This window comes from Adiantum capillus-veneris, chromosome 2 (assembly GCF_014529385.1).
Source record: "Adiantum capillus-veneris isolate H3 chromosome 2, ASM1452938v2, whole genome shotgun sequence".
In the NCBI taxonomy this organism is placed as follows: Eukaryota; Viridiplantae; Streptophyta; class Polypodiopsida; order Polypodiales; family Pteridaceae; genus Adiantum; species Adiantum capillus-veneris.
This window is the reverse complement of record NC_140932.1, coordinates 8,270,212-8,414,390: the sequence shown is the minus strand read 5'-3', so window position 1 is coordinate 8,414,390 and position 144,179 is coordinate 8,270,212. Positions and strand designations below refer to the sequence as shown.

General features: G+C 41.8%; 1 protein-coding gene and 1 pseudogene across 3 annotated transcripts; one reads left to right on the top strand and one right to left on the bottom strand.

Annotated features, from left to right (window-relative positions):
* Window positions 1-63,836: 63,836 nt before the first annotated feature.
* LOC147462345 (calmodulin-binding protein 60 B-like) lies at window positions 63,837-104,078 on the top strand. 3 transcript variants are annotated; one of them, XM_086483614.1, is made up of 10 exons: window positions 63,837-63,998; window positions 64,177-64,258; window positions 78,924-79,085; window positions 79,179-79,254; window positions 79,605-79,666; window positions 79,757-80,250; window positions 80,710-80,870; window positions 80,973-81,176; window positions 86,112-86,214; window positions 102,886-104,078. In XM_086483614.1, the coding sequence occupies exons 3-10, from the start codon at window positions 79,003-79,005 to the stop codon at window positions 103,488-103,490; spliced, it is 1,788 nt and encodes a 595-aa protein (XP_086339740.1). In that variant the 5' UTR covers window positions 63,837-63,998; window positions 64,177-64,258; window positions 78,924-79,002; the 3' UTR covers window positions 103,491-104,078. The 3 variants fall into 3 exon arrangements, with proteins under 3 accessions (XP_086339740.1, XP_086339735.1, XP_086339742.1); XM_086483609.1 differs by lacking the exon at window positions 64,177-64,258; XM_086483616.1 differs by lacking the exons at window positions 63,837-63,998; window positions 64,177-64,258 and having other exon boundaries at window positions 79,048-79,085; window positions 79,166-79,254.
* A 21,079-nt stretch (window positions 104,079-125,157) lies between these two features.
* On the bottom strand, window positions 125,158-126,352 carry LOC147462344 (putative protein S-acyltransferase 7 pseudogene; annotated as a pseudogene).
* Between the last annotated feature and the right edge of the window lie 17,827 nt (window positions 126,353-144,179).

Genomic DNA, 144,179 nt, shown 5'->3' with positions numbered 1-144,179 from the left:
TCATCAGCCAACCCTCTCACCAATGGACATCGCTTTTATTCTTGGACAACCAAGGATGATTTCTCCCTCCATTTAATTACAACTGGTTTGGTATGCTTCTTTCACTCAACTAGAATATTGATCTATGATATGAAAGTGTTTTTCTGTATTTATTTTGGTTTATTATATTTGTGATTATTTATCTTGAAAAAACATTGTTTATGCAGCAAAGGATTTCAAATTTCAAGCAAAAGATATGAAGCATCTTGCAAGCTATTTGGGAGCAAATTACTTGCCTTTTAGAGTGACCATTACATTTATGGCGACTATCCTTTTTTGTACTCTAATTTTGATCTTATCCTGTGGTAGTTTTGTGAATGTACTTACATCCTCAAACTTATGTTGTGTCAAAAAGCAATTGCTTGGGAAAAATAGGATTGTCTCTATCTGGCATTATTTTTGACTTCATCACATTTATATATGCTGTGGATTATATTTAACTCTGAAATAATTAGTGTTGTCTCTATTCTGCATGATTTTTTACTTTATCGCATGTTTATATGTTGTGGATTATTTGACTCTGATCACATGCGTTGCGAGCATATTTGACTCTAATGGCATGAGTTGTGAAGTGGTGATTTTATTTGTTTACATTTTTTCCGTCGTTATGCCCTCTCTCTCTCTCTCTCTCTCTCTCTCTCTCTCTCTCTCTCTCTCTCTCTCTCTCTCTCTCTCTCTCTCTCTCTCTCTCTCTCTGTCTCTGTGCGTAGTGATATACAACTCTATGATTTTACTTTCTCTCTCTAGAAGAGAATTCTCTCTCTCTCTCTCTCTCTCTCTCTCTCTCTCTCTCTCTCTCAAGGATTTATGATCTCTTCTTCCAATGGTAACTCGCATAAATACTATCTCTCTAGAATTTATACTTTCTCTCTCCGTCAACCACACATATATGGAGTCTTATGACGATTGAAAATTACATTAAATAGATACTTTATGCTATGACACATATTTGGTTTAAAAAGCTCTAAAGATTGCTAAAATTGTCAAAAAAACTTGAAATGAAAAACTCGCAAATGTTAAATCCCCGTTGTGAGTGAGGTTGCTTTAAGCATTTTTTCTCTTCAAATTTCTTTGTATCAATTGAATACTGATACATCATCCGTTTTTTATCCTGTTTGTTTTGTTTGATTCATTTTCTTATGTTCTTTCATTTCTGTACTTAGGAGTAGGATAAGTAAATCAGATTTGGGGTAAAAGTTAGAGTCGAGAAACCAGAAAACCATATCTTTGGCAAAAAGGCCATATGACTCTGAAATTTTGAAAATTTTACCAAACAGAGTTGAAATTGATTCAAATCACAAAATGGTAGCACCAAACACTGGGAAACACTTGTCAGAGGGAGCAAACAAAATTTCATCAGATTTGGCCCAGGTACTACGATCGTGATCGGTGTACCTCAGTGTCAGAATTGTATAAGATTTGACATGTGCCTTCCTGATAAGATTCTAAACAAGTTTGTCTAAAGCAACCACACCCAGAAACATCAAAAAACAAGAAAATCAGGCCACTTGGACAAAACCAGCTTGACAGACCCAGAAAGTGCAAAATCTTGGCTTTAGTGATCCAAATGCAAAGTGACTTGGGGAATAGCCTTAGAACACCTGTGTCTACAAGCACACCAAAATTAGTCTGATTTGGTCTCTGTACTACGATCGCGATCGGTGTACCTCAGTGTCAGAATTGTATAAGATTTGACATGTGCCTTCATGATAAGATTCTAAACAAGTTTGTCTAAAGCAACCACACCCAAAAACATCAAAAATCAAGGAAATCGGGCCACTTGGTTAAAACTAGCCTGACAGACCCAGAAACTGCAAAATCTTGACTTTTGGTGATCCAAATGCAAAAATACTTGGGGGATAGCCTTAAAACATCAGTGTCTACAAGCATGCCAAAATTTGGTCTAATTTGAGCTTCAAACTACGATCGCGATCGGTGTACCTAAGTGCCAGATTTTGACCAGATTTCATCTGTGGGATCCTCAGGTGTATACAAACATAAAAGTCTAAAGGACCTAGGGTCAAAAACCACAAAAAACAGGTCAAAACCACTGAATACATATCCAAGTCAAAAACTGCTAAACTGGCATAGACATTGACTTTCAGTAGACCAAAACACATCAAAACTGGGAAGAAATCATGCAGAGGGATAGCCTGTGCATAGGACAAACCTAGGTATCTCTCAAATCCCCAAATCAAACATCAAAATCAATCAAACTTGATAAAATTGAAAAATCAGGCACTTCACACCAAGAAATTGTAAATTCTTGACTTTTTTGAGTCCAAATTCAAAAGTGTCTGGCAGGTAGTCTTACAATAGCATAGTGAACAAGCTGGTGAAGTTTCATCCAATTTGGGCTCCAAACTACGATCGCGATCGGTGTACCTCAGTGCCAGATTTTGACCAGACTTTACCCACACAAACACCTAGGTTATATAAGATACCAGGAGTTTTCAAAATTCAAAAAAATCACCAAAATAGCCAAAAACAACAGACAGTCAGAAAACCACTCCAACAGACCAAGATCTGGTAAAAAATTGACTTTTTCTTGTCCAAATTCAAAAAGATTTGGGGAGTAGGCTGTACACATCATTGTCTACCATATCCACGAGTTTCATCCAATTTGGGCTCCAAAGTACGATCGCGATCGGTGTACCTCACTGACATTTTGGATTGAAAATTTATGAGTAGATAGCTGGCATCTAGTGCAACATATTTTCCAAAAGGAGCAAGGTCAAAAAAGCAAAAGAAAGTGGTCAAAAGTCCAAGTTACACAATCAGGCCAATAACTGCAAAACCACTTGGGATTTGGGTTTTCATTGGTCAAAACATCTCCAAATTCAAAAATACAAAGACACTTGGTATCAAGACATCAAGGGCTAGCTACTGTGCAAAAATCTTCCAAATATGTGACAGGGGGTCAACGATCGCGATCGGTGTACCTCTACATAGTGGGGGTATCTGACTTCATAAGTTTTTAGATCTACTTGAGTACATCCCAAATCTCAAGTTTGAGTGAAAAATACCCTCTGGAAGCCAAGATACAAGCCAAAGTTCCTATGTTCTGGTCCTGAGACTGTTTTGACTGATGTTTCAAGTGCAGTTCACTAAAAGTGCTCTAACTTTTGATAGACAACTCCAAATTGAGTCAGGTATAGCTATGAAGAAATCTTGCGGGCAATAGCACACACCTAGACCTAGTTTTGGTTTTAGAGTTGAATTTTTCTAGGTTTCCTAAATCCAAACTTTTAGGGTACCCCAAGACCAATTTCCAGAGACCAAAAAAGTCACAAATTCCTAAATTTTTAGAGACTTGACCAGGGGCAAAAAGGGATTGTGTGCACTAAGCCAAGGTGTTCTTATTAAGGACCATCTTGAGAGTATTGAGTGAGGCTTAAACATGACAACTCATCCATCATTAGGGTTTCCCACTCAACTCAGAGCTATGACACCTACACAAACAGCCAAAAATACTGCAACACCTATAACAAGAGGGTTGAGACAAGACCATGAGGCTTATCAATCATATCAAGCATGGATATTTGTCAAGTGATCATGTAGCTCACTGGAAGCCAAACCAATCAACTAAAATGCGGGAGTTTGGAAGAGCAAAAGTGGAAATTGTTGGAGACCTAGAGGAGAAGCATCCTCTAATCAACAAACCCAACGTGAGGTTCATCCAAACCAATGAAGCCACGAGAGTTCGAACGGATTACACTTATGATGGACTTTATAGGTTACCTATTGGGGATCAAAACAACTTCTATAGATGTTTAAATTCCATCATTGAAGAGTTGACAAACTACAAGAACCTCTATGCCTTCACATACACAGATGACCAGGGAGTGCAAGTTCTAATGGTAGATAAGTATGGACGAGAGTACAAACTTATTAGCCCAAGTGAGCTAGAAAGATATACATACATGGGTCCTCCAATCTCTGCTTACTACTTTCAACCGAGTGTAAGCGTACCAGGGTTTTTTGAGACTGATTTGCAAGAAGATAACATTGAAACTATGGAATCAAATGGACCTCAAACATCCAAAATAGCTATTCACGGGAGTGTAGCTCCTACCTCATTGAGTGGAACCGAGAGACCACCAATTAGACTTGCAAATCCATCAACATTTCCAAAACATGTCTCAAAGGGGATCCCACCAGGATTTGCTCCAAGACAAGAAGAAGGAACCAGGGATGTCTTTGTGAGAGACCCCAACACGCTAAGATACATGGTTGAACCAGAACCAATGAGACCATAACAATTGGCCAAATGTGTCAAGAAGAAGTATGATGGATTAAGTTATCCATACGTACATGCATCCTTGTTCAAACAAGTGTTAAGAGCCGAACAAGTATTTTATTTTCATACACAATATGAAGCATTTGGCTTAACCTTGGAAGGGATAGCATTGAATTGGTTCCAACCGTTGGACAAAAATGCCTTCTTAAACGTTGAACAACTGTTGCAAGAATTTGTTGTGGAGTTCTCTAAAAGGGGAATCAAGCATAACACAGTGTCCCAAATCTATGCATTCAAGCAAAAAGAAGATGAGAGAGTGAAGGAAGCATCACTACGCTTCAAACAATATATAGAGAGATGTTCGGAACGCGAGTTACCACAGGATGAAAGATTATCAATTCTCTTCATAGAGGGTTTGAAAAATGAAACTCTCAAGAAAGATTTGCACTTAAAAGGATGTACTTCCTTTGAACAAGTCACAAGAGAAGCGTTATACCTAGTTGAAAATTGTAAAGCCTATGGCGAGGAAATTGGTGATACAAAGATCACTATGGATAATGCTCCTTTGGCATCTAGTGAAACCAACACAAGGCAAGTGGTTATGTCTCAATTAATGACCAACCTAGATGAGCTAGCAGCGCAAGTAGCACAACGAATAAAATGGTGTGCCATTGAGCAAAAATGGACCAATCATGAGATGAGTGAGTGCTACTATAATCAAACCTACACGAGGGGGACACTATTTGGACATCAAATAGAAAAACAAATACCATTGCCAAATCATCCATTATTTCAAAATAGGGTTGTATCAAGGGATTCACAAAGAGCTGAGGTATCACAACCTAGGCTAGGGCAAGAACCTATGAGAAAACTCTATTCATTGAATGAGGACACTCTGATGTTCATAGCCAATCAAGAGCGTAGACCAGAGACCATTCTGGCTAAGCAAGAACAACCATCAATTGTGCCACCAGTGACTCAACAAGATGGACCATGCTACAAGTGTGGAGGTAATCATTGGGCCAAGAATTGTTCTCGTGTAGAGATAATTGGATATTGTTTGGAGTGTGCCATTACACACGTTGTTCCAAATTGCCCAAAACACCCAAACAAACAGGGGAAAACAACAATGAATGTTGTGGGAGTGTTACCTTCTCCAAGTGGATCAGAGGCAGAACACAAAATTCCTGTGAAAGTAGTGACTAGATCCCAAGCAAAAGAAAATGTTGAGGACCAACCTAATGAGGAGAAAGATCAACAACCCAAACAAGGGGAAACAACTAGTGTGTCAGTGAGGACTGGGAGAAAATCTTGGAAAGCCAAAAGAGACAGAATTAAAGCAAAAACAATTACAAATCAAACTGCACTACAAACAGAATTACAAGAGACAAAGGAGCAGTTAAAACAAGAACGGGAAAGCAAAACGGTGGTAAACGATAAAAAACCAAGGAAGGCATCTTTTGAAGGATCTGTGTTGGTAGACAAAGTCCTAGAGCCTTTAGATGCTACACTGGAAGCATATGAGGCTAGATTGAAACCCAACCAAACCCTAGAGCAATGAGGAATGAAATATCCTCATGCTGAGGTAGAGACTGAGAGGTTGAAAATGTGTAAGGAATTGGTAAAAACTACACAGGCAATGATGGAGCCTGAAGCACCAATTCCACCTCCAGAAACAAAACCAAAAAGTGTTGGATTTGAAATGCCTAAGGCAAAGGGTGTTGAAACATTAACCCAAAGAAACATTGAGCTAGAATCACAAAAGGATGTGCAAGCAAAGACTGCAACACAAACCAACAACCTAAAAATTCAACTAGATGATCAAGTAGTGGCCAACACCACTAATGATGCAAGGTCAAGATCACAATTTATGACACCTATCCCAGAGATAGATGAACCATGGCCAAATGAATTGTGGAAAGCAATTAGAAGTGCAAAAGATGGAAGTGCGACTTTCCAATCTGCACCCATAATCGAGGTCAATATAGGGCATGAAGTCTATCAGGGAGACATTCAATCTCTAAATGGAGATGCAGGGACGGAAATTTCAATTGAAAGCAAACCAGAGTCCTTGAAGACCGTACCCTCATACATAGGAGAACATGAGGCAGACTCAGAGACAAGAGTGGTGCCATCTCAGAGGAAAGCCATATCCAAGATGATGGATACAAAGAGTATGCAAGAGTTGATGTCAGCTCCAATACAGTGCTCCATTACTCTATATGAACTGCTTAAGATTAGACCACATGTATGGGATGAAGTAGGCAACAATTTGGGAAAGATGGGATCAAAGATACCTCTTCAAGATCTACCCTCAAATGAACAATCAAACAAAACTCAACAAGAAAGTGCAAACGCTAAACCTATGCCAATAAACAAGGTGGGGAATATTGCGAAGGAGAAGAAGGAAACACCACCTTACCTGTGGAATACAAAGGAGTTAAAACATTGGCTATAATTGATAGTGGGGCTGGAGTAGCCATAGCCACAAAAGACATTTGGAAAAAATGGGATAGACCAGCGCTTAGGAAAACTAGAATGAAGTTGCAACTTGCAGATGGATACACGGAAAAAACTCTGGGTATCTTAGAGCAAATTATTGTGACTTCTTGTGGAATTGAATATGAACATACATTTGCAATAGTAGATTTTGGAAAAGGGAACAATTTTGATATCATTTTAGGAAGACCTTTCATGCGTCAACTTAAGATGGTTCAAGATTGGGGCTATGACTATATCTACTTGAGACATAAAAAGATCACCACAAAAATAAGCATAAAAGACCATAGCTATAGAGATGTGAATAGAACTCCGTTAGAAGAAATTGACTCTTCTATAGTCAATGGGAAAGAGATACCTGCGTGGCTACAAACCAAACAAGAACTTTGGATGTGTGGTGCTTCGAAGTGTGGAAGCTCAGTGAAGGAGGATTGCATCCTAGAAAGATCAATGGACGATGAAGCTTACATACCGGAACCCTTTCCAAAGCAATTATTTGAGCCATTTGGATGGACTCAAATATTGGAAACCTTGGATGTGTGTGTAAATGAGGTGACCCCGACTAAATTTTGTGATGAAGAAGGCTACGACCTAGTTTCATGTTTTATGTTGAAAGTGTTGAAGGAAGCTAATGAAGTTTGTGAGTGTGAAAGTAGAAAAAGTGAGACAGATAGCTACATCCTGGATCATGAGGCAAAATTGAAAACAAAGGAAGCAGAGTAACCACAAGAATATGTCATTATTGACATACCTGAAGAAACAACAAAATCTGTTTCAAAGAAGCCGACTCCAGAAAAAGTGCAAGTGAAAGTAGATGAAGGAGAAAAGCTTCCAAGTTCAACGGCAAATCTTCAACAAACGCAAGATCAAAGAAGAACAGAGACAAGGAAGAAGATGGACTATCTCCTACGATGATCAAATTCAATTTATGCGGACAAACGGGGCTCAAGGTTACATGTTCAGCCGCAATAGATCCAGAAGCAACAAAGAATCTAATGACTTATGGAACGTGGATCATGATGGGAAAAGCTCCAATCGATGAGCTAGAAGAAACAGTTTACATAAGTTCAAAAATGCCGATTCCTAGCTTTGGAGTGGCAAAAGCTGTAAATTGAGTACCGGGGAGTATAAAGATACTTTCCACATAATCAACTCCCATCATATCAAAGAGAGTCTGGTCCTGACAGAAAGTTGGAGGAACATTTTCTTTCGACAACAATCAAAAGCTTCAACTCAACAACGGTAAGACTCCATGAAGCTTCTCAAATCCATGCAGAGAAGAAATCGCCAACCATCATGGAAAAAGGTAAAGAAAAGGTAAACATTGAAGTATATCAACCTTGACAGACGACTTTACCTTCAACGAGATTCCATCAAATTTCCCACGAAGCCTCTACATCAAGAGCCACACCATCAACAATGCAATGGAAACCAAAGCAAAAAGTCTATCAACCAAAGTTTCCATCACAAAAAAGCATCCAGAAGAAGCCGAAGAATGTCAACCAAGTGTTGGTATCCAAAGAGCACATCCAAGTCAAAGGCCCAGTTTGGATACATGAAACACGGGTTCAACCACAACAACAAAAGGTGACAGGGTGGATAGCATCAAATGAGTCAATCACTGCTCAAGGCTACTTCCAAGGAAACATTAATGTTTGGGCCAAAAAGCCTAAAGTAACAGCCTGGATGTACTCACCTCAAGAAAGAAGTTCTACAATGAGCAAACCAAGCTATCAATGGAATAAAAACAACTCAAGCAGGAGAAAGAACAACAAAAAAGGACAGAAGAAAAAACCTTCCAAGAAAGCTACACAACAAGTATGGGTACCAAAGTCAAACTTCAACGAAGCTACCCCGCAAACAGATGCAGCAGCGGATGGTTTTCCATCAAGCTACTTGAAGCACAAGGATTCTATGAAGGTAACACCCAAATATGGTTACCCAAAGTAGTTGCTCAACCTAGAGACACTAAGACCAACCAAGTAGCAAAGGACCCCACACAAAGACAATCAACAACAACAAAGAGCCAATGGAAACTAAGCACAACCAAGGGAGAAACAACCTCAAAATGGATCCCTCGTCTTCTACTACAAAAGCAAGGCTTTTACAATGGTAATAGCCAAGTATGGATACAAAAGCCTAGTGTCCATCAAGTCAAGGGAGCAACTCATGAAGCAAGAACAAAGTGGGTCCCAAAACCACTTTTGAAAACTCAGGCTCCTCACAAAGAAGAAAAAGTAAAGGTACAACAATGCGGCCTCCTTACGGAACATCCCATGCAACAAAAGAAGCTAGAGGAGTCAAAGTATGCCAGCTTACTTGAAAAGATGGTTGCATCCAAAGACCAAAGCAATGATAGAGGCCTTTAACTCAAGAACTTATGGCATTGGGTTTCAGGCCATGAACAGGTAAGTCCAAGTCACCATTAAAAATACATGGCATAAAAGTCAAGAGTCGGGCAGCTGAGCCACTAAATGAGCAAGGCATTAGTCCCAAAGCTTCAAGTAATATTCTCTGTGGTCTAAGAGTCTTAGCTATTCTAAGTACTACTCAAGGTGAAGGATTTGAGCATACTTATGTTGTGTCGTTCATGCTGGTATAGATGAGTAGAAGAGTCCAAGTCTATGTATTTTAAGTTTGGTAAAGTGAAGAAGAGAGTCCAAAAGACACTCACGCACTATGCATAGTGAGTAATGAGTGGAGAAGCTTCAACATCAAAAACCCTTCTTGGAAATGTGGAAGCTATTGAGATGTCCTTGGATATCACATGTGCTACATTTGTTCCTTGAAGCACCCAACAACTCATTTTTCACACCGCATGATTTTCTTGAAAGAACTCTTGTGTGCATATAGAGTGTCCCATAATTGGCACTTGCATTACGCACTCTTACTTTATTTCACCCAAGCACTCACCTTGCATGAACAGGTACTCAACTTCCAAGTGTTCAACCCCAATAAGAGCGTATACCAAAGGCATCTTTTCCCTCTGGGTTTTTCCCTTTGGTCATTCAGGTTCTAGACCCTAATTTAGAAACACCCATCACTATTCTATTGTATATATTCCTTCCATCAAATGAAACCAATAAAGAATTTGTTACTATTAGGAAATAAGACGTAGCTAAATAGATAATTGAGTAGATTACTTAATGGAGAGAGACATATTTATATACACGAGATTATAGAGTAGAGAGAGAGAGAGAGTACACACGATATACGTGGTTCACCCAATGTGGGCTACGTCCACGGGAAAGCAGCCACTCAATGGCTTTAGTACTTCAAAACAAGAAGTAGTTTACAAAGGGATTATACCCTTAATGGAGCTCCCGCCTTTCTTCACTCTCACCACCTCACACTCACCTTGTTGCATCAACTTCACACTATGAAATGTGTGTAGAAATGGCCTCCTTTTATAGGCCAAAAGGGCTGCCCTCTCTTATGAGAGACAGCCATGTGTAGCCGCCCTTGTGCGAATAAGTCCAAATCGGACCCTCCAATCCGCCCATGTGTGGCCGCCCTTGAGAAGACAAGTCCGCTTTTGAATTCGGCCACCGGCCATCGGCCATTGACTACCGGCCACCGGCCAACCGACCGGTTGTTTTTCGACCACTTTTCGGCGGCGTCCGGCCATAATATTTCGGCGAAAATGAATATTCCGGCGGAAAAAAAGTCTCGGGGGCAGAGGCCCCCGAGGCCTTTAAAGTTGCCCCTGATTCTTGTCCGTGAAAATTTTGGTTTTCGGTGAGTGATTTTTTTTCACGCACGATGGCTTCTCCTCATAATGGGGGCCTTACAAATGTGCGCTTTTACCACAGAAAATTACAAGGGTAAATCAGGCTCCATACTTAACAATCTCCCACTTGGAGACTGATCTCCAAACCAAACCTGTGACTGCTTTCCATTCTGGCTTCTTATCCTTGAATGCCGATTGAAGATGAGCAAAAGCTCAACTTCTCCTTGTTGACCACCTTTGTAAACATGTCTGCAGGATTTTCACTTGTATGCACCTTTCCTAGCTTTAGTTGTCCCTCTTCCAAAAGAGTGCGTATGAAGTGATATCTCACCTCAATGTGCTTTGTCCTTGAATAAAAGGCTGAGTTCTTCGCAAGATGGATAGCGCTTTGGCTATCACTGTCCAAGACACAATTGTCTTGTTTGAATCCAAGCTCTTCTAAGAATCTGTGAAGCCACAGAATTTCTTTGCTTGCCTCCGTCATTGCTACATACTCTGCTTCCGTGGTAGAAAGTGAAACCACTTTTTGCAGCTTTGAAGCCCAGCTTACTGCTGTGCCTCCAACCGTGAACACATAGCCAGTAGTGCTCCTTCGAGTATCTTTGTCACCTGCCATATCTGCATCAGCATACCCTTCTAGAAAAATATCAGTTCCTCCAAAATACAAAGCATTTGTTGTTGTCCCTTTTAGATACCTAAGTATCCACTTCACAGCTTGCCAATGCTCTTTACCTGGGTTGTCCATGAACCTACTCACAACTCCCACTGCATGTGCAATGTCTGGCCTTGTCCAGACCATAGCATACATTAGAGAACCTACCACTGCAGCATATGGAACTTTAGACATATAGGCTATCTCCTCTTGTGTCTTTGGACACATATCCTTCGTTAGTTTAAAATGACCAGCCAAAGGTGTAGAAACTGGTTTTGCATTTTGCATTGCAAACCTTTCTAGTACCTTCTTGATGTAATCTTCTTGAGATAGCTTTATTGTCTTCTTCGTCCTGTCCCTTGATATTTTCATACCAAGTATCCTCTTTGCAGCACCTAAATCTTTCATTGAAAAAGATTTGGACAGCTCCTCTTTTAGGTCTTTGATGTCCTTCATGTTAGCACTTGCAATCAACATGTCATCAACATACAACATTAGGATGATGAATTTCCCATCTCCCAAATTCTCCGTGTAGACGCAGTGATCCGAGTTGCATCTTGTGAATCCATGATCCAACATCCATCGATCAAACTTCAAGTACCATTGTCTTGATGCTTGCTTTAAACCATACAAGCTCTTCTTTAATCTGCAAACCATTTTCTCCTTACCTTTTACTTCATACCCCTTTGGTTGAAGCATGTAGATTTCCTCCTCTAAGTCACCGTGAGGGAATGCCGTATTTACATCCATTTGCTCGAGATTTAGATCATGAGCATCCACAAGGCTTAAGACAAGCCTAATTGAGTTCATTTTTACAACAGGAGAAAATATTTCATTGAAGTCAATACCTTTCTTTTGAGAAAAACCTTTTACCACAAGCTTAGACTTGTACCTTTTCTTCCCACCTTCTTCTTCCTTTAGCTTGTACACCCATTTGTTTTGAAGTGCCCGCTTACCTTTAGGCAACTCAACCAACTCCCATGTTTGGTTGCGATGTAGTGAGTCCATCTCCACTTGCATGCTCTTCGTCCATTCTTCTTTGGATTCATGTTGCATAGCTTCTTCATATGATTCCGGCTCTCCAGAATCTGAGATCAAGAGATGGTTGAAGGAAGGAACAAACCTTTCTGGAGGTCTACTTGCTCTTGTAGATCTTCGGGGAATAGGTTGAGGCTCCCCATTTGGTTGATGTTGTTGCACATTGTCACTGTTTGCAATCCTTGAGTCTTCACCGTCCTCAAGCTCCATGTACTCATCACCTGTTTCTTTTGTTTGTTTTCTTTCCAAGTAATCTTTGTACATATTTTGTTCGTTAAAAATTACATCCCTACTCCTTAATATTTTACCATCTTCAGGATTCCATAGGCGATACCCAAAGTCTCCTTCTCCATAGCCAATGAAGAAACACTTTTTGGACTTTGCATCTAACTTTGATCTTAGGCTTCTATCTATGTGCATGAAAGCCTCACACCCAAACACTTTGAGAAATGAATAATTCACCGGTTTACCTGCCCATGCCTCTTCTGGAACTCCCCCATCCAATGCCGTTGAGGGTGACCGATTGATTAAGTACACAGACGTACTTACAGCTTCCGCCCAAAGCTCAAGCGGTAGGCCTGCATGTAGCCGCATGCTTCGTGCTCGTTCCATGATTGTCCTGTTCATCCTTTCCGAAATCCCATTTTGTTGAGGTGTCCTTGGGGTTGTCCTTTGCCTCCGAATTCCATTGCTAGCACAAAAGCTTTCAAAAGCTTGGCTGCAATATTCGCCTCCATTGTCTTATCTGAGGCATTTAACCTTGGTACCTGTTTCATTCTCCACAAAGGCTTTCCACCTTTGAAATATGGAAAATACATCGGATTTATTCTTCATGAAATAAACCCATGTTTTTCTAGTCGCATCGTCTATGAATGTTACATAGTACAATGAGCCACCAAGTGATGGTGTACTTGCAGGACCCCAAACATCAGAATGAACCAACTCAAGTTTTTTATTTTTTCTTTCATTTCCTGATTTTTGAAATTTTACCCTCTTTTGTTTACCATAAACACAATCTTCACAGAACTCTAAGTCCACTTCTTTCAAACCTGGTAGAAGCTTCTTTGTTTGAAGGATTTGCATTCCTTTGGCACTCATATGCCCAAGTCGGTAGTGCCACACCGCACTGTCAACTTCTGTAGTTGCTGCACAAGCTGAAGGTTGCGTGTTAACAGTACACAAGAAAAGTGTACCGACTTTTTCACCCTTGGCAATCACCAAAGATCCCTTTGAGATCTTCCACCGTTTGTTTCCGAATGCAATGTTGTGACCTTCATCGTCCAATTGTCCTGTAGAGATCAAATTTTTGCGAAGAGAAGGAACATGTCTAACATCTTTAAGCTTCCATTCATTTCCGTTAGCAGTTTTGACAAAAACTGTACCTTTGCCGACAATCTCACAAGCTTCATCATCTCCCAAGTATACATACCCAACATTACCTTTGGTGTAGTCTTGAAAATGTTGCTTGTGTGGTGTCGCATGGAATGAAGCCCCGGAATCTACTATCCAGGAATTAGACACATTGTCTAATGAGAGAATTAGAGCATCTTGCTCTACTTTACTTGCCACATTGGCCTCCGATGTTGGCTTGTTGTCTTGAGACTCTGTCTCCTTCTTCTTCTTGGACCAGCAATCCTTCTTGACGTGGCCCTTCTTGCCGCAATTCCAACATTCAAGAACTGACTTTGTGCGTGACTTGCTCCGCCTTGAGCGATCACGACCCTTTTGGTTTTTGAACCTCTCCTTAAGCCTTCCTCTTGTTTCCACTGATAGTGCAGCACTTGATGATTCTCCTGTGCTTCTCCTTCGCATTTCCTCGCTTAGGAGAACACCCACAACATCATCAAACTTAAGAGTATTTGTGCCAGAGATAGAATTACTTACAGCCATCACAAGGCTGTCCCAACTATCCGGTAGAGATGATAGTATAAGGAGAGCTCGCACTTTGTCATCGAAATTGATTTTCACTGATCAAAGTTGACTTATGTTTGTGTTAAAGTCATTTAGGTGTTCTGCAACTGAACCATTCTCTGCCATCTTTAGATTGAACAAGCGCTTCATAAGAAATACCTTATTGGATGCCGATGGTTTCTCGTAGAAGTCGTCAAGTGACTTCATCAAGTCCTCCGTGGTCTTCATCTCCGAAACATTGAAGGCCACCGTTGACGCCAAGCTTAACCGGATTGTTCCTAGTGCCTTTTGATCAAGGACAATCCATGCTTCATCTGCCATTGTTGCGGGCTTCTTCGCAAGACCGCCTAGTGGCAAATAGAGGTCCTTTTGGTAGAGATAATCTTCAATCTGCATCTTCCAATGTTGGTAGTTTTTGCCGTTGAACTTCTCAATCTTGAGCTTCCCTTCCTCCGCCATAACTCCCACTCAATTCAAGGAATCCTTTCCTTGAGATAATTTAGCTACGAGCAAACCTTGCTCTGATACCAGTTGTTAGGAAATAAGACGTAGCTAAATAGATAATTGAGTAGATTACTTAATGGAGAGAGACAGATTTATATACACGAGATTATAGAGTAGAGAGAGAGAGAGAGAGTACACACGATATACGTGGTTCACCCAATGTGGGCTACGTCCACGGAAAAGCAGCCACTCAATGGCTTTAGTACTTCAAAACAAGAAGTAGTTTACAAAGGGATTATACCCTTAATGGAGCTCCCGCCTTTCTTCACTCTCACCACCTCACACTCACCTTGTTGCATCAACTTCACACTATGAAATGTGTGTAGAAATGGCCTCCTTTTATAGGCCAAAAGGGCTGCCCTCTCTTATGAGAGACAGCCATGTGTAGCCGCCCTTGTGCGAATAAGTCCAAATCGGACCCTCCAATCCGCCCATGTGTGGCCGCCCTTGAGAAGACAAGTCCGCTTTTGAATTCGGCCACCGGCCATTGACTTCCGACCACCAGCCACTGGCCATTGACTTCCGACCACCGGCCAACCGACCGGTTGTTTTCCGACCACTTTCCGGCGTCGTCCGGCCATAATATTCCGGCGGAAATGAATATTCCGGCGGAAAAAAAGTCTCGGGGGCAGAGGCCCCCGAGGCCTTTAAAGTTGCCCCTGATTCTTGTCCGTGAAAATTTTGGTTTTCGATGAGTGATTTTCCTTCACGCACGATGGCTTCTCCTCATAATGGGGGCCTTACAAATGTGCGCTTTTACCACAGAAAATTACAAGGGTAAATCAGGCTCCATACTTAACAATCTCCCACTTGGAGACTGATCTCCAAACCAAACCTGTGACTGCTTTCCATTCTGGCTTCTTATCCTTGAATGCCGATTGAAGATGAGCAAAAGCTCAACTTCTCCTTGTTGACCACCTTTGTAAACATGTCTGCAGGATTTTCACTTGTATGCACCTTTCCTAGCTTTAGTTGTCCCTCTTCCAAAAGAGTGCGTATGAAGTGATATCTCACCTCAATGTGCTTTGTCCTTGAATGAAAGGCTGAGTTCTTCGCAAGATGGATAGCGCTGTGGCTATCACTGTACAAGACACAATTGTGTTGTTTGAATCCAAGCTCTTCTAACAATCTGTGAAGCCACAGAATTTCTTTGCTTGCCTCCGTCATTGCTACATACTCTGCTTCCATGGTAGAAAGTGAAAATTACAAGGGTAAATCAGGCTCCATACTTAACAATCTCCCACTTGGAGAATGATCTCCAAACCAAACCTGTGACTGCTTTCCATTCTGGCTTCTTATCCTTGAATGCCGATTGAAGATGAGCAAAAGCTCAACTTCTCCTTGTTGACCATCTTTGTAAACATGTCTGCAGGATTTTCACTTGTATGCACCTTTCCTAGCTTTAGTTGTCCCTCTTCCAAAAGAGTGCGTATGAAGTGATATCTCACCTCAATGTGCTTTGTCCTTGAATGAAAGGCTGAGTTCTTCGCAAGATGGATAGCGCTTTGGCTATCACTGTACAAGACACAATTGTCTTGTTTGAATCCAAGCTCTTCTAAGAATCTGTGAAGCCACAGAATTTCTTTGCTTGCCTCCGTCATTGCTACATACTCTGCTTCCTTTAAAGTTGCCCCCGATTCTTGTTCGTGAAAATTTTGGTTTCCGGTGAGTAATTTTCCTTCACGCACAATGGCTTCTCCTCATAATGGGGGCCTTACAAATGTGCGCTTTTACCACAGAAAATTACAAGGGTAAATCAGGCTCCATACTTAACAGTTACACGATCTTCAAAGAGATCAAGTAGGGCCACATTGTTCTCAACTACGCTTCCACAAGAGCAGCTCTTATCTTCAAAGATACCAACAAAGCTCTATTGACAAAGTAGCAAAGAAAATCAAATTCGAGATGCCAGTGCACACATGTCAAAGTCTCAAACATTTTGAGGTACGAGCTCCAATCAAAAGTCAATTGCACCAAGAAGCGAAGTATCCAAAGAAGCAGGTATCATCGACCAACTGCACAGAGGGAAAGGTATAGCAGGATGTGCAACAACATGCACAAATGCCTCGTCCACAACATCCAAATCACGAAGAACACATGTTCATCTATCAAAGGCAAATGGACACCCCATTTGAACAAGAAAAACGTGCCAGATATAACTCAATCAAGGAAGGGGGGAGTATCATCAACAAGAAGACCAGACTACAAATGGTTGTGTCAAGGGACGACACGAGCTAGGAAGGGGGGAGTGTTTGGAGGTGATAACAACATACAAGTGCCCACCTAGCCAAGATGCCCGTTGGGTCATCCAGCCAAAGTTTTGATGTGGTCACATTATTTTTCCGATGTTTAATACATCAAACCCTGTAAAAGCCTAATGAAAATCGTCTATGTCAAGTCTCAGTCAAAGATGTAATTTTTCCAATGATGTATGTAAAAGTCCATGAGAAGTTGGCCGTCGGCCACTTTAGAAAGCCCTAGGTATATAATACACTAAGGTTAGTGGGAAAAGGAGATTATTTTTGGAAGATAAGGGACTATTGCATTACTCACAGAGAGCTACCTGTTTGCTCAAACTTGTAATCATCGCTTCTGTGGCTATGGTAATCCAAATTCAGTTTTGTTTCTTGCATTGTGTTCCTCTTACTCTACTCTTTCATTCAAGTGTAAGCATTCAAGATTCGGTGAAGGTTTCAAACGCATCCGTTTAGGCCTCAAATCGCTGTTTTGAGTATTTATATGCATATTTTATGTTGTTGACCCTAGGAGAGGCTTTAGGGACCCAAAAACGACCCTTTAGGATCATCCGTTTATTGTTTTTGCGTACTGTGGGACGAACGATTGCGATCTTTGTACCTCTCCAGAATGCTGTGACAGTGATAGGATATGTTCTTGATAGTCCCCTGTAGCTTCCCTTCAAGTTTTGTGCGATTTCGATATGATTTGCATGGTGAACGGGCGTGATGACTGTAGAGTTGTGTAGAAGGACATAGGCAGATTACTTGGCTTTAGTGCGATTGATTTGCTTGTAGAGTTATTAGTTGCATCTCTTCGAGTTCACTTCATTAGCATTGACACCCTAGTGAGTTTCCATGCCTCATTCGAGTCGCTTCCCCTTTATCGATAATTTTATGTTGATGCTTGAGAGCTATGCTATGGACGTCTGTTGCGACGACCCGCAAACAACACCCCTAGCACCTCAAGCCTAGATGGAGCGTTCCTAAATGATAACTGGGAGTACGAACTACAAGCAGAAACTCTATCCGACGTATACACAAGTCACACCTATCACGTGGGTTGGTTAGATGTCCTACAATCCACAACGGGTGCTACTAGCGTGGACGATCAACAACAAAAGAGTTTGTGAGGTCATCCATAGGGTTATTGAGCTAGAGAGACAATACAAGGGGATCCATATGCCTTCAACGGGTCTCATGAGATTCATTGATACAGGGAAGTCTAAACAACCAACCTTATCGCAAATGGAGACTCCCTCGGTAATTCCGATGGATCCTCCATATGTTGTTTCGCCAGGGATCTCATTGCAATGTGAGCCCACAAGTGATAGCTTTACTTTTCCAAGTCTAGCTCATCTTTCCCTTGATGACACCACGGCTACCATGCCTATCCCAATGATGGGCATGCCAAGAAACATGCCATGGACCTCGTTTGTTAGTAAAGCACCGCTACATGGTAGCTCAGTACCTGCAATAGTACTCACAAGTGTGTACCAATTGTATACACCCATGGGTCCTTGTACTCATGTAGTTTCTACCCCTCCCATTGTTTCAACAACCTATGCTCCATAACCAAAACACCCAATCTCTTATTTACATGGGACTATACTGGCTAGCATTAGCATGTCTCTACTATGCCTAGGGCCACACATATGAACTTTGGGCCGCCATATGGCACAACACCATACCAAACGTGGAACCCAAGGGCTTCCTCGGAGCCAAGCCCAATGCCAATACCTACTCCACATGTAGTCTCTGGAGCGCCTTCACCCACGGTGCCTTCTCACTTAGGTGACTTGGCAACATTTGCTCAAGCTATCGGTCGATCTATTGCTGAGAATATGTGTAACACACCTGATAGAGAACCTACAAGTAAAGCAGTACAAATAGCCAAGCTCACACAAAAATTTAGTGGAGATGGGGATGTGAGAAAGCATATCGAAGTGTTTGAACAAATATGCAATTCTTTAGGAGAACACAATGACCTGCATAAGAGTAATGCTTTAAGCCTAACCTTAAGTGGGAAGGCTGGGGATTGGTATAGAACCCTAAGGGTGGAAGAAAAAACGATTTACCCTACTCTTAGGAGACTGTCCTTAAAAGAATACATACGAGAGGGAGTGCTTTGGGGTGTAGCCTCTCAACTCCAAAAAGCCCAACGAGAGGAAGGAGAGTTGGTGAGAGACTTTATTAGTCGTTTGAAGCATTTGAATTCTCGTTGTAATCCAAATGAGCGCTTCAATAATAATCGATTGCTTGATAGATTCATTAGGGGATTAAAACATGAAGATATCTACAATGGCCTAGTCATTAGAGGTATCACCACTTGGGAAGAAGTCACCACCAATGCGATCCAATTGGAGGATAATTTAATGATTCAAGGAGAAAGAGTGTCTGTTGAGCCTAAATCTATTAGCTCGCAAGCATCGGGGCATCAGCCGATGACCCTAAAGCCTATTGCTAAGGAGCCAAAGATATCTGAGATGACTTTAGCAAATCTCACCAAGGCCATTCAAGAGAGTCTTAGAGACAATCGTGCTCCACAAAACAATCATATGTATCCAAGAAGGGAGCAACAATGGTGCTCAATATGCTATGAACCGCATAGTACCAGTGAATGCCCTACTTTTAAAGTAAAATTCAAAGGAAATTGCAATGCTTGTGGGAGGTAAGGTCATCAAGCTAATGATTTCATAGTATTTAAGCGCGCAATGGTGAATAGACCAACCTTAGCATGGACAGACACACCTCGAGTGCCTGCATTGATGTCGGCCCCACCTCTCGTACAAACGTCACAACACATGGTCCCTAGGGCCCAAAATGTTGTTCAAAAAACACCCTTACCACCTCTTGTGCTAGGACCGCAACCACCACATCCGAGAATCACTTATGTGAATCAAGTGGGTTGCGAGTCATCTATTGCTTGTTTGGAAGGATGTGAGGAAGATATAGACCCTAATATTGCCTATGGGATTGATGTGCTTGAAGAAAGTCCACAATACTACATGGAGGACTATTGGGGACCAGTCAAACATGTCTATCAAGTAGCTGCTCTTGCTGCAAGAGGCCAAATAATCAATTACACTGCCAAGAGACCACCTCTTCAATGCTATGAGTGTGGAGGTCCACATCGTGTGGACGAGTGTCCTATTAGGCTACAAAAGAACACCATGTTAATGCAAACCAATCAAGCGAGCACGTCTACAATGCCGATACTCATGTGATATCGATGTGGCATAGATCATTTGATTGCCCAATGTCCAAATAATCCAAATGCACTGAATATCAAGCCATTAAACTTGATTGAGGTTACCGAGGAGCCATCACAAAGTACACCTGTAATACCTGTAAACGTACTCACACGATCGATGCTCCAAAAACAAAATTATATTCTTAAGGAAAGAGACACGAATGAATTGCCCAATCTCAACAAAAGAAGAAAACACGAAGGAAGAGATCGCAATAAGCAGCAAAGTCAAACCCCAGTTCAAAGACCAACATAGGGACTGGTGACGACCCCATATATATGAACGACACTGAAGAGGATTTTGATTCAGGAGAAACCATGGAGACCAAAACGACCACTAAGATAGACACCAACAAGGAAGATCTTCATGAGCCACAATGGCAAGGATCCAAGAAGAAGATATGAACTTATCCAAACCCTATAGAGGAGATCGAGCGAGTCAAGCAATTAAAGAGTTTGGTATAAGATACCCAAAGGGATCTAGAACCAGCACCTAGGCAGATCCAGATTACAGACATAGTGTTCCCTACGCAACAACAACCTCACCAAGTCCATAGACCCTTAGCCATACCTAGTGTCATCCAAGAAGAAAGTGACTTAAAGTCATGGGAAAGTGGGCATACTCACTTCTTGATGGAAAGAATGTTTACAGAGGGACTACATGATCCTATCAAAGAAATGGACATCCCATCTTCCCCATGTTAAGGGATTGAAGACCAAAAGGTGCCGTTAAACATTGCCAAATTGATGGATTTCATGTCTTTAGAAGTTAGAACCACCATCATGTCTAAAATTTATAAAGACCCTTGAGCTAGTCTCAGCTCTTCGAGCCTTCCTCAATGGAGAACTGAATTTTGGGCTACCACAATTTGCACAAACGAATGGAGCTGGGGAGATGCCAATAGAGGAGGAACACTTAGATCCACAACCCAACCTAGATGAGAACCTTGTGGTAGAAATACCTGTTAACAAGTTGGGACAATACTTTGAGGGTGATGACTCCAATGCGACCATGCCAATCACTACTAAGAGATTAATTGTGAAGGGAATCCTTGATGGTGGCGCTGGGGTTAGCATTGTGACTAAAAATTGATGGGAAACTATGGGAAGACCTCACCTTGCGACCACAACCATAGTAGTGAAGATGGCCAATGGGTCTATTGTTAAACCTATTGGGATGCTAGAAGATCTCAAGATCAAGGTCTTTGGACATAAAATAAGAATTACCTTCATTGTTATGGATTTATCCAAGCACACTATGGAATCTGAGATGATCTTAGGACGTCCTTCCATGAGGGAAGCAAAAATGGTGCATGACTGGTCTAAAAACCATGTCTACTTGCCGTTCCAAGATTCTGTCATTTGAGTGGATCTTGTAACTGGTCAAGCACATCCTCTAGGAAACAAGTTTATATTTGATCATAGATTTGACACAACAGTTCACTCGTCCCCGTTGCAATATTGTTACATGTGTAAAGCGGACACTGATGTTGGGGAAGATTCTCCTCATATGGATGTACTACTTGGGATGACTGAGTCGGACAATGTGGATTGGGTCCACCTAGCATCAACCATAGACACTTGGGGAAATAGGGGGACGACCTGGGTAACACCTGAGGGGGATGAAATGCCACCACTCGTACCCTTAAATATGCTAGAAGCAATGCATATAGCTTCTGACAAGACTCATCCTAATATAACGAAGAAAACATACAAGTGGGTCCCTAAAGCTTCTTTAGCAACCATAGCTAGTGCTAAAAAACATAAACCTTGTAAGAAACGTCCCACTCGCTCCAAGAAATGTAAGGAAACGTGGTGGTGGATTCCTAAACGACTATTGGAAGCCCAAGGCTACTATCAAGGAAATGATCAAATCTGGGTGCCAAAATGTACCTTGTGTTCTTACCTGTCACCTGACCCATGTGAGCCCAATCTTGTAGCTCCAAAACGAATTGACGATCGTGGAAAGGAAAAAATCACAAAATGCTACACACCCGCTCCAGAGCTAGTTTGGGTACCGAAGAAAGAACGATTTGTTCCACCTAGCTCAGGAAGGGGGGAGTCCCATGAAGCTTCTAGCTCCTCATGTAATGCATCCATAGAGGTAAAAGCTTCTCCACATCCTCCACCTACAATAGTGGACCTCCATGAAGCTACAAAGAAATCCACACCTCCAAGTGTTCAAAAATCTTCTGATGAACCACTTCAAATTCGATCCTGGGAGAGTACCTTACCACCCTTGCAACTCGACGAGGCACCTAAAGTAATAGAAAACTACTGGCCAAAATCCTCACCTATTACCAACTGGACAATTGTTTTGAAAAGGGTGACAAGCACATTTTAAAGAGTATGACCTACCCAAGGAAGGGGGGAAGTCTTCATTCACATCAGCCTATTGAATTATTTTCCTCTCAACCTTTCTCCCTAACCTCTCAATCTCCCAGTCTTACGGAATGTATATATAAATCCTTATACTTATAGAAACAAGATAAAATGGTAAAGAGCAAGAGCAATTAGCAAACAACTATGCACAATAAAAGTCAAAACATTGACCCACACCTACACATTCACATCCGGTACACTAAAACAGAAACCTATGTCATCAAACACCTTTGATCCTCATCACTCGAGTGATGGAGGGTAGGTAGGATTAGTACGATAAGAGTGTTTTTGTTTTAGAGTTTAGTGATTAGCAAAGTTCTTTCTTCCCACTGATGTGCCTCCTAGAGGTATTCATTGTGTTTCCTAGTGTGTACAGGAACGTGTTGCTGTTGTTAGGATTTGGACCTTCATGGGATCTTTCTCTCGTTCACTCTTCAAATCAAGCGCGATCATCAACACAAACAGGTGTTTCTTGTCCATTAGCATTGCCCGTTATCTTTTTTGCATCCATGGTTTGTCTGCTTTAATTGTAATTGGTAGCATAATACTCAACGCATTTGCTTAGTATCAAACATTAAAGTCAATGTAATTTTTTGTCATAAGCACTTGTCTAGGTTTAAAAATCAAGCAGTCTGATTAATCTAGTTTGACCAAGTTAGGCATAAGAGATCTTCTCTTAATACCATGGGGAATGCCTTCCTAATAATCAATGGTTACTTAGGTTCTTAATCTGACTTAGGCAGCATTGTGTGAAATGTACTAGGGCTTTCTAGTGGGCTTTGTCCCTATCGACCTTTAGCTTAAGTATGATAAAGGGAGTTTACTAGTTTGATGAGACTAGGGAGGGTAACAATGTTATATGTCCCCCCAAAGTTACAAAATTAAAATACTGAAAACGAACTAACAAAAATCGAAGTGCCACAATGTAAAATCTTAAGCTCGAAGAGAAATCTCAGCTTGATCTGGTACTTCACTCACATGTATCGCCTGTGGTACTAGAGTCCTAGAGGTTCCTAGTGTGGGTGCTTTTCCTTGAAAAGGAAAAAACCCAAGGCATACAAAATAAGCACACACATCAAAATTGAATCATTGTGAAAAGACTTTGGGGGGTCAAAGAAAAGGAAATAAGTCAGGTAATGATTTCATGAGCAATTTCTTTTATCATAGCTTAACTACAAGGTCTTCTAGGTATAGCCTCTAGTCAGCCCTCGGACATAAAATATTTGGCTCTCGCGATTAAACAACTTAATTGACCAGAGAAAATTGAGAAGCTTGCCCATGGTATTAATAGTCGATCTTTAGTGCCTTTCGATCGTTAAATTAGCGACCCCATACTTGTTTTATTTTTTATCTTTACAACTATTTATGTGTTTGATTATATTGCAATTTAATGTTTATTGTTGACAAATGGTTTAAAATTCTGTTACCAATCAAATTGTCTGCCTACAACTGCATATGTTTTTTAATTGTATATAAGAATGCAATTATTGTGCCAATTTTGTTTGATTTTGCAGTGACTAAAGAAGGCTAAGGACACTCATCTCAAAGGCTCTTCCACCTTGACAAACGAGCTTCAACTCAATAGCTTCCGAGGACGGAATCTACATGAGGAAGGGGGGCATGTTAACCCTCACGCACATTCCTATCACCTACAATAGACACCGTATTATTATTTGGCAGAGTCAGGTACCGGGCTTGTCGGTTCAATAAGAATGGATAAGAGTGATTTCCGATGAGAGGTGCACTCTAAAACTGGAACCTATAATGTTTGGGTAAGATTGGCTAAGTGTGGGCACCCAAATGTGAATGGGCAAGCCCATATAAAAGTCAATCTAAACCTAAACTACCTCATTCTTTCATTTGTGGAATTGAAGAGTGCTCTTGCTCTATCTCCATCTTCTTCTTCTTCATCTCCTTGTGTGTGTGTGTGTGTGTGTGTATGCATGAGAGAGACATGCAAACTCCATCCTTGGGCAATTACCTTTACTTTGTGACTTTCATTGATGATTACTCCAAGCATGCATGGGTATTTCCACTTAAAGCAAAGTCCAAAGTATTTATGTGCTTCAAACAGTTTCCGGCTATGGCTGAAAATGTCTCGAAATGTACTATGGGCGCCCTCCATTCGGATCGAGGGGGGGAGTATATGTCTCATGAATTTAATGCATTTCTGGCTAGTCATGGGATAAAACACCAATGTACAGTGCGTTATACGCCTCAGCAAAATGGTGTTGCTAAGAGAAAAAACAGGTCACTTACGAAAATGGCAAGATGTATGGTCAAAAAGTCAAGCTTTGCTGCATTCTTTTTGGCTTGAGGTCATCATGTGTGCCACTTATGTACTAAACAGGTGTCCTACAAAAGCTTCAAAGTCTATTACTCAATATGAAGCATGACATGATAGAAAGATTTCTATTGAGCACATGTGTGTTTTTGGTTGTTTGGCATATGCTTTGGTGCCACAAACACAACACAAAAATTTGGATGATAAGGTTGTCAAATGTATTTTTGTTGGTTATAGTGCTAAAAGCAAAGGTTACAGGTTGTAGAATTTCCAAACAAAGCGTATCTTAGTCTCACGGGATGCTATGTTTATGGAAGATTCTATTCAGCCCTTGCTGTCATGTACTAGAGACAGTATTGTGAGCTCACAAGACATTTATGACACTTTGTTGCCTCTTTTCAGTGGTGGAAGTACGAATGTAAATTCCAATGAGGCAAATGTACAGCCTATGGGGGTTTCTGAAAATGTTACAAATCAACCTATTACTGATGCAGATGTACATGATGTACTTGATGAGGAAAGGGTTGAAAATGAGCAAGCTAGAGGTATGCCAAAATGGCTGGTGCACACTTTGCGTGATAGTAAATTGGATGCACCTTTGTCCAGTCATACTCATTCAGGTTCTCGCCATGCCTCTTATGCATCAAATTGTTATGCTTTGGCTATGTCTAGCTTACATGATGGTGAGGAACCTCTGACTTTTGATGAAGCATAAAATTCAAAAAATTACATGGCTACCATGCAATCAGAATATGATGCACTTATAGAAAATGACACATGGACTTTTTTTTATTTGCCTCCTGGCAATAAGGCCATTGGTACAAAGTGGGTTTACGAATTGAAATGCAAGCCGGATGGTGAGGCTGATCGCCATAAGGCTCAACTTGTTGTAAAAGGCTATGCGTAGCAAAAAGGCATAGATTATAAAGAAACTTTTTCTTCCACTTGTCGTATGACTACTATTCAATTTCTATGTGCATTAGCAACTCATTTTGATTGGGATGTACATCAATCAGACATTGTTACTACTTTCTTGAATGGTGACATATTTGAGGAAGTTTATGTAACGCAGCCTCGCGGTTTTTTCAAGAAATACCAAGAGGACAAAGTGTGTAGATGTAAGAAGGCTTTGTATGGGTTGAAGCAATCTCATTGTGCTTGGTATGAGAAGGTTGACACTCATTTGGTCAAACGAGGCTTTTGTAACAGTCCAACAGAAAGCACATTGTATGTCAAGTGTGAGGGCAATGTACTTCTCATTGTTGTTCTTTATGTGGATGATTTGTTGATCATTGGTCCCAATGAGGCACATATTGTTGAATTTAAGGGTGATTTGAATGCTACTTTCTAGATGAAAGATTTGGGGCTGTTGCATCATTACTTGGACATACAGTTTAAGCAGTGTGATGGTGGTATTGCCTTGTGTCAGAAAAGTTACATATAGAGACATTGCTTGTAAGTTTGGACTTGAGGATTGCAAACCTATTGCCACTCCCATGGAAACAGGTTTGAAGTAAAGTCTACATGATGCTAATGATCCTGCACATGTCACTCTTTACCAAACTGCTATTGGATGCCTCATTTGTGTATGCAATATGAGGCTGGATAATAAGTTTGCAGTCTCGCAAGTCAACAGATTTATGCATATCCCAGGTTCTAAGGATTGGTAGGCAGTCAAGAGGATTTTTCGCTACTTGAGTGGCACTTTACATCTTGGCTTGTTTTATCCCAAGGGGGGATCATTGCCACCATACTTACCTGCTTTTTCAGTATCAGATTGGAATGGTTGTTTTGACAGGCAATTGTCCACAAGTGGTTTTTGTTTCATGCTTGGCAGTTCATGTATATCATGGTTGAGCAAGAAGCAACCTATTGTAGCCACTTTGAGTTGTGAGGCTAAGTACAGGGTAGTCTTCACAAGTATGCTGAGTGTGTATGGCTCAGCCGTCTTATGGTTGATTTGGGTGTTGGACAGGACACTGCCAACACTATCTACACTAACAGTCAGAGCGCATTTACAGTTGCGAGGAACCCAGTTTTTCATGATCACACAAAGCACATTGAGGTGCATTACCACTAGATCAGAGAGAGTCTCTTAGCGGGAGAGATCAGCTTGGCTTATGTGCCAACAAAGGACAACCTTGAGATCTTTTCACAAAGGCATTGTCTCGTGAGAAGTTCAAATCTTTCCGCAAAGCTTTGGGCTTACTCCCCTTTGTGGACTAATCATGTCCTTAGGGCATGGCACTTCCCTTTACTCATGTGCCAACTCTCGTTCACTGTCTCACTCCAGGGGGGAGTTGTTAATATATACATGTGGTAGTGATGTACAATTAGGATCGCCAAGGCATTTTTACCCCTCTTTAGGAGGTTTTTCCCCTGTGCATTGTATATACACCCATTCATTATAGTCCTTGAGCTTCCGGGGAATCCCAAACTCCGAGCAAGTGTTTCCAAGCTAATACAAAATCGAGCGACATCTAGCAAAGCACCTTGAACATATCCATGTTCAAAAATTGATGCAACTCATGATCAAGCAAGAAAGCATATTCAAAAGTAAATTTTTACGATTTTCAACTTCACATATGCATCTTCTCCATCATCTATGTTTACGGCCTCCAAACGTCACTTGTGCTTTCAAAATGTCAATGGACACAAATATACATGGTCTCCCATAGGCTCAAAATTCTCTTTCAAAGAATAACCTTGATCTCAAACATTCTGCATTCTAACATCAACATAACCTCATGGATAGGAAGAGGAATAAAGATAGGGATATGGATATCCATGGAAATCTATTTTCTTTCAAAAGCTGGAGAGGGACTGAAGGTACTAGTGTCTATTATAGAGAAGCTAAGGAAGTAAGCTTGTGAGCACTTAAAGCGAAACTTTTGTAAAGAGAGTTAGATGACTCTCAAGGGGAAATTCCAAAGTCCATAGATGGAACATAGTGATGCATCATAGTGGGCGTCCTTCCATACCATCCATACAAAACTTGTGCACACAGCCTTCATTTTTCTTTGGGTTAATGAAAGTCCTTTTTGGCGGTGGTTGTTTAAGTGATGGTCAAGTGAGATGACCTAGTTATTCATAAATGATAACTATGGTGGTAATGCCTAGCATTAATTACAAAGGGAAGCAGTGCTCCATGTCGTGTTCAAGCATAATAACTAAAATCACATTTTCCTACATTGACCGCCACATGGAGGTCAACTATGTGCATAATATAGGTGATAGCATATGATTGCCACTACCTTCTCATCTTTGCTTGGTCCATATGTGCTAAAAGTTGCTTGCAACCATACTCATCAAAATAAGGAAGGGGTTAATAGTGTTAGTATGTTGATTTTGGCATGGTTCTTGAGGCCCCAAACTACTATGCTCGATCACAACTACAAAGCCCGTGAATCTCATTTGGATAGTTATTTGAAAAGTAATTGAAAAATATGCATCATGTGATCATGTTGTTATGGTAGTCTACTAATAGCATGCCCTCATGATCAAGAGGCATGCTGCAATTATTTCAAGGAGTAACTTTTGTTCCAAATTGAAGCTACTCTAAAGCTAGAGCTTAACACTAGAGGAAAAATCTAAAGACTAATAAAGGATTGATACAAGAGCTCACTACTAGACTAAAGGGGTGTGGGCTCCCTTTCACCACCTGAAAGGTTTGAACTCTAACATGTCCTCTCTCTCTCTCTCTCTCTCTCTCTCTCTCTCTCTCTCTCTCTCTCTCTCTCTCTCTCTCTCTCTCTCTCTCCCATAGTCAAAGACTCAAATGTCATTTTCATTGATGATAGACACATGCGAGTATGAATGTAGAATCCCTACAAAATCTCTCTCTCTCTCAAATTTGCAAATGAAGCGAGAAGCCTGACCTTGTCCGTCTTTTTGGTCTTTAGTGAACACTTCACGAGGGACTCCTGATAGTGTCGGTCTTCCAAGGTCTGTTGCTAGAGTTCTAATGAGGTACCATTCAGCCATGCCTCCTAGTAGGTTGTTTGAAGCTACAATAGTTATACCCTTTTCTAAAGAATCTCGTAGGGCTGATGATCACTTGCAGAGAGCTGGAAATGGCAAAACACCTTTGGTTACTAGGATTGAAAGCAAAACTTCTCTGGCTAGTGGTCGTGCAGGAAAAGGCTCCCTTACTAGTGCGTCCGTGGAGGACTTGAATGGTTTAGCCAACTCGTTTGCTCCAAATGCGAGCAACCATAGGATTATGGATAATCAGATTTGAAATTGTGCAATGATTATAATGCACTCTGATCTCGTGTTACTTCCTTTTTTTTCTATATTACTGTGTGTCCCAATGCTTAAAGTGAGGGTGATGGGAGCTCAAACTCAAGATCAGGTGCATGCATATTATAAGGCAAGAGAGTCCGAAAGAACATGGGCTCCATCACTTGCCAAGAGAGTCGGTAAACGGTAGAAAGAACATGCAGGGCAGCCTCCTATCTTGCTCAATAAATTAAACGCAGGCAAGGTTTCTATCCGCGCTACCTCTCCTCCTCGCGACACGCTACCTAGCTCCTCGTTGGCCACCGTCGTCACACTTCTAGATTGATTTTGGGAGCGAGGGGCCGAACGATGGGATTTGATCAGCATCAAGCGGGGACAGAGCTGTTGCAATGGAAGTGTGAAGATTTGCTGCAATGCCTCTGCTGCGAGCTCTTAGCTGCTCCTACTCCTTTTTCGGTGACATTCCTGGAATTTGAAGCCACGCCAATCTTGCACGACTAGCCAACTACGTGAAAATAATAGGCTCTGCAGTAATTATTAGGAAAGGCCGTTTTCGAACTCTACAGGCGGGCAAGGTAGGATCTCCTCTTGCGACCACTTCCATTACCATGGAGGGAAGCGACTTCACTCGTAGCCTTTCGTCCTTGCGTTGTAGCATGGGATTAGGCAAGAAACACTAACGTGAAACTACCTGTAGCCATCCACGCCGGCGTGGATGGCTACAGGTAGTTTCACGTTAGTGTTTCTTGCCTAATCCCATGCTACAACATTCAAAAAATGTCACATCACTGTTTCTTACCTATTCCCATGCTACAGCGCATGAAAAAATCTAATGCAAGAGTATATTGGTGGCTTCTCAAGTTTATTGGAGAGAATCTAGAAGATCCCTTTCGTAGCCAGTCGATATGAAGTAAAATCCTCACCAAAATCAACATACAATGTGGAGAATTCGAACCTAGGAGCTGGACGGTCTCAGAGAACATTTCGCCTAAGCCATGCGGCCGAGCATCAACGTTGTCAACGACCAAGCACCCAACCTTTAGAAAAAATGATGAAGGCCCCCCCTTTCTCTGTCGCGCGCTCGCTTCCCAGCCTGCTACTCATGCCACCCCCTCCTCCGGTGTTTACGATCGTTTGTGACTCCAGCTCAGCTTCTGTCAGCAAAACTGACCATGCACCATCGACTGCGCCAACCCTGCCCCATCTCTCCTCCTACCTCGCATGCCCGACTGTTCTTCTGGTATTCGACTTTGGTATCTCTGGTAGATACCCACTAATAAAACAATTTGTAAAATCATGACGACATACTACTACAGCAGTAAAAAAATTAACTCCCTATAGCCATCCACGTCGGCGTGGATGGCTATCGACATTTCATTTCTGGGAAAATTACCAAAATAACCCTCTAATTTGTGGAAATTCCCAAAATACCTTTCAAATTTAAAAATTTCAAAATATACTCCTCATATTTTGTCATAAATTAATTCCCAAAATGCCCTTTAAATTTTCCAAAATTCCCAAAATATCCCTAGTTGTGAGAGTAAATTTATCCAAAGATAAAATAATTTGTAGCTTTTCATAAGAAGATTGATTGTCTATCAATACAAGATACTTAAACTAGAATTTAAGCTAGTTATGTAGGCTTTGGAGATGAATTGCTTCATTATTTTTAGACATTATTGTCTTTTTATTGGGAGGTAATTTGTGACAAATTACATGCTAAGTACTAAAAATGGATCTCCATTGTCAAAAAAGAATAAAGCTTAGGAAATCGTGGACAATCCAACTAAAATAGATACAAGGGTACTTTGGGAATTTCAACAAATTAGACAGGTATTTTGGTAATTTTCCCTTCATTTTTTGAACAATCATGCCAATGTTTGTAGGAGTGACGGGTAAAGATTTCCATTCCACGCTGGTGCGGATGGCTATAGGAAATTCCATTATGCACCAAATAATTCCCTTGTTAGATGTGGCGCTCATACAAGGCAAATGGAGCACCCCTGCTAGCTACGTGTAGAAACTCTTAGGTAAAGATTTCCATTAGAAACTTGCATGTAGCCATTCGTGCTGGCAGAGATGGCTACAGACACTTCCATTATGTACCAAATAATTTTCTTGTCACATGTGGGTACTCTTACAAGGCAAGTTGAACACTCTTGCTAACACACATAGACAATGATCCGACGAAAATGAAGGTCTCATCTGACTATAAAGTGTTCATGATGCCTCCTCGTGATCTAAAGTTCAAGACATTTACGTTTCATTCTTGCCTCTAATAATAGGAATGTCTTTTTCTTCTCGAGGAGGTTTCCCTGAACAACAAACATCTCTTGCAATGTAGCTTCTTGCCACAAGTTGTGCACAAACGTAAAATTGGACATGTCCAAGGAGCAGACATATGTGACACGACCCAAAATTGGGCATGTCAACTCAAATCCAATATGGATTGATGCTAAAACAACATTGAAGCTTAAGCTCATGTATAAACCTCCATTGCAAGCCTTGGCCAAAAACATAATTTATAACTTGGATGCTAATAATAGGACTATTTCTTGGTGAACAATGACTACAAAAAGCTTCTCTAGTATTATGGATGAAAAAATTGGAGGGTGATTTCTACCATTATAATTGCAATTCTTTTACTTTGCAATCATGAACTTTTGAGTAGATATGTCACATTGAATTTTGATGGTTTTTTGAATAGAATATAGTGATCAGTAACTATAATTTATATTGATATTGATGCTCTAGGCTATAGCATAAGCACAGAGGCTCTCATTTTCATGCATGTTCAAGATGATCTTATATATTTCTTGCATATAAGTGTCACAAATTATGAAGATTATATGGGAATCCTATTTGACAAGGATCAAAAGCTGGTAGCAAGAGCGGGCAAGAAATATTGCTGAGGTAGAGAGTCTTGGTATCCACTTACTTATCCTTAAAAGTAGAAATTAAAAATCAAGTGGTATCCACTCATCCAACTAGACGCATCTCTCTCTCTCTCTCTCTCTCTCTCTCTCTCTCTCTCTCTCTCTCTCTCTCTCTCTCTCTCTCTCTCTCATTGCTCGCTCGATTTTCTTCTTGCTCGAAAATATTCGCTCGCCATACGGTAGGACTCGAGCTTCCTGCGTCTCCTCTAAGCTGTGTTTGTTTTCCTATAACCCTCATTCCAACAAGTTCTATTCCGAATAGCTTAAGGATGTTGTCTATTGAGTTTGGAGTCGTGTGGAGTTTATTTGATAGTGGATTTGCATGTGGATGTGTTAAGGGATTAGAGGGAAGATTCGGGTTTATAGTAGATAAAGCGTAGAGTGAACATCAAAGTGGAGTGTATTATGTTTAGACAAGAGATTGACAACCTCTTGGCATGTCTCCATGCCCTAGTCGAGTCACTTGCTTCCTAGGATTGACATTTTGATCTTGGTTCCGTCTCTTTTTGAGACGTGATAGGAGTTGACCATTGGGTCATGAGACATAGATAATTCTAACTCATCCTTATTTTCACTTCCTACCTTTTTAGGAACATGTGAATCCTCTTTAAACTCTCTGACAAAAACCATATGAAAAGAAAGAGAACTTTTTATTACTTTGTCAAAATCTTGAGCCTGTACAAGTGGTATAGTGCTACCCACGCTATTTATATCAAGTGAAACATCCTTGCCTCTATAGGAAAAGAAGACTTTTCTTTCAGGAAACTTCATAGTGGTATCCATGCAATCAAACCATGGTGCCCCTAGGATAACATCTTCATGTTCGAGTGGAGAGATAAAGAAATCTTCTTTATCTACATAGCTTTGAACATTGAGCCTTGGCTTCCCAATCAATAGAGTGACTACAGTCTCTTTCCCCTTAAAAGCTCCATCTGCTTTCACAAAATCTCCCATTTCAGAGTCATGGATTCCTAGCTTAGTAGCTAGCTTGATAGAGATAAAAGTGTGAGAGGAGCCACGATCAAAAAGTATGAAAGCAGCATGCTCTCTTACTTTTCCCCAAGCATAAGAAAGTGGTGATCCTTTGCACTGGCCTTCCTCTTTTGAAGCTTCCATCATGGTAGCTCTAGGAGGGTCATTATGTTCATTTTTCTTAGGATATACACGTGAAACATGTCCTTTATCTCCACACTTGAAGCACTTGTTATCTTTACAATGACACTCTACCTCTTCAAGTGAAAGTTTGTTTTTACCTTTGTAGCCTTTTTCCTTCACCTTTTCTTTGTTGTTGTTTTTATTAACCTTGGAAGAATTTATGTGTGTTGTTCTTTCCCTTTTGCTCAGTTTGTTCCTTAGCTTCCATAGTCTTGGGGCCCTTTTTATTCCCTTGCTGGAAGTGGATCCAGGTGACCATCGTGTGATATATGAGCACTGAGATAGTTTTGGGCCTTTGTGAGTTGACATACTCACTTATCTCCTCGAATAGGTGTGCACAAAGTTGTTTCTTTTGTTTTTAAAAGTCTATTTTCTTGTAGATAGCGGCTTTGATATGTAACTTCCAAAAACTTATCCACATACTTTTGAATAGACTTATAGGGTGCCATCTTCAAGCTTTGCCATTTTGTTAAGGCCTTTGTTTATGGTATTACTTGAAAGAAATTGCTTCATGATAGAAATCCTCAAGGTCTTCCATGCCTTTGGAGCTTCACCTTGGGCACAAAGACTTTCCCACCATTGACTGATTGATTTTTGGAATTGTATGGAGATGCTGCGTAGCTTTGAAAATTTTGAGAAATATTCATCTCCAAAAGCCACATCAAATTGTTGGATAAAAACCAACACTTTATCATTTGCTCCAAATATTCCATTGTAAGTAAGGAAAGTGATGTTATTTCCTCGTCTTTTAAACCTTTTAAGCTTGTGTGACCTCTTCCATATCATAGCTTGTTTTTTTACTTCTCCTCCTTGCTTTCTTGGGTGATGAGTCACTACTCTCCTCATAGGAAGATAGTGACAACAAAGAGGAAGAAGAAGGATGGTGACTTCTTTATCCGCTTCCTCCTTCTTGGATTTTTTTCTCCCTTCTTAGGATGAGCATGGGAGGAAATGCCTGATGATTTCCTCTTCTTGGGAGGTCTTGGTGACTGCTTTGTCCATTGCCTTCTTGGGGTCACATCACTTTCAGAGGTAATGGAATTTTCATTTTCATATCTCTCCCTAGAAATTTCTTGACGCATAGGATCTTCTTGGAAAAAATCACCATGGAGGTCCCCCCTACATCTCCTCTTCATTACCAAAAGCGGTTCCTCTTTTGGAGGTCTCACTAGGAGGCCTCATAGAAACTCTCTCTTCTCAGGCACATGAAGGAACGTGAAGAGCTTGGATTTGGCTTTGAACCTCCGCTTTCAAGGTAGGATTACCCATGGATTCTTGAAGCTTGCCAACAAGTTAGTTGACATTCTTTGACCATCATCAGTGGTTACATCATGTGCTAAATTCAAGCTATCAATATTAATCCTCTTCTCTTGGTTATGTTGTGCCATGATAGAGTTCCTTGTATATATATGCTAGCTCTTTTTTTGGCACTTTCAAAACCTTAGTTTTTTCTCCTCTTAACCCTTGAAAATAAGCATTCAAGTATCCACACACTTGATTCAGAATATTGTTAATTGCAAAGAGTAGTGAAGTGGACTTAACATTGCTAAGTTGATACCAATTCCTTTTGAGCTCGCTAATAGCTCAATAATAATTAAGACGTATGCAAGTTTAAAAAGAGTCCATTATTAAGACCTAACTTCTCGATAGTGTAATTCAAGGACCTCTCTTCTTAGGCAAGAAAAGAGAAACCTAAGCTCTAATACAATGTTAAAGTATTTATTATTTTCAATGCAATCACAACGGATTTATTTAGCAAAAAGATAGTTTTCCATTAAGAAAATACTTTAAAGGAGAGCCATAGGTAGTGTAGGCCTAATTTCATTGCATTATTTACACATTAAAACATCAAATCATGAAACATAACTTGAAGAGAAAAACACATTAAGATTGACAACTTGATGAGGATTGGATTTTTTTAAAAGCCGTGGTCCCCCCTCCAAAAGGACTTTGTATTATAATCCTCTCAATGAGAGCTTTGAAGACAATACAAGCTTGTGCTCTTTGTGGAGCTTTCTTGAACCTATGAAGATGGTGAACTTCATGATTCCATCAACCACACATGGAGTAACCCTCCTTCCCAAGCCCTAAACACCACAATAGGGAGAAAGAACTACGGGGATGGAGGTAGATGAAGGTGGAGAGAAGTATTATTTAAGCAAATAGATAATATTTTTTAGTATGCTTACTTTATGAGAAAGCTTACTATTATGCTTACTCTACTACAAGAGCTTTTAGCATAGCTAGAAGTATTCTTTAATCAAAGAGATGATATTTTCTAGTATGCTTGCTTTATGAAAAGCTTTGAACATAGCTATAATAATAGAGAAGAATAAGAAGAGCTTTCATGGATTTATTTGCTTGGATTTTCATCCATAGCCTAGTGCTTGAGTAAAGAGATCACCTCTTGGGCCATGAGAGAGAGAGAGAGAGAGAGAGAGAGAGAGAGAGAGAGAGAGAGTAAAGAGATCATCTCTTGGGCCCATGAGAGAGAGAGAGAGAGAGAACTTGCTTGGCCACCTTGGGCACATGAGAGCCAGAGAGAATGAGTGAGCATGTCCAAAAACCCCATGAGCCCCCTCTTTTTCCTTGGCCCCTACTTCAAAAAATCTACACAAGGAATGGTAGATACATGGACCAATCAAAAGTGAAGACAAAGAGAAACTAGATGCATGAGCTTAAATTTGTCCCCCCAACCCCCATCCCCTCCTCCTTGAATTTTCTTTGGCTAAAGTGCACATGCACACACTTGCCCCACTACCCATTAAGCATATGTGAGCTTCTTTGGACACGTTGTGACGTGTTTTGGCGAAATGGTGCGGACCACCTCAAAGTCTTTGAGATATGTTTTTTAATGCTTTTGAGGGCATTATATGTAAATAAATCATGCTTGTACAAAGTGTACAAAGGCGGTGTCTGCCAGCTGTCTCTACACATGCGGGCCAGTTGTGCGAGGTACATAGTTTTGCTGTTTTTGTACATAGAAGTGTCGAGACTTCAAAGTGTGAGTTAGTGCTTTAAAAATATGAATAAAAACTGAAATTTTATCAGCTTGTGGTCTTAAGTGAGGAGGGATATTTAGTTGTGAAGAAGAAACTATGTGTTGTTGCAGCCTGCGGTGAAGGGTGGGGGTTTTGGTGTAGAGGTGCCCCTCTTGCCTTGCGAGAGCCTGGCGTGGTGAGTTGAGAGTGTGTATCTCCTCAATGGGCTGATGAAAGTGGGTGCTTAGCTCTGCATATTGACCTCTCTTAATCTTGGTTTGAGGTATGGCAGCCATGTTGTTTGTGGTTCCCTTTGGTGCAGCTAGTCGAGGGTAGACTATGCGCTGCAATTCCTTGCTTGTACATACGCAAAAGGCCAAGGTTTTCCCCAAGTTTTCCATCACTTTTTTTGAGTTTTTTTTCTGAACTTTGTGGGCTTTCAAAGTGATCTTGATTTGGATGGGTTTTGGTATGGGTTTTGGTCAAGTTATGTGTATATATAAGAGCGCCTATAGAGTCTCTACTAGCACATGGAAGGGCGTTTGAAAAGAAGTGAAGCTCTCGGTTTTATGAGGAAAAGTGCAGAGATTTCCATTTTTTTTTCTTTACTTTTTTACTTTGGTTTTCTTGGTTCCCTTGCTTCCTTTGGTGCATTCAAGTATAGTGGGAGTTGTAGCGGTGTAGAGGGAAGCTAGTTGAAGCTAGTCGGGGCTAAGTGGGAGTTGTAGCGGTGTAGAGGGAAGCTAGTTGAAGCTAGTCGGGGCTAAGTGCGAGTGAGGCTATCAAAATTCATGAGAAAATATCAGCCCATATTATCTTGAGAGAGCTATGCTCTTCATCCTCTTTTCTTGGTGTTGGTTTGAGGTGTTGTAGAGGCCAGCCCCCCAATCCTTCACATAAACTGGTGCCCCCACGGAGGAGAAGAGAATCCTTCTGACAGGGTTTTGATCTACAGATTGGCATCCATTTGAAGATCAACTCAAGGCCTATGGCGGGAGATGGGTATCAAGTCTTCAAGGGTGAGAAAGGAGAAGATGTGGACAAGTTCATCCGAAGGATCGAATTGATTGCATTGAAGAGCAATAGGGACGATGGTGCATTCAAGGTACGTTTGGTGAGTTTGCTACTTGAAGGTGGAGCACATGAATGGTATGAAGATAGGCTTGAAGGTGATGTAAAGGGAGATTGGAATCTTCTCTCTCATGCCTTGAGAGAAGAGTTTGAGAAGGAGGATGATCCTGAGTATTTGTGGAGAGAGCTAAGCAAGCTGCAACAAGGAGAACATGAAGACATCAATGTGCACATAAACACGTTTGAAGCTTGTTGGAGAAAGATCATAAAGGGACTTGAAGAAAATCAAATGCCCCCTGATTTCTTGAAGAAAGATAGGTTTGTGTGTCTTACATCAAAGCATTAGAGACAAGGTGGAGCTCAAGGACCCAGGGACCTACAATGAGGCAGTGAAGGTTGCTAGAGAGCAATGGAGAAAGAAGGTGAGAAGGCATGAAATGGAAAATAGGGAAAGAGAAGCAAATGTACATCAAAGGGATGGTTATGTATCAACAAATAATGTGGTCGAGCCTTTGCCTTTGGATATGCATGTTGAAAGGGAAATCCATGTAGAAGCTCCAAGAGTGGACAATAGAGGACAGGAATCCTTTCACCAAGACATTCAAAGATTGACAGAGCAAATAGGAAACCTCAACCTTGCTATGCAAGCTATCCAAAAACAAGTAGGAAGACCTCAAGGAGAACGGCCTCAAAGGAATAGAGGTGATAATGTGATGTGTTACAATTGTGGGGAGAGAGGGCATATATCGCCCAATTGCAATCAGCCAAGGAGAGAGCCAGGAGGTATATATCCTATCATACAAAGACAAATAGGTAATGAAGGCAATGTAAATGGAAATGTGCAACCTCTCCAAGGTCAAGGACTTGCACAACAACAGGGACAAAATCAAGCTCAAGCACCTCCACAATTTAACATAGGAATTTTGGAGGCAGTTGAGGAGGGAGATGAAGATGATGAGGTTGATGTCTTTGCAAATAAGAGAACAAGGGCACAAAAATCAGGGAGTGAAGGCCTTTTCAAAGAGGAAAGAGCAAGGACAAAGCCAAGGAGAGATGTAGATAAAGGCAAGGCACCTATGGAAGAGGCTGAAAGTAGTAAGCAGGCAAAGGTAAGGGCAAGAAGAAGGAAGATAGGCATGGATGATTTTCAGCTTGGGAAGGGTCAATCAGCATACAATCTCTTAGAAGACTTTCAGAACAAGAGGGCCGACATATCATATGGGCAACTCTTGCATTTGAGCTCAAGTATGAGAAGGCACTGGCATAAACTAGCTAGTGTTAGAAGGGTGAAGGTAAAGACACGCGATGCACATGTAGTGCAACTTTATAAAGTTACTGATGTTTTGCCTGTGGTTGATGCTTGGATACATGGAAGGAGGGTGAATAAGGTGTACATGGATGGTGGAGCCCAAGTGTGCGTTATGACAAAGGAAACAATGCAGCAAATGGGATTGCAGCTCACAGGCAAATCCTTGTTCAGTGTGAAGATGGCAAATAGTAGTAGAGTGAAATTCTTGGGAGTTATTCATGACTTGGAGCTTAATGTTTTGGGTCAAAGGGCTGTCATGGACATTAATGTGATGCCTGCGAAGCTTGGGGCATATCCAGTTATATTGGGTAGACCTTGGTTGATTGTTATGAGGTCACGGCAGGACTGGTACAGGGGATGTATTGACCTCTTTGTGGACAGGCCTAAAGAGAAGAGGATTAGATATGATATGAAAAAATGTAAGGTGCTGGAAATTGATGATGAACCAGCTATGCATCAAGATTTATCGCCATCCACTTATGACATGTGTGACAGTTATTCTAGTGCATCCTCTACATGTACTGACGATGAGGTTTATGATCAAAGTCTTCTTGATCTTGATGTAGATCTTTGTGGGATACATGTATATGATGAAAATTGTGATAAAGGGGATGCTATGAGATCAGAAAATGACCACGGGGCTGATCATGAGCTGAATGTACCAAAAGCTGAATTAATGGATATGCTTGCAGGTGACCTGACTAGTCGAGAGAGAGAAGCATATGATGCATTGTTTGATAAGTATCCCAAGTTGTTTGCCAAATATTATGCTCAAATGAGGGGAACAAAGAGTGTGGTTCATGAAATAAATCTTAAAGAAGGCGCAAAGCCTATTGCTCAAAAGCTGAGGAGATTGGGCACCATTCAACGAAAGGTATTGGAGATAGAGGTGAGTAAGCTTTTGCAAGCTGGTTTTATCTACCTTGTGGATGATGCAAAATGGGTTTCCCCTGTGGTTATAGTTCCAAAAAATTGAAATAAATGGAGAATATGTGTGGACTATAAGCCATTGAACGCGACAACAAAGCGGCATCACTATCCCCTTCTCTTTTAGGATGAGATTTTGGACATTGTTGCAGGTCATGAGAGATTTTGGACACTGTTGGAGGTCATGAGAGATATTCGGTATGTGATGGGTTTAGTGGGTATTTTCAAATTGGGATTGCATATGAAGATCAAAAGAAGACCAGCTTTTTGAACCCATGGGGAGTGTTTTGCTATAGGGTGATGCCCTTTGGCTTGATGAATTCTTATGCGAGCTTCCAAAGTTGGATGGACAAAGTATTGGGGCCTTACCTTGGAAGCTTTGTAAAGGTTTTTATGGATGATTTTTGTGTTTACAGTGATAGAATGCTTCATGTGAAAAATCTTGATATGGTGTTTAAAAGGATTGATGATGATGAGGTTCAACTCAATCCTTTGAAATGTAAATTTGCAAGAGCTCGAGTGATACTTCTTGGCCATGAGGTAAGTGAGAATGGGATAGCTCCAGATCCTGCAAAAGTGGAATGTTTGCTTATGATGGAGAGTCCTAAAAGTACAAAGGAATTGATGTGTTTTGTACAAAAGCTAAGGTACTTGTCAAGGTCTTTTTGTATGCTTGCTGAATATGTACACCCTTTGCAAGAAGCAACACAAAAAGACCCTTTTCTTTGGACTGAGCATGAGCAAACAGCTTTTGAGGATGTCAAGGAAAAGCTATCTACATTACCTTTGATGATGCCTCCTTGTTGGGATGAAATGTTTTACTTGAGCTTGTGAGCATGCTATTGGTGCAGTATTGATGCAAAAAGGAAAAAAGCAATCTTATATGAGGCCGGTTTACTACATGAGCAAAGTGAAGAATGATGCACAAAAATCTTGGCATGAGATCGAGCAATTGGTTTGGGCATTGGTATATGCAACAAAAAGGCTGAAATCTTATCTTATTTGTAAGCCTTTTGTGGTGTTGACATCATGTAGTTTATTGCCTCATGCACTAAGGTATCCTGGGGATAGTCCTAAATTGCAAAAGTGGATACTTAGCTTGCAACAATTTGACATGAGCTTTACTAAGGAGGATAGTGTGAGAGCAAATATGGCGGATATGCTCACTTTTAAAGAGATTCATGCAAGGAGCGAGTTGAAGAAAGATTTGGAAAAGAAGATAGCACCAAGCCCAACTATGCATGCGGAGCTTCAGGATGTAGAGGGTACCTTATACTTTGACGGGGCTTTCAAGAGGAGCATTAATAAGGGCACTATTGGTTATGTATTTGTGGATAAAAATGGCATTGAGTGCTGGTTTGGAAGCCAAGAAGTAGATGTAAAGAGTAATAATGAGGCTGAGTATGCAAGCCTCTGTTTGGGCTTGATGGAATGTGTCAAAAGACATGTAAGGAGGCTTTTGATCAAAGGTGATTCTATGTTGATTGTGCGGCAAGTTCAAGGTACGTGGAAGGTAAATCAAGAAGGCATGAAGGGCTGGTTTTCAAAGTGAAGAATTTGTTAAAGTCTTTTACTTCCTTTCAAATATGGCATGTACCACGAAATATGAATGTAAGGGCTCATGAGTTGGCGGAACAGGTGTTTACAAAGGATGTGCATGCGGTGATAATTAGAGAGCCAAGGTATCTTGGAAGGGAATCCCTCCATGAGGAAGAACATGTGTTGCAAACGGGTTTTGCAAGAAAGGGATTGGCTTCTCAACAAAGGCATGCAATCACACGAAGAGCTATGAGGTATGTCTTGGTTGGAGAGAAAATGTATCACAAGGGGGCTGATGGTGTCGTGAGAAGAGTTCTCTACCATGATGAAATTTTTGATTGCTTAAAAGCATGTCATGAGGAAGGATGTGGAGGCCATTTTGGAGTGGAAATTACAAGAAGGAAAGTATTTAATGCTCAACTTATGTGGCCAAGTATGAATAGGGATGTTGTGCATTGGTGTAGAAGCTGTCACGAGTCCCAAATATATCAAAAGAGAAAGCTGATGCCCGAGCCTTTGAGACACATTGTAAGCTATGGACCTTTTCAGAAGTGGGGTGTGGATGTAATTGGTCCTCTTCCAAGCACTAGAAATGGGAAGCACTACATACTTAGTGTGTTGGATTGTATGACAAGATGGCCAGAAGCAAAGGCTAGTAGAGGGGCTACAAGCAAAGATGTATGCAGCTTTATCTTTGATTGCATATGTTGTAGATTTGGAGTGCCGTTGGAGCTTGTAAGTGATCAAGGGAAAGAGTTTAGGAATGATCTTATCACTGAATTGGTGGAGAAATTGGAGATCAAACATAGGTATGCTACTCCTTATCATCCACAATGCAATGGGTTGGTGGAGGCATTCAATGGAGTTTTACAGAAGATATTGTTCAAGCTTGTGGAAGAACATCCAAAATATTGGGATATGTATTTGGAGAGGGCATTGTGGGCATGTAGAGTGACTCAAAAATCATCCACGGGCTTCACTCCATTTCATTTGGTATATGGAGAAGAGTGTGTTATGCCGATTAATGTGACGCTTCCTTCATTGGAGTTAATTTTGAAGCATAGTTTGGTTGAGGAGGAGCATGTAAAAGAGAGACTGGCATCTATGCATAGCCTCTTGTTGGATAGAGAAAGTGCCATTAGATACTATGAAGACTTGGGAAGAAGAAGGGTTGATGTATTCAATGAAAAGATAAAGGCAAAAGGGCTATGTGAAGGCATGTTGGTTATGAGGTATAATAGTGCTTTGGACAATACCTTTCAAACAAAGTTCAAGGCAAAGTGGGAAGGTCCTTTTGTGGTGCATAAGGTGTATGATAATGGAAGCTATCAGCTCAAGGACTTGGATGGAAAGATGCATAAGGCAAGAGTCAATGGGATCCGAATCAGGCCTTATGTGACCAGAATCATGTGATGAAGCAAGAAATGCGTATGGAACACTTGAAAGTGTTCCATGCTTGTTGGGGGGACAATATGTGACGTGTTTTGGCGAAATGGTGCGGACCACCCCAAAGTCTTTGAGATATGTTTTTTAATGCTTTTGAGGGCCTTATATGTAAATAAAGCATGCTTGTACAAAGTGTACAAAGGCGGTGTGTGCCAGCAGACAACTGTCTCTACGCATGCGGGCCAGTTGTGCGGGGTACATAGTTTTGCTGTTTTGTACATAGAAGTGTCAAGACTTCAAAGTGTGAGTTAGTGCTTTAAAAATATGAATAAAAACTGAACTTTTATCAGCTTGGGGTCGTGAGTGAGGAGGGATATTCAGCTGTGAAGAAGAAACTATGTGTTGCTGCAGCCTCGGTGAAGGGTGGGGGTTTTGGTGTAGAGGTGCCCCTCTTGCCTTGCGAGAGCCTAGTGTGGTGAGTTGAGAGTGTGTCTCTCCTCAATGGGATGAAAGTGGGTGCTTAGCTCTGCATATTGACCTCTCTTCATCTTGGTTTGAGGTATGGCAGCCATGTTGTTTGTGGTTCCCTTTGGTGCAGCTAGTCGAGGGTAGACTATGCGCTGCAATTCCTTGCTTGTACATACGCAAAAGGGCAAGGTTTTCCCCAAGTTTTCCATCACTTTTTCTGATTTTTTTTGCTAAACTTTGTGGGCTTTCAAAGTGAGCTTGATTTGGATGGGTTTTGGTCAAGCTATGTGTATATATAAGAGCGCCTATGGAGTCTCTACTAGCACATGGAAGGGCGTTTGAAAAGAAGTGAAGCTCTCGGTTTTATGAGGAAAAGTGCAGAGATTTCCATTGTTTTTCTTTACTTTTTTACTTTGGTTTTCTTGGTTCCCTTGCTTCCTATAGATTCCTTGGATTAGGCCATCCTTTTATTACCTCTAACTTTGTTGGATCCATACGGGTGCCATCTTTAGAGATAATGTGACCTAAATATTGAATCTACAATAGGAAAATTTCACTTTTCTTTTGATTAATGAAAATCTTATTCTCTCTCACAACTTGAAAGATTACCTGGAGGTGTCGCTTGTACTCCTCAAGAGAATTTGAGTGGCCCGAAGAATTTTTTCCATCATGAGTTTGAATGCGGCTAGAGAATTTGTCAGGCCAAAACTTGTAACTTATCAAATAGATCTTCTACTTGCGGCACGAAAAATCTTTTTTCTTTTTTATATTATAATAGTGATCCTATTTAAAATGCTCTATAAACGGCACACATGTGATATGTGTCGTCTTTATTTTGCACTAAAAGTATTGGTGAACATAATGGAGAGGAGCTACGTCTCATCATCCCTTTTTCCACCAATTCATGCACTTGCCTCATGATCTCCTCTTGTTGAGCTTGTAAAACTCTATAAGGAAGTTTATTAGGTGGTGAGGTTCCTGGTAGAAGTTAATTTTTCATGAGTTCACCGCAAAGGATAGACAAGGTGTTGTACACTTGCATGGTGAGCCACACCAGCTATCTACTTAATTGGTCATAGAGAAGTGTTGCTTACTTGCCACAGGGATGACAACACCAACAACCAGTGGAGAAGACGTCAATGAAGGACATGGTTGTAGCGTATGAAAATCCGACCAGTAAGGAAATTTGGTTGCACGATTTTCAAGACTTGGAAGTGTGGGAATGTCTTTGATGGGTGTTGGAAGGAGTATGGTTAATGGCTAAGGTTTCCAGGGTGGCTCATGCGATGATTTCTATTGCAAAGTTAACTAGAGGTGTGAATTGGGTTGAGATTCTGATCAGGCAGTTGTTTGCAAAAGCTTGACACGTGGTTAGCACAATGGAAATGGATATGCAATGGACACCAAAATAGGGCAGGTTTTATGGTTGCTTTTCTTTGAATTGGGGTATGAAGACTCCACTTTCAGAACTTTTGTTCTTGCTATATCTTATGTGCCACTGCAAGTTGTTGATGTTCTGGTTACCTCTACGCTCCTCACATCTGGACAGGGGGAGTCTTGTCGTTTGATTACTGTAGGTTCTAGTGGTGCGCCTGGATCCACCTCTGTTGCACCCACCAGTATCCTTACTACGTTGAAAACAACTTCCCAATTGGAACTAACTTCTTGGTAAAATGATGCAATACAACAACCCCCTGCCAAAATATGGAAACGGAAAATGCAAGAGCAACGGTTGCAGGCATTGCCATAAAACTAGGTTATCAGAGTAGGGTAGAGTAGTGATGCGGGTCAAATGGCATCCGTACCGCCCTTTTCTATTGTGTCAACTTCTACAATAACAGTGCTTGTAACAACAAGTGTTGTCAAGACTAGAGGAGATGGAAAAGTGTCTGCATGGAGGTGAGTCTCACACTTTTTCTTTGGAGCAGCACGATGAGCACGCTCAATGAAAAATCTGTGAGGCTATACAAGTGGCCAATATAGTGGAGAAAGGCAAGTGGAGTCTGCCCATAGTGTTTTGGAGGAGTTGGCAAGGCATTGGGCGGACACTACTCCCTCAAAATAGCTTATTAGAATCCCAAATCCTACCTACTTCCCTTAACCAATGGCTATTTGCATGTAGTGGTGGCGTTGTTGAAGGAGGAAATCTAAGTGCATTCGGATGGGTAAATCAAGAAATGGCAATCTGCTATCAAGCCCCTCTCCAAAGTTCCAATGTTGTCCACACCGAAGGGTCAACCAGGTAGGTCATTTATCGCATGGGGGAAATGGGGTAAGCAAAAGGCTCACGATTATGACCAAAGTCCAAAGAGCACTATTTTTACAAACCCTGTATCTGATGCGGACAATACTAACCAATTGCATAAGGTGGAAATGGAACTTTGGACAATAAGGTGGAACTGGCAACTCCAAAAACCCAATTGAGGTTGAGCAAGGAGGAGGGAGGGGCATCCAGAAGAGTAGTGTGGTGAAGTATAAAGCTACTTTTCAATGTATTTCTTTCTGCCTTAACGAGTGTGCTAATTCTCTCAGTCTTTATAATCCTCCAGCTCCACCCTGGTGGAATGAAGCTTCTAACTTATTAAGATGACACTATTGCAATTATCAACCCTTTGCTACATTGCAGTGACATGTCAACCCCAACCCATCTCCCCCTTTCCCTCCGCATGCCGATTCTTCTGAAGGGGAGTAGAATCCTTGTATGTGGGATCATGTCCTCCGTGGGTGCCAAATGTTAGGTTGCTGGAACCTTAATCAATGTATGAATCAATGGGAACAATGATTAGAAATAGTGCGACCCTTTTGTACCATGTGGATCCATAAAGCTAGGTGCACTTTGTGTTCTGTTGAATTGTACCTAATGATGATGATATAATCCGATGAGAATGATACTAGTGCTATTTTGATTTTGTTTGGTCTCTTGTACCTTATCTATGTGTAATGGTGTTGTCTTAAATGTTGTGTATATTTGTCATTACACCCTGGGTAACACTATTCCAAAGTGAATTACCTCCCTCAAGAGGGGATGATGACCACAAGATTGAGCCAATGCCTATATAACCGCTCCTCTTAATAGACCTCCTCATTGTGTTTCTCACACACAACAAGAGGAGAGTTAATGAGCTCATAGAAAAGGAAATGATACATCCAAGTTTATCTCATTTTTGCTCACGTGTTTTTAGTGCAAAAAGAGGATATGTCTTACCATATGTATGTGGAATATTGTGCACTAACTACAAGCACAATAAAGAATTGATTTCTAGTTCCTTGCCTAGAGGACATATTTGATAAGCTATAAGGCTCTTCTTAATTTAGTAGAATTGGCCTTAAAAGTGGCTATCATCAAATAAGGATTGAGCCTAGTATTCTCTATGAGACCAAGTTTTGTATGCAACTTGGTTGTATGAACACTTAGTAATGCCTTTTGGCCTTACCAATGCTCCTGTAACCTTTAATAAGTTGATGGAAAGATGCTTTTAAAAGCATAAAGCATAAAATCCGAGTATTCTTTGACAATGCTTGTCATGGAAATTAATTTCTAACTTTTTAAATCTATTTTCCATCTTAAATTGGTCAGTTAAGTCTGGGGAAATAAAAGAGAACAAGTGAAATTGGTTAAAGTGCTTATAGACTTAGTTTGGTCAAAGGCTTGGGACCAAATGAAAGAAGACAATTAAAGATGATAATTGCTATTTAATTTATTCCAGTCAAAGGTGTAGGTCAAGAAAGTATAACTCAAGCAACCTTGATCAAAGGTAAACGACAAGGGGGGTTAATTAGAGCGATTGTATTGTGTGAATTGTAAGTAATCAAATTTACTCATTAGACTCTAACTATGAAATCTCGGAAGACTTAAGGTAAAATTAACTCTTATCAAAGTCAATCTAAATTTCGTAGGTTTTGGGACTAGATTTGTAGTATCTCCAAAGGAATCTGCCAAGGTTTTGCATAGGAGGTAAAGCTCCAAATCCCAAGGATAAGTTTAATCTTTACTAGAGTCCATCTTAATTTAGCACATGTTAAATTAGCAGGTAGACTTTAATTCGGATCTGCTTCATAGAGCCTCCCAAAGATAGTGCAAAGGTCTTACACATGAGCTAGTTAAAATGAAGGTAAATCTATGGTTTTAATTATTGAAAGAGAAAAGCAAAAGATTAATGTTAGATCAACCCTTCCCTTTTTAGCAAGTTGACTCTAGTCGTTGTCTTCCAAGTTTGGGTTGGCCACGTTGTGAAGGATTGGGTGGCTAGCCTCTACAACACCTCAAACCAACACCAAGAAAAAAGGATGAAGAGCATAGCTCTCTCAAGATAATATGGGCTGATCTTTTCTCATGAATTTTGATAGCCTCACTCGCACTCAGCCCCGACTAGCTTCAACTAGCTTCCCTCTACACCGCTACAACTCCCACTATACTTGAATGCACCAAAGGAGGGTACGAAGCTTTATAGGTTTGTGTGCATGCTATAGATGCTTCATAGAAAAATTCTCGCTAATAGCACGCCCATTACATGACTTAAGAAAAAGAACGTTAAGTATTCATGGACTACAAAAGTGCAAGAAGGTTTTGAGAAGCTTAATGAGAAGCTTATCTCTCAACTTGTGCTCACACTACTAAATCTCTCAAAGCCATTTGAGGTCCAATGTGATGCTTGTGGTGATTGTTTTGGAGCTATTTTGTTTCAAGAAGGGCATGCCATAGCATATGAGATTCAAAGACTCAACTCTGATAAGAGAGTATTGGGAAAATACAAAAAAGAGCTATTAGCTGTTCTATATGCCCTAGACACGTGGAAACACTATCTCTTGGGGACTCCATTTATCCTACAAATGGATCACAAAGCCTCAATAACTTCATGACGCAAACCAAGCTCTCCAACAAAAAAATGAGGTGGGAAAAATTTTCTTTCGCAATTTAAATTTCATATTGCTCACATTACTAACAAGCACAATCAAGTGGCCGATGCACTTTCACGATAGCCAAGGGTAAATATGGTGTCAATATCAACTCACAATGATCTATCTTTTATGATAGAAGAGTATGGTACTAACCAAGACTTTAAGTATGTAATTACAGTCTTTGCATTCGGGAAGAAAGAAGAACCATTCACTTTGGAGGATGGTTATCTTCTAAATCCATACAATAAGAAAATCATGTATGAATCCCATGCTTCTCCTTACGAGGGGCAAAGAGGGAATCCATAATCTAATCTTTGAGGAGTAAAAATTTATTTATGTTGGTCTACCATGAAAATTAAACATACAAGAGTATGTTTCAAAATGCGTGGTATGCCAAAAGTTGAAATTTGATCGAGGGAAGCAACTTGGATTGTTTCAATTGACATGCTTAGCAAGAAAAAAATGCTTGTCAAAAAGAATATTAAGGCACATCAAACGGCAACCCTCTTCAGATCTCAAATTTTCAAGTATCATGGCTTGCCAACATCCATAGTGTCAGACATAGATCCTAGAATAACCAGTAATTTCTGAAAGGGTCTCTTTGAGAATTTAGGAAGTAGATTAAATTTATCTTTCGGTCTATCATCCCCAAACGGATGACCAAAGTGAAATAACTAATCTAATGATTCTTGATCTACTAAAAGCCTATGTCATAGAAGTATATCAACGTTCTCAATAAAGAAGTACCTACCTCTTATAGAGTATGCGTACAATGACATTGTACATACTTCTATGGGGAAAGCACCTTTCAAGGTTAAAGAGGGAAGATCCAAAAGTCCCTTACTACTTAAAGTACATGGGAAGATCTTCGTTGTTGATGAATATAGCCGAGACTCACAAGAATCTTTTTCAAAGATCAAGGAGGTTATATCCATCTCACAACAAAGGCAAAAAGGGTTGTTGCTAATAAGCACAGAAGAGCCTTAGTCTTTAATGAAAATGATTGGGTCTTGCTAAAGTTTCTCAAGGCTCGTCTAAGGCATATTATGATCAAGAATCCTACGGGCCAACAAGAGTATTATGCTAAACTAGCAAAAAGATACTATGGTACTTTTTAAATTCTTTAGCCAATCAATGAGATGGCTTATCAATCAAAGGCCCAACCATTGGCTCGTGCATAATGTTTTCCATGGGAGCCTACCTAAGCCTTACAAATAAATGCCACCAAAAAAAGCAATAGCTACAGACCCTCCAAAAATCAAAGATCAAGAAGAAGTACTTCAATCTGAGTCCATCCTACGACATGAAGACAAGGTATTAAGAAACGATAAGATTATCCAATGATATCTTGTTAAGTTTAAGAATTATCCTTTTAAATATGCTAGATGGATGCAAGGAACCTAGCTTAAGGATAATATGAACCTTGTTAATGCTTACAATGCTACACTAGAGTAAGCAATTGAAAATGCATTTTAAACAAACAATGTTTTTGTCTTATAAGACTAGTTCTCTTTTTATTGTGCACAAATTTAAATAGTTTGCATGCTTAGAATCATGTTTGTGATGACAACGTCTCTCAAACACCAAGTAGAATTTGCCACTCTACTTTGGAAATATGATATGGACTCAAGAGCAGACATGCTTGCGGGGCAGCTAAGTCTCCCAAGCACCAAATGGATTAGTCATCCATTGTGGAATGATGTCATAGGGTAAAAAGGGATCCTCTACCCGCTAAGAACATGGACTAATGCATAGGCTTTATCTTCTCTACCTCATAGTCGAGGACGACTATGATTTCAAGAGAGAGGTGATGTCATAAAATTAATATCTAGCTAACCCAAATGATTTTCTCATATTAAAGTGATCATTTTATGTGGGAGAATAAACGAGAACAAGAATAGAGACGTGCTTCTAGACCTATCTCAATAGGGGACCAAAAGGAGAGATGGTTGCATCTCAATAGGGGTCCAAAAGGAGATGGTCTACCAAAGAGAAATGTGTAATAAGTGCTTCTAGACTTATCTCAGCAGGGGACAAGGAGGAGAGATGGTTACATCTCAATAGGGGTCCAAAAGGAGATAGTCTATCAAAGAGCAACGCGCATCTAATGGAGCTTAAAGACCTTAGGGTTAGCTTCATTAATGACCTCCAAAGGTTAGTGTTAACAGTGCTTAGACCTTAGGCAAGCTAGGGCTCTGCTTGAGGCGGGAGCCCGTCCCAAGCTTGAGGTGCTTGTCCTGCTTTCTAACTAAGGTGCTTAAGGTTCTTGTCATGCTTGTTGACTAAGGTGCTTGAGGTGCTTATCATGCTTGATGAGTAAGGTGCTTGAGGTGCTTGTCAAGCTTGCTGACTAAGGTGCTTGAGGTGCTTGTCATGTAACGTGTTTGAGAAGCTTCCCATGCATGGGCTTGAGGGACTTGAGTCAAAAAGAGACCCTACAAAGGAGGGGAAAAGTTTCAAAGTTAGGGGAATCTTTGACTTAACCTCCCACTCACCCAAAGGGCAGCCCCTTTCTCAAGGGGCCGGACACATATCAGGCTCTCCCTATGCTTAGCCACATGGTGTGCTTGAATCCTACTGGTTGGGCTAAAGAGGGGTCCAATGAGATTCTAGTTCAATTTAGCAAATATCTAGATATTTTCAAGCTCTCTTTTTCAAAGGGGTAAGGAGGACACTTGTCCAAAGACTACCCATGTTGCTTGAAATGCATCGTGCATGTGATTGGCTAGGCTTAGAGGGGTCCAATGAGCTTCAAGCTTGAGCTACAAGGAGGGGTCGACCAAAGAAAGCAAGGGGTGTGCTTGGGGGTGTACACCCTCCCTCACTCTCATTTTTCACACATTCTCACTTGGTGAAAGTGCAAGAACTCCATCTCCTTCTCCAAGCTTGTTGAGAAGTTGAGAGCCTACACCAACACCCTTGCCTACACCAACACCCTTGGCTATGGAATGCAAATCCAACCAAGAGCCATACTTCAATGCTTAAGCTTGCCATCTTCTCTATCTTCATTACAATGCTATTATGCTATGCTAAGCAAAAAGAGTGATGATTAGTGAGGAACTATTTCTTTCTCCTATGAATGATTCTTCTTCCTCTTCCCTATCCTCATTCCCGCTAGCTCTCTCCACTTTCGAAGGTGTTTGAGGCCTTGGGACTGAGGCCGAGGATGGTTAATGCTTTTACAAAGTTTATGTTATACGCATGATGCATGAAGCTTTCCATCCTCATAGCATCACCAAGATCACAAGGAACACAAAGATTGTATTGTACCAAGTCTCTCTTTATGGGAGAATCTATAATACAAAAGCCTTTTGGAGAGGGGACTGGCTCCACATAAATCCGGTCCTCAACTGTTGTCAAGTTCTCTAATTCTCTCTCTTGCAAAGGTATTGGTCATGCCAAGTTAATTAAGTATAATGGTTATGGTGCTACCGCTAATTAAGTTCACCCTCTATGTTCTCGAAGTTGTCTCATAAAAATGCTAACTATAATTCTCTTAATTCCGCTATTCTCAATGTTCATATGCCATTTCCATTACAATATCCACCATACAAATAGCTATCAAATGCTCGTTCGTCAACCCTTCCATCATGTTTATAAGTTCGACCATAATGGGTCGGCTCTTATCGCAAACATGATTGGCTTTTTGGTACGAAACTTGTACCTTCCATGATCCTCTCCGTATTGTTAACGTATTCTTGGCCCAATTCTCTTTCACCTTGGCTTGTCTTGCAGCCATGTTTGGCCTGTTAACATCAGAGAATCTGCTTGCATCCCTTGAAGATCTAACACCACAAAGGAAACCGCAAAAGGTATGTCCCCAATATCAAAAGTCGCCCCTCTCAGTATGCCTCGGGATAAGAACCTTCTTTGATCCGTCATACGAAAAAAAAACAAAATCAGTTGCAATTCATGCCATCCATACTTCTCACACGTTTCCTATGTAGTGATATTGACTCTGGAACCGCCATCTACCACTACATTTTTAATATTGCTACCCCTTTGTTGCACTGTGATCAGCGGGGCTCGATCATTTGCCAGAGGACTCAACTCTTCCGATACCATGTTATTGGTTGTTGGTCCTTCCAATGGATTCATTAGTTGTTCCTTGAAAGCAAGTACCAATAAGAGCATATCCCCCATCTTGAACTGAATGGGCAATTGCACCATTGCGTCCCAAATATTGGGATGAGGAATTCCCTTTACCTAAGCCTTCTCAAGGTTGGTTTTAATTAGTTCTGCAATTAGAACATCACAGGTTATCCCGACATCCCGTCCATCCTTCCGAGGTTGCGGTCAATCTCCTACCAACAACTGGTTCAGCTGTGGTTGTGTGTGCTTGTTCGTCCCTCCGGACATGAATCCAAATCAAATTTTCTCACAAATTTGTTGTACTAAATACCATGAAGCTTACCCCCCAGTCTTGCCATGCTGAAAACTCCAAAAATGTTTGGTCCACGTAGAAACAGGAATCACTGAAACTGCCAAAATATCGAATGGGACTCCTGCAAACGCACTTGGTCCTCCGATCGGTGTAGTGGGATCCGAAATGGAGGTGCCATCCCCACCAGTATCGTGACTTGTGATGACAATGACTGATACTATACCAGCAACTGCGGTCGCACTCTCTCCAAGACTCAATCCTACTAGAGTTGGCATACGTGATTTGGAGAGGCCGACAACATCTGATTCATAAGCTCAATCCAAAGAAGGAGGCACATCTTGCAGTAACTTCGGAGTGGCCTTATATTCGCATCGATCATCTACAAACTGACCCAATTTAGCTAAGTCGACTTGGATGAATGTGTTTGTGACGTCAATCATGTCCACTTCCAGAGCCCTTTCCCCCCATGGGTCTTTCGGTTCCGCCAGAGTGGTGTCGTGGGTTAGGCAGGATTGTCGTAGCCGGCATTGCGTGGATCATGAGACCTTGTCCACCGATACATGAAATCCGCCATGCCTTAGTGGTCAATGCCATGAATCTTGACTCTACAGCTATTTCCGGTTCGAAGTCGATCGTGGTTGGCTAGTGTTACCCGAGTGCAACGATGAATATAGACAACATTTAAGACAATGCCATTACACACAAATAAGGTAGAAGAGACTGAACAGAAACAAAATAGCACTAGTATCATTCTCATCATGATACATCATTATCATTGGGTACAATAACACAAAACGTAGAGCACGCTTGACTTTATAGATCCGTATGGTCATAATATTACAAAAGGGTTGCAACGTTTTTTTATCAGCCTCCTACCAATTCGTACATTGATTAAGGTTCCGACGACCTAACATAGAGTCAAAGAAGCAATCACTTTGTGATTAAAGGAAAGACATGTGAATTCTTTTCATCATTAGAAAATGAGTCGGTATTGGATTCCATGGTGGTGGGAGAGGAGTCTTTGATAAAAACCATTTATGAGAAAAGAGAATACTTTATTGATTTTTGTATAGACACATGTGATACCATTGGAATTGAACTTCCCTTCCTCTTAGTATTGAAATTCCTAGCTCTACCTCTATGATGAAACCTTTTGACTCTCAAGAAACTAAAGTCGAGTGGCCATGTGATGAAACCATGGTGCTCTTAGACTTACATCTTCATGAAGCAAAGGAGATACAAGGAATCCTTCTTGTAACATTAATAAGCTCTAGCTTCCTTTGTGACCATTTGGGTAGCTTTGTATGAGGTTGGTGATGTAAGTATTTCTCACCCTTGTAGTCCTGAATGAATTTTAAAAGGTCTTTGATGCACTAGCCAAAATTTTGTTTTTGTATCATGTAATATGGTGTGCTTTAATCTTCAGAATAATATATAGAGGATCACACACATACTCTTTTGCAAGAGAGTCATGATCTTGAACTCAAGAGAGTTACAATGCTTTAGTTGAGAGCTAGACCTTTTACTACAATGTATGTATGTAAGCATTTCTCCAAATAACATCTTGAAGACTATACATATACATTTACCAAAAGTAGTAGCTAATCATCATCTTAAACTTTGATAAGTTTTTAGTGTGTAAGCTTGATACTTACTCTTTTATTCCCAAATTGAGATGGTGTCTTTTGTCTTACTACATCGAGTCAAAGATAACACCCACGATGTTTGCACCAAACCTTGTACAATGTATCCTTAATATAGGCAAAACTTTTGATACACATTATACAATCAAAACAATACTGCATAGTAGTGATATGCTTGGTCTACTAAATGTAATGACTTCTTTCATGAACCATAAAAGAAAAATTGCTTAGTAACTTAAAGGGTAAATAAACCAATAACCATAATATCTCATTCTTGTGTCTTCAAAACAAAGAAAAAACCATCGATATTCACTCACGAGAGCATGTTTTTCCTTTGTGACACTTTATATATTGAGAAATATATTCAAGGATATGCCTTGCTCTCAAGTATTATAATTGGAAACCTTGTCATCATAACATCAAATGGAACTTGTATGCCACATTTTCCTTTTGCAAGAGAGACAAGGCACAATCTTCTCTCTTGTCATTCATGCGACACAAAATCTTGTGTGCCAGCTATAATAGTAGCATCTCATCTGCCATGCTAGGTAGCCATTGAAATATGCTACTGAAATAGTTTGAACCTTTGTGTATTATAAGAAAGAATAATTTACATAGCTTTGCTTGCCCAAAATGTAGCCAACATAAAAAACAAAATACATAACTTAAGAAAATGAGCGTACCTTTTTTAGTGGAAGCCATACTCTCCTTACAATTTTTTCTTCTTCAAAAGAAGAGCAAGTATGATTGCTTGAATTGCCTCCTTGGTTTTAATCTTCATGCATATAGGACTTCCAACTCTTTGTGAGAAACTCTTTGATGAGACGCTCAAATTAGTTCTTATGATTCTCTTCTTTGGATACCATCTTGTGACTATGGATACTTTGCATTGCACTCTCTTGGTGTTTATGCTGCTACTTTCATCTTTGATTGATTAAACACAACATTCAAAGAGGTAAATGGATGCACCTTTTGGGAAGAGATTCATGACAACGTGCATGGTTTGAATCTCTTTTCCTACTTTGTAACAACCCTTGGGAACATCAAGAGCACTTCTTTCCTCTCTTTGTGAGAGAAACCCAAAGTGTTCTTTGAGTTACTCATGCTACTTAAAATATTTTGATAAATATTAAATTAAGAGCTCTCCTTCTCCAATTAGAAACACTAGAGAATAAATTTTTTAATAACAACCAATGAGAACTGTTTGTATGCTTTGATTTAATCTCCTTTATACAATTGCTAATCATAAAATAAAATTAAGACATCTTTTTTTTTTCTTACCATAAAATCATCTCTTGATTGAGAAAGAGACAATCCTTTGATATCTTTGAATCTTGCTTTGCAATGGTGGTGTCCCTTAGATCGGGCCACTCTATATAAGAAGAGGCTATCATTGGTCTCAGATACAAATGAAACATGAATTATCTATAGCTTTATTTAGGCATAAGTTCACCTTAGCATATTTACATTTTTGGGTCCATAATTAAGCATCGATTCCTCATACGTAGTCAAACTAGCACGCTTATAACCATAACTAAGAAGAAGATTATTAACATGAGAAGACACGAAATTGAGAATTAAATTATATAAGGCTGATCGTCCCGTTAAAGGCTTTTCATTACTCATGCTCTTGGAGCTCTTAACAATAAAGAGAATCTTGGTTATACATAGGATCGTGGATGAAGCTAAGATCTCCATGACCCAAGCAACTTAGTGGCTTCTTTGATCATTATATATAATTCTCCTCTTCTTCCAAGCATCAATGAATAATCAATACAAGTATATTGCACAGAAAAGGATTGGAATCCATAGGTCTTTTGGTTTTGAGCTTAATAAGAATAAGCTCCATAGCATACTAGTATATGGAATACTAGTGGAGGTTTTCAAAATCTTAGATAGTCTTTGATAATCCCGTCAGATGACCATTGGAATCTCCGAAACAAGCCATGAATTTTTCTACAAACTTGTAGACTTTGAAGAGAGCTAAATTTTATTTTTTTTCTTTTTTGCAATTCTACCTTGTATACACCAATTATTTCCAGTTTACTTTTTTCTCCTTATAAAAAATAGTAACTTTAAGAATGGGAGTATGAATGTGGGGATTTAGCACCTTTTGGGATACTCATTTTGAGTCTTACCATATGGCAAGCAAATATTTCCGAGCAAGGAAAAAATCGAGCGAGGATTTTTAGAGAGCGATAGAGACAAAGATAGAGAGAAAGAGAGAAAACTTTCTCTAATTGCTCTTGACCAAGCAATCGAAGGTATGCTAGAAAGTTTTCTTCTAGAAAAGTTTTTCTCTCCTATTATTCCATTCCATACTATCTGAAGAAAACTTTATATGCCATATTTGCTGAATTATATTCTACTTGAATCTTTCACATAGGTACAACACAAACCAATGCTTCTCATAGTACAAAATTTGATGTGAACTTTTTTAAGAAGCAAGTCTTTCTCCTTGGTATAATCCCAAGACATGCACCTTGTAGGTGTGTAGGTGTATTACATATGCTCGACAAGAGGGTATATTATAGATTCATATAAGTTACAAATTTACACTTAGCAGTGGGTCATTTAAACTTGATTTTTAGAAAATCTTAAAGGTTTGTGAAGAAAGAGGGCCAGGGTAGTTTTATTCCAATCCACAAAATGTGTAAAGGGGGGTTTTTATCGGGCTTTAGTTCCAGAATGTCAAATATTGCAAAAGAGAGGATGATGGATGTCAAAGTAGACATGATTGACGTGCACTTGGCGTGATGGAAAAAGTTTCAAAAGAGATGATGATGGAGATCATAGTAGAAATTATCAATACAATGATAGAGATCATCATAGTATACATGATCGACATGAGACAAGGTATGAAGCCAAAGAGATCATGACAAAAATGATGAATATAGAAGGGACTTGGAGCGTTAAGACGCATAGTGACAGAGGGAGAACCAATATGATCTTGAGCACGAGGGTAAGTTGAAAGAAGAGGAACAACACATAAGTAGTGGTGATGGTAGACATGACAGCCAAAGTGAACACAAAAATCGGTACGGTGGTAGAAGTTGCTAAAGAGATGATGGTGGAGATAGTAGGAGAGATTATTGACACCATGACGGAGATCGTGTTATGCATGATCAACCTAAGAGAAGGTATAAATACATAGAGATCATCACAAAGGAAATTAATATAGAAGGGATTGTACCCACATGGATGGTGATTGATGGACTCCTGAACCACATGATGATCACAACAATAGATATAATGGATATACTAGTAGTGGATGATGATGATGCACATAGAGATCATTGTATTAACACAAAGGAGCTTGAAATTGGGATCAATGAGGATGAACCAAACTTTTTAAGAGGTCAAACAAGGTACTCCACTTATGTGTCACCAATGAACATCCATATGTCTCCACATATGGATATACTAGTAGTGGATGATGATGATGCACATAGAGATCATTGTATTAACACAAAGGAGATTGAAATTGGGCTCAATGAGGATGAACCAAACTTCTTAAGAGGTCAAACAAGGTACTCCACTTATGTGTCACCAATGAAAATCATAAGAAATTTTAATGGCTTATTTGATACAGCTCCAATGACACATTCTACTTCAAAGAGAGGAGAGAATGATGAGAGCAGTATCAAAGAACCCTGGCTAGTTCTATGATCTATCCCAAAGGATCTAGTTTGTCTTTGGGAAGATCCCATGCAAGAAACAAGAGAGAATCACGAGAAGATCATTAATAGACTTAAAATAGAGAATGAGGCAGTGTAACACACACAGTTACGACTCAAGATGATAGAGTGAGAACCAATAAGAGCTTGAGCATGAGCATGAGCTTCAGAACATGAGGCTAAGTTGAAATTTGCTAACTCTTATTTTCTCTAGTGTTGCAAGGTTTGGACATTGAATAAACTGTAATGAAACAATCAAGGATACAACTACAATGCAAAATTTAGGTACAATTTCTTTCCATCAGAACATACCATATTCAATGCTAGTTTGCACTATGGGATATACTTTTAAAGGACGAGGCCATGCGGCTCTATATTTTTTTAAATAAAATTTGTCTGAGGACTTAGACTCTCACTCCACGATCATTTGTGAGTTGAATTGAGCAAATTCATAGTAAGTAATCATGGCACACCACTTCTGTCTCGAGCCATCCACATCGATACAAATGGCTAGAGACAAACTCTGGTGCATAGACAATGTTACTTAAGAGTTGTGTCACAACACGACGAGTGGGTTTAGCTAGGGGTAAGTGGATGTACGCTTTGTACTAGGTCGCACTCTCATGGTGATCGGAACTCATAGCAAACGTAGAAGAAAATCTTTCTAGACTTTCTTTTTCTCATTGGCTCATCTTCTTATATGAATGAGGAGAGAACATGTTCAACAGAATAATGGCTTATCCCCTCCATTTCTTGTGCAATGCTAGCCCTACAATTCTCTTTCGATTTTTAAGTCTGAGCTTTTAGCCTTTTTGTTTTTAGGCAAGACTTTCACTCTACTGTCCCCAAGTGCAACTCATCAGCTCTAATATCAATGCAGAGGGGTCAAGAACCAGCTAAAAATCTTAAGGCCCTGTAAAAGTTCAAATACTTCATCATAAACATTACGAATTTAAGGGTAATGCTTGTTTGATAAACAATTCAGCTAGCTGCCTATAGCCATTCGCGTCCAAATGTTCTAAGTAACATTGTCTATGCACCAAAATGTTCTAAGTAACATTGTATATCCACGTGTGAAGTTCCAAGCAATTTAAGAATCCAAATTTTGGAGCGTAGAAAATGTTCTTAAAAAATTGTGAAAATCTTCAACCTTGAAAAGTTCTCATGAATGCTGTAAATTTAAGGGTAATACTTGTGAAAGCAACTACTTCTAGCCATCCGCGCCGGCGCGGATGGCTAGAGGCAGGTTTCATTCGGACGCATTGGGCATTTCTCAGCGATCGTAACAATATCAAAAACCACCAAGTGCTACGCTTCTCAAATTGTTGGTGAAGAAAGAAACTGCCTGTAGCCGTCCGCGCCGGCATGGATGGCTACAGACAGGTTTTTAGTGGAGATTGGCATCTATCTGCAGCCCCGCCAAGGGCAGATAAGCCAAGGGGCGCCAGAGAAGGAGAAGGTGAGGCTAGCGCTACAGTTGCATGGTCGGAGGCCATTGTGAGTGGGCCATTTTGCAGCAGTCAAGGGATGATGCGCCTCCAATGGTTGTCAGTAGGGAAATCTTGATAGGGGGCGGCTCCTGGCTCCATGGCATTAAGGGGGTCGTCAGCAAGAGAGATCATGGGCTGGCCGTGAGCACTAGTGATGCAGAGGGAAGTCGGCTGTAGTTGGGAGGTCAAGGCATGCTACAGAGGAGAGCCGTTTACAGCTGGGCAGCCACCAAGGGCTAAGCAGGGCCGTGAGCTGGGGACCAAGGCTGTAAGAAGGGATACAAGCACGAGGTGGGGAGAGGGTCGCTCCAAGAGCAAAACACCAGAGGTGACGTCAACTTTGTGCTCAACGCCCTTAAAATTCATAGCTGCCAATTGCTTAATATATATGCTTCGTAAATTGCTTGGAACTTCACAGGTGGCCTTGTGCGCGCGCGCGCGCGAGAGAGAGAGAGAGAGAGAGAGAGAGAGAGAGAGAGAGAGAGAGAGAGAGAGAGAGAGAGAGAGAGAGAGAGAGAGAGAGAGAGAGAGAGAGAGAGAGAGAGAGAGAGAGAGAGAGGAGCTACTTTGTCTTCTTGCAGCCGGATCTCTTCAACACTTCAAGTTGATTCCAGATCTCTATTGCAGCACTTCAAGTTGATTGCGGATCTCTGTAGCACTTCAAACTGATTGCAGACGTTTATTGGTCTTGAATAGGAGCTCCTCCACCTCCCTCACGGGTAGGCCCGCTCTACAGGTTTGTCAGCTTTCATGACGACGAATGCTATGGAGTAGTAGCATAATTAGCCAAAGAAGGTTGAGCGAGCGGTAGCAAGTGCATTTGCAGCTTCCACAATACCGTTCCCCATGCTACACTTACCGCTGTGGATGATCGACAATTAGCACTCTACTTGTTTGGATTTCGGTCGACGTAGCAACTCTCATCTGGGTACGGATGATATATGCGAAGAAGGATGATCTAGCCTTGCATTGTAATTAGAGTTGTGAAATGTGCTTCTAAAATATTTTCTTCAATTTTTTTCTAAGCTTTAAGTTGTTTTTGAAGAGAGAGAGAGAGAGAGAGAGGAAGAGAACTTTAACGTTGTAGAAAAATATCCCAAGAAACCTTAAAGATCTATCCGACGAGGAGAGTTGAACTCAAGACCTGTTGCTCAAGTGGGAGATGGCATAACCAATCTACCACACTTGGGTGATAGAAAGGTTATACCATTTTTCTCTTCTTATTAGCGCACGTGTGCGCGCACACACACACACACGAGAGAGAGAGAGAGAGAGAGAGAGAGAGAGAGAGAGAGAGAGAGAGAGAGAAATGTCTAAATGTGCTGCAATTTTTCCTACTATAATCTACTATTTTTTTTCACATAAGTACAAGGTGTGCGCACTTTCTACCTAGGGGAGCATAAATAGCTATTTGGACGATTCAATAGCAAGGGATCCTTGAATATTAAGTGGATAGTGGGATCTCCATTTATGTCAATGAAACCCATGTCTTTTATCTAACCTTGAAGGGATTGTTTTCAAAGTGGGTCGCTTAGGGTAAAAGGGCCAATAGAGTTACGACCCCTGGTGCTATGATAGATCACACACTCCACTTATTGAACAATTTGGGACCAATAGTAGCACGGAAAAGTGTAAGTTGAATAGCTAGATCATTTAAAATAAAGACACCTTATTGGCTTGGCATGGTTTCAAGCCTCTGTGGATGCACCTTACTCTTTTGGGCTATAAAGGGCGTTCTCCTTGGCCCCCAATCTTAATACACATGATTCCAAACATCGTACCGTAATTCTCGGATCCGAAATTCAAGAAAACTCGCAAATTATTTTGGTGAAACCTCATGGCATGACAAATGCAATGAGCTAGCTACTATGCACTCAAAATTGAGCTTGAAGGAAGAAGATTGAAGCTCCCCAAGTTATGCGTTCCGCTACTGACCCCTTTACCCTACAGCGTGATGATTTCAAATCTTCATAGATATGCATGTAAGGAATTTTTTTAAAATGTGAGTAAATGAATCACATTCATGCCTTGAAATTTTCCTTGTTGTGTGTTCCTTAAGGTGCTTGGATTGGACTCTCAAGCTCATGGATTTTTACATCATCCTCTTTGACAAAGATTGACTTGTTGGAAGGACTAGAAAATGTAAGGATGAATATGCAATATTTGTAGCATTTCACATATATATCTATTGATATGCATGGATATTTTGTGTCAATTCAAAGAACATCATTGTGGTTGGTGTATTCTCCCAAAAATATATATTCTTAGTTTCCTATGGAGCATGGCACATTGTTAATGACTATTTTTTCATTATAGTCTCTTTTTATCAATGTGTGAGACGAGCCTTGCATATGTTGGTAGGGTAAAACAACTGCTTCCTGCAATTTTAGTTAAACTGCAAGTTTAACAACAAACACAAAACTTTGATGCTTTCTATAGGTTTGAAATTCTCCTTTTGCAAGGCTATGAGTCTCTACTCTTTATGCTAAGTTGAGACACTTTGCTAGATTTTTGCTCGGTCTTGCATTAGCTTGGAAAAATTTGCTCGAGATTTGGAATTCCTCATTTTTGAAGAGACGCTTGAGTATTCTAAGTCGTCATTACCATCCACATACCCTTCTACCCACTTTGCCTCCTGTTCTCACCTATCATAACTTGTATTTTGCAGTTTTTAAGTCTCATAGAAAATTTTGTGAGTTCTTAGGAAACTTTTCCATGTAGTTATAAAGTGGCATTCATCTTTTGGAACTTCCTTAGCCATGAGTGCACTTCCTTGCATGCCTCATGGTCCTTCAACATGCGTTTTCTCTCTCTAGTGTTGTCATTTTGTCCATTAAAAATGCATACAAACACTCACACAATCCCATAAGCACTTGTGGAGGTAGCGTCAACCTTTTGGAACCATAAGGTCCTGTGGCACATTGCTTTAATCTAAACCCTATCCCTTCCACTTTATCTTATTTTCTCTTACTAAAATAACAATTCTAGTGAAAGAAAATCATTTAAGTAGACCAAAAGATAAATTTTGTGATAAAAGGTGATGCCTAATATGAAGGATTATCAAAATTTGAGAAGAGAAACAAACATTTGGAACCTAAGGACACCCATGGGCCACAAGTGTTATAATAAGGTGACAAGAAAAAAAGTCTCCTCCTTAATTTTAGCATAGATGACAAGAAGCAATTATTCCAATTATCCAAAGTGAACATTCCAGGCAACTCTAGATGATTTGTGTGTGTTATGGTAATGATACTCAACATGGATTTTAAATTTGGTTGAGATGAAGATGCACATATGAGATTAGAGATTGCTAATATTCAAGGGAAAGAAGGCGGGAATAGGTGGCCTGCTGGCGAAGAGATTATTAAAGATTACACGGACAAAGCTTGCAAGAATTCAGTTAAAAATGCAAAATTTTGTGCTAGGAACTTTTGAGGCTTATGTGGATGTTGAAGCCATCTCAAATTATAGTTAGGGTTGTACTACAGAGACAATGATCTAGAAACTAGAGCTATATGTTTGCTCAAGTGTGTAAAATGCTAATCTTTTGGAGCTAAGGGATGGAAAATAGTTTCAAGAAATAATTTTAAAACTTTGATGTTCATGAGGATGTTCAAGTATATGTTTCTAAAGAAGATATGCTGTATCTAGTTGCCTACTCATGAGGATTTAAGGTCCTTGATGGGAACAACAATATATAGCATATTCCATGATGATGCTCTCTTTCTTTGTCACATCTACACACTAAGGAAAACTTAATATGTACTTTCTTTCTTTCTCATATGTATTCCTTAATTTGTTCCAATAGACCTACACACTTTCTTCTCCCAGCCATAATGTGGGCTCTCCATTGCGACTCTCATCACCGCAATTTTGGAGCATCAAGAATCACTCATTAGACACACGCATACTACATCACATGTAACTTTGGTCCCATAGGTCATATTTGATCTCCGAGGACGATAATAAAATCTGTCTCTCTCTCTCTCTCTCTCTGGGGCGATGTTTGTAGCGTGGCCAAGGCTCTCTCTCTCTCTCATTGTCTTTGCTATGAGCACTCTCTCTCTCTCTCTCTCTCTCTCTCTCTCTCTCTCTCTCTCTCTCCCCCCGCCTGTGGGTCTCTACAGAGGAATGTCGCGTTGAGGAAGGTGAGGCACTGAGGCTAGAGGCTCATGAAGGCATGTATTTGACCATTGGGGGGGGGGGGGGGGGGGGGGGGGGGGGGGGGGGGTCTCCCTGATTAATTTGTTTTATTATCACTTGAGGCAGTATAGTTGTAACATGATTCAACAATGATTATGTCTCTACCATAGTAAAAAAAAGAAAAATACAGATTCCTTGTGGAGAGACTCTCTATCTCTCTCTCTGTCTCTCTCTCTCAACGCCAACGAGGCCTCTCTGTGTGTGTGTGTGTGTGTGTGTGTGTGTGTGTGTGTGTGTGTGTGTGTGTGGAAGCGCAAGAGGTAGAGCCGCTTCTGTGTGTGTGTGTGTGTGTGTGCGCGCGCGCACGCCGCACGTGTGGAGAGTTGCTGTAGGCCGGAGCGTGCAACCCCCGCTCTCTTTCTCCCTCTCTGTGTGTGTAGAAACTTCCATAGCAACCCCCCCCCCCCCCCCCCCCCCCCCCCCCCCCCCCCCCCCCCCTCTCTCCGCGTCGAGGGCAGGTAAGGGAACCCTTTCTCTCTATGGGTGGCAGGCGATGAGCAGTGTGGGAGCAGGCTAGGGCAAGAGCGGTGAGTGCGAGCAACAGCTTTGAGGGCGGAGGCGATGGGGGCAACTGGATCGCGTGAGCAGGTTTAACTTTGTGTTTTATTTGGGGGGAGGGGGGGATCTTGTTATTGATGGGATTTTATTTCCATCCAACCCATTATAAATTATAAATGTGTGATTATGTGTGTATAATGTATAATACAATTTTATCTTAAAACACAACAAAAATGACATCCATACAACTTATGAGACAGACTTTTGTAAGTGTCTACTCTCCATAATCTCAGTGACTCCTCACCTTGCACCCCCTTACCTGAGAGCGAACCCCAGCGGATTCGACAAGGTGAATCGGCAAGCTAAGAGCGAACATCTGCAATCTAGTTCCATTCACAATCGAGCGACATCTGCTAGCACTCAACCTGTAAGTGTCTTCTCGTTGCTTTGATGAAAGGTTGAGCAATGGGCATCATCACATTGAAGCTTAATTCTTACTGAAGCTTGGCGAAACTGTGAAATCTGCATGTCTGTGTTTGTAATGTTAGGCCAATTTCCAAGTTCACGATTGTGGTAATTCCTGAAATAACTGATTTTTTGAACAGCTCGAGATTGAGAGATTGTCCTGACTATTTCTAGAGAGTAAAAAGACAATTGAATCCAAGTTTTCTAAGGCCTCCTTTCTCGGTAAATTGGTTTAAGATAATCTACAGGTCATTGTTAGTGCTGTTAGTTTAGTTGGCTTGTCATTTTCTTACGCAGATTTCAATGGGGCTTGCTAAGTTTGTGGGTTTAGCATTGCATGTAAGCAACCACACCAGGTTGTTTTTTCTCTTAGTTCTATTAGTATATGCTTTGACTTTAATGTTTTATGGAGGATGCTATGTAGGGTAGTTTGAGTGTCTAGTTTTTGTATGGCTAGACAAAAAGGATTCCAATAAAAAAGCTTCTAAAAGGAGACAATCTAAGCCTAGGTTGTCTACTTTTCTCGCTAAGCCAACACCTTCATACTGTATCAATTTGGTATATAAAATAATTCTTTTAGTGCTTCATTATGGTTGAGTTTGTTGTGCATATCTAGAGTTATGACAAAAGCTGAAATGCCACTGAAGACCAAGAGGGTTGGGCACCCTAGCTCTAACCCTAGCCTACTTGCAGATCTTGGGCGAGGGCCTAAACCCTAGCAAAAGCAGAAGAAAAGATAACATGATCACCAACGTATGGATTGTCGCCGAGTGGCCAATTATTAAAGTAGGGTTAGGATTAAAATACTAACCTCCAGCAACTTATGATACCCTCGTCCGGTGGGGCCCAAAATAAAGCAAGCACACACACTCAATAAATTGCGTAAAGGCTGATGACGTGGTAGACTGATGCCCGGATTTCGCGCTGATGTGCTGACGTGGCAGTGTACTGATTTTCGTAATTTGCGTTGGAGCTTTTTAGCGCTAGCTTTTGGGACCACATGCTTTTGGGACCAGATGCTTTTGGGACGTGAAGCTTCTCATGTAAACTGTTTTTAGTAGGCCAAGGGCCTGTAAATATGAACTATGGGTTCTGTGTGTGGCATTCTACCGCATGCAGATGCAGAGCAAAGCCATTGTACTGAGTTGACGCAATATAAAGAAATACCGAAAGGGGTGCGAGGTTTGGGATAAGTGCTCTCTTGGGAGGGATTTTTGCCACTCCGTGTCTCGTGTGCCGTGTTTCTCGTTTAGTTTTGTTGTTTCGAAGCGTCTAAAGTTTGTTCAGTCTGTTCTTTTCTGTTGGCATGTGGTGCCCTCCCGCTATAGTGGTATCAAAGATTCAGTTGTGTGCTTTTGTGAAAGCATAGCGGTCCTTCCAAGAGCGCAAGATAACGCTTCTAGATTTTACAAGAAATTTTTTGCTTTTCAAGAGAGAAAGATCCAAGGAAAGCTTTACAATTTTTGCAGCAGTTTGACAACATCTATGTCATGGGGAACTACTTAGAAGAATAAAAAATCTTTCGAGCTACTGCTTAGACAGTGTCATGCAGTGGTGAATGTCTATAGCTACCAAGCCCCACACTCCAAGGATTTGGCAAGCTTTCAAGAAATTTTATGCCCGAAGTTACATGACATTTGACATCTTCCTTCGAAGTGTAGCTTCTGGCAGAGTGGGGTATCCTGAAATGCTTGCCACGGAAACCCTACAGATTACAATTTGAAATTTGTCGATATCTATCATCAGGTGTCTCTCCTCAAGTTGATAACGTTGGAGGCCAGGTGTGAGTGCTATATCATTGGACTGTCATCACCGCTACGGGAACATTGTGTGTCCAAGCCAGTCTCGACCATTCAAGAGCTTACAGACCATGCTGCGGTCAGCGACAACCTTAAGGGATGAATTTAATCGTAACTTTGGTGCATGTCTCATGATGGAAAGCCGGTCGTCTTCTTGAGCTCGACTGACCAAGATACACCGAGAATGCTTTTTAAATTTGATTTAAACACATTTTGAACTTTGTTTGAGAAACTGTTTGAAAATATTGTGTTAAATTTGTTTAAAATGGATGTTGTCTGTTTTGAACCTGTCTTGGTGCCGACTTGAGGAATGTTTTGTCATGTGCACATCTAACCCTATGTGCATGTGGACAAGCTATCTCAGCTCTAGGGTTCAAGTCAGCTTAGGAAGTGTTCTGGCACCTTTGTGAGCCCGTGTGCAAGCCGTGCATGTCCAGGCACTTAGAGTAGTTGCATATCCTCTGGTTGCACACAACATGATCATCAGCATGACATTCAATACCCATCATGAGCATTTTACAGTGCATAGAACCCATTTTCCTAAAGTATACATTTTTCACTTATTATTTAATAAGTGACTTTTGTTGGAAAAGTGAGTAGGGCAAATTTGCTAAGGCACTATAAAAGAAACCCAGCACTAGCACTTTTTGGCAGAAGAGGCAGAAGAAGTTCCAGCAACTTGCAGTGCACCTTCTCAGCAAGACCGGCAGGAGGCCGTAGTGTCTTCAGCCAACAGAACAGACAACGTTTTGGAATGCAGTTCCCCTAGCGTTTTCACAGCAGATTCAGCCTAGCGTTTTCATCAAGAGCAGATCCAAGCTGGCGCTTTTCAGTTTGCAGACCTAGCCTAGCGTTTGCAGATTCCGACGTCAGATCAGCCCCAACACTTCAGGGTTTTCAGTTTCAGCACAACAAATTCAACCCTTAGCCTCGCAGATCTCACCTACTCGCAGTAGATCATCGTCGTACCGTTAAGTGAGCCAACGTTTTCAGATTCAGCCCGCCGTCTACAGATTTCAGCATCTGCATTTTCAGCGCATCGTCGTCGCCATCACTGTCCTCGCCGACCCAGTGTCAGAGATGAGCAAAAAGTCAACGTTTTGTAGATTTCAACATTTCAGCCCTAGCGTTTTCAATTTTCAGCCCGTCCTCGTGGTCGTCATCATTGTCGTCGACATCGTCGGCAAGTCCATTGTATCTAAACCATTGTACCAGATTTGTGCAATCTATAGCATAGACCTCTCTCGCCATAGAGAGGGGGGCCCTTGGAGGAGGGTTTGAGAACTGTCTGGTGTCGTTTTCTTCTCTCTCTCTCTCTCTCTCTCTCTCTCTCTCTCTCTCTCTCAGTCTCAGCACCTTCATTCACAGTAGCATTCACTTTGTTTGTGATCTTTGCATTCTCTCTAAAGAAACGGAAGGCTCTCTCCTCCGTAAGTAAAAGGAATCCTTGAGCACAGTTTAGAGCACTCATCTTGAGTAATATCAACATTCACTTCGGCTGCACCTTACATTGGTATCAGAGCTTTGACAGTGTTTTGTATCACTCAAGGAAAGAACCACAAGATTTTTTTTTGCTTGTTGAGGTCGCACGTAACCTAAGTTCACTTGGGCGTGTTGATTCCTAATCGTGGTTTTTAAGAGTGACAAGTAACCCAAGAAAGAAGGGCTTGTCCAGCCTCCCCTTGTTCCTCTTTTCACCCATTGAGAGCGGACCGTGCACTTAACGGCCGAATGTTGGTGTGAGCTCAAGGCTGCCATGGGGTGCGCCTGCAGGGAAGAGTCGAGCTCGGGTAAGAGAAAAGCCTTCTCTAACACCGATTGCAAGCTAAAGACCTCAAGAACCTCAAGAACTCAAGAACCTCAAGAACCCAAGAACCTCAAGACCCCAGTTTTTCAAGAACTTAAGTACCCAAGATCTCAGTGTATGTCATCACCCAAAGCGGAATGGATACTTTGCGTGAAGGTGATGAGCATGGAGGTGGTGAGGAAGAATTTTCCCCACCAGGAGGATTTTTTTTCGACCCTCCCCCTTCTCCATCTACGCCACGGGTTGCACCAAATCCTATGGAGGCTTTGGTCAAGTCGATGATGGACATGATGCTACAACACGTTGCACTGCCTTGTATCGCGAGCGTGATCAAGCGCGCTTAGCGGCCGAAGAAAGAAAGACAACTATGGAGCTTGAGCGTGAGCAAGCACGCGAAGCTCAACGCATAGCGGCCAAAGAAAGGCGAGCGGCCTTGTGATTAGAGCGTCAGGCGCAGAGAGACCAATGCATGCAAGAGTTGGTCCTACAGGTACTCACCTCGAAGTCCGAGCCGATCAAAGACGACGGAGTGTGGGTCGATGAAGAATTTTCAGAGATTATCCAGAGTTGTTGGCGGACTACAAGGAAGCCATGCAGCTCGGTACCAGTACCTCATTTTGAAAAGGAGGGGATGCCCGTGCACATCTAACCCTATGTGCATGTGGACAAGCCATCTCAAATGTCACGTGACACATCCAACCCTATGTGTCCGTGGACAAGCTACAGCATGATCAGGGTTCAGTCAGTCCAGTCAGTCTAGATTAGAAGTGATCTGGCACTTTTGCGAGTCTATTCGTAGACCGTGCATGCCCAGTCACTTAGTGTAGATGCATATCCTTTGGTTGCACACAACATGATCATCAGTATTCCTATCAAAATCCATTAGAATCAGTTAGGGGAATTTTCTAGTGATTTTAGCCTATTTTTGGCATTTTTCACTTATTAATTTAAGTGACTTCCCAACAAAAGTAGGTAGGGCAATTTTGCTAAGAAAATATATAAGCAAACCCAAGTTAGCACTAAATGGCAAAAGAGGCAGCAGGAGCACATGCTCAACAGGCACCTTCTCAACAGAACCCCAACAGAACCCAAGGACTCTAGCGTTTTTGCTCCTCAATAGCTTGGCTAGCATTTTTGGACCAGACATTGTAGAGCAACCAGCGTTTTGCCCTTGCAGATCCCCGGCGACAAGACCCCAGCAGATCAGCCTAGCGTTTTTGCCTTGCAGAACCGTGGCGACAGAAACACTATTTTCAGCCCTAGCGTTTTTGCATCTGCCAGCAACCTCAGCGTTTTGTAGATCTATCGCGACAGAATCAGCCACAAGACCAGCGTTTTCAGTTTTCAGCCTTTAGACATCGCAGATCAAGTCTCGAACCTCGTAGATCTCACCTTCCCGCAGTAGTTCCTCGCCGCACGGTCAGTTTCCGCAAGGTTTACAGTTTCAGGCTGGAAAACGCAGATTTCAGCATCTGCGTTTTCAGCGCGTCGTCATCGCATTGTCGTCATCGACATCGTCACCGACATAGAGTCAGAATTTAGCAGATACAAGATTTGCAGATTTCAGTCCATAGCGTTTTTGGACAGCAGTAGAAAGATTGCAGATTTCAGCCCTTAGGTCGACTTCGTCATCACCGTCGTCATCGTCGACATAGCCTAGACTTGCATCAGTCTCATGCATACCATTTGTACCAGATTGTGCAATCAATAGTAGACCACTCTCGCCGACGAAAGTGGGGCCTTCGGAGGAGGGTTTTACAACGTCTCTGGTGTCGTATCTCTCTTCTATCTCTCAGTCTCATTCACTTGCACGCACAGTGTCCTTTCACTTTGTTTGTGATCATAGCATTCTCTCATTAAGAACGGAAGGCTCTACCTTCCATAAGAACAAAAGGAACCTTGAGCACAGTTCGGAGCACTCATCTTGAGCAAAGCGCAAACATTCATTCCGCTGCACCTAACATTGGTATCAGAGCTTTGGCAGTGTTCTGTATCACTCAAGGAAAGAACCACAAGAATCACAAGAAATTGTTTTGCTTGTTGAGGTCGCACGAACCCAAGTTCGCTTGGGCATGTCGATTCCTAATTGTGTTTTTTGAAGAGTGACAGGAATCCGAGGAAAGAAGGGCTTGTCCAGCCTCCCCTTGTGCCTCTTTTCACTCATTGAGGGCGGACCGTGCACTTAGCGGCCGGCCAATCGACGTGAGGTGGGAAAATCCAACCTTGGTGTGAGCGCAAGGCCGCCAAGGGGTGCGCCCGCGGAAAGGAGTAGAACTCGGGTGAAGAGAAGATCCTTCTCAAACACGGTTTGCAAGCGAAAGAAACCCTCAAGAACCAAGACCCCGAAGAACCCAAGTTCCTCGTGAACTTAAGAACCCAAGACCACAAGAACCCACAAGAACCCACGACTTTAGAATGGTCATCACTCGAAGCGGAATGGATACTTCGCTTGGAGGTGATGAGCATGAGAGAGGCGAAGAAGAATTTTCCCCCCAAGGAGGTTTTTCCGACCCTCCCCCTTCCGCATCTACGACAAGGATTGCACTAACTCCTATGGAGGCTTTCGACAAGAGGATGATGGACAGGAAGTTCGAAAGCGAAGAAAGAATCGCAGCCATAGCGTAAGTACAAAGAAAGAATGGCAGCCATAGCGCGTGAGAGCGAGCAAGCACACTTGGAAGCCAAAGCAAGAGAAGAAAAATTTGATCGCGAGAACAAAGAAAGAGAAGCAAAATTTGTTCGCGAGAACAAAGCAAGACAAGCAAAATTTGTTCGTGAGAACAAAGCAAGAATGCAAGAGATGTTGCGAATCTTTTCTCACGTGCCGGCACCGATGCATGAGATTCGGGAAAAGGAGACTCTCCGTCTCTTCTTCTCCAAAGCATGACACCCAGGATTTGCATGATTGTGTGAAGCATGATGATGATTTGATTGACAATGATAAGCATGATGATTTGCATGATCAAGATGTGATTTCTCACAAGCATGATGAGTTGCATGAAGATGATGTGATTGTTCACAAGGATGATGTGTTAGTTGATGCTTTTTCTAGCGAAGCTAACCTCGTTGCAGATTCGATCAATCACGAAGAACCGATCTTGGCTTTCGAGTCGAGGTCCAAAGAACCCCCACAGGACGATTCGATCATTCAAGAAGAACTGATCTTGGCTCTCGAGCCTAGGTCCAACAAACCCTCACAGGAAGTATTATGTGTTCGCATGATTGATACGCACGCATTGTACGAGTGTTTCATTCGTGATCGTTTCCTGTATTTTAGTCAATGTCTTTATGTGATCTCTTTTACTAGGCATGACATATTGTACGTTGAGCACGTTTCACTCATGAACGAGCACGGATGTATGCGGATTTTTCATGAAAAGCTGAAAAGTATGTATGTAAGGAAGTTACATTCCATGTCTCTTCCTTGGCACGACACATTTGTAGAAAGAGCACAAGAAAGTTTGAGCATCAAGCATGGGCTTTTCCGTTGTGAATTGCCACAGTTGATTGCTTTAGATCATAAGAGAAAGATTCGATCTCATTGTTTGCGTGTGTGTGGTGAACGGGTTGGCACTCCGTCTATTGGTTCATCAACATTGCATGCACAGTCTTTGAGGAAGACAAGATTTTTTCCACTCACTTTACCTGGAATAAGTATGTTCATGGTTTTGTGTTGGAAATGGTTTCATGAATTTTCAGCCATGGAGATTCTTGAAGAAGAAAGAAGCATGACTCTCAACGCAGTTGAAGCATTGAAGGAGACTCAGAAGACTGTGTCGCTTTCGGCGCGGCCCAAAGAAGCAAGCGTTGCAGACCTTTATGAAGTTCAAGTACCGCACGACCCACACATCAGAGTGGGCCGGCAAAGAGTCCCTTCCAGGATTCCGGATGCTATTGGCGATCTCCCTCGATGTCATACAGTTTGGTACCAGTACCTCACTTTGAAAAGGAGGGGATGTCACGTGACACATCCAACCCTATGTGTCCGTGGACAAGCTACAACATGATCAGGGTTCAGTCAATCCAGTCAGTCTAGATTAGAAGTGATCTGGCACTTTTGTGAGTCTATTCGTAGACCGTGCATGCCCAGTTACTTAGTGTAGATGCATATCCTCTGGTTGCACACAGCATGATCATCAGTATTCCCATCAAAATCCATTAGAATCAGTTAAGGAAATTTTCCAGTGATTTTAGCCTATTTTTCCTATTATTGGCATTTTTCACTTATTAATTTAAGTGACTTCCCAACAAAAGTAGGCAGGGCAATTTTGCTAAGAAAATATATAAGCAAACCCAAGTTAGCACTAAATGGCAGAAGAGGCAGCAGGAGCACATGCTCAACAGGCACCTTCTCAACAGAACACCAGCAGAACCCAAGGACTCTAGCGTTTTTGCTCCTCAGCAGCTTGGCTAGCGTTTTTGGACCAGACACCGCAGAGCAACCAACGTTTTGCCCTTGCAGATCCCTGGCGACAAGACCCCAACAGATTAGCCTAGCGTTTTTGCCTTGCAGAACCGCGGCGACAGAAACACCATTTTCAGCCCTAGCGTTTTTGCATTTGCCAGCAACCTCAGCGTTTTGCAGATCTATCGCGACAGAATCAGCCACAAGACCAGCGTTTTCAGTTTTCAGCCTTTAGACATCGCTTATCAAGTCCCGAACCTCGTAGATCTCACCTTCTCGCAGCAGTTCCTCGCCGCACGGTCAGTTTCCGCAAGGTTTACAGTTTCAGGTCGAAAAACGCAGATTTCAGCATCTGCGTTTTCAGCGCGTCGTCATCGCATCGTCGTCATCGACATAGAGTCAGAATTCAGTAGATACAAGATTTGCAGATGTCAGCCCATAACGTTTTTGGACAGCAGTAGAAAGATTGCAGATTTCAGTCCTTACGTCGACTTCGCCATCACCGTCGTCATCGTCGACATAGCCTAGACTTGCATCAGTCTCATGCATACCATTTGTACCAGATTGTGCAATCAATAGTAGACCACTCTCGCCGACGAGTGGGGCCTTCGGAGGAGGGTTTTACAACGTCTCTGGTGTGGTATCTCTCTTCTCTCTCTATCTCTCAGTCTCATTCACTTGCACGCACAGTGTCCTTTCACTTTGTTTGTGATCATAGCATTCTCTCATTGATAACGGAAGGCTCTACCTTCCATAAGAACAAAAGGAACCTTGAGCACAGTTCGGAGCACTCATCTTGAGCAAAGCGCAAACATTCATTCCGCTGCACCTAACATCAAATCTAGGGTTCAGGTCAGCTTAGCAAGTGTTCTGCGCAAGCCGTGCATGTCCAGGCACTTAGAGTAGTTGCGTATCCTCTGGTTGCACACAACAGGATATTAGCATGACATTCAGTGCCCATCATGAGCATTTTACAATGTATAGAATCCATTTTCCCAAAGTACACATTTTTCACTTATTAATTAATAAGTGACTTTTGTTGGAAAAGTGAGTATGGCAAATTTGCTAAGGCACTTTAAAAGAAACCTAGCGCTAGCACTTTTTTGCAGAAGCGTCAGAAGAAGTTCAAGCAACTGGCAATGCACCTTCTCAGCAAGACCGGTAGGAGGCCCTAGCGTTTTCAGCCAACATAACAGACAGCGTTTTGGAATGCAGTTTCCCTATCGTTTTCACAACAGATCCAGCCTAGCGTTTTCATCAACAGCAGATCCAAGCTGGCGTGTTTCAGTTTGCAGACCTAGCCTAGCTTTTGCAGATTCCGGCGTCAGATCAGCCCCAACACTTCAGCGTTTTCAGTTTCAGCACTTAGCCACAATAGATTCAGCCCTTAGCCTAGCAGATCTCACCTACTCGTAGTAGATCCTCGCTGTACCGTCGAGTCAGCAAGCGTTTTTATATGCATCTCGCTGTCCGCAAATTTCAGCATCTGCGTTTTCAGCGCATCGTCGTCGTGTCGTCACCATCGCCGTCCTCGCCGACACAGTGTCAGAGATCAACAGAAAGTCAGCGTTTTGCAGATTTCAGCATTTAGCGTTTTCAGTTTTCAGCCCGTCCTCGTCGTCGTCATCATTGTCATTGACATCGTTGGCAAGTCCATTGCATCTAGACCATTGTACCAGATTTGTGCAATCTATAGCATAGACCTCTCTCGCCATAGAGAGGGGGGCCCTTGGAGGAGGGTTTGAGAACCGTCTAATGTCGTATTCCTGTCTCTCTCTCTCTCTCTCTCTCTCTCTCTCTCTCTCTCTGTCTCAGCACCTTCATTCACAGTAGCATTCACTTTGTTTGTGATCATTGTATTCTCTCTCTAAAGGAACGGAAGGCTCTCCCTTCCGTAAGTAAAAGGAACCCTTGAGCACAGGTTGGAGCACTCATCTTGAGCAATATCAACATTCACTTCCGTTGCACCTTACATGTTTGATTCTGGTTTTGATGCTGGTTTCAATGGTTTGTAATTTAGTCCTAGGAGGAGTGTTCCTGAGTGTTGTAGACATCTGAATGAAAGGCCGGTCGCCTACTTAATGAGTGGGCAGCCCTCAATTGAAATAAGCAAAAAAAATCCACCGCTCGTTTAATTGGGCAGTCCATGATCTCTATCTTTCTCTTTTCGGCTGAGCACGTGCGATCCTATATCCTCTTGCTTCAATATTAAGTGATAAATTCTATTTATCCGAGAATATTTTATATTGTTATGCGCTCCCGTTTGTGACAGTGGTATCGGAGAATGGTCTCCTCTCTTTCTCTGTAAAGAAGGACGACTCTGGGAATTTACGGGAAAAGACCATGACAAGCCAAGAGAGAAGTAAGCAGGCGGAACCCTAAGTCTTGCAGGAAAAGCTTGCATAGTTGGATTTTTTTTTTCTCTCTCTTTAGGAAGTCGACGAGACTCTGGATTCTCTGAGAAGGCAACGAGAGCATGATGCTCAAGCACCTGTCTAACATCTTCTGGCTCAATAACCACTGGCTCATTAAGAGGTTCGGGCCTTTGTGGCCCGAGGCTCAATTTCAGAACTAATAGGTGGCTGTACATGCTGAAATTTGACCTTTTTAGAGTCAACATTGTTTTTAAGCAGCTTTGCCTCATTAAATACAACATCTCGACTGCGTATAACACTTTGAATGTGAGGTAGCCAAACTCTATAGCCCATTTCTCCTTCATCTCCATATCCTATGAAGATTCCTTTCATGGACTTAGCATCAAGCTTGTTCCTCAACTCAGGCCTTACATGCACAGATGCCTCACAATTGAAATTGCGTAAGTGGTCATATGAAGCGGGTTTGCCAGATCAAACCTCTTCAGGGATGCCAGCTCTCAACGTAGTGTGGGGTGAACGATTGCAAATATGAATTGTAGTTTTAAGTGCCTCTCCCTAGAACCCTTGAGGGAGATCATTGGTGGACAACATGCATCGAACCCTCTCACACAACGTCCTGTTATATCTCTCAACCACACCATTAGACGAGGGACTATAAGGGGCTGTTAGCTCCCTCTTGATACCATTTTCTTGGCAAAACTTAACAAATCTAGCAGATGTGAACTCACCCCTATTGTCTGTATGTAAGCATTTTAGCTCTCTACCTGTTTGGGTAGTCACAAATGCATGAAAAGTTTTCAAAGAAGCAAACGTGTCACTTTTATTCTTGAGCAAATAAACCCATATTTTCCTAGAGAAATCATCAACAAAGGAAACAAAATACGCAGCACCACCCATACTCTTTACAGGCATGCTACACACATCAAAGTGTACAAGGTCAAGACGATCAGATTTGCGAGAGACACTAGAGTAATAGAGTAATAAGAAATTTTCACTTGTTCTCCATTTTGGCATTCATGACAGAAATCAAGCTTTAAGCCCTTAGTATCAACACAAGAGGAAAGAACATCAAGTCCTTTCTGGCTCATATGGCCTAATCTTTTGTGCTGAAGCTCCAAGTGAGACCCAATCTCTTCTATAGAAACAAACTTGCTTGGCAAGCCTTTGTAATGCAAGAAATAAAGTGTCCCCTTCTTTGTACCTTTTGCAATTTGCATAGCACCTTTTGTGAGCTTCTAAGCACCACCACTGAAAATGGTGTTATGACCATGCATATCAAGCTATCCAACAGAGAGCAGACTCTTCTTGATGCCAGGTACATATTTGACATCATGCAAAACAAGCTCTTGCCCATTATCAAGGGCCAAATGAATAGTGCCTATTCCATCAATCGTGCAAGCATGATTATTTCCAAGATAGACTTTACCATAACTGCTCGCAAAAAAAAAAAAAAGCAAAACACTCCCGAGATGGAATTACATGAAAAGAGCACTTGAGTCCACTATCCAAGATTGTGACAAGCCATCACTCATAGACAGTAAAGTGTCAACGACATCACCCTTGGTGATTTGCATGTCCTGTGCATGATAAACTTGGGCATCCATAGGAGACATAGTGGCACACAGAATATCATCTTATGTCAGACAGTTCCTCAATCACCACATTGGAGGTTACATTGACCTTCTCCTTGTTCTTGGAACTATGAATACATCAGCCTTGTCATCCTTTTTCTTCTTTTCACCCGCATTCTTCTTCCTTTCTTGCTCTTTCTTAAAGTACCTGCAATCTAGCTTCTTACGGCCTTTCCGACCACATTGATAACAACCGACATCAGTTTGCAGGCTTTGCAGTATCCAATTGCATATGCATCAATTTACGCATCAAGTGCACTTGGTTCACCGACGTCCTGTTTTTATAAGTAGCCTTGAGATTTTCCCACACAGCATAGGCAGTGTTAAGATCCACGAAAATTCCATCTGCAACGAGCATTTTTACATACGCAATAGCCTTTTTGTTTAAATTAAGCCACGCCACATCTGTCATAGCTGCAGGGTTTGCATCTTGCATTGCTATCGCAATCTTTTAAGAAAAGAATTGTAAGGTGCAGCGGAAGTGAATGTTGAACTTTGCTCAAGATGAGTGCTCCGAACTGTCCTCAAGGTTCCTTTTACTTAGGGAAGGGAGAGCCTTCTGTTCTTTAATGAGAGAGTGCAATGGACACAAACAAAGTGAATGGACACTATGAGTGAAGGTGCTGAGACTGAGAGATAGAGAGAGAAGAGAATACGACACTAGGGATGTTGTAAAACCCTCCTCCAAGGGCCCTTCTCTCGATGGCGAGAGAGGTCTACGCTATTGATTGCACAAATCTGGTACAAGTGTAGATTGAAGCTAAATGATGCAAGTGCGAGAGACTGAATGCTTTGAAGATGGCGTTGCCGATGACGACTACCTCTTTCTCTGCTATGGACTTGAAGGCATTGCTTGCAAGTTCCAAAAACGCCAATGGCTGTTGCAGAAAACGCTGATTCTGCTGGCTGGTTTTGTCGCTGATTTGCTGCTGAAAAGGCGGGTCTGGTGGTGCTGCAATGCTGCTCTAAAAAGCTGTTTTGCTGGTGCTGAAACACTGCTGCAGAAAACGCCAATGCAAGGGCTGAAGAATGCTAATTGCAGAGGCTGAAAAACGCTAATTGCAGAGGCTTTTGCTTGCTGAATTTTCTGGCTGAAAACGCTGGCCTGAGATCGCCAAGGGCAGGGCTGAAATCGCTGATGCTGCTTGGTGAAAAAATGCCAGCTTAGGTGGGGGGATCTTGCTTGAGAGAGAGAGGGATGAACCTGTTGCACTTGTGCCTGTGTTCTCCTTCCTCTTCTGCCAAATTAGCCTAGTCCTAGGTTTGCTTATATATAACTTTAGCAAAATTGTCTACCCAATTCTTAACAAAAGTCACTTAATAAATAAGTGAAAAATGTACAATAGGTCTATGCACTGTAAAAATGCTACTAATGGGTTCTAACTGGAAATTTGATGTTCATGCTGTGTGCAACGAGAGGATATGCATCTATTCTAAGTGTCTGGACATGCACGATTCATGCATTCCATTTGTACTAGATTGTGCAATCATAAGTAGACCACTCTCGCCGACGAGAGTGGGGCCTTCGGAGGAGGGTTTTACAACGTCTCTGGTGTCATATCTCTCTTTTCTCTCTATCTCTCAGTCTCATTCACTTCCACGCACACTGTCCATTCACTTTGTTTGTGATCATAGCATTCTCTCATTAAGAACGGAAGGCTCTACCTTCCATAAGAACAAAAGGAACCTTGAGCACAGTTCGGAGCACTCATCTTGAGCAAAGAGCAAACAATCATTCCACTGCACATAACAGTGCAGCTGTAAAGTTTAGTACTTTCAGTGGCTGTGAGGATAAAGCAAAGGCTCTCACTTTCCTCCAGTAGTTTGATACAGCTAATGCAGGAGGGAATTTTAGAGAGGCCTCGAAGGTCAGGAAAGCTGCCACTTTCTTAAAGGACAATGCGCTTACATGGTGGATGACATTGTTAATGCAAGGGCAGGCATCCGCCACTTGGGTTTACTTCAAGTAAATGCTTGCATCTACTTGGCTGTCAAATGAATTTGAAGCCGATGTCATGACAAATTGGCACCAGCTTACTTCGGCTACATGCAAGAGCTTGTTGGAGTACAATAGGAGGTTTTGTAAAGCGTTACTCTCAGCGATCTCCTACAGATTTGTGCCATTGACAGAGCAGATAGAGAAGTATTGTTGTGGGCTGCCTAAAGGGCTTCGTGATTACTGTACCAAGAACGAGTGGCTACCCTCACTCAGCTTATGGAGTTGTCTTGTGTGGATGGTTATGAGCATGTCTGCATGATTTTAGTGTCTACTGGTCTCGGATGCTATGTTGGTTTTGACAAGTGTAATCAAGGGCAATTACTCTTCCAACAGTTGTAACACAGCTGTTGACCATTTTAAGAAGTACCGCCAGGGGTGCCCAACTTGTGGGCAAGTCCTTTTGAGAGAGGAACTCTGCCCCACTGTGTCCTGATTTCAAGTGTTATTTTACGTTTAACTTTCGGTTCAGTTCAGTGTTGTAGTAGTGATTTCACTGCTTGCTCAAGTGATCAGCAGGTTACAATCTCAATTGGCATAATAGATGTTACGGCATTTCAAAAGCAAGGTGGTCCACAATGTATACTAATAACGTCATTTGTGGAGGCATTGAGAGTTGCACAACACCACCGCATTATTTTCAGTTAGAGAAGCTATGGCACTGAATGGAGCACCAGGCTTTGTCATTGGAAACCGTTGTACCCCCTTCATGTTTTATTTTTAGCTCTAGATTTGTTGTTTTACTTGTCCTCCAGACCCTGTTAATAAAATCTTTTTTACATTCTTTCTTTCTTTCCTTGCACTAACATGCAAAGCTAGCATATAAGACGATGCCAATATGGTTAGAACTCAAGAATTTTCTCGACCTTTGCAGGTGCTTTCACAATATCAAAAGTTGAGGATTCAAGAAAGCATCAATCCTGCTCCTCGTAAGCATCAATTTTAAACACTGTATGGCACAAAAACGTCATTTTCGAGATGGAGACACTGATGATAATGATGCAGAGGAGAAGAGACAATGCATGAATCTGCAAAGGTTTTAAATTAAAGCAAAAAACTCTGAAAAGTTTTTTTGGATTTTAATGATAGTTTGAAACTTCCAATTCATGAAACTAGTGGGTTGATGCAGTGTCGTGCTTGAAGCAGTGCGGGCAAATGCAATGCAAAAGTTTTGGGTAGTGCTTGAGCCTATGCTGCGACGAGTTGTAAGTTCCTTATTTGTGTTTATTGTGAGAATTTGATGATGCGTCTCTTTAACCTGAGAGCGTAAGTGCCGCTTACCGTGGTGTGCATTTGGATCAGTGGTAATCCATTTGTACTTCATTCTTCTTTCACAATTTCTCTCTCATTTAAGCACTTGGAGAGTAACCTAGGCTTGCATACAGTTATTGTCATTTGGTTGTGACAAGAATACAAACAAAACAAACAATGGGAGAATTTCCTGACATTCTAAGTGCATTCAGTCAGGAGTCACAATATGTATACCAGTTTGTGCTACTTGTATTAAACATTATAGGAGTTGCTACACTTCTTGACACAAGCTTTAATGGTGTAGGTAAGTGAGGAAGTTGAGCGTGTCATTTCCAAATACTTGCCCCCTGGGAAGCTTGGGTCAAGGTGATCGCTTTCTTGTCTCAGAAATATGTACTTTTTGCCTTTTCATACGTTGACAATCAACTGTTTCATAGGATCTGTTCTAAAATGTAGGCTACCATCAAAACAATTACAGGGCTTGGGATCTACATCTCTGCGTCTTCACTTTCAGAACAAGCTGGCCTTGCCTCTGTACACCGGTAGTAGAGTAGATGGTGAACATGGAAACCCGATTCAGGTGACTTTGCAGGATGCAGTTACAGGGGAAGCAGTGATAATGGAGGATGAGTCATTGATAAAATTGGATATTGTTGTGCTTGAGGGTGATTTTTCAAATGACGAAGAAGAAGATTGGACTTATGAGGAATTTGAAAACCATGTGGTGAAAGAGAGAGATGGCAAGCGTCCGCTTCTTACGGGTGACCTTACAATCTCATTAAAAGAGGGAATGGGGATTCTCGGGGAACTCATCTTTACTGACAACTCAAGCTGGATAAGAAGTAGGAAGTTCAAATTGGGGGTGAGGCTACTAACTGGATCTTACAAAGGTGTACGAGTTCGTGAGGCCATTACGGAGGCTTTTTTTGTCAAAGATCACCGTGGACAATGTTAGTATCTACAGTTTCCATGAATTCAAGTTATCGTGAACCTTGAAGAGGGTATTGTGCTTAATGTCTTTCCCATTGTAAACATTGTCCTGGGACTAGTGTGACAAGGCTTCATTTCAACGACCGCTTTCTTTGACCTGGCCTTCAGCCTTCTTCATAATCAGGAGAGCAAGCTATATTTTCTTCTCTTTTTTATGTATTATCCTGCTGCGCTCTTCTTGCATGTATGGCACTCTTTCTGCAGTTTTCTCGAAATGTGATCATATCCTGCCGCTTTCCTCTCTTTCTCTTACAGTTGGAAGTCCATCATTGGTACATGGCATTTTCCTCCCTTTTCAAGCAAGTTATGCACTGTATTTTTCATGGGGCTTGCTTCAAGTTATGCTTGTTTTTTTCAGCAAGCTATCAGATTCAACTGTCCAAGGCAATTTCTGAAATTTTAAAATGTTGGGTATGCAGTGTACAAAAAACATTATCCCCCAAATTTGAGTGATGATGTTTGGCGATTGGAGAAGATTGGCAAAGATGGGGCATATCATAAAAGGCTGTCCGAAGTTCATGTTAATACTGTGAAGGATTTCTTAGTGATGTATGCTACAGGGCCCTCAAGGTTGCGTGAGGTGAAAAAGTTCCAAACTTTTTCTTCATCCTAAGCTTTCAAGAAAGAGAAAAAAATCCTTTTGTTTTTTTCCAACTCCTGGCGCTAATTTGCTGTTTAACAGATTTTTGGAACAACAATGTCAACAAAGACATGGGATTCCATTCTTGAACATGCAAAGACAACCATACTGAATGACACCCAATATGTATATTATCCTAACGATAACCGAACAATTGGTGTCATCTTAAACACGATATATCAACCCTTGGGAATTTTGAGGAATGGATCTTATGTGCCAGTCAGTTCCTTGTCAGATGCAGAGCAGGTAATTTTTCATTTTTAACTTGTTTAAACCTGTTGTTTTTCCCAGATTTATTAGCCTGAGGCTGGGTCCAATTTGGTGTTATGGAGGTGCTTTGAATGTTTCTTTTTGGCCTGCAGAAGGCCATAGGGGTTTGGTTGCATTGAGTGTGCAATTTCTAGGCCGTTATATTCATTTTCCTAGAGTAGTGATACCTATTCTGAATTTTTGGGGGAATATACGTGGATTGACGGGGTTGAAGGTGGGCCATTGAGGTCAATTGCCGAGTGCAGGCCCCATGGAGGCACATGAGAATCCCTGCGGATTTGGTTTTTGGAGGTGCATGCATTGGGTTATTATTAGTGCTTGGCTTGCTTGAAGCATTGTACCTAATTAGTCTTGCGACTCTACGAGTCACTATGCACATGGCCTTGCTTATAGATCTTTTGTTGTTTCAATGATGGCCCCACTTTTCTCTACAACGAGTAGTGATGCTCTTCTTACAATGGCTTCAAAAGCACAAACAAATTAGGACTTCAAAGGCTGCAGCAGTAAATTTGTGAGGTCTCCACCCTTTTACTAATCTTAAATAATCGGATGAGTTCTGGCAGGCTACTAGGCCCTAACTAAATCAAACATAGTCAAGAGATTTAATCTAGCATGCAGGCTATCGTCTGTCACGTAATTATAGCCGTATTGCTAGAACGAGTCCTAGTCTTGTCTCATAGGGAAAGGGTGAATACTTTTCGTACCTAAATGTTTTCTCTTCTCCAGGGAAAGGATCCTCCAATGCTTTTTTTTCCCATAATCTCTGGAGCACAGCCATTAATTGTAAGAGTACAGAAAGTGGAGAAGTTACCCGACTAATCGGGTCCACCCATCCATGATGAACAACCTAAGTTGATCCCAGTCACACAATAAATTCTTTGTTATGTAATTACTACCACATGTTGTTCAATTAACACAATTCCTCCTTTTACTTCCTTGACACAAGTTCTTTCTAAGAGCCTTTCAAACAATAACAATCGGCATCCAAACATTCTTTCCTAATAAAAAATTACATACGACTCTTCTTCATTAAAACATCCAAACCCCAAGAGTTCACTTTTCTTGGTGAGTGTTTATTACACCCAGTGTCTTTGGCTGCCCATACAACCAAATTGTCTTGCAATTTGGGCACAAACCAGTAAGACCGTCTTGCAATATGGGCACAAACCCGCAAGGACTGTGTCCACCCATATGCACTGCTTCTATGCTCACTCCGCTAAGCCCTCCCTCCTTGGATATCAAAAGGGAGTTTTGACTAAGGTTCGAGAGTTTTTCTACTAGGCAAACAAATTCTTTTCTAAAGTCAAACAGTCTACTTTCAAACAATCGTTTCTTAAAAAATAGATAAATTTATGAAAACAAAATGCCCGAGGTTTCATGAATATAAGCTCCACTTGGGAGTGTATTCTCTTTTCCCTATACTATCTTTCCCTATACTATCTTCTATGCAATGAGTGCAATACTTAATCAAACTATTCTAACCTCGAGTGTAGGACCGGTACTTGGCGAGACCGGTGGCACGTCCTTTGTAGCAATTTTTTTTCCTTTATCAACTGCCGGCCTCATCATCATGAGTCTCGCTAACACGGGTCCTCTTTGGTGCCATCTCACCACTACTTAATTAACTTGAATTTATGTGAGCTAATTATGACAAGAAACCATTTGGACAATAAGATTGAAGCAATTATAAGTTCATCAATTCTCACTTTAGTTTTAATGTCTTAAGCTTATGATAGGCAAAATTCGTTTACATATAACATCAAGTTGATTATATCCATGCCATTCAATGATGGTACGTGTAACGTAATGCACCTTAACACTAATCACATATTTGGTTCCCATGGTTCTCTAGCAAGAAAATCCCATCTCTTTAATTCAATGAGAATTGGAATGAGAATAGCTTACTCTACAAGTACCAAGCTTACATTGATGAGAATACGGATACATGATTATACACAGGTAATCGCAGAATTATACATGATCATACACCAATAATTGCATAATTATGCAACTGCTCCATCATGACTATCTTGGAGGTGTAAGGTAGAGGAATTTACATGGTTTAGACGACGTTAGTGGAGATGTGGTGGTATTTAGTCAATAATATGCATGATGGTTATATTGTCTTGTGGGTGACTTCCATGGGTCTATACCTTGCACTTTCCTTTTAGGGTGAATCTGGGCTTATCCTAGATTCATCTAGGTATATATAGAATATCATAGTAGCGTTTGGAGAGAATTCCAAATGAAGGAGAGATTAGCAAGATAGAAACTTGATTATGCATAATAAAACAATCGATTCCATTACCTAATTGTTCTTTGGAGGTATTGATCTCTTAAAGCTTTAAAGAAGCTTCACCAAGTGATTTATAGAGTCTTCTCCTCCTTGGTGTGTCTCTAGCAAATGAGTGAAAGAAGGGGTCTTGTTATATTTTTTTGGCAAGGTGGGGCCTTACTAAAGCTGCCCCCCTACTCCCCCAACTAGCCCCCACCTTCCTAGGGTGCCCCATGTTCTATTCCCAGTTGGAGAGGTGTCATAGGCTTCCTTGCTTGCCAAGGAAGCGTCCAAGTGGCCATTCCCTAGGCATTTCATGCTATCTTGGGTGCCACACCTCATGTTATTCCATGCTTAGAGCCATTCTTTTTGAAAGAGGTGGGTCCATGGCTATGGCTCGTCACATGGACATGCATATACATGTACATATATGCCCATGCACATGCATATCTTTGAATTATAAATTAAACTCTATTAGCATTAGGATAGAGATTAACTGAATTGAGTGACTTTAGTTTATCAGAATTTAATTCCAAAAATTTCTTTTAAGAGATGAGCTTGTGGGTGACAAGCTAATGTGGCAGACGCACATACCTGCTATTTTTAGTAGATCTTGGAACAGATACATGTTTTTAAGACAACATTAAGACATGTGGAGTCCATTAGGGATGGAAAAACTGCTAAAAATAGGAACTTTGTATTTATGACCAAAATGGCTTGGAGAGATTATTTTACAAGGAGACACCCTTTGCTAGGGTGGCGGAGACCTTACAAAATCACTGGTGAAGCTGTATTTTCCAGATGAGGGTGGGGTACAACGGCCTGCTAGTGCACATGGCGGTACGCTACATTTTGGAATTCTCCCCTCCTCACTTGTTGCTCCATTAATATCATAGACGCTCATCGTGCTTGTTGATTGATAGTGCCCTCTCCGAGCCTCTATAGCCACCGACCTTGAAGCTGTGGCTACCTGCATTGAAGCGTATTACATACCTCAGCTTCTTTCACTTCAGCTCATGCAGTTTCAATCATGGGATGCCTTTAGAGTACTAATTTGTGTGCAGGTGAAGATTTGGCCGGTTGTGTATCCTTTGTGATCTTCGCTTGCTTATCTTCATTGCATAGCCCAACCTGCACATGTTCCCACACTCATGTAGGTTTTAGCTTCATGGTTCGCAGCAGTGCACTGCCCGCATGAGGAGATTGGCTTCTCCAATATAGGTCTGTGCTAGGAAAGGCGTGAAGCTATCACATCAGCAACAGCATTGACCGCAATAGCAATAGCTGCAGTAGCAAAGAGAACATTGCGATTTTCTACTGGCTTTCACCGTGGCCTGCACTTATCTCTTTTGAAACGCTATGCTAAATTTGCAAATGAGTAGTGCACGAATTACCTTATCAGTTATCTTTCAAGCCTTTGTACATCTTTACGTTTTGGAACTTCTTGATCCGTTATCACCACCTAATGCTTTCAGTAATTTACTCCACTTCCATTATTCTGGGCAGAAGTGGTACACTATACGTTTGCTTCTGATGCTTCGAGTTGTCAAAGTATTATTGGGATGTCTTGGATGAGTTTTTATTTCTAGTTTTCAAAAGTTGTTTCAAATTATCGCAGGCTGCCATTATTGTGTACTATGTAGAGCCTCAAGAGCTCCTATGGAAGGTTTTCTATTTTATTTGCAGAGCATTGTAATTTTTTAAATAACTAAACCTCTTTAGAAGCCCATGTAATTCTTGGCATGATTAATGACCAATCTGCGACTCCCTACCTATGGGGACCCTTATTAATCTTTGAAAGATGCTCATTTGTACAGGTTTTAATTGGCTGCCCATAGTGAGTAGCATGAGGAGATGGCTTAGCTTGAGCAGATAGCTTGCCCCCCCCCTCCCCCCCCCCCCCCCCCCCCCCCCCTCTCTCTCTCTCTCTCTCTCTCTCTCTCTCTCTCTCTAGTCGTGAAACTGAAAATAAATGTAACAAAACAAGTTGAGAAACTCATACGCCCCTGCAACTTTCATCTTATGCAGGCCCTTTTGAGTTCCTCACCTTGTTGTATTATCATCCATTGTTTTTGCACTGAAATAGTGGTCTAGTTTAAACTATTGCAACCTGTAGTAGCCGTCCCCTATAATTTAAATAACTCAAATATTGTTTTACTGTAGGTCAGTTCTGCCAATTTAGCTGCTTTGCACTAGTGGAAACTGCTATATACAGACCAATACTTATGTTCTACATTTCTTTTCTAGATGTTGATCGTGCTTAATTCGATCTGCTTGGAGGAAGCACCAAGGAATAAAAGAATTTCCGTTAAAATATTTATTATGCGTGTCCTTAGCACTGAGGCTGGTGCAATATTGTACCTTTTTTTTGTTTGTTTTGTGCAAGCTTTTGTGTGCAACAAGGGTGTGGATTGCGTTTGAACTTAAATGCGTCAACGTACATATAAAATAACAGAATGGTTTTTTTTGTTTTCCACCAGCTTTGGCTGAAAATTGTGGAATGCTTGAAGAATGTTAAGCCTTTACCGGAAAGGAAATTCTAAAATAATAATTTGTGGTTAAATGTTATGGCCTTGTTTCTAACCAGCCATGTTTTATTTGGTATTCTCGTTACAATCGGTTTATAACCTGTGTAGGTATACATGGAGCGATTGGTTCAAGAAGCACACAAAGACTCAAGCAGCTTGCGCAAACTTCCTGCGACAGCGCGTTGTGAAGAGTTGAATGTGGCTAGTGGAAGTAAGTTTTTTTTCATGTTTCTGCAACAAGTGATTAGTTTTCAGCTAATAAAAATGGTATCCACTGGTGGGCGAGTTATATTGCTAGCAACTTATCTTGGGTTGTTTACTTGTTGCAAATGTACACACATTGTGGTTAGGACATGCAAGAGCAAAGCATTAGTTTTGGGTTTGTAGCCTTGTTATGGTCCTGTGTTTTTGCTCAACTTTAAGTGGTTTTAATATTGCCTTCTTATGTGGGTGTGCATGTTATGTTGAAATGTAAAATTGTTGATGAAACCAATGAGTCACCTGACAAGGCGGTTAAATATTACAGCACCACCGCAAGTGAATGGTAAACGGCAAAACGAACTGAAAGTAACACTTTAGTCAAGAGACAAAGCGGGGTGGAGTTCCCCACTCAAAGAGATTGGCCCCTCATGAAACGAATAGAAGGGAGGGATCTCTCGACTACCTAGACTGCCTACGTCGGACGAACCACCTGACTGTAGTGACCATCTGGCAGCACCCCCTAGCTGATGGTTGCTGCAACCCCCAACTGGGGCCCGTGCCCGTGCGCACTTGTGAGACGGAGCCTCCCATACTACTTGGCCTCACCTCGCGCATGCCTAGCCTCACGGGCTGACCACTGGCTCTCTATCGTTGGAGGTCGTCGTTTACAAATGGGGCCCTGAACTCTTTCTATAAGGAACGGGCCACACTGGCCGGGTTCTCACTACGCCCATTTGGACAATGGAAACCCATCCCAACGTGTCATAGACTAGGTTCCATCTCCTGTCATGGGGATATAATATACTTCTTGTCACAATGTGATGAGAGAGAGAGAGAGAGAGAGAGAGAGAGAGAGAGAGAGAGAGAGAGAGAGAGAGAGAGAGAGAGAGAGAGAGAGAGAGAGAGAGAGAGAGAGAGAGAGAGAGAGAGAGATGAAATGAAATGATATATTAACGTCTACAAAAGGCCAAAATGACCTATGAGACCAACTGATTACAATGATGAGTCTAGTACCAAGTCTGGGTACAAACAAAGAAACTGATAGGAGTGCTACCGATTCCTATGGGTGGCTGGTAGGCTGATCAATGGTATCATGCCATTAAGGTACAAAGTGGGGATAAGTGTCACCATGATACAATATAGCAGTAGCATGAAGCCTATCCTGATCGACACTCTGGGTGTAGTGCTAGAATCTTGTGGATCCTCTGCCGCAATCTCCGCCGGTGCTGCGTGGCTCCCCTCCTCAGTCGGGGTCGTCTCGATCTCCCTGACTCTATAGCTCGATCAATGAGAGTACCGCTGGTGTGTGTATGGGTGGGAACCGACCTCTGTGATGGTGGTTTTCCCTCTGCCTCTGTGGTACTCAGGCTGAAGAAATCTGAGATGCGTCTCTGGGACTGTCTGTGTCTTTGCCCACTCAATAGAGCGTCTCTATGTCTCTGTATCTCAAGTAGGAATAATCCGAGACATCTTTGATCTTGATATCTCATGACTCTATCTAACGAGTCAAAACCATCTTTGAATAAACAATGAAAGCCTCCCCGTATCTCATAGTAGATTGTGCAGCGACATATGTAGTGAAACTCTGTCTCTGGCTCTGCATGGCATAACTGACATATCCTACTGTTTGCTGGTATGCCTCTGAATCTACCTGTCTCAATCCCAAGCTGGTGTGAAGATGTGTGAATCTGGCCTATAGCACATCGTAACCCATGAGATAGATGTGTGTCCATGTAACTCGGCCGTGTGACAAATCCGTCTGTCGTGAGTTGGAGAAGATGCTCTCTATAGAAAACCCTCTTCGTACCCAACTCCCGTGATGGCTCTATCCATGTCCTCTTGCTATCAAGGTGGATAAGATCCTGCCGAATGAGTCTAGTAGTCTCCATCTGTGTAAGAGCCAAAGATGGTGCATCAAGAGAATACTGGAAAGGGGGCAGCCTGTCCATGCTGAAACCATGCCTCTGAAACCATGAGCTCATTTGTGCATACCAACATGATGTATCTCCCTGTAATGCCAGCTGTCTAGATGACTCAAGAGCAAGCTTGCCATACCTGTCCTTGGTGGTGTCCCATAAGCTGTGTACAAATGATTTTGATCTGGTGAGAGCCTCAACCTCCATAGGTGGGCCAGCCAGCTCCGCTCGTATGATGTCATGTGGGAGTGAGGCCTTGGCTCTAATTAGCCTAGAAATCATAGATATCAAGGGTCTCTCCATATTACTCCATCCAGCACTGTCAACAGACGGTCCCCAAACCTGCACCCCGTAGTGCATAACTGAAGCGACCAAAGTGTCGAAAAGCCAGAGCTTTGTTCGAGGTTCCTGGAACTGAACCTGCGAACAAATCCTCTCTAAACCGCCTAGGGCTGCATAGGCACGAGTCAATCTAGTGTCTGCTGCCACTTTCAGTGTGAACCTCGGTCCACTAAAGACCACCCCAAGATATGTGTATGCATCAGTGTACTCCATATTGTCCTGCCCATATGTGAAAGTAGGTGCTGATCTCCTAACCCACTGTGGCGTGGTATTAAATACCATGACCTTGGTTTTACCAAGGTTGACAGACAATCCACTATCCTCTGCAAAACTATGCAATGCGTCCAAATGTCTCTGCATACCCTCTGGTGAGTCTGATATCAACACAATATCGTCAGCATATAATAAAAGAGGGATCCATGTCCCCGCAAGCTGATCACCTCTATCTCCTCCTCTGTCAATATAATCAGAGACCTCATCAACATACATACCAAATAAAGTAGAGGACAGTGGGCATCCCTGTTTCACTCCGATAGTGGAGTGAACTATGTCAGATATCCCCTCTGATGTGCGTACATGACCCATCACTGAACTGTACAATGCCATAATCCCCCATATCAGCTCTGTGGGTACTCCCAATTCTATAAGCCGGCGCATCAATCTGGCCCTCGGTACTGTGTCAAAAGCTTTGCGGAAATCCACAAAGCTGCAGTATATCCGTCTACCATGTGCTCGACCCTCCTCAATGATAGCTCTGAGTGTAAATACATGATCTAGTGTGGAGAAACCCCTCCTGAAACTAGCCTGCCCAGGTGCCCGTATGCCCATAATCTCTGCCCAACTGCTCAGCCTATGCTCAAGGATGGATGCATATAACTGTGCCAATGTGTGTCCTACCATGATAGTACAGTAATTCCCTAGTACTGTGGGGTCTCCTGTCTTGAAGATAGGCACAATAGTAGATAATCTCCAAGACTCAGGGAAGCCCTCACACATGACACGGTTGAATAACCGTGCAAGCATCTTTGCCAACAAATCCCCAGCATGTATAATGTGCTTTGCTACCAAACCCTCATGATCCTGTGCTCGTCTGGTCTTCATCCTGCTGTCAATGGCCTCCTTTACCATCTTAGTGGTAAAGAAGGTGCTCGTAGCTGGACATGGCTGTGGTGGATCTGGTAGTGGTGGTTGTCCAGGAACAGTGTATAAAGATGCTGCATACTGCCCCCATATCTCTGTAGAAGTAATCACTGGTGGGGGAGACTGCTCATGGAATAGACGCCAAGCCTCTCCTGAATCTCTACTAAGGAAGAGCTGATATAAATCTTGCTCCATCTGGACCAAGAAAGCTCGCTTCTTCCGTTGCACTAGTCGTCGTGTAGCAATACGAGACTGTCTATAGGTGATCACTCCCAATGTAAGCTCCCGCTGTATTTGAGCTCTACTCTGTCGACACTCCTCATCATACCAGCTGTTCTGAGGCATGTGCCCAGAACGACGTCTCTGACCAGGCTGAGTGTGTGGGTATGCCTCTGTCGTCGCTGCCCCATGTAATGTCACTGTCAGCATAGATGTGATCTCCTCCACTGTGTATACTGGCTCTGATGTGCATAAAAGCCTACGTATCTCCTCTGCATAGACTGAGTCAGTCTCTGGTGTAAAAGTATAGCGTGGATGTCTACCACCTCGTGAGGCCTGAGATGTATTGTACTCAAAGGAGACTGATAATGTCAAAAGTGCATGATCTACTGCTATCCCTACAGGCCTGGGTCCCACTGTGAAATCCTGAATGTGAGAGATAAAGCTCAGATGTGTGAGAACATAGTCTACAGTGCTGGACCCATGTCTATGTGGAAAACAAGTAAAACTTGTAGACAATGGGAAGGTCGGTAAGCCATTCAGTACGGCTAAAATGTGAGTAGTCGTCATCTCCCTCAGGTATCTCCCATACTCTGTATGCTCTCTGTCGTGCGAGCATCTCTCAAGTCCCATCTCCTCTGGCTCTAACTCTCTAAGCATCTCCTCTGAGGTGTCATAGAAGATCGTCTGTGAGCTGCCTGTACGGGCATTGAAATCCCCCAGGAGTATGATGTTTCCATCTCTGGAGAACTCCCAGATATCATCATCAAGTACAGAGTAAGGAGACTGTCCTCTGGGTGAAGCATATACTGAAGTGCTGGGAGGAAAATAGCATATGGCGATGTACAAGAAACGTCCAGTCTCTGCCCTCAGCCTCACCCACAAGTATCTGGCCTGATCATCTCTCCGAACTATGTGCAGTAGTGGTTGGAGCTCCTCTCTGAAAAGAACTGCTACACCTCCTGATCCTCTAGTCCCATGTGCAGATCTGGTGCATGTCTGGCAAGCTGTCTCCCATCTGTATCCTGATATGTGCGGCATCAACTGTCCTGGAGCCTGATGAGTCTCTGAGTAGAAAACAATGTCTGTCTCTGAAGCTGTCCTCAAAGGCCCCCACATCAAGTCTATACGAACCATTACAGTTCCAAACCGCCATCTTGAGAGTGGTCCCATAGGTCTCGCACTGTCATGTAGAGCGGTGCTCTGTAATCACTACTCGTCCATTTCTGTAGAAAGCTAACTTTCCCTTCTCCCTTGCTGCTATAATCTCTGGCATGACCTCTCTCATATGTGCAAGCTGTGAGAGCGTAAGATCATCTCCTAAAAAGATACCTGTTTTCTTGAGGGTTGGCCTCTTCTTTAAAAAGTCTTTCTTTTCTTCCATGGAGAGAGAGAGAGAGAGAGAGAGAGAGAGAGAGAGAGAGAGAGAGAGAGAGAGAGAGAGAGAGAGGGGGGGCTATATCCGTTGTAAAACGCGCGCCCAATGTGGGCCGTGCTGTTGCTGACGTGGGCAGGCTCTACGCGTGATGATGTGGCAGCTTTTCAACACTAGTTATGGAAGTAGTTGACTTATCAGCTTTTGGGGCGTTAGCTCTTAGCCGGTTGCTTCTGGCTAGGGTGCCTAGCTTTTGAACCCAGTTTTTGTATCGGTGCCTATGAATTTTTTTTTCCAAGAAAAGTCCCTACCATAAGAAAAAAAAATTGCCCAAAGGGCTACAATCTGCCCGTACTAGAGAGAGCTACATCAGCATGTGGGGAGACTCTCCCAATGAAAAAAAAGATATGTATAATGAGGGCTAGATTAGGAAATGGGGGGGGGGGGGGGGGGGGGGGGGGAACAACCACACTGGTGGACAGTACTTCCATCTAGGTGCACCATGAACCATGGTGAAGAAGGGCCTTGGGTGCCAAAGTCGCAAGAAGGCCTCGCGGTGCTCCTGCATGCTATCGGAGCTGCCCTTAAGTCTCTCAAATTGGCCCTTGAGTGTTCCAGCCAGATGTCGTGAACAGTCTACGCCGGAGGAATAGGTCGAGCCTCGAATATGCGAAAACATCGGGCTCGCGAGATGAACCATAGTGTGAGGCTTCAAATGAGCTCCCAACACCACTCTCTATCACTGCTCCACTACTATCGTCGTCGGCTTCGCCCAATTTTACTTTAAGCCGGCTGACATGAAACATTAGATGTACACTAACATCCGAAGGAAGAGCTAGTTTGTAGGTAACTTGGCCAATCTTCTTTGTGATCAAGAATGGACCACAATATCTAGCCGAAAGCTTATAATGATTTCCTGTCGTAAGGTGCAGCGGAATGAATGATGAACTTTGCTCAAGATGAGTGCTCCGAACTGTGCTCAAGGTTCCTTCTACTTACGGAAGGGAGAGCCTTCTGTTCTTAATGAGAGAGTGCAATGGACACCAACAAAATGAATGGACACTCTGAGTGAAAGTGCATGAGACTGAGAGATAGAGAGAGAAGAGAATACGACACTAGAGACGTTGTAAAACCCTCCTCCGAAGGCCCCACTCTTGATGGCGAGAGCGGTCTACTATTGATTGCACAATCTGGTACAAGATGCTGAATGCAAATCTAATAGGCTATGTTGATGTCGACGGAGTGGACGACGAGGACGATGCTAAGGCTGAAAAACGGAGTGCTTCGACTCTGACTATGGCTGAAAAGTTCTGCTTCAAAACGCTGTAGAGGGCAGCCCCTAAACGCTGGTTGATGTTGCCAAAAACGCTGGTTAGATGTTGTTGAAAAACGCTGACTGTGGCTGGGAATTTGCTGATGCAATGATGCGATTGGACACTCCAATGCAAGGCTGGAAAACTCTGTATGCAGAGGCTGAAAATGCCAGCCAAGGATGGGGGAAAACGCCAGCCAAGGGTGGGGGTCTTGCTGAGGAGTGTCTCCAGAGGCTTGTTGCACCTGAGTGCCTGATGCTCTCCTTCTTCTTCTACCAGAAAGTGCTAGCCTTAGGTTTGCTTATATATTATCTTAGCAAAATTGCCCTACCTAGTTCCCAACAAAAGTCCCTTAATAAATAAATGAAAAATGTCAAAAATAGGAAAAATGGGTTTAATGCACTTGAAAATTTCCCTGATGGGAATGCTTATGATCATGCTTTGTGCAACCGGAGGATATGCATCTAATCTAAGTGACTGGTCATGCACGGTCTGCGAACAGACTCACAAAAGTGCCAGATCACTTCCTATTCTAGACTGACTTCACGGAACTGAACCCTGGTCATGCTGTAGCTTGTCCACGGACACATAGGGTTGGATGTGTCACGTGACATCCCCTCCTTTTCAAAGTAAGATAGTGGTACCGAACTGTATGGCATCGAAGGAGATCGTCAACAGGGTCTGGAATCTTGGGAAGGACTCTTCGCCGGCCCACTTTGATGTGTGGGTCGTGCGGTACTTGAACTTCATAAAGGTATGCAATGCTTACTTCTTTGGGCCATGCCGAAAGAAACACAGTTTTCTGTGGCTCCTTCGATGCTTCAACTTCGTCTAGAGTCATGCTTCTTTCTTCTTCAAGAATCTCCATGGCTGAAAATTCGTGAAACCACTTCCAACACAAAAACATGAACATACCTATTCCATGAAAATGACTGGAAAAAATCTTGTCTTCCTCAAAGACTGTGCATGCAATGTAGATGAACAAAGAGACGAAGTGCCAAACCGTTCACCACACACATGCAAACAATGAGATCGAATCTTTCTCTTCTGATCTAAAGTAACCATTTGTGGCAATTCACAACGGAAATGCCTGAAACCGGCCTGTTTAATCCAAAAAGGGCGGTAGACCTTAGACTTAAACCTTATTTGCTTTCACCCATTTAATTTGTCGCCCACTTTACCTGTACTTTCAAAACACAACAAAGGGGAAAGGGATATAGGCTGCTAGATTGCACCTGTATGAGAAGACCGACATCAGATTGGCCTCTAAATAGGCGCCCCTTTCGGTATTTCTTTATTCTTTAAAAGAGGGAATAAACGCTGTGGTTCCCTACAAGCTGCCCCGCACAACCTTGGCTGAATTTCAACTGTTCTGGCCCGATTTCGGCAGCATAACTGTACTAGGACCCTTCACAGTCAGTATTCCCACGCATTGGATGACTTTCCTGACGCATAAGGACACTTTGCAAAACCTGGCGAGAATCTGCAGCACGCTGAATTCTCTTTTTTCTGCCCCGAAAATGCTCCAGATCACCTATACAGCGGTTCCCTCGCATCCCCGAACCTCCTGGGGGTATTAGGGTCCGTTTAGGGCCAAAACCCTAAACGTGCAAAAATACATAGCAGGCTGTAGTTCACTGTTTCGAGCTCCGTTTTGCGTGCCGGTCGCATCCGTAGCAAGTCCTCGAGCTCCCGCACCTGTAGGGCTACTTGCCCTTTGAATCGGACGAGATTTCGCACGTGAAACCTCTCCGAATCACCTGTACCTGCGGGGGATTAGCTGCTAGCTAATCCAGTACCTGTGCAAGAGGCTCTTGCCTCGGCAATCGCGCATGAACCCACACAACTGTACATTGGTCAATTGAAAAGCCCACTAGGGGGCATAACATACTGCCATAGGGGAGAGAGAGAGCAGTGCGTAGCGTGCAAGGCATCACTCCTGGCACCGCACTGTACATAAGAGGGAAAGGAAGCACTCCATAGCTCTCAACCTGTGACAAAAGCTTGAAAATGAGTCTCCCTTCTCTAAAATCAGCGCCACTTCTTCTTGCATGAGGAAAGTGCACAGAAATGTGCCACTTGGCACATTTACAGGCCATTTCCCGTTTCGGGGTTGCCGCCTAAAAGTCTCCTGACCGGTTGCCCAGTTGCCTTCATGACAGAGTAATAAAATGTTTCCCTTGTCATTTCGGAGGTAATGACGCGAACACATTTTGAGGTCCCAAAATAGCAGTTCCCTAAATTTTAGGAGATGTTGCCATTGTATCTTTTTAGGTCATCGGACCCTCTTTGTACACTGCAGCCACACCAAGAACTGAAATGTAGCCTTTGTAGCAAAGGATTCCACTTTGGCTAGTCAATGACCCCACTTTGGCTAACCATAGTCCTTGTCCAACCTTAGTGCTCTCTTGCCCTCGGGCCTGGACTCCCTCTGAACAGTTCCACACTAGCTATGCAATGCAGGACAGTTAGATTTCCTGAGGGGTGCTTCCAAAAAGTGAAAATAAATAAATAATAAGAAAGAAATCAACAAAAAGATAGATAGTAGTGACACGCTGGTGACATATCCCCCTCTTGAAATCTCAAACGTTCTCGTTTGCATCTATGTCGTACATGCTCACAGTCAACACTGATGTATTCAACGCCTGTCGACACATGTACGACACATACATGCTCATTGTCAAGCCTCGTGTATTCAACACCTTGTCGACACATGTATTGCCTGCGTGTGAACCCTGTTCCAATGACAAAATGGTAGCTACGCACTTTGCCAGTGTCGTTTAGTACACGTTGGATCGAGTAACACTTTCGAGCATACCCAAACCGACAATTTAAGAATGCAGTTACACATGTACCCTTTAATAGAAGCAATTATTCTATCCTTGACAAACAGACAAGAAATACTCACTTCTATAGCACTAAGCACACTTTTGGACATTCCGTAAGAGCAATTGCCAAACTGACAATCTGAACAGCTCTAACATTCATGTAACATGTACTTGATTTGAGCTCACTTTAAATACCATGTACATCATTTCTTTCAGAAGCCATTGTCACACTGACAATCGATGTAGCTTTGAAACTCAAGGGGTCAAGGTAGGTTGCAAATCGAAGGCTTCCAGGTAAAGTGATAACACAGTTGGTGACTCTGCAAGTTCACCTTCTTCCATCCACTTAGCATCCATTGGTGGATAGTTTTTGAACTTCACCAAGTAACGCCTAGCAACCTTGCCTTTCACTTTTCTTTCTTTATGTGCCAAAATCTGTTCCGGGACCAAGATCTCGTCAAGTTCCTCGACTTCCTGCTGATCTTCAGCTGGCATATCTTCTGGCACATCACCCACATAGGGTCTGAGAAGACTCACATGAAATGCATTGTGAATCTTCCAACTCTCAGGCAATTTCAGCCTATATGCAACATCATTGATTATGTCGCATACTTGAAAAGGCCCATAGTAACGCATGCTGAGCTTTGGAAACAGTCTTCCTTGCCCTTCATCTTCTTTAACCTTGCCTTTTCAAAGCGTAGAAGCACCCAATCACCAAGTGAAAATACCACTTCACGACGGTGACGATCAGTTGCTTTCTTTTGCTTTGCCTGAGTCCTTTCTAAGGCCACTTTGACCTTCTTGTACATTTCATCCATGTCCTGAACATACTTATCTGCTTCAAATATCTTGTCCTTTGTATGCAGTATGGGAGGAACTTTCTTGCCACCTTCAACTATCTCAAAAGGTGCCTTGCCAGTTGATGAATGCACTGTATTATTGTATGCATACTCCACCAATGGCAAATATTGCTCCCACTTTCCTTTATGCTCTGACACATAGCACTTCAGCAGATCTAAGACAATAGAATTTGCCTCTTCTGATTGCCCATTTGTTTGAGGATGAAATGACGAAGAGAATTTGAGCGTTGTGCCCATATTCTTAAACAAGCCTCTCCAGAATAAACTTGTCATGCATGGATCACGATCGCTAACAATCGACTGTGGCATGCCATGATACTTGAAAATATTGCTCATAAACAAGCGTGCCATCTGATGTGGCTTTATCTTCTTCCTGACAGGAATAAAATGAGCTTGCTTGCTGAATCTGCAAATGATGGTCCAAATACCATCGTTTCTTATCTGCGTTCTCGGAAGATCAAAGATAAAATCCATAGCAATACTTTCCCATGGTTTATCTGGAATAGGTAGTGGTTGCAATAACCTTGGTGTCTTTTGCCTGTCAAACTTGACCTTTTGGCATATTAGGCATTCTCGCACAAAGGCATCCACATCTCTTCTCAATGTAGGCCAGTAGAAGAATGTCTCAACTGCTTTAACTGTAGCATCGATACCACGATGCCCTGCATTCGGTGGGACATGACTCTCTTCCATAACTTTGCGTCGCAATGGCTTTGTGACACAAAATCTGCCATGCATCATCATGAACCCATCTTTGAGAAGATAGTGTTCATGACGTTGTTCATCCATTAGCTGCTCGAAGACCCTTGCAAAATCTTCATCATTTGCATACTGTTCCCTCATATCATCAAGTTCATGATGATAAGGAGTTGACACAACTGAAATTTGTGGCTTCCTTGACAAGGCATTAGCCACAACGTTCTTCTTGCCTTCCACATGCACAATCTGAAAATGGAACATGGACAAAATATTTGCCCATCGCATATACTTCTCAGATAACTTTGCCTGTGTTAAGAAGTATCGCAAGGTCTGGTGATCCGTTTGGACAACGAAATCTCTACCTAGCAGGTAGTGTTTCCAACTTAAGAGTGCATGAATCACGGCCTGCAGGTCTTTTTCATAGACTTGCATAGTCTTTTCTGGCCCTTGCAAGATTCTACTCTCATAGGCTACTACCCTGCCATCTTACATTAGCACTGCACCAATGCTACTACCGCAGGCGTCGCACTGGACCACAAATGACTTCCTAAGATCTGGCAACACAATGACTGGATCTGAAGTCATCTTTTCCGTTAAGAGATTAAAAGCTGAAATCTCTTTTTGTGTCCATCTGAAGGTGACTGTCTTCTTTTGAAGAGCATGTAAAGGTGAAGCAATCTCAACGAAATTTCGGATAAACCTTCTGTAATAGGTGCATAGTCCCAAGAAGCTTCGGACATCGTGCACCGTCTTCAAATCTGCTGGCCATGACTTGATCGCTTCAACTTTTGCAGGATCCATTCTGACACCATCCTTTGAGACAATGTGTCCCAGAAAGTGAATCTCTTTCAGAAAAAATTAACTTTTCTTGCATTGATGAGCAACCTATGGCTGCGTAGCTCTTTGAACACAATGGCCAAGTGATGCCTATGCTCTTCTTCATTCTTTGAGTAGACTATCATGTCATCAAAGAATGTACCAACAAACTGCTGGTGTGGACGGAAAATTCTGTCCATCATCCTATTGAACGTAGCAGAAGCATTTGCGAGACCAAAGGGCATCACTAGAAATTCGTAAAGGCTAAACGTTGTTCTAAAAGCAGTCTTGTGCACATCCTTTGATCTAATGCGGATCTGATGGTACCCACTCTTTAGATCTATCCTGCTAAACATAGCTGCTCCTTCTAATTTGTCCAGAATATCATCAATTCTAGGTATAGGGAACCTATTCTTGATGGTATTCTTGTTCAGTGTACGGTAGTCGATGCACATACGCCATGAGCCATCCTTTTTTGCACCAACAACACTGGAGAACAGAATGGAGATGAACTGGGCTGAATCAGCCCCTTTTTCTAACAGCTCCTGTACTTGGCTCATTATCTCTTTTACTGAGCCGCACTAACCCTGTACGGAGGCTTATTTGGTGGGCTACTACCTAGCACCAAATCTATCGCATGGTCCTCGGGTCTCTCTGGCGGTAATTGAGACGGTAATGAATCGGAAAAACAGTCACTATACTGTTGTAAAACCATTGACCTTTCTTTATCTAACACAGATAAATTTGATTCATCACAATCTAACACTTCACGGGCAAAAACCAAGTACGCAGAAAGATGCTTTTTCATTATAGAAGTAATAGCAGAAGCTGATACAGTGGGAATAGACTCCCCTTTAAGCTTTACATCCAGAATGTGAGTCTTTCCCCTGCTCTGTACAGTGATCTTTTTGTTGTAGGCATCCATGATTGCTTGTTCACGAAACTACCAAGGAATACCTAGCAACACATCACATCCGTCCAGTGGCATGATGTAAAATTCTTCAGCATCTACATAGGACTGGATATGTGGGCGCAACTTTCCGATGATGGGTGCCACAGCCTCTGCATGGCCAGGACATGCCAAACCTGCCTCTATTGTATACCCCATCTCTTCAGGTCTGATTCCCAACTTTGAAGCCAATTCTGGGGAAATGAAGTTGGCTTTGGCACCTGGATCAAAGAAGATAAGCACTGTTTGATCCCTGACCTTTCCCCATGCTCTGCAAAGCTCACTTGCATCTGAATTTGGCTTGTCGCCCACCATATCTGGCACTAGACCAGCCATGGGCCTTTTTCCTTTCCTGTCCTCCTTGTCTTCAGAATCAGCTAGCCTTTTCTTTTGAGGACAATTGTAAGCAATGTGGCCAGGTTGCTCACAGATAAAGCATTTGTTCTCTGACCTCAGGACCTTCTTTTGCTCTTCCGACTTGCGATAAAAACTTCTTTTCCATTTCTTTGCTGGTCCCTTTTCTGATTCAGCCGTAGCTTTGCCTTTCCCTGCGGTTGCTGGCTCTTGAGTCCCTTTAGGAACGTCATTGGGAACGTACTTCTTCACTGAATTTTTCTTGGCTGATCCTTCCTTGACGTCAGTATTAAATTCACAATCTTCTCCCTTGAGCAAACCATTGCCAGTGTTTTGCTACCTCGATGAGCTGCGTCAAAGTTGTGACTTTGGTCTTCGTGTAGTACTTTCTCAATCCTTTGGGTAGGCCACAACAATATTTTTCAATGTGTTTTGTCAATGGCACAAACCTATAGGAAGTTGCTAGAAGTAGAGCTTTCCAACACTTCCGATTGTAGTCATCCAGATTCTTGCAAGTGGCAGCATTAAGCTGGTGCCATTCTTTCACGACATCTGCTTCAAAGTCATCAGATAACCATGCTGCTGCAAAAATCTGCTTGAAGTAAATCCATGTGGACGGAGCTTGCCCTTGAAGCAATAAAGTTGTCCACCATTGTCCCACATTCCTTGTCAAGAAAGTGGTTGCCTTGCGGACCTTTGAAGCCTATGTAAAGTTTCCCCTTGCATAGGCCTTGTCAAACTGCTGGAGGAATGAGAGAGCCTTCTTCCTGTCATCAAACCCTGTAAAGGTCGTGAATGCCACACCTTTTCCACCTTCTTTGTACGGAGTTGGCCTCTCCAGCGGCGTTAAGCTGTCATATGGAAGTGACTGAAACATGGGAACAGTGTTAGGGTTCATCTGTGTTCCTTGACCGCTATTAAGTTGACCTGGAAATGCCATATTTGGCTGTTGATTTGTAATTCCGGCCATACCAAAATTTGCCCGTGGTATCCCAAATTGGCCCTGAGTGCTTTGAAACCCTGGTAGCATGCCCGTGACACCATACATGGGGTTAGGCATGATTGTTTGAGCACCCCCGAACACTGTTCTTGGCATAATTTCAGGTGCACCCCCGAACATTGGTCTGTCAGAAACATTGGTCTGTCAGCCATAATTGCAATTTCTTGTGTCTGGTCTACGATCCCGTGTGTCTTCAAGCCCAAACTGACCAAGGCTCACTGCTATGGGAAAAAGTGATTTAATCCCGGCGATGGAACCATGAAACCGGCCTGTTTAATCCACAAAGGGCGGTAGACCTTAGACTTAAACCTTATTTGCTTTCACCCATTTAATTTGTCGCCCACTTTACCTGTACTTTCAAGACACAACAAAGGGGAAAGGGATACAGGCTGCTAGATTGCACCTGTATGAGAAGACCGACACGAGATTGGCCCCTAAATAGGCGCCCCTTTCGGTATTTCTTTATTCTTTAAAAGAGGGAATAAACGTTGTGGTTCCCTACAAGCTGCCCTGCACAACCTTGGCTGAATTTCAACTGTCCTGGCCCGATTTCGGCAGCATAACTGTACTAGGATCCTTCACAGTTAGTATTCCCACGCATTGGATGACTTTCCCGACGCATACGGACACTTTGCAAAACCTGGCGAGAATCTGCGGCACGCTGAATTCTCTGTTTTCTGCCCCGAAAATGCGCCAGATCACCTGTACAGCGGTCCCCTCGCGTCCCCGAACCTCCTGGGGGTATTAGGGTCCGTTTAGGGCCAAAACCCTAAACCTGCAAAAATACACAGCAGGCTGTAATTCACTGTTTCGGGCTCCGTTTTGCGTGCCGGTCGCATCCGTAGCAAGTCCTCGAGCTCCCGCACCTGTAGGGCTACTTGCCCTTTGAATCGGACGAGATTTCACACGTGAAACCTCTCCGAATCACCTGTACGTGCGGGGGATTAGCCGCTAGCTAATCCAGTACCTGTGCAAGAGGCTCTTGCCTCGGCAATTGCGCATGAACCCACACAACTGTACATTGGTCAATTGAAAAGCCCACTAGGGGGCATAACATACTGCCATAGGGGAGAGAGAGAGAGCAGTGTGTAGCGTGCAGGGCATCACTCCTGGCACCGCACTGTACATAAGAGAGAAAGGAAGTACTCCATAGCTCTCAACCTGTGACAAAAGCTTGAAAATGAGCCTCCCTTCTCTAAAATCAGCGCCACTTCTTCCTGCATGAGGAAAGTGCACAAAAATGTGCCACTTGGCACATTTACAGGCCATTTCCCGTTTCGAGGTTGCCGCCTAAAAATCTCCCGACGAGTTGCCCAGTTGACTTCACGGCAGAGTAATTAAATGTTTCCCTTGTCATTCCGGAGGTAATGACGTGAACACATTTTCAGGTCCCAAAATAGCAGTTCCCTAAATTTTAGGAGATGCTGCCATTATATCTTTCTAGGTCATCCGACCCTCTTTGTATACTGCAGCCACACCAAGAACTGAAATGTAGCCGTTGTAGCAAAGGATTCCACTTTGGCTAGTCAATGATCCCACTTTGGCTAACCATAGTCCTTGTCCAACCTTAGTGCTCTCTTGCCCTCATGCCTGGACTCCCTCTGAACAGTTCTACACTAGCTATGCAATGCAGGGCAGTTAGATTTCCCGAGGGGTGCTTCCAAAAAGTGAAAATAAATAAATAATAAGAAAGAAATCAACAAAAAAGATAGATAGTAGTCACACGCTGGTGACAATGCCCATGCTTGGTGCTCGTACTTTCATGTGCTCTTTCTACAACTGTGTCGTGCCAAGGAAGAGACATGAAATGTGACTTCTTTGAATGCATACTTTTCATGAACAATCCGCATACACTCGTGCTCATTCATGAGTGAAACGTGCTCACCGTACAATATGTCAGGCCTAGGAAAAGGGATCACATAAAGACGCTGACTAAAATACAGGAAACGATCACGAATGAAACACTCGAACAATGCGTGCTGACGAATCATTCGAACACATAGTACTTCCTGTAAGGGTGCTTTGGACCTAGGCTCGAGAACCAAAATCGGTTTGTTGTGTTTGATCGAATTGGCCTTGGGGTCTGCTGTGGACCTTGACTCGAAAGCCAAGGTCGATTCTTCGTGATTGATCAAATCTGCAACGAGGTTAGCTTCGCTAGAAAAAGCATCAACTAAACCATCATCCTTGTGAACAATCACTTTGATCGTACAAATCATCATGCTTGTCATTGTCATCCAAATCATCATGCTCATCATTATCATTCAAATCATCATGCTTATCATCATGCAAATCCTGTGTATCATGCTTTGGAGAAGACGAGACCAAGAGAGTCTCCTTCTCCTAAATCCGTTCAATCTTCGCCTGCACATTAGAAATGAGAGATGGAGAATGAACAACTTGCTCTCCATAGTGAAAACGTTAGGCTGATCTCGGTGCTGGGGTCACGACGGCGAGGATCTGCAACAGATGCTGCGGGTTCTCGTGATGACATGCTCAGAATCTTTGTGCAGTCTATCTGCCCCTGTTGGTTTGCTCTAATCTCACCACTTCTCTTTCCCAGAAATTTCGAAATGGGTTCATGGATAGTGGTAACAGAGCACATATTGGGCTTTCAATTGGCTGGTGTTGAAAACAAAGCATGGGCTTCTGTTTTGGGTTTGCATGGTTGAAATATTTAATAATGAATTTCACTTACCATGCTTTCGACCTTTTGGGTGTTTACTTTGACTTTGAGGTTTTTGCTACAAAATTCTGTAGCTATGAATGAGATCTTGCTATGAAACAAGTGTCGTGTTACTGGGTTTCAATTGCAGTCTGCTATATTGTGTTGCCTGGTTTCAGACATAATCATTTTACTTGGATTGCAGGTGGGCATACTCGTCTAGTACATAATGTGCCATCACACATGGAATTATCAGAAAGGCAGCAATTACAATCTCAGAGAACTGCACCAAGTCTTTTTGAAAACAACAGTGCAACATTACATCCCACTGGGTATTCACCTAGTACGTCACGTAATGATGGTACAGGATCCACACTTGCCACGGGACTGAAAAAACCGCTTTATACAAATGCTTTTTCTCCTGGAACATTAGAAAGTCTGTTTGTGTACAGCAATCATCCCCAAAAAGAAGCGGAACCCACCTATGAGGATATAGAGCTCTATCAGTCGAGCTCAAGGTATCTAGATGACTATAATCATGGAAGAGCCTTTGGATCATGGGGAGGTGATGAGCTTTTGATGCTGTCAGGGGTAAGCTCAGGGCCAATCTCTAGTGCGCTGATGCCAGAGGATGCCAAATACTCATTTTCGAGGATACGTGGTGCTCAGAACCCTGTGTTTGATGTGGACCATTTGCATCGAAGGGCTTATATGGGTTGGTTGAAGTTGAAGGCTGTGTTGAAATTCAGCTTTTTTATGAAGAAGGGGGTTGCTTCGAGACGGAGACTTCAAATTGAGCAGCTGAATTAGTTAGTTAGTTTGGTTGGTTGGTTTCTCGATGGTTTCAGGATTTGGCTGTTTAACATGGGCATCTGGAATCAGGTTTAACCTTTGTGTATTTCTTTCCCTATGCTTCTGATTTGCTGAAGCAATTGCAGTTATGGAATGCAATACAAGCTTCCCATCAAGAATTCTATTACATGTGCTCGGTACAAGCTGGGGGACACAAGTTGAAGTCATCGGATTCTGTATGCCAAAGACTTGGGGACTATGTTGTCCTCAACCAGGTTGTACCAAGCAGGCAGGGACATGGGTTTGTACAGGCTTCAGCTTAAGTAATCAAGAGCCTTTTCCATGATGAGAGAGAGAGAGAGAGAGAGAGAGAGAGAGAGAGGTACCAATCCTGACACACTTATTGCTGTGATGTTGAGCTGCATTGTGCACTCTTGGGTTTGGGCATGAAGCTCAACATTAAGCATTTCCTTAACACCCTGTAAGATATGCATACCTGTTTCGTTTCGCATACCTGTGTTCTTGGTGATAACTCCTATATGTTGTCGATGAGCTGACGGTTATATCGGCTCATGGATTGACTGCCATGAGACGTTTTTCTTCATGGATAAGTCTAGTCCTGGATGATGGAAGCACATGCTTGCACCCGTTTGAGGTGATGGATTATTTTTGTCTGAGGTATCACTGTACATATTTGTCGGTCTTATTTCCAAGTGCCATGGTACTCGATTACAGTAATAATGAGAACTCAACAGCTAGTTCCTTCTAGACTGAAGGCTTCGATACATGTGCACAACAGCATTTTAATGAGAAAGTTGCTATTGTAAGTGTGCAAAGCATGTAGATATAGAGTGGAGGGAACACACACCAATGCTTCATTTTTGGCCCTTTTTTTTCCGGGTGTGTGTGTGTGTGTGTGTTTGAGAGGTGGTTTCTGAAGTTTGAGTAAACATTCATCTCTTCTTACAATGTCTTGTATGCTTGGTACTTTTGGCTTTCATTTTGTATGTCTTTACTTGGCAATATTTTTATGCATTTACATTTTGTCTGCTTGCCTTTTTTCCCTTTGAGTTTCACTAGAGGGTCTTTATGATTCTGAAACTTGCTCATCGCAGCATATATGGCAATATAAGTAAGGCAGTAAGGTGTGTGTGTGTGAGAGAGTTCCAAGTGTCTATGAAGGTCTTATGTAGGCCAACACTGGGTAGATGATGACACTTAATGAAACTCGGGGTGGGGGAGGGGGGGAGAGAGAGAGTTGAATACAATGAAACTTTTGTGGAGATGTAGGCCTAAAGAATCTAGATTCTGATGTGCCACATGGACCAAAGTGTTTTAAGACTTAGGGCTTTGACTAGGGTAGTATGATGTGGCTTTCTGAGGTCAAAAATGGGGCTTAATGAGTGTCATTGCTTGAGTAGTTGAAACTATACGAAGGGTGGAAGGGTAGAGGTAAATGTTGAATAGTCATAAAAGGGCTCTCTCTCTCTCTCTCTCTCTACTTTTTAAACTAATGCAATGAAGCAAAGACGACAAAGAGTTACCCAAAGAAAAACAAAGGAAGTTAGAGGTTGTAGGAGATCTTGGGATTTGGGATTCAGTCCTTCAAATTGTCTAATATGAAATATCGAGGGACAGCACCAAAGGTGTTTGCGGCTAGCACTTTGAGGTAGAAGTAAATGTTGATTTTCATGTGGAGCGTGGTTCCAATATCACCACTCTTCCTTCTCGGGAAAAGGCAATCTTACCTTTTTTCCCTTGCCGCTCTAATCTTTGGCATTACCTCTTGCATATGAGCAATCTGTGAGGGTAAGATCATCCTTGAGAAAGATGCCCGTTTTCTTAAGAGTTGGTCTCTTCTTCAAAAAGTCCTTCGCTTCCATGGAGGAAAAACGAAGGATGAGTGCCCTTTCTTGCAAGGTATCCCCTTTGCTTCCATTTTTCTTGTTGTCCACTCTCCATGCTCTTGAGTGCATCGGCTCATGAACCCCCATCAAAGCCATGAATTCTTTTGCATAAAAGGTTTCTCTCTCTTGTGGGAGATAGACTGTGTATACATAGATGGGATCTACAGACGCATGTGTACAGAAGAGCCAGGGCGACCTCTGGAGGAGCTTACTACTATATTGACACAGATTTTACATGATGCAATAGCAGAGGCATACCCACACCCAGCTTGGGCAGAGACGCCGTTTTGGGAGCATGCCCCAGAACAGCTTGTATGATGAGGAATGCCGTGAGACTCGAGCTAGACTTCAGAGGGAGATGCTTTTGGGGGACATCACTCATAGACAGTGCGGCGGAAGAAGAGGGCATTTTTGGCTCGCCTAGAATAGGACCTATACCAGCTATTCTTGAGTCAAGACTCACTTGAGGCATGGCGGCTCTTTCATGAGCCCCCCCCCCCCCCCCCCCGGCCATTACCTCTATAGAGGCCTGGGGCCAATATGCGTCATCTCTGTACACAGTTCCTGGATAGCTGTCCCTTCCTGACCCCCCTATCCATGTCTCCACACGTGCTTTTTTCACCGCTGAGATGGTGAAAAAGGCCATTGACAGGATGAGGACTAGGAGAGCATATGATCATGATGGATTAGTGGCTGAGCACTTCATGCATGCCAAAGATCTACTAACATAGCTTCTAGCATTTATGTTAAACCGTGCCATGTGTGAGGGCTTGCCTGATACTTGGAGCCTATCTACTATTGTACCTATCTTCAAGTCAGGAGACCCTATGGAGCCTCGGAATTATCCCACTATCATGATCGGACACACATTGGCACGGTTGTACGCATCCATTCTTGAGCTGAGCAGATGGGCAGAGAGAGAGAGAGAGAGAGAGGATATGTGCAACCGGGCAGACAGGGTTCATAAGAGGTTTTTCAACTCTAGACCATATCTTGACACTCAGGGCCATCATTGAGGATGGCAGATCACATCAGAGATGGATCTATTGTAGCTTTGTGGACTTCCGCAAAGCATTTGACACAACACCCAAAGCTAGATTCATGCGCAGATTACAAGAGATGGGAGTATCCACAGAGCTCATTAGGGGGGTCATGGCATTATACAGGTCAGTAGGGGGGCATGTAAGCACCTCAGAGGGCCTATCTACATCGGTTCACTCCATTATTGGGGTGAAGCAGGGTTGCCCGCTCTCTCCTACTCTATTTGGTATGTATGTGGATGAGGTTTCTAACTACATTGAGAGAGATGGTGATAGAGGTGCATAGATGGCAGGGACATGGATTCCACTATTGTTATATACTGATGATATTGTGTTGATCTCCGACTCTCCGGAGGGGATGCAACGTCATTTGGATGCTTTGCATAGGTTCACCCATGAAAGTGGTTTGTCTGTCAACCTTGGTAAAACCAAGGTCATGATATTTAATATCACCCCACAGTGGATCAGGAGGTCAGCGTCCGCATTCACATACGGCCAGGAGACAATGGAGTATATAGATGCTTACACTTACCTTGGAGTAGTTTTCAGTGGACTAACATTTTCATTGAGGAGAGCAACAGAGACTAGACTCACCAGAGCCCATGCAACATTGGGTAGATTGGAGAGGATGTGTTCACATGTTCAGTTCCAGGAGCCTCGAACGAAGCTCTGGCTCTTTGACACTTTGGTGGCTTCTGCATTGCTCTATGGAGCTGAGATTTGGGGACCTCTCTCTCTCTTTGGAAAGTTACTCTTACACGTGCAATAGCATGGGTATGCTCATTGCCACTGATGTATCTTTGTGGAGTGTAACTAATGGATTTACATGTAGAAAATACAAGCGGGATAGTGTGATTGACTATATGCTACTCTTTGAAGCCATCATGTATTGCATAAAAAGTTTTACACTTGGCCAATCGACCTTGGAAGTAGACCATCGAACCTTATGTATTGACTTTGCATGTGGAGAAACAACGAAGTTTGATAATCTCAACCTAAGGGAAGAGAAATTGTCACTTTGTATGGATTTCAATTAGGCAGGAATGTGTATTGAAATGATTGAGCAAAAGTTATGGATGAAAAAGCTTCAATATGATGGACCTTTGAAAACCGAATGGGAAGCTTTCAAGAAAGTTATTTGTTCTTGTGTTGAAGAATGCTTTGCCATGAAGCATGTCCATGGTATCAACAAAGATAGATCATGCAAAAGATGGTGTCATAAATAATGTAAAGATGCTTGAAAGTCTTTGATAAATCTTGATGCAACTATGGACAAAGATAATTATCAAAGTCATTTGCATACATACAAGGTTGATTCAAAAGAAGAGAAGAAGATGCGAAGTCAATCATCGAATTTTGCAAGTCCAAGAAAAGGCACACATGTGGAAGGTTTTGGAGGAACTTGAAGGGCAATCAGGTTGAAAGTTTTGGTAACTTTTGAGTTTTGTGGATATGTACACACATTGTAAGAAACTATATGAGCAACCAAAGGCTAAAAAGATGTCATTTTGGTCCCATAGGTCATATTTGACCTCCGAGGACGATAATAAAATCTCTCTCTCTCCCTCTCTCTCTCTTAATTGCATGCAGTGATGTTGCTCAAAGAGAGCAAGGAGTTACCCACATAAAAACAAAGGAGATTAGGGGTTGTAGGAGATCCAGGGATTTGGATAATATGAAATATCAGGGGACAACACTAGAGTTGTTTGAGGCTCACTTTGAGGTTTCTTTATTGTTCTCTCTTCATCTTCATTGTCATGCATAGTCTTTACTTTGGTTTCAACAATCTACTAATTGTGCATGCACTACGTTGTTTTGCACACCCTTGTCTTGAACTTTTGTCAAATTCTTCCAAATCGTATCCTTTAGGAGACTTCTGTGTATCACCATATCCCTCATTATGGTTGGACCTATAAAAACTTAAAAGTTTTTTGCTATGCTATTGGTTACTAATTATTGAAATTTATGTGATAGGGCCTCAATGGTGTGTATGTGCACATGATGGGCAAAGGCTTCACATGGGCATTATAATCTATGGTATGCTCTCTTGTTGTGGTAATGACATTTGCCTTTTCTCTCTCTTTTGTAGATAGAGCTTCTTTTATGGTCCCCTTCAATCAACTTTTATGTGAATGGCGTTCTCCACAATGAAAGCCTGTCGTGGAGAATGTTTCAATGTTAAATACTGAAGTCAAAAAACCGAGGAATCCCAAGCTCTCAACAAAAAATTTCAAGCAATCATAAAACCGAGCAAAACCAATCCCAATGCATCTAAAATGAATTATAAAAAGGCAATTCTTAAGAGCATATGTTTTAGCCCTCACCATGCTTGAGCACCTCCAGCGTACCCATGAACACCTCTAATGTCGACCTACAAACAAAGTATGGTTGGTCTAAGGTTATTCCCTCTTCCCTCAACCACTACCAACCCTACCCATTAGTGCAAGGGTAGATGCCCGAGAAAGTGTTTTGGGGTGGCCAAGATATTCTTAGTGCGTACTACTATGATATGTGCTTAGTGGGAAAGCAAGGCCTTTTTTTTTTGTTGGCGAAAAGTGGACATTGGTGAAGAGGTAGACTTTGTTATATTGGAGTAGCTTTGAGCCAAGATTTGCATGGTGCAAAGAATTTTAGTGGAATCTAGTATGTAAAGTTACTAGTAAGGATCACACTATTAAATGGAAGTTCAAATTTAGAGGCTAGGATTATTATTTAAAGGTGCTTCACTTTTCAAAGGCCCGATTTTTATTCGTTTGTACTCCAAAAGGTAAGGAAAAGCTCATGAAATACTTTGGTATTCAAGAGATTCCTAGGATGAAGGGTGTTGTCCCTTACATTTCATCAATATTGAATTCAAAAGTTCAATTAATAGATTATCAAGCATAAGAAATGTTAAAAAATTTAAGGCGGCCTGCCCAAAAGTAAATAGTGGTAAAAGACAAGCTGCATTCCCTTGCCTCCCAAAAGGAAGGCTCAACAAGATCATAATAGGGCAGTGAAGAACGTCATAATTGAGTAGATTGGTTTCTACAAAAAAAGCCATTGGCATGAGCGGCCCGTCCCCTCCTTACTTCCACGTTGCTCAAAATTGTCACCAAGCTAAGTGATATTTTGGAACAACTTTTGCCATGCAGTTGCTACATAACTACACCCAAATATGCCAATGTCAAGGAATTGGGATGACTTATGCTATTGAAATTAAGTAGGTGTGTTTTGATGCCTTGACTTGCATCTTTTTGGTTCACCCTTACCTTGCTTACAAAGATTCCATTAGCAAATTCTTAACCTTTATAGCTTGTTTATAGCCATTGAGCATCTACTTCCGTCCCTTTTGTCTCTGAAGATTAATGATGGGTAAAATCAAGGCAGTTTGAATGCAACTTGGATGAACCATACTTTGATGCTACATCGGTGGGCGCCATGGGCTTGTCAACAATGCTAGTGGTTAGGTACATCAAAGCAAATTAGCATGATCATAATGTCCAATTTGTGAACAAGGGAAAGCTCAACGTAGATTTTGTTAAATTTGCTGCATGCAGAAGCAACTTACATGGGATGCAGGTAATGATTGCCTTGCACTTAGCTATTCAATTGTGTATCATGTCTCCCATGTACCGTGTTCGTAGGAATTTGGCCGCTATGCAAGATGATTAAAGACAACAATTACACATGTCTTTGAATAGGAAAAATTACCAAAATACCCCTCTAATTTGTGGAAATTCCCAAAATACCCCTCAAATTTAAAAAATTACCAAAATATCCTTGTATCCATTTTGGTTGAATTGTTCAATATTTTATAATCTTTATTCCTTTCTGACAATTAATATCCGCTTTTGAGAGCTTAGCATGTAAACTATCAAAGATTACCTTGTAATTATGTCTAAAAATAGTGAATCAATTCATCTCCAAAACCTACATAATAGACTCAAATTCTAGTTTTAGCATCTTGTATTGATAGGAATTTGGAAAAATTGAAGGGTATTTTGGAAACTTGTGACAAACTATTAGGGGGTGTTTCGGGAATTTTTGAAATGTGAGGGGTATTTTGGTAATTTTTCCTTTTGATTAATATTGAGAAGGTGACATGTAGGCAAGGTTGAGTAGCTACAGTCAAGGAGGAAAATAGGAGGGAGTTTTCAAATCTCACTTGCAGAAACCACTCATGATGGTGAATGTTGAAGGAAAATGCAGCCTCTTTTCCACAAGGGAAACTTCCCCAACACTTCTTCTTCTTCCTCTCTCTCTCTCTCTCTCTCTCTCTCTCTCTCTCTCTCTCTCTCTCTCTCTCTCTCTCTCTCTCTCTCTCTCTCTCTCTCTATTGTGAACGAGATAGAGTCTCCCTCGTGCCACTGTTCCAGCAACCCGCTACATTGTCCAAGGTATGTCTGCAGAACCAGACAAGCTAAGTAGTAACTCAAAGTTTTTGACACCGCGGCGACCCTGCCCGAGCTTTGCCACCGTCCTTGCGGCACCGAGCAAAGCGGATCGCATCGGGCAACTCCAGGCAACCCTTGACAGGGTGATGGAAGAAAACCGTGACCTCAAAGCACGTCTCAGTGTGCTTGAGGGGCGTTTCGACACCATGGTTGGGCTCGCCACTAGAAAAGTGAAGGAAGTTGAGGCCAAGGTTACCCAAGCTCACACAGTGGCATTGACCAAGGTCGAAACATGTGTGAAGGCAGAGCTCCGAGAACGACACCTTAAAGAAGCAAACACACTCAAGGTTCGCATTGGGGGCCTACCCCAAGCATGGGACAAGTGTGAAGACGATTTCTCTGAACGCATCCACTTCCTCAACGAAACCCTCAAGCCAATCCATGTGGACTACGACATGATCGAAAGCATCACCAACAAGCTCAACCACAAAAATACACCAAGCGGACATACCATCCTCGAGTTTGAGAACAAAGAAGGACGACTCCGGCTACTCCAACAATCGCGCCTCCTCAAAGGCACCAGCTTTTGGATTGCCGAGGAGCTCACCACGACACAACTAAAACACAAAGGTAGCAAACTCAAAAAAGTACATGCAGCAAGAGCCCAAGGGAAGTGGGCGGTATATCACGGAGGAAAGGCTCTCATACAGGAGTTTCGGTCTCCCAAGCCTCCTATCACACCGCCGGATACCACCCCCTAGCCCCATAGTTCCCATTTACCCTACTTTATTTTGTATTGCATCCTAAGGTTGTCCCACCTATCCACTAGATCTTACCCTAGCCCTACCGACCCCTTTTTTTTTGGTCGCACATGCTAATGTAACAACCATTACCCTCTCCTTGATGAGAGGAGATACCCTTTGTACGCATGTTTTGGTCCTATGGGTCATATTTGACCTTCGAGGACGATAATGACATCTATCTCTCTCTCTCTCTCTCTCTCTCTCTCTCTCTCTCTCTCTCAACCTGTGGCGATTACTAATTCGGAGGTTTCCAAATGCTATCCATAAGCCTTAAGGGCATGAGCAAATATTTTGAACATGGAATTAGGCACAAAAGAGTCACTTTTTGTTTGTTCTAAGATCAATCCTCATTGTTTCTATAGCCGGGCTCAATGTTGCCACCACTAGTTATGCAGATTCTTGATACACATTGACTATTTGCATTCACATAACCATAGAAAATGTCAAAAGCATCAAAACATGCATACCTCGGAGAATTTTGGACACATTTATGACGTACTAAACTGCACGCATGAAGAAATTGGGCATTAATATGTAAAGGCAATATATTGCCAAACTCAAAACCTCTAACGAGATCTTGCTATTAGCTACAATGTTACCATGTTTCGCATATCAAACTAGCAATATCAAAGTAAATATAATTGTAACTCCAAATGAGCGTTATTTTGCACCTGAGAGAGAGAGAGAGAGAGAGAGAGAGAGAGAGAGATTTTTCATTGTTATTCTTAAAGTCAAATATGACCTATGGGAGCAAAAGAAACATATCACGTGGGGTTTGTGGAGCTGATTACTGACTCTCAATGCTCAAGAGTTATGGAAAGGAGCATCACAATTGAGGGAAGTCCATGTCGTGGTTGGGAGAGGGAAGTGTGTAGGGAGAGCATAGTGCCACATGGCCACAACACATGTAAGAGGAGGAGTGACTATATGTAAGAGCATAGTGCCACATGGCCACAACACATGTAAAGAGGAGGAGTAGCTATCTATAAGATAAGCCTATGCATTGTAAAATGTGTGCATATGATGTAAGAGAAATGAATTGTTGAGGGTGCTCTCTCTCTCTCTCTCTCTCTCTCTCTCTCTCTTTCTCTCTCTCTAATTTAGCGATGAAGGATTCTGTGTAATATAACCCATCTTGATTATGCTTAATTATCTTGTGTGCACCATGTCTAATGGGGAAAGAAATCCCTAATGTGATCAAAAGAAGAGCACTCAAGTAGAGAGTGATTCTCCAATTCAAAAACTTGTTGATGCGACTCCTCCTCGATGCAACACTGTGTCTTGAGCGAATGAGAGAAAAACCAAATTAAAAAAAGCCTAATTCACTGTTTAGAGAGAGAGAGAGAGAGAGAGAGAGAGAGAGAGAGAGAGAGAGAGAGAGAGAGAGAGAGAGAGAGAGAGAGAGAGAGAATTATCATCCTCAAAAGTCAAATGTGGCGTATGGGACCAAAAGAAACATATCATGTGGGGAGTGATGAGCTTATAAAGAATTATGGAAATGAACTTTTGAATTGAGAGTCCACATTGTGGTTGGGAAAGGAATGTGTTTAGAGAGAGTTTATGGATAAAAATGCAGTGAAAGCAACTCTATTGTGATTCAAAGTTGAGCACTCATTAGGGTGTGATACTCAGACTCATGAACTTGTTGGGGTCATTTAGTGCATAGTCGATGAGACTCCTTACTGGTGCCCCAATGCCCTATCCCATATCGTAGCGAATGAGAGCCAAGCCAAATGGAGGTGGTAAGCACTCAAGAATATGCGCTTGTGCTTGTAATGGTGAGTGTGATTCCATTGTGCGTAGAACAAGATATTTTTTTAGTTGGGGGCAATGTATGTGGTGCAATGTATGAAGCATGAACCCAAGGTTTCTACCCAATCTATGATACTTTGGTGTTGTTAGGTATATTGTGAAGACCCCTTTTTTTATACATATTGGAGATATGGAGATGCCATAATAGTGTGTATGCTCTTGTTTTCTTTTTTTGGGGGGGGGGGGGGGGGGGGGGGGGGGGGGGGGGGGTTAGCTTGGTCTGTCAGGTACATGTACATACCATGAAAGTTGCCTATGAAGTGCTAGCTTATGAGTTACCAAATGTGCCCGTAAGAGGGCTCTTTAACTTGTATAGAAGTGAGATAAGAAATTCGGGTGGCTTATATTGGAAATTCTTATGTTTTTGATCGTGGTGCATCCCTTAGCTTTTTGATGCTAGTTTTAACCCTTGACTAGCCTTCTCTACATGTAGCGTGCTATGCTGCACATAGTTTTGTGAAATTTGGAATTTGGTAATTTTGAACACCTTTGTTATAGAAACTGGAGATAATTTTTCAAGATTTAAAGCATCGCTTTTGGATTTGTGGTCTAGAAGATACATCATGTTTCCTGTAATGTATATGACATGGCAACTTGTAGACAATTTGGTGTAGAGAAAGTTTTGGACGCCTACATGTTTTATGGGGTATAAATAGTTTGAAAATTGTGGTTTTGAAGAGAAAATTGGTGAAGGTGGAGTTTTTTTTCTCAAGTGCATTGGTTGACATGTGCCATATTTCTTGAAACTTGATGTCAAGGTAATCAATTCTGACCTAATACTCATCCAATAGGTCTATTTAAATGGGATCCCCATGCTCATTCATCGTGTAGAACCAAAGGAAACTCAAGTAGCTAGCATTCATCTAAGATTCAGAGTTAGTTGATTGGAAGGCCATTTCAAAACTGGTGTTTGGGAATAGCTGAAAGTCTTCTTTAAAGATTGTTGATAATCTATCTTCTTGTTTGACACTCTCTTTTGTTGATCCCCAACTCTTTAAATCTTTACTTGATTCTAGGTGTCCTAGTATATAGTATGATCCAAGGTTCATAGATTTTCAATTTACCAGTAAGTTTTAAGGCTAATTTAGTTTGTTTGACTACCAAGTGCATGTCAATCCATAGTAGTTTCCTAGTTCAATCTGCTTCCAAGCATCACTACCTCCAACAATGTTTCACATATGTAATGAAAAATTAAGTTAGTAGTATTGAAGTTCTATATTTATACTCTCTATTGGACCTTTTTTTGGACAATAATTCCTTAGTTCAAAGTCTAAAATCTACAAAAGGCTCTTTTTTATCTATAAATTAACTTTGTCTATAACTTGACTTTTGGTGGGTATTTTTGACCCAATCTTGAAGATCTAGAAAGTACTCAAGTAAATCTACAACGTTGTCAAGTTAGATAACCCCTCATGAACAATAAGTTAATATTTCCATGGAGTGCTAGAACTTCTATGAGTGTTATCACATGACACGTTTGTTTGCAATGTCAAGTATAATATCCATGCAAAGTTTGGATCACATTAAAATGTCCAAAATCCCAGTTTTCAATTTTCCAGATTGCTTGAGTTTATATCTTGGTCTTTTTTTATCATGAATTTGTCCAAATTTGTTTTTGACTTCACTTTTGGGCTACACTAAGCATGCATATACACTCTATGCACCCAACACTTGGTGAAAAAGTCTAATTTAGGTCCCCAAGTCTAGTATCATGATATATCACATACAAATACATAGACATAGTGTCATATACTCTTTAAATATCTTCTCATTAATTAACTCAAGAAAACAGGTTACAAAAGTGACCTTTATACTTTGGTCAAAGTTTAGGATTTGGTCCTTGGCCATAGGTGACTCAAAAGTTGGCAAAGTAATTGACATCAAAAGTGATAGATACAATCTAGAAATACAAGCTTGGACTCAATGGCATATATCTCATAATTATATCTGTAATAATAAAAATTATACAAGTCAATTGGACAAACTAACATTAGATGATATCATAAATTAATGGCAAAATTACAAGGTGCCTCAAAATATTCTATTAGGTGGCATCTTAGCCTTGCCATTAACAGTCGGATGTCTACTTAAATGATTTGCAAGAAATGGCACCAACTCCTAGAGAAACTTCGAAGACAAAAGAAAAACGAGGAGGAGGACTTCAAGCTAAGAATCATCATGCAACAGGGTCTTATAAGACTAGAAATCTTGAAAATCATGAAGCTGAAAATCAAGGAAAGGATGGCATGAAAGATACTATCACAATCTCTCCAAATGTCGAGTACCATCTCCTCCTAGTTGCATCTAGGTACTAGAAAAACTCGCACTTGTGAATTCTCCTAACAACTTTGTAGTAAAAAAATGGGAGGTTCATTAAATTGTAGGGATTGGAAAGAACGATAGTCTCAATAGATCATATCTTAAGAAACAAGGAAAGCTATGCAAATTTGATGGCTTGGAGATACCGCTCAAAAGCCTCACAGTTGGGTGAACATGTGTTTGATAAGAGGACACTTCCTCAAGGTTGGTTACCAACTGCACACTAGTATGTCCAATTGGCTAGGGTTTGAGTTGCCCTAGAGCTAGATGGGATCTCCATAGTCACATTAGGTAGAGTCACAAAGCGTAAGCTGAGAAGCATGGAAAGAAGAGAACCCACTACCTTAGGGCTTGCCAGTCCTCCTAGTGGAACAAAAATATGGAAGACTTGAAGTAAAACCATTATAAAATCAAAAACCTTCCACAAAGACCTAACATTTGACAAGTTTCCACGACATACTTAGTAAGTCACAAAACTATTGTGAAGGGTTCAAATCAACCTAGAGCTTGATGAGTTTTCCATAATCACACCAGGCAGAGTCACAAAGTGTAAGATGATCATCATGGAACAAAAAGAACCCATTGCCTAAGGGCTTTCTACCTCTCCTAGCGGAACAAAAATAAGGAAGGATCAAAGGGAAATCACTAAAAAATAAGAGCCCTTTGACGAAGACCTAACAATTGTCAAGTTTCCATAGCATGCTAATTAGCTCATAGAACTGGTGCGCAAAGACCTAGATACGATGATTTCAAAGAAAACTGCCACTACCTCACCTAAAAAATGCACACCTCGAATGGAAGCATAAACTATCCACATACTCTAGAGGTTAAAGAACAAAATTTCTCTCTTTCTTTGATCTCTGAAGCTGACCTTAACTCAAACCCGAGTTAAGAGGAGAAGGTTTAACCTCAATTGGATTAGCTCTCCTTGTAGTGGGAGACTCCTAAAGAGAAAAACCCTACACAAAAGGAGTACCATGTGGCAAGAAAAAAAGGGTGGGAAGTCTCAATAGCTTACTTTCTACTAAGAAATGCTTCACAAACTACTTCTCCTAGTCATCATTGAGGATCTTGTAGAAGATAGCTTAAAGAACTTAAACCTAGTGTTTCACTGCTTGCAGGTGAGCCACAACCTTACCAAGAACCTTGCAAAAACTAGAGTCCATTAGGTTCCCAAGTTCATGTATAGAGAGGGGAAACCTGGGTGTGCATGTTGGTTATATCCAACTAGTTTTGGGTGAGCCCACAATAGGATCAGTCTCCTAGTATGACCAAGGATCAACATAAGAGTGCCCTAGCCATCACTGTCATGGGTGGTTATCAAAAAATTGGAATCTCGTACCATTTTCTAACATCCCACTCACCATTACAACTCAACCAATAGAGACATCTCATACCATTATATTATTCAAGAACCACTCTCAACAATTCAAATTTTCTAGACCACTTGTGACTTTCGCAAAAGTGGAAAGAGATGTTGAAGATAAGAAGTTGGTGAGGACTCAAGGGTGTGAAGCAACTCGAACCACCGAGAATCAGTTGAAGATACGAGCCAAAGTTACACCAAAGAAAGGTGTTGTTGGATGGAAGGCAAGATGAAAGCACAAGAATGTGGGGGCAATAGCAACACGATCAACAAAAAAAGATTGTCATGAAAATATATCATCAAATTGGCTAATCCATACACGTTCTCTACCATCTTCTTTGGTACCATCAAAATATTCAAAAGAAAAGGCTTTGTGACCAATTTTCTTGTTTTTCTTCTTTTTCATGCTGCTTGGATTCACTCCTATCTACATGCATGAGAGTGCTTTCCAATTGTATGTGTCTAGTGCCAAATTTTGTTGCAGTCGATGTACTAATTGCTGAAAAAAGTGGGTAGTAATGGTGGTAAATACTCCATAATGTAGATAATAATTAAGATAATTGCTAAAAAATATTTGGGTAGTAAATATTTCATAATGTAGACAATAATATAGCTAATAATAAAGATAATAGAAGTATCAAGAACAAAAGTGGAAGTTAGTTGTTTATCTGCTAAAACATTGGTATCCATAAGTCTTGTTGAGACAAAAAGATAGAGATCATAATCAATTTAAACATTGGAATGTGTTTAAGCCCATGTCTTTGTCAAATGAATTTTCACCTTTATGAGTGATTTCATGTAGTTTGCATATAAACAACATTTTTTTTGAGTAACAAAATTGGTCATCGATCGGCAATAAAGCTCGTTACGACATCCATCATTTTCCACAAGCTCAACTTTCCAAGTCAAAAGTTGAATTTTCCAGTTTCTTGTGTATTTTCTTAAGAGATAATTATTTCTCCTATGAAATGTTTCTTCTTCCTCTTCCGTACCCCCATTCCCTGCTAGCTCTCTCCACCTTCGAAGGTGTTTGAGGTCTTGGGATTGAGGCTTGAGATAGTTAATTCTTTCCACAAATTTTATGTTATGATCATGATGCATGAAGCTTTACATCTTCATTGCATCACCTAGGTCACAAGGAACACAAAGACTGTATTGTAACAAGTTTCTCTTGATTGGAGAAACTATAATACAAATGCCTATTGGAGGGGGGACTGGCTCCACATAAATCTAGTCCTCAACTGTTGTCATGTTCTAAACTCTCTCTCTTGCAAAAGTATTGTTCATGCCAAGTTAACTAAATGCTATGTTTATGTTGCTACCATCACTTAAGTTCACCCACTATTCTCTCAAAGTAATTTCCCAAAAGTACTCTCTCTAATTTACGCTACTCTCAAAGTTAATAGGCCAATTCCATTGCATGTGACATGTAGTTGGTGTCATTCAGTGAGAGAGAGAGAGAGAGAGAGAGAGAGAGAGAGAGAGAGAGAGAGAGAGAGAGAGAGAGAGAGAGAGAGAGAGAGAGAGAGAGAGAGAGAGAGAGAGAGAGTACCTGAGTCTTTCTTCCTCTTCCATGCATGAATGCTCATTGAAATTGAGGATCCTTGGGATTCAGACAACTTCACCCTTTTGCGAGCAGGAGGAGAAGCAGCAAAAGCTTTTGTTCTTGACTTCCTTCTTTGTGGAGTGTCAAGAGAGTCATCGTTAGTTGATGTGCCAAGATTTTCTCCACCTAGAGAGCCTAGTGAGTTGTGACTGAGGGATGGCTTGTAGCTCGCAATCGTGTCCACCCCTCTCTCCTGCCTGTGGACCCTGTGCCCTGCTTCCCTCCATGCATCTCATGACTCCACCACTACTTTGAAGTAATGTCTTAGCGTAAATTTTCAAGCTCATTTGAACTTTGGTTCAATTGTTTAAAATTATTTTGTGACAGTTCATGATGGACGCCCACACACTTGAAGGACATCACTCCCCTTATGCTTACAAGATAAAGAATGACACGTTAACGTGCTTCCACCCAGTTGTCTATGTCCATAGTTGCATGTAGCTTTATCAAAAAGTTTTGAGAATCTTGACATTCTTTATCAAATCACCTTTTGTGTGATCTATCTTTGTTGATACCATGGACATGCTTTATGGCAAAGAATTCTTTGGCACACAAACAAATAACTTTCTTCAAAGCTTTCCATTTAGTTTCCAATGGTGTGTTATAGTAAAGCTTTGTCATCCATAAATTTTTCTCAACCATTTCAATATACATTAATGCTCGTTTGAAATCCATACAAAGAGATAACTTATCTTTTCTTTGGCTAAGATTATCATGCTTGGTTGTTTCTCTACATGTAAGGTCAATACATAAGGTCCGATGGTATGAAATACATGATGGTTTCGAAGAGTAGCATATAGTCAATCACAATAATCCCATTGTATTTTCTACATGTAAATCCATCGATTCCACTCCATCAAGATACACCATTGGCAATGAGCACACCCATGTTAATGCACATGCGTAAAAGTAACTTTCCATAATGATCTGATTCTTTCTCATCCATTGAAGGACGACCATATAAGTGAACTTCCTCCAACACCCTTGGAATGTACGATACATCAAATTGTCACAGTATCATGTTGCAATGTTTTTGTGCAAGCATTCACATCTCCAAAGGCAATAATTCATAATAAGTCCTAATACATTATTGCAACTCTTTAATGGCTACCAAGATTGTGACTGCATGATCACAACCATCTTCTTTGCCTTTTGTAGTAATTACATGAGCACCACAAGTGCCAAATGCATTATCTTCGATTAGATAGATACAGTTTTTCATGTGCTTGACCTTCTAGAATGTGAAACCGCATGAAATTTGAGAGACATGAGTATATATGCAGATTGCTTGGCACATGACACTCCTTATCCATACGCATTCCCACATTCATTGCATCGTACTCTAATCAATGACTTATCATTGATATCCTCTATGACAAGCGAAAACCTATCGTCTTTGGGTGGAGTCCTCTCCCTTAGCTTATTTTGAGTCCTTTCACATTGGAGCTCCTAAAGTTTGAGTGTGCCCTGTTTCACTAGAACACTTTTGCACATGTTTTCTCCACCACTAGATTTATGCATGCTTCTTTGATCCGGCTCTTCCCTTGCGTCCAATTCTTTTGATTCCGTGGGACCACATGCACTTCTACAAACACGCTTTGAGGGCCCTATATCATTATTCGTTGTGTCCAACCTCTTCATACCAACACTCTTATTGCTCTTGATATTCCAACAATCTTCTTGTAATGCATTCAATATGTATACCTACTCATCCTCTTTATCTTCAAAGACAAACTGAAAAGGATTTCTTACAATCTCATAGTCCATGATCTATTCACGTACGACACTATAATTACTGTCACAAGACGGACATTGAAATCGGCCCGTGGGGTGGTAGGCTTTGGCTTTCACCCGATGATTACTTTAATTTAACTTTATGCCACACAGGAAGTTCACGAATAAGCTTGTGACTAGAATTCAACACTTCAAGACAAACCATGGTAGTGCTACCAAGTAGACGATACCTTGTTGGCCCCAAAGACTTGCACCCCTTTCGATATTTTTTAATCCTTATTATACTTGAGAAAAACTGTAATCTTCTACAAGCTGTCCCACTTTCATTGGGATGAAATTCCTTTACTCTAACCCGATTTTGGTAACATAACCACAGTAGAAGTCTCCATGGACAAAATCCCAAGTAAAGATAGACTTTCCATGCACTTTAGAGCTCTTTGCAAAACCTTACGCACGAAATTGCAGCTCACTAAATTCTCTATTTTGCACTCCGATCCGCGTGCCAATCACTTTTCTGGGTAGCCCTCAAGCTCTCGTACCTGTAGGGTCACTTGCCCCTTGAATTAGACAAGATTTCTCTCGCGAGAAATCTCTTTAAATTGTCCTATTCAAGCACCCATTGCTTTCCCAAAGCTCCCCTAGCAAATAAACGATCCGAATGCTTGCACCTAACCCTCACCAAGCTATCCAAACCTGTCCATGGTTGTTTTGCAAGTTTTTAACCCAATTTTGCCAGCATAATGGTGAAAAAATCCATGTTGGTCAAAAGTACATGTCAAGGACACTTTCCCTTGCGGTATGGAAGCTTTCCAATGAGCTGCAGGTCAATTTCAGCATGCTATAATTTTTTGTTTTGCCACTGTTAGGTGCTTACTGCCCTGTACAGGCATCCCAAGGCCTTTTCGAGGCTCCTCTGGCCCTAAAACTACAAAAAGCCACAGCATGCTGTAATTCTCGTGTGTCTCAGGTGCTCCCGCACGTAATGAGACAGTTCCCGTATAAATTGGACGAGTTTTCACGCGAGAAAACTCCCCGTTCTTGCATTCCTTCGTGATGGAACTGTGCATACTTGAAGGGGATTAGCAATTAACTAATTGGGTTCACATACAGAAGGCTCTTGCCTTAATAAAAGGTGCAAAAAAACCCCAGAACTGTACATGGTCATCTGAGAAGCCCAACTAGTGGGGCATTACCATATGTGCAAAGGGGAGAGAGAGATGCGCGAGAGCAAATCGTCGTGCTACATAAGAGCAAGGGAGAAGGCAAGCTTTCCATTAAAGCTGTGAGCACCTGCACCCACTACTCACACACACTGTAGCACTCTCTTATGGGTTGAAATCAGCCCCCTCTCTTGAAATGGGTGCCCCCTCTTCATGCAGACTGGGAAAGCTTCTCAAGAGTCGCCATCTGTCCAGTTTGCCTCTTTTGAGTTACTTCCCTAGTACCCACCAACTTATAAGTGTAGGGAGGGGCCTAAATGACTTTGAACTGAGCCTAGACACCCTTTTATTGCTCAGATTCCAGTGCCGATTGGTCCAACCACCTCGTGGTGACCTACCCTTCTCGACTGCGGGTGAAACTCTCGATCGTCGGTTGTTTCACACTGGCCATACAATGTCCGGTCATTTGCAACTTCAAAAAGGGGGTTCCAAAAATTAAACAAAAATCATTGAAAAAACCAGCAAGTCAAGTTAGCAATTGTCACATCCTTGTGACATACCGCCCTCTTAAAATCACAAACATCCTCGATTGCTTTCCATATATACATGTCATAGATGATTTAGTGTGCTAAGCATCCTTTTATCATCGCATGTATCTGCAAGAAATATTGTCAAAACATGTGTACAAATGACTTGATGAGACCATACTTTGTCAAGCAATGTACATTGCTATTGCAGTGAATCCATGAGTACATTTGATGTGCTAGTTCTATCATTACCCCTCCTTTGTAGACGTTGGGTTGGGACATACATAGGCTGAAACCCAAAGGCCTCAAGGTAAAGCTGCAATACATTTGGTGACTCTGACAGTTCATGCTCTTCCATCCACTTTGTATCCATAGGTGGATAGCTCTTGAACTTCACCATATAGCATTTTGCAACCTCTCCCTTAACTTTTACATGTGCAAGAGGCTCTTGCCTATGCAAACGAGCATAATTCCACAACACTGTAGCGTACTACCCACGACCAAGTAAGCTCAAATTTCAAGATGATTTACCAATGTGTCAAAGAATCCAAGCAATCCCCTTAGAGAATCGGCGAGCAGCGTGCCACTCAACAGACCCACATCACTCCCGCAGAAGATCTAGTGGCTATTCTGCCACCGTGAGACCTCTCCCTATCTCATCTTGGTTCATACTTGAAAACCCTAAAAATGCAACAGAAAATCAGCCCTAATTTGACCACTTTTGGCGGGGCAAATGTTGCAAAGGTTATGTAGGAACATGTGGAATTTCCTGTCTGTCCTGTGATGAGGAACTCTCTTCCTTGGTGTCATCTGTCCTGTCAGTCATAGTGTAATTCCAAGTTCATGTGGTTTGTGTCTTTGCTCAAAGACCAATCAAGGCTCACTTCATGAGGAAAAAGTGATTCTGTCCCGGCAATGGAACCATGAAACCGGCCTGTGGGGCGGTAGGCTTTGGCTTTCACCCGATCATTACTTCACTTTAACTTTACGACACAAAGGAACTTCACAAATAAGCTTGTGACTAGTATTGGAATTCAACACTTCAAGACAAACCATGGCCTGGCAGCTTCAGCGCTACAAAGCAGACAACGACACCCTGTTGGCCCCAAAGACTTTTGCCCCTTTCGGTATTTCTTTATCCTTATTATACTTGAGAAAAACCTATAAACTTCTACAAGCTATCCCAATTTAATCGGGCTGAAATTCCTTTACTCTAACCCGATTTTGGCAACATAACCACAGTAGAAGTCTCCACGAAAAAAATCCCAAGTAAACATAGACTTTCATGCACTTAAGAGCTGTTTGCAAAACTTGGCAAGAAATTGCAGCTCGCTAAATTCTTTGTTTTGCGCTCCGATCCACGTACCGATCACTTTTCTGGGTAGCCCTTGAGCTCTCGCACCTGTAGGGTCACTTGCCCCTTGAATTAGACAAGATTACTCGTGAGAAATCTCTCTAAATTGTCATGTACAAGCACCCAATGCTTTCCCAAGGCTCCCTTGGCAGATAAAGGATCCGAATGCTTGCACCTAACCCTCACCAGGCTATCCAAACTTGTCAATGGCTGTAACTGCATGTTTTTGACCCAACTTTGCCCCGAGGGATTCACTATTAGTAATGCGGGGATGTCACCTGCGTGCATCAAAAGTAGAGAAACCCCCCTATGTACGATATCTTACATGCTAACCTACCCCCCTACATACGGACAAGATACGTACATTCTCGCAATGACCACCCCCCCTCATATGGATTTCGTACGGAAATGTCATGACCTGCTATTTTATGTATGTTAGTAACATAACAATTTTAGAAGCACATGCTTTTGCAAAAATACATGTTGACGTCCAAATGAATAGAAGTGTAGATTGTAGTGTGTTTTCATTTGCAATAGATGTTAAGAGAACAAACCATGAAAAGCAAAAAATATAATGAATACTAAATTATAACAAACCAATCGATTCAATGTAATTTGTCAAAAGATGATGTCAAAAGACGGACATCATTTCCCTTGTAAACTGATACAAATCTCAGTCTCAAAACAAATGATACTAGCCACCTACTTAGTAGGCTTCCCACATGGGATTTGAGGCACGCATATGAAATGGATTGTTCTCTAAATAAAAAATAATGGTATGATCATAAACAACCATGGAAAACTTCACTTATTAAATAAAAACACATTACAAAAGGTATTAACTTATAATTTTTTCCCTAAATGTATCTCTTTCTTATTAAAATCTCTCTCTCTCTCTCTCTCTCTCTCTCTCTCTCTCTCTCTCTCTCTCAGACACACACACACACACATGTCATGTACCAAACTCAAACGTTTCTATTCATTCTAACTTTTGCAAACAATATGTAATAGAATATTAGAACTATAAAATAAAGGCAAACTTAAAAGTCTCCTCGTTTTTAAGTCAAAATTTGAAGCTTTTGCTAAAAGCATTTCTGGTTCACTTTAAGCCAAGCTTGCAATCAAGCTGGGTTATTATAATTCAAAGGATAAAAGCCAAAACTCTTGAAGAGAAAATTGAATAAATGATCCAAATAACTTTTTTTAAACAAAAGAACTAGAGTCTAGAGACCGATAGCAAGAAAAGAGCACAACAAATGTGACTTTATATGAAAAGAACCACTAACCAATAAATCGCAAGACCAATGATTGGGTAGAAGATCGTGCCAAGCTCTCTTAGGCTCATCATTTTCCTCCTCTTCATCAAAGCCAGGGGACTGTCAAATACAAGTAGCACTAATGTGACCAATACAAACAAGTAACCAAGCCTCTTTCAGGTAATGCCTCCATAGAATGAGTGAGAGAACCACCTTCTTCCATGCAACCGTAGGAAGAATGATCCCGACTTTTTATAAAACCATTCTCATATCTGTACCTTATTTCTTTACTAGAACTCCCGTAGGTCTAATGAATAACATTCCTTTCTTGAACAAAAGCATCAAGAGCAGTAGGCATCCAGGGGACTTTCGCCCTAATCTCAATGTTGTTATAACTTTTCTCACCGCCATGGTCAAAAGCATCATCAACTTCGTTTGGTTTTGTCTGAAGCTTCAACTTGTGCACAAAAATCTATCTTGGACATTCCAAAACTCGAGTAAAGAATGTCTCTCATGTTGTGAAAAACTCCTTGATCATAAGGATTTTCCTTCTTGTCGTAGCGATAGCGGAAGTTTTCATAAGTCTTTCGTCCAATGCATTGTCCAGCCCATGGGCAATGATGGTCAAAGTGATAGACACAAATATTGTAGATAGAGCAATGTGAGCAACGGGGAGGCCTGTATAGCATGTAGGTGTCACAACACTTGATTTTCACAACCATCCCATTCACAATCGCATCCTTTGTTCACGAAAGCCTTCGCCTTGGTGTTTTCCCGCCACTCCACTTGGATGATGAGTAGCATTCTTCCTTTGGTTCAGGTGGATATTTATTACGTGGAATTATACCAGGGTCCCTATCAGATGTCAACAAGAGAAAAACTAAGACACCATATGTAAAAGCTAATGTAACCACCAGGATTGATATACCACCAAAGTGTGAAAAATCTTTCACAAGGTGCCTTCCAACAAAAATACCAAACACCAATACAGGGACTAGGATGAGAACCAAAGTCAATAGCAAAAATGCAACATCAGGACCAAAAATCATCCTTCTGCCCAATAGGAACCTATTGCTACCCTTCCAAGTCCAATAGGCATGCTTAACATCAATTGAAGTTTTGGCAAGGCTGGGCAGCCTTTGAATGTCTGCTGTGATCTTGTTTGCATATCCATTCTCCCAACATCAAGCAGAAACTTGTCCTGCTAACTCTCCAAAGTGGGAATTTTTGCACGAAGAGGCCATGTCCCGTGCATCAGGCCCTGTCTAGCAGCTACATGCATTCATCTTAACGAGATTCCCTTCGAACAACACCCGAAAACTTCATTAAGAATTCAGACATGCAAGCGATAACTAAGTTGAACCTGTGTGGGGTATGTGTGAGCACTAATACAATGGGTGCCTAATGCGAGAGAGAGAGAGAGAGAGAGAGAGAGAGAGAGAGAGAGAGAGAGAGAGAGAGAGAGAGAGAGAGAGAGAGAGAGAGAGAGAGAGAGAGAGAGAGAGAGAGAGAGAGAGAGAGAGAGAGAGAGAGAGAGAGAGAGAGAGAGAGAGAGAGCGACCTTTAGGTAAACCTAAAAAAAATTAGACTTACCCAAAGCTTGAAGCAAGCATCTATCATGACCGGAACAATAGAAACAAATAAGTAGATTGATGCTTTGTCTGCTTCAAAACCGTAGTGCTCTTACATAATTTCCACAAGTGTCTCCTAGCCAAACTCAGAGTGATACCTAGAAATGCCAAAACACCATCAGCTTGGACAAAAAGAATGATGCTCATGAGTACTCAGAATCTCCTAGTCCACTTTTCGTCTAAGAATGCAGAATAAGAAGCTGATACCTAATTCATATACCTTGGATAATAACACAAAAGGGGCATATGTCAAAAATTGTGGAATATGAAAGATGAGGTTTCTATGTTACACAATTCATACACTGGTCAATGTTGCACAGGAAAAGGATATATTTCTACATCATGGAATCCATAATCTGCTATGAGTAAATGCAGAGGCTACCAACAGGTCCTTCCTCCTCTTCTTCTTAGTCACAATAATCTAATAGAAACTACAGTCTAGGATAGTGAAACATGGCAACCATTAACATGCAGATAAAAAAAAAATAGTGAGAAAAAGTACCCTAAAAAAATATCCGATAGTAGAATAATTATGAAGGCTTTTCAAGCATATTTAATCACTTACGCGTCAATGTTTGACTGGGGAAATTTGGCCACATATCTATTTTGACACTTGCAGAGTTGAATGTCTTGATGTTTGAGGAGGTAAATGATGGGTGTCCCAACCCTTAGCAGCACACATTGAGCATGGCAGCACCTTTGCTTATAGCAGATATTGTGCATAAGTATTCCACAATTGCTAAACATACATTTTCATGCCTACCACAAGGTAGAAAGCGTAAACCAAAATACATTGCTACGATCCTGAAGCAAGCGACCACATTGTCTAGTCTTGCTTAGGGCATGTGTGCTCAAGAATTGTAAGAACGTCAATACAATTGGTAAAACCAAGTCACTCCATATGTGAGCACTGATCGCAATAAGTTAGGTAACTTAATCCTCTTCCACAGGAAGTTATCAAATGTATTAAGTTTGTACATAATGAATACAGCAAAAAATAGCTGCACACTTGGTGAGAAGAAATTACCCCTTGGCTATGCCGAGAATTATTTTCATTCGTGCATTCCATGGAATAGGTTCAGCTGCACCCAATGGGCCATGAAGCCACTGCTGTAGGTTTCCATTGTCCAATACTCATAAACAAGCATTCTGCAAAATGAATACCATTACATTCAACAAGAAAGACTGCCAGAACTGAAAAAAGAAATTAATATCTCCCACCTGTGAGGACCTTCGGCACAGTATCCGAGAAGGCTGACAAGGTTTTTATGCCGGACACAACCTATAGTCTCCACTTCTACCCTGAATTCTTTTTCAGCCTGTTCCCTACATCCATCAAAACTGGCATGTTGAGAAATTTGTATGCACAAACAGTGAAGAGAATGGAACAATTTTTTCACCTGCTGTTAAGCAGATGCTTGACAGCTACAACAGAAGCATCAGGGAGAAGCCCCCGATAGACGATGCCATACCCACCCTTCCCCACAACGTTTGTTTCAATAAACTGGCTCGTCGCCTGCTTTAGCTCATCAAAACTGTACCAGTTACCCCAAGCTAATTTCTCAGTCATCACTGTGCTGCCGCCACCAGGTATTCCTGTAGCCCTTTCTTTAGCTATTGCTGCAAATGGAGAATGTGCATTCTCTTGTGCACGTTGAAAGTGCCTCCACTCCTGGTCCATGCCCACACTGTTTACTGCTACATTATATCGTGTCTTCGACTTGATGCTGTGGGAATTGGGCGTGACTTGCGTGTCTCCCCCATAGGCAAAAGTGACCACCTCTTTCTCATCATCCAAAATGTCAACCGCGGAGATAACATGATCCTCACCACGACAAGGGGCAATCGATGTAAAGGCAGTTCTTTCAAGACAGTTTGTGCACGTGTTTCATGCACCACTTCCTTGATGTCCTTTGAAACACCTACTGTGCTTGTTGCTTGCCCACTCCATCATTTCTCCCCTGCACAAAAAGCGACCTGGTTTGCAACGTTCACTTTCCCTCACAAATTTTCAGAATAAAACCCTAAAGGCATTCAGATTCACACATATGGAAAGGCAAATTCAAACTAGGGCCCTGGGCAATAGCAAAAAATGTATGACGAGTGAGGGTTTTTGGCTACACACATGGACGGGTTGACTCCGAATAGATCCTCAGTCACTAGAGAACAATTACAATGCCACATACATATACAAGGCAAGTGAGAGATCACTGAGGTAAAGAGCGACATGACATGAGAGAGAGAGAGAGAGAGAGAGAGAGAGAGAGAGAGAGAGAGAGAGAGAGAGAGAGAGAGAGAGAGAGAGAGAGAGAGAGAGAGAGAGAGAGAGAGAGAGATCGAAAAGGCTCCCCATACTGATAAAAAACCAAATACGAGTGACCAAGGGTGGTATCGCATAGATATGGCATGCCCTTGATGGATAGACCTTAGGTGAGCATACATCTTGAGCATCTCCTCCTAGCAAGATAATTGAGCTAGATCTCAGATAAGAAACTTTGTGACTACATGACCACAAAGCCTATGTAAGGTTGTCCGGAGGAGGGAATTCCATCGTAGAGAGGTCGCCCAAGATTGCCCTTGCTACCCAACAAAAATGATACGTAGATATAGAAAATTCCACAAGGCTCATCAAAAATGCTAATTGATTGCCAAGTGCACTAATCAATAAATTTCCCTGCCCAGACTTTGACAAATAAGTAAAACAAATACCTAAAAGCCAAAATAAATAGTGGGATCACTTTGGGTAGTTCAATTGAGATGCCAAAACTCTAACACCCTCTTTGCATCTCATAGTGGACATAAGAGACCAAGTCAATGAAGAAGCTATGCCCTTGAAAATAGTGCCATGATTACAAGCATTTTTTAATGTTTGTACATTTTTACGAACTCCCTCCCCCTTTGTCTATAGTGTAGAGAGAAATAACATTTACTTACCTCTTCTACATTGGGAAGCTTTCTCTACCGTTGTTGACCATGGTGCAACGTAACAACAATATGGCGATCAACCCCAAGATATTTTACATAGGGTAGCTAATAAAGTTGTAGTTGTCCTTAATTAAGAATGACAACACCAAGGATCTAGATGAGAATAAAGAGTTTGGAAATCTACTAAACAATCACAGGCAAAGATTGGGAAACTTATTATAGATTACAATGACAGTTGTAAAGGTGGTATCATGGGTGCAGGAGAAGCTCTTGATCATGACATTGGTGTTGTTACTGAGTTTGCATAGAAGAATAAGAAGAGAAGAGTGACTTGGATGATGTGTAAGAAGAAAACAATTAAAAAAATGAGGGTGTAGATGTAGAGACACAGGCTATGCAGACGGTGGTATTGATGATGGTGATGTTGAAGAGGCTAATGAGGATTTGAATGTCCAAGATATTGATGCCTACTGACTACACAGAAGAAGATTAGTCAAGTTTATGGTAGCATCACCCCAACAAATCTAGAAGCTTGTTGAACAAGTCTTAAAGATGTTAGCTAAGGGAAAGGACTGGGAGGTACCGTATTTTCTCATTGGTATAGCTATCTTAGTTTGCTAGTGGAGTAAATTAACTCTTTGAAATACCAAGAACAACACCCTCATGTGAAAGATTCTTTAATTGGCTTGTTAGGGTATGTGTCTTATGGCATAACCACTTAATATCCCCCCCCCCCGGTGGGGTAGGCCTCCCCCCCTCCCTTATGCATACGGTACAAGCATGAAATAATGGGGGAGGTACCCCTATTGTATACGCTTATGACTGACCTCTAAAAACCCCCCTCTTGTACACTCACGTGTTACCATACGGAAATCCATATTGAATCCCCCGGGAACTTTGCCAGCATAACGACACAAAAATCCATGTAGGACAAAAGTACACATTGAGGACACTTTCCCTTGCGGTATGGAAGCTTTCTAGTGAGTTGCAGCTCAATTTCAGCGTGCTATAATTTTTTTTTTTGCCACTGTTAGGTGTCTACTGCCCTGTACATGCAACCCAAGGCTTTTCAAGGCTCCCTTGGCAATTCCCTGCAGTTTAGGTGCGAAACCCTAAACCTGCAGAAAAATACAGTAGGCTGTAACTCTTTGTTTTGGACCGTTTTGAGCGGAGCAAGCACACCTATGCATGTCTCAAGTGCTCCCTCACGTAATGAAACAGTTCCCTTGTAAATCGGACGAGTTTTCATGCGAGAAAACTCTCCGCTCTTGCATTCCTTTGCGATGGAATTGTGCGTACTTGAAGAGGGGATTAGCAATTAGCTAATCCGGTTCCTATACAAAAGGCTCTTGCCTTAGCAAACGTGTATAAAACCCCCAAAGCTGTACAAGATCATCTGAGAAGCCCAACTAGTGGGGCATTACCACATGTGCAAAGGGGAGAGAGAGATGCGCAAGAGCAAATCGTCGCGCTACATAAGAGCAAGGGAGAAGGCAAGCTTTCCATTAAAGTTGTGAGCACCTGCACCCACTACTCACACACACTGTAGCACTTCCTTATGGGATGAAATTAGCCCCCTCTCTTGAAATGGATGCCCCCTCTTCATGCAGACTAGGAAAGCTGCTCAAGAGCCGCCATGTGTCTAGTTTGCCTCTTTTGAGTTAATTCCCTAGTACCCACCAACTTATAAGTGTAGAGAGGGGCCTAAACGACTTTGAACTGAGCCTAAACACCCTTTTATTGCTTGAATTTCAGTGCCGATTGGTCTGACCAACTCGTGGTGACCTATCCTTCCTCACTGCGGGTGAAACTCTTGATCGTCGATCATTTCACACTGGCCATACAATGTCCGGTTATTTGCAACTTCAAAAAGGGGATTCCAAAAATTAAACAAAAATCATCGAAAAGAAACCAACAACTCAAGTCAGCAATTGTCACATCCTTGTGACAGAAACCACGTGCAAATAGAAAAGAACAGACTGAATATACTTTTAGCACTTCAATAACAACTGAATTGAAAAAGAGAGACGACACGCAACACGAGTGGCGGAATTCCACCCAGAGAGTATTGGCCCCAAACCTTGGAACCCCTTTTGGCATTTCTTTATATTGCATCAACACATTACAAGCTAGTACTCCAGAATCTGAATTGAAAAGCATCTGGAAAGAATTCCATACAACTGCCATGTTAGCACTGTCAGTACATTTTGCGGAAATCTGCCACTATAAAAACCTCCAAGTGTTTACCCCGCTGTTTTACCGCGTTTTGTAGAGAGAAGGTGCAAACTCAGGTAGAGAAAGAAGAGAGAAAAGGGCGGGTTTTTTTTTGTGTTTAGAATATTCCCGCAATAGTTTCTGTGTTTATTACCGCCGTGACTACCACGTAGACTACCGCATTTATTTTTGACTACAAAATTTAGCGCTTAAACTCTCAAATTTTGGTTTAAACATCCCCCCCCCCCCTTCAAATTTTGGTGTTTCCCTCCTCTCATTAAAAATTAAAGAATATTGTATAAATTTTTCAAATTTAAAGAGAGAGAGAGAGAGAGAGAGAGAGAGAGAGAGAGAGAGAGAGAGAGAGAGAGAGAGAGAGAGAGAGAGAGAGAGAGAGAGAGAGAGAGAGAGAGAGGAGGGGGGATAATAAGATTACACTTGGTTACAACTAAAATAATCATTGTCAATTGATTAACATAATTGAGCATGTTCCCAAATCTAGAGAGAGGAAGAGGGGGGAGAGAGAGATGAATGGATTACACGACCAAAAAACTTCATAACTGCAAAATGTTTATGAATCATTTTCCAAAAGATCTCTACATGAGGCATCATCCAATTCTAAGCCCACGGCTCCTAAATCAATAAAGAGAAACGGAATTATCGTTTGTGGATGCATTGCCTTCATCATCTTCGAGTTCATCATCCTCCATCTCATCATCTTCATCATCATGACAATCATCCTCTCTAAGACTTGCTGCCGCCGGACTTGATTCATCAATCTCCCTCTCCTTGTTTCTACCTCATCCAAAGTTGGAGGTGGAAGAGGGTCAAAGATGGTCTCCACATCATTAGTGGAAAATTGGTCTCCCCCGAGGTGTTATGGAAATTACAAACCAAAGTTTTGGTTGGTGGATTTCTGGGATATAGATGACCTATAAAAGAAACGCTCAAAGTGAGTAACATTGGTATAATTAATGCTACAAGCAAATAAGAATAAAAAAGGTACATGTCACTCACGTGCTAACAATTGCGTGGTAAAAGTAAATTGTCATACCTCTCTATGTGATGCACACTAGAGTCCACCATGTAGAGGCCATTCTCATGTCATCTAAACACATTTGCAAACCACTTGCACTCAAAGATGAAGGTATGAGAGGTTCTAAAATAAACCTTTAGTATCCTTTCAATAGTTCCACAGTACTTGGATTTCATCACCGTCTGTGTTAAAGTTGTCCATGATGGCACAATCCATGGTGGTTCTACGCTCATCAATGTGGCGCGTGCGAATGTGACGACCCTTTGACCACATAGAGTTAAAGGAAAGGCACTACAAAAAAGAAAAATATATTCTATCAAATACATATTAAAGATAATTTCAAAAAAAACATTTACAATATGGTTTAGGTATATGAGTACTCTACCTTTGGTACGGAGCCTCGTGCATACTCCCATTGTTTGTTGGTGATGTCTTCTCTGCATGCTTTTGCCTCGGTGATTCTCTCATGAATCCACTCTGCACTAATGAGATCTGGGAAACATGCAATGTGTCTAGGCACTGGGGGTGCCCTCCTTCCTCCATGTGCTTGTTTCCATGCGGCTTCTCTCTCTTGTAAACGCCTTGCCTTTGCCACTATCCGGAAGTCCACCCACTTGTTCACAATCTTTGCATTAAGAATGCAAAAGTTATTGACCACTTGGGATAGATTCATATCCATGATAAATAGTTTCCCCTTTCCACTTGGCAAGTGTGAAGTCATCCTTGCATCTTTCTCTTCTGAACACATGCGAGGCATTGAAGGATAAACTTGTGTCAGATACTCTGATATGTAAACAAATGCCTCTTGAATGATCCACCCTTTGGCCATACATGCCTCTGGTTGAGACCGTAGCCGCAGAAAATCTTTGAGAGTCTTTAATAACCTCTCTAAGAAGAACATCCATCGTGCGTGCACTACTCCACATATAGCGATCTCCTCCACCACATGAACCAAGAGGTGAATTTGACTAAGAAGGACCGATCAAGGAAATGCATCTTCAATGGCACACACAGTTTCTGTTGGAAGTGTTTGAGCAGCAAGGATAGCATCTATTTTGATTTCCTTGGAGCTAAAAAATCTGCAAGAAAACACACAAGGATACACTAAGTGCTAGTTGAAATTATTGTGTACATAAAAAGGGGTAGTTGAGTGGAGTCTTGTGGTATCTTACTAGCTCTCCTAGTTTGAAAATAGAGTCATGACTTTCTTGTCCTGACATATACGCATACTCGACAGAATGAACTACAATGTAAATCAGGGGAAGGGAAAGTGAGTGAAAGTCATACACACAAGCTATAGATAGAATAGGGAGTATGAAGATTACTTGAAGCATCTTGTGCCAATCATGGGACTTCAACCCATACAATTGAATGCTTCCATCCTTCTTCGCTTTTGTGAAAGCTCCCTTTAGCGACTTCATGTATCTTGTTGGTGTGCGAATAGAGGCAATGGTACCCTTCACCTTGTCTAATTATTTTTGGCTAGCATCCATGGTGCTTTAGAAAGCACACTCTTTCCATTTGGGGCACGACATGGAGTAGCAGAGGTAGGGAGACATTCTAAAAGCCTCAAATCCTCCCTCGCACCCAAAGAGTCTTTCTTGCCAATAATATAGTCCCATAGTGTTTGGTCTATATTCTTGAATATGTGCATGGGATCCAAGAGGTGTTGTATTTTTAAGTCCTTCCAATATGGAAGACTTGAAAATATGGAATACCTTGACATATCTTTTGGTAGACACGGAGCCGGATTGTTGTTGTGGTGCTCTTCCTAAATGGTTGCCCAATCTGCCGTCCTGAGCTTTAGAGAGGCCTTCCCATTTGTTGGAGCCTTGTCCTTGTTATGCCCTTGGGGTAAGAAACAATGGTTGTTTGGATAGATTACCTTGCGCAAGGAATTGGGCCTCTCCGTCACCAACGATGGTCTGCAAGTAAGACATGCATGGTGCCCTGTTGTGGACAACCCTGCATACATATCATATCGTTAGGCAGGGAGGGAAAGATAGAGAGAGATATAGAGGAAAGGGGGCTACCATAAATCTCTCCAAGCCGAGGATAGTCGTACATAGTCCACATAAGGATTCCCCTCACAATGGCCTCTCTTCTCCCCTTTGCAAGGGAGACATCAACAACAGGAATTTCTCTCCATAACTCCTCCAACTCCTCGATGAGGGACTCGAGGTAGATGTCAATATTTGACACTTTGTACTTCCCTGGAACAAGTAAGGAAAGAAGTATATTGCCCTTCTTAGTTGTTTCCCATGGTGGAATATTGTAGTTGACGATCACCACATGCCAAGTGCTCCATAAAGTAGACTTAGTGCAGAAGAAGGAGTTGACACCATCACTTGCTAACCTAAGCCTCAAGTGTTGAGGCTCTAACCCAAACTCTGGCCATTGAGTTTCGATGTGCCTCCATGCAGGTGAATTGGCAAGGACACGCATCATTCCATCATTTGATTGGTGGTTGGCGTGCCACGCAAGAAGCTCCACACTAGATCTGCTTTTAAACATGTGTTGGATGCGAGGAATTAATGGAAAATGTCTCAATACCTTGCGGGGTAGGTGCACTCCGCTCACTCCAGTCTTGTATCGTGCCTCCCCACACACGGGACACGAGGTAGCATGTGTGTGATCATTGCGGTATAGCATGCATTCGTTGACGCACGCATGGATGCACTCATACTCCATTCGTTGATGCAGGCATGGATGCACTCATACTCCATTCCAAGTGCAGTGACATACGATCTAGCTCATGGACAATCTGGAGGCATGTGGTGATCTTCTGGCAACTTTTTGCTCATCAAACTACAACAAACAAGTGTATTAGTATAATTTCTAAAAGACGGCACCATAAAGCGAGTGGAGAGTATATAAAATCTACATTCCATACTTACAGAAGTAGTCCATCGACACTTGCATTACTCCAACCAAATTCTGCTTGCAAGTTGAGGACTTCCAATGATGCTTGGAGCACCAAGTACCGTGCACCGTCGTAAAGAGGTGTTTGGGCACTCGCCATCAATATATCCTTTGTCGGCAGCCCGTTTAGTGCAGGAAATACGAAGAGTGGGAAATCAAAGTACTTAGCAGATGTACTTCATGTTCCAAACATTACAAAGAATCTTGTTTCTGTTGGACAAATAGTTGAGCAGGGTTTGCAGGTTCATTTCAATCCAAATGGCTGTTATGTAGAAGATTTCCAGAATGGCTGTAAGCTGATCACAGAGGGCAAATGTGTGGGAAGAATGTTTACGCTGAATGTAGACATGCCTGAGGTAAAAGCTGCATTATTTGCACAGGGCACAGGTGTTGTGGCTGATGTTGACATTTGGCACAAACGCATTGGCCATGTCAATGAGCAGAGATTGCACAGCATGCAATCAAAACAGATTGTAAAAGGTTTGCCCAAATTCAAGGTCGATGGTATGCATAAAGTGTGTGCAGCATGCCAGTTTGGAAAACAGTCAAAGGGCTCATTTCCACATGAGCACAATGTATGTAAAAAGCCACTTGAGGTGGTGCACACAAATGTTTGGGGTCCAACCGATACTGCAAGTATACATGGTTGCAGGTATTATGTCTCTTTCATTGATGAACATACAAGGAAAGTATGGGTCTACTTCATGCGTAACAAAAGTGAAGTGTTTGGTCACTTTCAAGACTTCAAGGTCATGATTGAGAAGGAGACGGATATGCAAATCAAGACATTGAGGTCAGATGGAGGGGGAGAGTACTTCTCCAACGATTTTTCAAATTTTCTGCGAATACATGCATGGTATACGCGGGCAATTTACATGCAGATATACTCCATAGCAGAATGGGGTCGCAGAAAGGAAAAACAGGCACATTGTAGAGGTTGCACGTGCATTGATGAATGAGAAGAACATGCCTCATCATTTCTGGGCTGAAGCTGTAAATACAATTGTGTATATTATGAACAGGACACCTACAGCTGTGGTGCATGATGTAACACCTGAGGAAAAGTTTACAGGTACAAAGCCTGATTTGGCACACTTGAAAGTGTTTGGCTGCATAGCTTACGTGCATGTACTAGATGAGTTGCGTAGGAAATTGGATCCTAAAGCAGAGAAATGTATTCTTGTGGGATATTCCCTTGAACAAAAGGGGTACAGGTGCTACAATCCTACTACACGAGAATTACGAGTGAGCAGAGATGTAGTCTTTGATGAGATGAACAGTTGGTACAGTAATGCACATGGCACTATTGGGGCTGATGTAAAAGATGATGTGGTTGTACAAAATGTGAGGCCATAGTCATAGGTTTTGAGTGGACCACAAGAGTCCTCTTCTCGTGGCTCTGTTGAGAAGCCATGGAATGGTAGACTACGTACGCAGGTTACTCCACCAACAGGTACAGGGAATGTATCACGAAAAGGAAAGGAAAAGGTAGATGAACCTCCCTTTATGGCTGATGCATCACCAAGGTTTTCACATGTAGACATGGATTCAGATGGTTCTGAACAAAGTCTTGATGAGGAATTTGGAATTTCGGCTGTCAGGACACCTGGTGTAAGGAAAGTACAAGAAGATGCTAGAGGGCAAAGGAGTGACCCAAGACCGTGCAGATCTAACAAAGTCAGAAATCCAGTTCAGAAATTGACTTAATGGGTATCTAGCACATCACCAAGCCTACATGGCTAAGGTGATACAGGATGTGGAGCCCACATGTTTTGAGGATGCAGTTGGAAATGTGCATTGGGATGACGCAATGAATGAAGAGATGGCTGCATTGGAAGCAAACGACACATGGGAGTTGGTGCCATTGCCAAGTGGCAAGAAAGCTATTGGTTGTAAATGGGTGTATGAAACCAAGCATAAAGCTGATGGTAACATTGAGCGTCACAAGGCAAGGCTGGTCGCAAAGGGCTATGCACAGACGTATGGCATAGACTATGAGGAGACCTTTGCTCCAGTGGCAAAGATGACGACTGTGAGAGTTGTCATAGCAGTGGCTGCATCTAGAGGATGGATTATGCATCAAATGGATGTAAAGAATGCCTTCTTGAATGGTGAGTTGCAAGAGGAAGTGTATATGGATCAGCCACCTGGTTATGTCGATCCAAGTTACCCAGATTATGTATGCAGACTTCTCAAAGCTTTGTATGGTTTGAAGCAGGGCTCTAGAGCATGGTATGACAGGATTGCCAAGTATCTTGTCAGTATTGGGTTTAGGAGAGCTCATGCTGATCATTCACTCTATGTACGTGAGAGTGATGTGGGGATTGTGGTCATTACCATATATATAGATGACCTTATTATTCTGGGTGACAATGCTATGGAGATTGACCATGTGAAGGGTCTTCTCAAACAGGAGTTTGAAATGAAAGATTTGGGCGAGTTGCGCTACTTTCTTGGCATTGAGGTGATCAGGACTCCTGAGGGTGTATGGCTGTCACAGAGACAAAATGCTTTGGACATGTTGTCAAAGTATGGTATGGCTGATTGTAAGCCAATTTCTATTCCCTTGGATGTGAATGCAAAGCTGAGTGCAGAGAAGGGTGATGTTGTTAAGGATGTCAAGATGTACAGGAAGATTGTGGGTAGTCTAATCTACTTGACTATCACGAGGCCAGACTTGAGCTACACAGTAGGCTTGGAGAGTCAGTTCATGCATCTTCTGAGGAAGCCACATTTGGATGGAGTACGACGCACACTTCAGTATGTGCAAGGGACTCTTGACTATGCATTGTTCTATGCAGCAGATGCGCCATTAGCATTGTATGGGTATACAGATGCAGATAGGGTAGGTAGCATTGTTGATAGGAGATCTACGAGTGGCTTCATGTTGTCTTTTGGGAGTGCTGCTATTACTTGGAGCAGCAAAAAGCAGCCTACGGTTGCTTTATCGAGCACAGAGGCCGAGTACAGAGGTGCAACATTTGCTGTGTGCGAGGTAGCTTGGCTACGCACATTACTTGAGGACTTGGGAGTGCAGGTGGACCAGCAGATTGTCATCCATTGTGACAACCTCAGCAGCATGCACTTGGCTAGGAACCCAGTGTTCCATGCCAGGACCAAGCACATAGAGGTCCATTACCACTACGTTCGAGAGCGAGTGTTGGCGGGCGACATTGACTTGGTCTACATCAGTACAGAGGAGCAGATAGCGGATATCTTTACCAAGGCCCTTGGAGCTGAGAAGCTTCGATGTTTCCAGACTATGCTTGGACTATGCGACATGCAGAGCTCGAGGGGGAGTGTTGAGATGTCGAGCTCTACATCTTGAGCTGGCATCCACTATGGGTCTTGGCGACCGATACAGAGGATCTCTGCTAGCGATTCTACAGCTGGACTACACTTATAGTGCTAGCCTAGTACGCTTCTAGCAAGTTCACACTTAGTGACCGCATGTACATATGTGCTACTTTTTAGTTTTAGCACTAAGTCATTTTGTACTCTCTTTTCTATGTGAAGAAGAAGAAGCTTTCCATCTCTGTGTGCTTTGTGCTTGTCTTGTGTAGATCTCTTGCATCCTCTTTCTTTACAAGGTACTTGAAGCTATCTACCACTTCAAGTTGCTCATTGTTGTATACAATGCATGGATTTTCATCATTGAGGGTCTTTACAAGCATAACCTTGGTTTTGGATCCATTCACGATCAGTCCACTATGTAGGCAAAAGCGTTTCAAAGACCATATTAGGTATTTTGGTAAAAATCTCACATTATGGGAATCTCCAAATTGACCGAATTCATGTAATTTGGGAATTTTCCACTTAAAGTGGGAAAAATTGAGGTGTGTGGCTAGTAAATAAAGTGAAAATCTCATAGGATTGTGGTGTTGATAAACACCAAAAGTCAAGAGGATGTACAACAGATGGATTTGAATAATAACTATAAATTACATAAAACAAAGGAAGATACAAAAAAGATTTTGTTTACAAATTGACTAGTATAGTCACAATAGAAGCTCCACATAATTCTACTCCACATTTGATACCATATCTGAACTTTGATCCAAGTGTGGCTGATGTGCACGAGTGAGGCCTTCTTTGGCTTTTAGAGCATGTCTTTCTGGAATCTTTATTCTAGAAAATGGTCCTTCTTTGTTGGGTCTCCAGGACCAAACAATTGCATCTATAGTTTCCCACACTTGTGGGTCCTTATAGTTGACAGCCCAATAACCCTTCCAACAATTACTGTAAGCTTGAGTATCTGTCATCCCACTTTTTCTCGCGCAAGGTGCCCAATATTGAATCAAGAGTTTTCTGTAGTTTGGTGATGTAGGCTCATTATCAATGTCAGATAAAGCCATTGCAAGCCACACTGGATAGATTTCTGTGTCACTCGGAACAAGCATAAGAAAGTCACCTTGGTGCACATCAGACATAGGGTCAAACTCTTCCCTTGGCCTATCTCGTTGAGGCCCACAAAAATGATCGTTCAACTCTTCAAGGCCTAGGAATCTTTCTGCTCCTTGTTGCAAATTCATTGTAGTGCTTTGTAGGTGAGAATATTCTTGAGTTTTTGGCCAAAACATTTCATACAAGACTCCCTCTGATATGATTGCTTTTCCAATCTCTTCAATTACCTTACTCCAATAATCTATCACGGGTCTATAATATCGCGGAATACTTGAACCATTCCCTAAATTTTTCCAAAATTTTATATAGTTCTTTAGCCCCAAAATGACTTCTTCGTGGGCCTTGACATACTCCGCCATTTGTACTAGAGGTGGATCTCCATGTGGTAACATTGGCTTGCCTTCTGTGTCTGTTTTCCAAAGGCGAATACTTCCACTCCAACTTGATACACCTACATGTGCCTTATATTGCATCATTGGTGTCTCATCCTGCATAAAGAACCTGAACTGAAGCGGTTTGGAATGTCCAACAAGTATGTCTTGTCCATCACAAAGATAGCCATCACAATATTGCTTGAAATCGGGGATCTTTGTGAGAAAAAATGGAGTTGGAGATGAAGATGAGCTGTTTCGTAATGTATCCATCAAATGTGGCAAAGTATAGGTTTGTGTAACTCTCAACTTCTCTGAAAACCTACTAAACATGGCGTCTATGTCCTCATGTGTATGCCCAACCATTAAAAATCCCAGCTGGATGGTTTTGAAAACACCCCTTGCAACAAGCATTGACAAATAGGCAAATAAGTATCGATTTTTGTTTTCCCCTGCACAATTATCCAATTGTAGCAACAAGTTCTCTGGCAATCTGCGAAATGTTGACCCCAATTCCTCTTCTGCAATTTCTGACGACTGCACAATGGGCTCTTTTCCATCACTCAAGTTATGGTAGTCCAAAGCATCCCTTGAGTTCAAAGCATGTAGTAGTGAAATATTGCTCCTTGGAAGTCCATTTGTTACTAGATCACCAAGATGATTCTTATCTATCCTCTCGAGGTTATGTAAACAATTAGCAATTGAGCCAATTGTAAGATTTGGATCAGCTGGCCACAAACCATTCAAGACAAAGTGTCCGTAATGACCTTCTCCATGTCCATGAGTGATCATGCCAATCAATGCCACCTGCAGATTATATCCTGAATCCACACCCTTGGGAACAATGCGTAATCTAGGAATGGCAGTCTTCTTTTGATCCATCTTATCATGGATTATGCATACATATTTGTGTGGTTGAGTTTCTGAATACGTGCGCCATGCATAATATAGGCTTCTGCAACTCTTTTGTTGTGCCATGTGAACTTCTCTCTCCCTCAAGAGAAGAGCTCTCTCTTCAAGAGAAGGTTTAGCTTCTAACCTTGCCTTGATTGAGCTACAAATATTGCACTTAGAGAACTCACTCGTCTTTGTTAAAGTGACATGTGGGTACTCTTTGTTCCAAATTCTACCAAAAGAAGATTGGGATAGCTTCTTCTCATAGCCCATTTGGTCAAGTGTCGTGTTGATTTCACATAAAATATCCACTTGTTTGTATGTTGATGGAATCACCAATTGAGTCTCTCTTGAGCCATCCAGCAGTGTTCTACTTCTATGTGGCATCTTCTCAGAGTTGTTTTCCACAAACTCATTTAGTAGTGCTCTTGCTAAACTAGTATGTTGAAGTCCCCTTCTCAATGTACATGTGTTCCCATGTACATATTGGCGCACACCATTTTCAAAGTTCTCCTTGTATCGATAAAATGATGTCTTTGGTATTCCATGTAGCTCATACCATGCTCTACAACAAACAATAGAGCCATTTAGCCTGAATTGGTATCGTGACTTCTCATCTTTCTGATAACATATAGAAAGAACATCATAAACATAATTAGTGCGTGATTTTTGAGACTCTCCCCAAAATTGTTGTCGTAACCTTGTCACCATATCACGATCTGCAAATTGGCAGCATTTTTGTGCACAACAATCAATGCATGATACCCTTTGAATTGATTTGTTTGAAAGGTAAAAAGTCGAAGCTGGTGCTGCTTTTGATTTTTGAGTCCTGTTCATGAAAGTGTATCGTCTCTTCCTTGACAACTGGACAACATTACTCCCATCAAGTTTTTTTCCAACATTGCCATCGTTGGATACATCCTCATATGTAGCATGCATGCCATCAACAGGAACAAAGCGTTGTAATGGGCTCCCATTCAACATTGTTGTCTGCTTGATGGGCCACTTTAGCAAAGTGATGCTACCCACTTCAACCACATCATCAATGCTTGCATTTTCTCTTTCAATACCCACACCCACACAATCAGGACCAAGTTCCTGAAAGTTGACATAATCATGTGGAAATACATATAAGATGGTCCCTTCATTCATGGTTTGCATCATTGTGTCATCTTTTAAAAGGACCCTCTGATTTCTCCAAGACTCTCGAATCATTGCTTCAAATTCTGGGCTTGTCATAGGTATTGCATCTGTAACTAGAGGATCAGAATGATCATGTTCTTCATCACCATTGTAGCTTTCGTGTGGATCAATTAAGTTCCCATTTAATACAAAAGATTGCAAAAGAAGCTTTGACCATCGAACAGCACTCCATAATGAGCCTTGGAGAGATGAAGTATCCATTGTAGGAAAAGGTAGGACCACATCCTTCAAGCATTCCTCCACTAGTATGGAGACATTTCCCAGCCCTATCTTTGTACCACCACAAGTGGAATCTGGATCTGTTCTACACACACAACCAATACCAACGATTTCATTGTCAAGTATCATATGTACTTTCTCCCCAGATTCGAAGTCCATCCTGTAAGTAAAAAGATTACATTGTTAAATCCATAGTTATAGAAAAATACTCTTCAAACAAAAAATCATGCTACAACATGAAAAAGGTTTGCATAGGTTGGACAAGTGGTGAACCTTGAGACCAAATCCTCCTTGCTATATTAATGGAAGCAAGGTTGGACAAGTGGTGGACCTTGAAACCAAAGCCTCTTTTCTATATGAGAGCATAGGTTGGACCTAGTTGTAATACCCACTGCCACCTATCAACTACTATAGGACTATGCTTTCCAATGTCCAAGTATCCCTTGAGTCTTTCAAGGTTGAACACATGGTGGACCTTGAAACAAAAATCCCCTTTCTATATCAGAGCATAGCTTGGACAAGTGGTGGACCTAGTTATAATGCCCAATATCCAAGGTGAAATACCTTAGGACTTTGCTACCTTGCTTGCCAATGTTTACGTAGCCCCTCATTTCTTTAATGGAAGTAAGGTTGGACAAGTGGTGGACCTTGAAACCAAAGCCTCTTTGCTATATAAGAGCATAGGTTGGACCTAGTTTTAATACCCACTGCCACCTATCAACTACTATAGGACTATGCTTTCCAATGTCCAAGTATCCCTTGAGTCTTTCAAGGTTGAACACGTGGTGGACCTTGAAACGAAAATCCCCTTTCTATATTAGAAAGGTTGAACACATGGTGGACCTTGAAACAAAAATCCCCTTTCTTTATCAGAGCATAGCTTGGACAAGTGGTGGACCTAGTTATAATGCCCAATATCCAAGGTGAAACACCTTAGGACCTTGCTACCTTGATTTCCAATGTTTACGTAGCCCCTCATTTCTTTAATGGAAGCAAGGTTGGACAAGTGGTGGACCTTGAAAGCAAAGCCTCTTTGCTATATGAGAGCATAGGTTGGACCTAGTTGTAATACCCACTGCCACCTATCAACTACTATAGGACTATGCTTTCCAATGTCCAAGTATCCCTTGAGTCTTGCAAGGTTGAACACGTGGTGGACCTTGAAACCAAAATCCCCTTTCTATATCAGAGCATAGCTTGGACAAGTGGTGGACCTAGTTATAAAGCCCCTCCTTTCTTTAATGGAAGAAAGGTTGGAAAAGTGGTGAATCTTGAAACCCAAACCCTTTGGCTATATATAGAGGATATCTTGGACAAGTGGTGGGCTTAGTTGTAGTATCCAATGTCCAAGGTCCAAGGTGAACTATGTAAAGACCTTACTTCCAAAAACAGAGTTGTACAAGTGGTTCTCCTTGAAACCAAAACCTCCTTAGTGTATTAGAACATAGCTTGGAGAAGTGGTGGACTTAGTTGTAATGGTGAATGTCCAAAGCAAACTATTATAGGACCTTGCTTCCCAAATCAAGTTTGGACAAGTGGTGGATCTTGAAACCAAAACCCCCTTACTCTATTAGAGCATAGCTTAGATAAGTGGTGGACCTAGCTGCCATGGAAAATGTTCAATCTGA

Coding starts and splice junctions, on each gene's coding strand:
- LOC147462345 (XM_086483609.1), top strand. CDS start 79,003: ATGGCACAAAAACGTCATTTTCGAGATGGAGACACTGATGATAATGAT. Junction 80,251..80,709: donor CAAAGATCACCGTGGACAAT/GTTAGTATCTAC, acceptor TTGGGTATGCAG/TGTACAAAAAACATTATCCC. Junction 81,177..86,111: donor CCTTGTCAGATGCAGAGCAG/GTAATTTTTCAT, acceptor TAACCTGTGTAG/GTATACATGGAGCGATTGGT.